Genomic DNA, 134,979 nt, shown 5'->3' with positions numbered 1-134,979 from the left:
GGCCGTTGCAGCCATAGGTATTGTCTGACGTCTATATTTGGGGGGACAAGGGGTGGGGGGCAGGCTCATGGAGGATCTGGGGGGCGGGATCCGCATGCAGGGGCTGAGGTTTGGCAGGGGAGGGATTCAACTGCGGGGAGGGGCTCATCAGAGGGTCTGGGGGGCGCTCAGTGCGGGAGGTTCTGGGTGTGTGTGGGGGAGGTCCCAGCCCCCAAACAAGACTGGAGACCCCTTCACACCAGGCACAGCCAAGACTCCCTGGGCGCTGCCTAAACCTTGCACAAGACCAGGGTCCCCCTGTGTCAGGTACTGCCCCAACCCCAATCAAGTCCAGGGTCCCCCCGGTGGTCAGTGCTGTCCAGACCCCAGCCGAGATTGGGGCCCTGTGTGATGAAGTGGGGGCGGGGGGTTCTTGGTTTTTCCTTGGTTTTTCCAATGGGTTGCATGCAGAGGGGGTGGGACTCAGTTTCCCTGGGTGTTACGGGTTTAACAAGGGGAGGGCAGAGGGAGTTTGTTGGGACACAGGACCAGCGACGGCACTTGGGACCCCGGCCAATGGCCTGGAGAATGGAGACCCCAGCAATTGGGGACCTGGGGACCCGGAGCCCAGCTCGGGAGTCGCAGCCGGGTCTGGCCAGTGGGAGCACAAGGGGCTGCGGGGACCCTGGTGACCGGAGCAGCCGGGTCCAGCCAGAGGGGCCAGAGGACAGAAGAGGGGCAAGGGGGCCCCGGCGACCCCGTTTCCCTGGAGAGGAGACAATGGACAGAGGGGGGGCTTGGGGCCAGTGATAGCAGATGCCCAGCGGGGAAGCAGGGGGGCTCGATGCTGGAGGGAGGGAGCAGGCAGAGCCCCCCTGGGTGCAGGGGAGACTGGGCTGGGCTGGGCTGAGGGAGGCCAGGTCTGAGGCCAGAGAGTTTCCTGTGCTGGGTTCAGATGCTCAATAAACCCTCCTGTGTTACGCTGGCTGAGAGTCGCTCCGGGCTAGAGGACACGGGGCATTATTCCCTCTGGGAGTGGAGAGATGCTGGGGGGGGCATTATTCCCTCTGGGAGTGGAGAGATGCTGGGGGGGGGCATTATTCCCTCTGGGAGTGGGGAGATCGGGGTGGGGAGGCATTATTCCCTCTGGGAGTGGAGAGATGCTGGGGGGGGCATTATTCCCTCTGGGAGTGGGGAGATGCTGGGGGGGGCATTATTCCCTCTGGGAGTGGGGAGATCGGGGTGGGGGGGCATTATTCCCTCTGGGAGTGGGGAGATGCTGGGGGGGGCATTATTCCCTCTGGGAGTGGAGAGATGGGGGGGATTATTCCCTCTGGGAGTGGGGAGATGCTGGGGGGGGGCATTATTCCCTCTGGGAGTGGAGAGATGCCGGGGGGGGGGATTATTCCCTCTGGGAGTGGAGAGACAGGTGTGCTAAGGCTCAGAGAGGTGCGGCTCCAGGAGGTGGAGGGGCTTAACCCCCGAGAGTGGCCCCCCGAGAGGGGCTGTCACACCGAAGGGGGGTCCCCCCAGGGACCGTACAGGGCCAGGAGAGGGCACGACCTGGGAGGCCGTGACACCCTGTTGCGCCAGTTTTGCGCCAGTGTTAAAAAATCACACGTCTTTTCCCCCTCGCCCTCTGGTGATGCTTTATTCAGGGATGTTCTCCCAGGAAATCACCCTCAGCCCCCAACATGGCCGTTTGCGGCACACGCCCGACGCCGGAGCTCGATGCTGGATCATGCTGAGAGCCGACGGCGACAGGAGCGACCACCCAGCCGGGCTGCGTGTGCCCCAGGCTGTGGGGGGCTAAGTGCCCTGCTTGGGGCCAGGGGTAGGGGCCGGGCTGCATTCGGATGTTATCACAATGTCGGTGAAGACCCCCGGCAGCTTGTACACCCCCTCCTTGCTCGTGCAGGTGCTTTCCGTGGCGCAGCCCCGCACGGCATAGGTGTAATTCCGGGTGCCTGGAAGCAGAGTGGAGAAGGGCGTCACCGAGGGGATCACGCCCCAGAGAGTCCCCTGGGAACAGCCCCCCCGAGGTGCTTCGATTGCGACCAAACTCTGCCAGGCACCTGCCTGCTGAGGGGAGGGGGACGCCCTGATCCCAGCCCCTCCACCCCCCGCAGCACTCCAGGTGGGAGGCCCTGTGGGTGCCGGGGGGGTACCATGCTGCCAGCCACAGGGTACCCTGGATGCAGGTCCCAGGGCTACCAGAGCCTGACCAGCCTTCCCCGAGCCAGGACCTCACCCCCCGTTGGTTCACCTGCAGGCCCCGAGCCAGGACCTCACCCTCTGCCTGGCCGACCCTGAGCCGGGACGTCACCCTCCGTCCGTTCACCTGGCCGGCCCCGAGCCAGGACCTCACCCCCCGTTGGTTCACCTGCCGGCCCCGAGCCGGGACCTCACCCTCCGCCTGGCCGACCCTGAGCCAGGACCTCACCCTCCGTCCGTTCACCTGACCGGCCCCGAGCCGGGACCTCACCCTCCGTCCGTTCACCTGACCGGCCCCGAGCCGGGACCTCACCCTCCGTCCGTTCACCTGGCCGGCCCCGAGCCGGGACGTCACCCTCCGTCCGTTCACCTGACCGGCCCCGAGCCGGGACCTCACCCTCCGCCTGGCCGGACCCGAGCCGGGACCTCACCCTCCGTCCGTTCACCTGGCCGGCCCCGAGCCGGGACGTCACCCCCTGTCGGTTCACCTGGCCGGCCCCGAGCCGGGACCTCACCCTCTGTCCGTTCACCTGACCGGCCCCGAGCCGGGACCTCACCCTCCGTCCGTTCACCTGACCGGCCCCGAGCTGGGACCTCACCCTCCGTCCGTTCACTTGGCCGGCCCCGAGCCGGGACGTCACCCTCCGTCCGTTCACCTGGCCGGCCCCGAGCCAGGACCTCACCCCCCGTCGGTTCACCTGGCCGGCCCCGAGCCGGGACCTCACCCTCCGCCTGGCCGGCCCCGAGCCGGGATCTCACCCTCCGTCCGTTCACCTGGCCGGCCCCGAGCCAGGACCTCACCCTCCGTCCGTTCACCTGGCCGGCCCCGAGCCGGGACGTCACCCTCCGTCCGTTCACCTGGCCGGCCCCGAGCCAGGACCTCACCCCCCGTCGGTTCACCTGGCCGGCCCCGAGCCAGGACCTCACCCTCCGTCCGTTCACCTGGCCGGCCTCGAGCCGGGACCTCACCCTCCGTCCGTTCACCTGGCCGGCCCCGAGCCAGGACCGCACCCTCCATCCCTTCACCTGGCTGGCCCCGAGCCGGGACCTCACCCTCCGCCTGGCCAGCTTTCCAGAGCTTTCCCGCGGGTGGGGAATTTCCCTAGGGGTTTTTCTTCTTCTGAATCTTACCTGCATTTTAATTTCACAACGTTCTTGGCTAGTTTCCCCTCCCGCAGAGCCCCGGTGAGTCTCCCCCGGCACGGAGGTCAGTGACTTGTGTTCCACTAAAGCAGGTGCCAGAGAGGACACATTGCGGGGCAAACCCACCCCAGCCCGCAGGAGCTTGTTACAACGGGGCCTTATCTCTGACTGGACTGTGCCTGGCGTTAACGCCCGCGCTCGCTCCTTGCCTGCCGTCCTCCGCTAGATGCAAGAGCCCTTCCCCGCCCCAAATGTCTCCCCCAAGCGGTTACCGGTTGTGATGGATCCAGCAAAATAGACGCAGTGGTTCTCGGGGCCCAGGCAGCTCACGGTCTCATTGGCCTGGCATTCGGTGCCCTCTGACAGGCAGCCCGGGCACTGCAGCCCGCTGGGCTTGGGCTGGGCCCGTGGCACTAGGGACAGAGACACAGTCAGTGTTCGTGCTCGGAGCAGGGCAGGGCGTTGGGATGGGGCTGGGTGTCCTAATGGTCAGAGCGGCAGACTCCTGAATCTGAGATGGGAGTGGGGTGTACTGGGTTGGAATGGGAAGTGTGGGTGGGGGCTGGGAGCCAGGACTCCTGGGTTCTCTCCCCGGCTCAGGCAGGGGAGCGGGGTCTCGTGGGTCAGAGTGGGGGAATAGGAGAGCCAGGACTCCTGGGTTCTCTCCCCGGCTCAGGCAGGGGAGCGGGGTCTCGTGGGTCAGAGCGGGGGGAATAGGAGAGCCAGGACTCCTGGGTTCTCTCCCCGGCTCAGGCAGGGGAGCGGGGTCTTGTGAGTCGGAGCGGGGGAACTAGGAGAGCCAGGACTCCTGGGTTCTCTCCCCGGCTCAGGCAGGGGAGCGGGGTCTTGTGAGTCGGAGCGGGGGAACTAGGAGAGCCAGGACTCCTGGGTTCTCTCCCCGGCTCAGGCAGGGGAGCGGCGTCTCGTGGCTCGAGGGGGGGCCGGGCGGGCGACGGGTCCCGTACACCTCGCGGCTCCCTTGTTGCACAGGTCTCGCTGGCAGCACTTGGCGGCGCTCCGCACGCGCAGGCCGAAGGCGGCGCTGAGGCTGGAGGATCGCGGGGGACAGAACTTGGTCTCGGTGCAGCCCTTGTAGGTGCCCAGCTTCTGCTCCTGCCCTGGGGGCGAGACGCGGGGGAGGCGTCACCGGGCCGGACGGGCTGCTGCACAGCGGGGCTAAGGCAGGCTCCCTGCCTGCCCTGGCTCTGTTCGGCTCCTGGCAGCAGCCAGCCTGTCCCCCCTCTGGCTCCTAACAGGGGCTCCATGCACTGCCCCCACCCCGAGTGCTGGCTCCGCCGCTCCCATTGGCTGGGAACCATGGCCAATGAGAGCTGCGGGGGCGACACCTGTGGATGGGGGCAGCGCACAGAGCCACCTGGCCGCGCCTCCACCTAGGAGCCGGACATGCCGGCCACTTCTGGGAGCCACCTGAGGTCAGTGCCGCCCGGACCCCACACCCCAAACCCCTCCTACACCCCAGTCCCCTGCCCCAGGTTCGAACCCCCTCCCACAACCAAACTCCTTCCCAGAGCCGACACCCCCTCCGGCACGCTGAACCCTTCAGCCCCAGTCCCACACCAGCGCCCGCACCCCCCCTCCACAGCCCGACCCCCTGCCCCAGCTTGGACCCCCCCCAAACCCCTCATTTCTGGTCCCACCCTGGAATCCTCACCCCCTCCCACACCCCAACCTCCTGCCCAGTTAAATTGAACAAGAGAGGGGGAGAGTGAGCGACGGAGGGAGGGGGAATGGAGTGGCCTTGGAGAAGGGGTGGGGCCTCGGGAAGGGGGCGGGGCAGGGGTGTTTGGTTTTCTGCAATTGGAAAGTTGGCCACCCTACCCAGAGGGAATGAACAGAACAGGGAATCATCAAGTGACCCATCCCTTGTGGCCCATTCCCAGCTGCTGGCAAACAGAGGCCAGGGACACTATCCCTGCCCATCCTGGCTAACAGCCATTGATGGACCTGTCCTCCAGGAACTTATCTAGTTCTTATTTGAACCCTGTTATTGTCTTGGCCTTCACAATGTCCTCGAGCAAGGAGTTCCACAAATTGACTCCACAGCTCCCAGTGCAACGGGCCCCGATCTCAGTTGAGGTCTGGGCAGTGCCTGGTGCGACGGGGGTGCTGCTGGCTGGCCAGCCCCTCCCCATCGGGACAGGGGCAATGCCCGGACATGGTGCCGTCACCCACCGATTCTGGTCTCCGAGGTGAGGATGAGGCAGGCGGTCTGGGAGGGTGCGCAGTCCTGCGGCTCTCCGGAGCACACCTTGTCAGCGCTCCTGCAGTGTTCGCACTTCAGGCAGCCACCTGGGGAGAGAGGGGAGGACTTGGGAGAGGGATAATCTGCAGGGCCATCAGCTCCCCCTTAACGGATAGTTCCAGTGGGGGCGCAGCAGCTGACTAGCGGAGCTTAGATTGGGGCTGTCGTTCTGGGAGCCAGGACTCCTGGGTTCTCTGAGTGGGGAGTGGGGTCTAGTGGTTAGAGCAGGGGGCTGGGAGCCAGGACTCCTGGATTCTCTCCCCAGCTCTGGAGGGGAGTGGGAGCTGGTGGTTGGTGCTAGACAGACATTACCACTCACCCGTGGCCAGCAGCGCAGACAGCAGGCAGAGGGCCAAGCGGGCCGCCATGGTGCAGGGCAGAGTGCGGGGCAGCGAGCACAGCTGGCCGTCGGATGCAGCCAGCACTGCGCCCAGTGGGGATTTATAGCCCCGGGGCTGGGCCAGGGCAGGGAACAGGGCCTGGGAACAGCCAGTTCCTGGAGGGATCCGGCTCCTGGGCCATCAATTACCCTGGCCTGGACCTCTCACCGCCGGCCACGTCTCCCTTTCGATCCCTGCCACGCACCCCGCCCGGCCTGGGGACGTGGCACCCACAGGTCTGGGGCTGCCGGTCTCCCACCATGGGGTATCTGTGGGTGGGTGGAGGGGGGCCAGGGTTGGGGTGAGAGTTTGGGGAGCCCGGGGGTGGAATATGGGGGATCCCCTTAAGGGAAGCCTGTCACCTGACCGGGGCGGCCTGACCCCCGTATTGCCCCAGCCTGTAATCCGGCCAAGGGCTCTCCCTGTCCCCAGCCCAGGGAGCCCAGGAGGGACACAGGCCAACCGGTGCCTCAGCATGTGGCAGGGGGCCGAGATCGAGGGGTGGAGGTAGCCCCGATGCCAAGGAGACAGGCCTCTGAGCATCTGGCGAAATTGTCCAGAGGGGAGGATGAGCTGGCTGGGCCGGGGCCAGGACTCCTGCAGGTTCTCCGTCCAGTACGGGAACTTGGCAAGAACCCGGTTGGGGTTGCAAACCCACAGACACTCCTAAGATGTGCTAGGCGGGGCGCTGGGCACTTCCCCAAAGACGTTCCCGAAGGATCCCCCCGGTACCGAGTTAGGGGTAAACACACTCCCCAAAGGCGATACGGGGACACCCAGACCCCTCCCAAGGCTAGACTCGGAATGACGGGGGCATGGACAGAGATGGCTTGAGCCTGGGTCAACCAGCCGGTACACGGGTGGTAACTAGCCCCGTCAGGGGATATTACCTACTTTGTTGCTATCCCTGTATAAAGGCGGGGTCCCAGGGGGAGTGTCTTTGTCTGGCCGAGGGGGGAATGGAAAGTCCCACCAGGGATTTTCTCTCCCCAGCTGTGGGAGGAGAGTGGGGTCTAATGAGTTAGAGCAGGGGGGCTGGGAGCCAGGGCTCCTGGGTTCCATCTCTGGCTCTGGGAGGGGAGTGGGATCTAGTGAGTTATAGCAGGGGGGCTGGGAGCCAGGACTTCTGGGTTCCCTTCCCAGCCCTGGCAGGGGACCAGGGGCTGGTGGGTCAGAGCAGGCTGGAAACGGACAGACATCAAACAATAGCCTTTTGTTTCCCAGTGCTGGTTTATTCAGGGACAGGCTGCAGGAAAGCAATGAGAATTGCCCCCACCCCCAAAAGTGGCAAGATGTTGGGGGGTCCAGGACCCTCGCTCGGGGGAGACCCTTGGGGGAAGAGGAGCTGGAGCACAGATCCAGCCGCAGTGAGACCCCAGTGGGGGGGAGGAGGGCAATCCGGAGGGGGTGGGCTGGAGCAGCAGGTGCCCCGGGGGCCATCCCCTCTGGGTGATGCTGTTGTCAGGCCAGGGTGCAGGTGGCCTCTCTCCGGGTATACAGCAACCCCACGGGGCAGACACATGTCGGGGGGCAGAGAGCCCCACACCGTGAAGAGGGACAAAGGGGCCCTGTGGGGAGTGAGAGAGAGTCACTTTTTGCTGTGGCTATTCCCTGCCCCCCCAGGGCCCATGGGACGGATTGGGGCACGGCCGGGGCGCCCTGTGCTGTGGCTATTTCCTTTCTCCAGGGCCCAAAGGATCGGGGGTGTAGCTGGGGCGCTCTGTGCTGTGGCTATTCCCTGCCCCTCACGGCCCATAGGGCAGATTGTAAAATAGAGCAGCCCCAAGGCTGCTCTATGTCGCATCGGGGAGATGGCCAGGCCAGGGACAGCAACGGGGGCTGGAGAATCCCCTACCTGACAACACCTCAGCCCTGCCCTAAGTGCAGCAAATCCAGCACTTGGCCTGGCACCAGCTCAGCACGACGGCTTTTCCACCCCAGCCCAGTGGGTCTCGGCCCCTGCGCAGCTCAAGCCGGGGTCCGCCTGGCAGGTGTCAGAGTCCACGGCGAAGGAGGCTGGGCAGTTCAGCCCATGGGAGGTGGGGGGCATCCGCTGGAGGTACCAGGAACCACATGTGGGGAGGGGGCGGTTACAGAGAGCAGGGTGGGCTCAGACCAGGGCAGAGAACCCCCTCCCGAGACCAGCAGGGGGAGCTGGAGCTCCGAGCAAGGGGGCTGGGAGCCAGGACTCCTGGGTTCTCTCCCCGGCTCTGATTCCGGGCAGAGGGCCGAGGGAAGCTGAGCCAAGCGCCCAGGTAGCTGGCGGAGGCGCGGCTGGCCTGGCTGGGGGCCAGCGCGGGCAGGACGGAGAGTTTCTGGGCAGGGCCCTGGAGAAAGGCCTTTGGGACAGTCAGACAGCAGCAAAGACTGAGGTCTGGCCAGCCGGCTCCAGTGACAAGCCAGGGGCCCCCGGCTGGCTGGGATCTAGCGCGGGGTTCTCAGCCTTTCCCTTCCTGAGCCCCGCGCCGGGCCCCTGACTGCTATAAAGACTCCAAGGCCCGGCGCGGGGGGCGGGGGGACTCGAGGCTCCGGCCAGGGGTGGGACCCTGGGGCATAGGCGTAGTTTGACTTCTATATTTGGGGAGGGGGCTCAGGTCTGTGGGGCTGTGACGAAGTGGGACTGTTCTTAATGTTTCCTCTGAATAGTGTGGGGGTGCCTCAGTTTCCCCTAGGCAGTTCTTAAGTATCTAGGTGGTGCGATAAGGGTGTATGATCATTGCAGAGCCCTAGAGGGCATGTGTGTGCAGGAGTCTGGACACAGAGAATGGCCGACACCCTGTTTCCTGGCCACTGATGGCCTGGCCCTTCCCCCCTGCAAGGTGAGAGCTAAAGGGTTGGAGAACAAAGGAATCAGGTGACCTCCTGGCCCGGGAAAGGAACAAAGCCCAGAGGAGCGGGGGCTGGAGGGAGTTTCAGTTTGGGGCTGGCTGGGACATGGAGTGAAGGGCAGACGTGGTTGTCTGGCTCACTGCCGCCCAGAATGGACCCAGCTGAGGGGTCTTGTTCTCTGCACCTGCAAGCTCTGTTTTAGACCATGTTCCTGTCGTCTAATAAACCTCTGTTTTACTGGCTGGCTGAGAGTCACGTCTGTCTGCGAAGTTGGGGTGCAGGACCCTCTGGCCCCCCCAGGAGCCCCGCCTGGGCGGACTTGCTGTGGGAAGCGCACGGAGGGGCAGAGGATGCTGAATGCTCCGAGGTCAGACCCAGGAAGGTGGAAGCTGTGTGAGCTGTGTGTCCTGCAGACAGGCTGCTCACGGAAAGGCGACTGCCCCAGAGTCCTGACTGGCTTCATGGGGAGCAGTTCCAGAGCATCGCCCAGGGACTCTGTGACAACTGGTGGCAGCGGTGGGATGTACTGCACCCCATGGACGGCGCTTCCTGCAGTAAGTGACGGGGGAGCAGTAAAACGAAGGGGGATTGATGGGGACCAGGCGTGCTGAAGATTCAGAGAGAGACGGTTTCAGGGGGCGGTTAACTCCTGGAAGTGCGTGACCAGAGAGAAGGACTTTTGCAGTAACAGGGTCCCCCGGGGGATTGCAGCGAGCGGTCCCAGGGGCGGAGGAGTCTGCAGCTCGACCCTGGCAAAGAGGTGGTGACCTCGAGAAGGGCTGGCACACTAGGGCTTCTCCCTGGAAACCGTGGGGAGCTGAGAGCACACAGGCCTGTGAGTCCACAACAACTTGGGAAGAGCAGAGTGATGGCCTGTCACCATCTCCTTAAGAAGGACATTTTTACCCTGTGCAGAAAGAGAGGGTGGAGCATTGGAAAGTTCACCAAGGCACAGTTCATCGTGCAGCTGGAGGAGGATGACCGCTCTGAGGGACAGATTCCTGACCCCAACTGGGGCTATAGCAGGATCTGGGAGCAGCTGGAGTAGTAGCCAGGCATCGCCAAGACTCCTGTCCCCGACCAGACGAGGGTCTTCACGATCGGGTTCCCCATCGGGGGATCGGAGACGGACGGGATTGGAGCTGAGTCCGAGAGAGCAAGAGGACTGTGAGAGCCAGCGAGAGCCCGAGAAAGAGCTGCAGAAGCAGCAGCAGCATGAACTGGCGGTGGGGGAGCGGAGAGGCCTAAGGGACCTCCCCGGGGTGAGTGGGGATAGACCCCGGGATGCCAGTTCCGCAGGGAACCTTGAGACTAAATTGCTGCCCCTGGTTAAGGAGGGGGGGGATGTGGATGCCCACCTCACTGCCTTTGAGCAGGCTGGAGATTTGAACCAGGGAGACCCTGCGGAAAAGCCCCGGTGTCTAGCTCCTTTGCTGGGTCCCAAGGCCGTAGACTCCGTCATCCAGATGGGTGGGGAGGTGGACAGGCTCCCACTCCTGGTCCCAACCTATCTGTCTGTGTGGAGTTTCCTTGGGCCAGGCCCCTCGGACCTCCAGTGGGAGCGGAAGGTGATGGTCAATGGGGAGACATTCCTGGGGTGGCGAGATCCAGGGACAGAGAGAACTGTTGTCAGGCCCTGGGTGGTGCAGCCCCAGAGGCTGAGGGGCTGTGTGAGCTGGATGAGGGTTACAGGGACGAAGCCCCTCGCCCTGCCTATGGCCCAGATCCCTGTGCAGACCCAGGAGGGGTCAGGCTGGCTGGTTGTTGGGGTTCTCCGGGATATCGGCTGTGAGACCCTGTTGTGGGGTGACTGTGTCTCTTTGGGACAGGATCCAGGCCCTGCTCCTGTAATGGCCAAGGGTTTGAATTTGAATCCAGGGAACCAATCGGTGGAGAGGGGAATGGTCAGTAAAAATGCAGATGACCTGGCTGGCATGGGGGAGGAGCGGCTAGGCTCAGGCTACCTGCCTGCCTGTAACCAGACCCCTGGGGCTGGGTGGGACAGAGAGATGCTCCCTGCCCCCTTGCACACTGGAGAAGGGGCTCACGCTGGCTCTGATGCTGTGAGGAAAGCAGCGAGCTCGCTGCCTACCCCCACTGGGACAGCAAGGGCAGTGCTGAGCAAGGGGGAAGATAAGACCCCAGCTGAGTGGGGGGATGAGCCTAGGCAGCCTTGTGAGCTGATGGCTGTGTCTAGTCAGCAGGGTGGGAAGGCGAGGAGAGTGGAAGATGAGTGTCTCTGGACCTTACCTGTTAGCTGGGTGGAGAATTGTGACAGGGAAGGAAATGTGTCTGTGTCTGTCAGGGGTATTGACTTGCCTATGGAGGGAGCTACCCCGGTCTCCAAGCAGTTGTCTGTGACCAGCCTTGTGTGCTGGGACAAGGGGAATGAGATCCCAAGCTGGGTGTCTGGGAAAGGAGAAAGTGTGTCCGGTGTTTCTTTGTCTGTGGAGCAGACAGAAGGGGCCTTTCAGCCTGTCACGGTTGAGGGTCGTGCCGTTGTCTCAGAGTTGGTTCTGGATTCAGCTAAAGCCCAGGAAGGGAAGGGTCCTAAGTTTGTGTCTGCTCGGGAGAATGGCCCTGTAACTAGGTTGCATCCAGTTAGGGTCTATGTAAAATCCCAGAGACCAGACAATTCTGGTGCTTGTATTTTGCCTGTTGCTAGTGTGTGGCTGGGAAAGGGTGTCGCAACTCTGTCTAATCAGGGTGAGATCCTAGCCACGGCACAAGGAGAGCAGGAAGGTGATGTGATTGTGTTATCTACTGAGGGTGTGGAAATCTGTGGCAAGAAGGAAAAGATTCCTGAACTTGTGTGTGGCAAAGGGAAGGAGAATGCTTCTGACCTTTTCTCTAGGAAGTCTGTCAGTTTGCCTGAAAGGGGATTGTGTAGGAATCCGCCGGGTGGGCCAGAGGTGATTCTGGATGTAAGGGAGACCCAGAAAGAGTCTGTTGTTGCTCAGGAAAGTGTTCCTCTAGAGCAAGCCCTAGGTGAAGAGGGTAAGGGCAGAATTTCTGTGAGGGGTGAATTGTTGCATAGAAAAGCCCTAGGGAAAGGAATCCTCATGGAGTCTTTGCAAGCAGTTTACTGCCACTGAAGGGTGTGAAAGTGATTTAATCAAGAAAGTTTCAGTTCCTAACAGCCAGAAATTTTCTGTTGTGAATGGATCCACTGACTGTCCTGTTGAAAGACCCAGTGTGGAGAGCTTTGAGAAGGTCTCAGATGGAGGGAAAGCTGTTAAGAAAGTTAAACAGTCCTATAACCAAGTGGCTGTGTTTGGCCAGCTTGTTGGGGAGAAGACCCAATCCCAGTTTGACCCCCTGTGGTTTTGGGGTGGCCAAAGGGCACGGGCCACATAAACCTTCCCACATGCGGCCTGCGAGTGCTATCGACCACCCCCGACCTAAGGGAGTGCGTGACACTGGAAGGGCCTGGTGTAACGCCTACCAAGGAATGGGAGAGATGCTGGGGCATCCATGGGAACGTTGGTGGCTTCGAACTTCCCCAGGTCACCAGCTAAAGTGACCCCGCTCAGTTCGATCTCGAAGGGGGGAGAGATGTGACGAAGTGGGACTGTTCTTAATGTTTCCTCTGAATAGTGTGGGGGTGCCTCAGTTTCCCCTAGGCAGTTCTTAAGTATCTAGGTGGTGCGATAAGGGTGTATGATCATTGCAGAGCCCTAGAGGGCATGTGTGTGCAGGAGTCTGGACACAGAGAATGGCCGACACCCTGTTTCCTGGCCACTGATGGCCTGGCCCTTCCCCCCTGCAAGGTGAGAGCTAAAGGGTTGGAGAACAAAGGAATCAGGTGACCTCCTGGCCCGGGAAAGGAACAAAGCCCAGAGGAGGAGGGGCTGGAGGGAGTTTCAGTTTGGGGCTGGCTGGGACATGGAGTGAAGGGCAGACGTGGTTGTCTGGCTCACTGCCGCCCAGAATGGACCCAGCTGAGGGGTCTTGTTCTCTGCACCTGCAAGCTCTGTTTTAGACCATGTTCCTGTCGTCTAATAAACCTCTGTTTTACTGGCTGGCTGAGAGTCACGTCTGTCTGCGAAGTTGGGGTGCAGGACCCTCTGGCCCCCCCAGGAGCCCCGCCTGGGCGGACTTGCTGTGGGAAGCGCACGGAGGGGCAGAGGATGCTGAATGCTCCGAGGTCAGACCCAGGAAGGTGGAAGCTGTGTGAGCTGTGTGTCCTGCAGACAGGCTGCTCACGGAAAGGCGACTGCCCCAGAGTCCTGACTGGCTTCATGGGGAGCAGTTCCAGAGCATCGCCCAGGGACTCCGTGACAGGGGATCAGGCCAGCTCTGCACGGCGGGGTCCAGGAAGGGAAAGTCGCCTCCAGCCCTGGACTCACCTCAGCAGCCCCCCGCCTGTCTGGGGCTGTGTGCTGGCAGCTGCTCCCCGAGGGCTCTGCCGGCCCCGGGTCCCCGCCCGGGCGGCTCTGACCGGCTGCAGGAGCAGTCAAAGGGGGCTGGGAGCAGCTGCAACCCCGGACACCAGCAGCAGACGGGGGAATGCCATGGCTGCCCGCCCCATGGCACCACCAGCCAGAGGAGCAGCTGCCCCACACTGTCTGGCTCCGGCTTCCCGCCTAGGACCTGGCCAGAGGGCAGGACCTGAGTGGGGCTGAAGGGGGGGGTGGAGCTGCCCCCAGGACTGCCCCACTCTGGGTAAGACTCTGCAGTTCGGGGGGGCAATGCCCTCATGCCCCCTCACCTCTGCCCATGGGCTCAGGGTTTCTGCCCACGTTGGGGCTTCAGCGGGGCCCTGTGGGGGCGGGAAGCTCAGGGTTTCAGCTCCCGGCTTCAGTGGGAGGAGGGGGAGAGGGGAGCTCGGGGTTTCAGCCCCACGCCACTCCTGGTTTCAGCCCCATGGCAGGGGAGTTGGGTGCCAGGGCGCAGGGTTGTAGCGAAAGGGCTCACGGATCCCCAGGGGGCTGCAGATCCCCGCTTATCTGGGGGGGGAGTGATCCCAGGGGGGCCCTGATGCTAGGCTAGAGGGGCACCTTAGCTGCACGGATGGGTCTATATGGGGATGGGCAGGGAGACTGAGGGCTGGGGATGGGGATGGCGAACAGGTCAGATGGAGGCAGTGTGGCCAACCCCAAAGGTTCAAAAGTGATGAGATTACGTAAAGATACGAGATCTGGGGGTCCTGTTCTTTGCCGTCTGCTCTTTGAGCCGTTAGGGGGCCCCGGGGGTCACGGTTTGTAGCTTTCTCCACAGCCGGGAGGGCTCGAAACGGCCCTCTTCTTTAAGGCTGAAACCAGCCCAGACCCACCTGACTCCGGGAGCCCGGGCTTAAACGAAAACGATACTTATCATGAAACTCGTGACAGAATCATGAGAGTCGGCACCACTGTAGCGATGGAGATGGGTGGATGGGCAGGAAGGGGTGCATGGGGACGGACGGACAGACAGAGGGATGTGTATGAAGGAGGACAGGTGGGGAGGGATGGGGTGACACTGGCAGGCCGGAATTAGCTAAGAACTGGGGACCAGCGCAGGTTACCCGTGTGTTACTTTGCTCAGAACTGGTGCCAGTCTCGTACGACTGTATTTAACGTTTAGCCTCGAGGGAAGCCGCTGGCTGCCTGCATTAACCTCCCGTGCCATGTCTGGGTTCCAGCCTACAAGGAAATAGCTCAGTTTTGCTCTAGAGCTTTGAAAACGTTTGCTCTGAACTTGTGAACCCAGCCTGGGAATCGTCCCCCCGCCCAGCCAGCAGGCCTATCCGAATCAGATGGGCCAGCCAGGACCATTGCAATCCAGAGGGTTGGTTAACGCCCTGTCGCACCTGGGAAACGGTGCACAGAAGCTCGGCCTGCGGACTTGGGAGCTGAATGAAGGAAATAAAACCAAGCACGGGAAAATTGTCCATCTCTTTCTTCACTGTTTGAATTCCGACAGGGCCAGAATCTCTAAGCTGAGGCCGAGATCCCCAAGGGTGACCCCTGGGCCCATCCTGGAAGCCACTTCGAATCGACAGATCACTACAAGTCGGGCATGCGTTAGATGGTTTATTACAGGATTTGCAGCAGGCCTTGTCTTTGGTGTAGGATCTAGGGCACCAATTGATCTCAGGAAGTGACCTTCTGTGGGGTGATTTTTGGTGTAAGTGATTATTGGTCACTAAGCCCAGTTTGGTTGGGTGACAAGACAGACTGGAGAGTCTCCGGGGACCGCCTGTAACTGTAGCTAATGGGAGCTGCATGGGCGGCGCCTGCGGATGGGGGGAGCGCACCTGGCCACGCCTCCGCCTGGGAGCCAGATACGCCGGCCGCTTCTGGGAGCCACCCGAGGTAAGCGCCACCCAGAGCCTGCAAACCTCACCCCTTCCCGTGCCCCAACACCCTGCCCCAGTCCTGAGCCCCCTCCCGCAATCCGAACCCCTCGGTCCCAGCCCAGAGCCCCCTCCTGAACCCCAACCCCCTCATCCCCAGTCCCACCCCAGAGCCCGCACCTCCAGCCAGAGACACCCCCACATCCCTCCCAACCACCTGCCCCAGACCATCAACCCCAGGTGATGTCATGTGATGGCGATGTCCCTTAATGATGGTGTCATCGCGCTGCCGGACCACCGTAACGCCACTGTGCCACAGGACACTGCTGCCATGAGGGCCTTGGGCTGTTGGCATGGTGACGGCGTGCTGGGATGGGGCCATCTTGATCACGTCTGCTCATCTGGATGATGTCACCAGCCTGTGATGTCATGTCACATCAGGCTGATGTCACTGCATGCACTGTGCCCCTGTGACGAAGTGGGGATTTCCCCTTGTTATGTTGTATGTGAGCCTATGTGAGTCTTTCTGTTTTGCATGAATGCCGGGTGTGCCTCAGTTTCCCTGTGTATTGCACCAATGTCTGGGTGGTGGGAATAAGCGTGTGTGACCTTTGTGGGGGTTGCTCCAGCTCCCTGCATGGATGCTGTGGCTGCCCCTTCATAACCTGAGACCCAGGAGGGGGATGCGACCAGGTGACTCTCGGCCCAGAAGCGAGACAACGGCCGGAGGAGGAGCAACAGCCAGGGCAGGCGCCAGGCACCTGGAAGCGAGTTGGTCTCGGCACGCTTGGGGCTCAGGGGGAGGACCCTCCCCCCAAGATGGACTTAGCTTAAAGTCACTGATTTCTGTGCTAACATGTTCTGTCCTACGCTGTGTTGCTGTCGACTGATAAACCTTCTGTTTCCCCGGCTGGCTGAGAGTCAGGTGTGAGTGCGGAGTTGGGGTGCAGGTGTCACGGAGGCCCTTGGCAATGCTCTGGAACTGCTCCCCATGAAGCCAGTCAGGACTCTGGGGAAGTCTCCTTTCTGGGAGCAGCCTGTCTGCAGGACACACAACTCAGCCGGCTCCACCTTCCTGGGTCTGACCTCGGAGCATTCAGCCTCCTCTGCCCCTCCGTGCACTTCCCACAGCAAGTCCACTCAGGCGGGGTCTTGGGGAAGCCAGAGGGTCCTGCCCCCCAACTCCGCAGTCAGACGGGACTCTCAGCCAGCCAGTAAAACAGAAGGTTGATTAGACGACAGGAACATGATCTAACACAGAGCTTGCAGGTGCAGAGAACAAGACCCCTCAGCTGGGTCCATTTTGGGGGGCAGTGAGCCAGACAACCACGTCTGCCCTTCACTCCATGTCCCAGCCAGCCCCAAACTCCCTCCCTCTCCAGCCCCTCCTCCTCTGGGCTTTGTCCCTTTCCCGGGCCAGGAGGTCACCTGATTCCTTTGTTCTCCAACCCTTTAGCTCTCACCTTGCAGGGGGGAAGGGCCAGGCCATCAGTGGCCAGGAAACAGGGTGTCAGCCATTCTCTGTGTCCAGATCCCTGCACACATCTGCCCTCTAGGGCTCTGCAATGATCATACACCCTTACCCCACCCCCTAGAGACTTAAGAACTGCCTAGGGGAAACTGAGGCACCCCCACACTATTCAGAGGAAACATTAAGAACAGTCCCACTTCGTCACAACAGGGCCCTCTGGCTCCCCCAGAAGCTCCGCCATGTGTGGACTCGCTGCGGGAAGTGCACGGTGTGGAAGGGGATGCTGAATACTCCGAGGTCAGACCCAGGAAGGTCAGAGCTTTTTGCCCTTGAAACAGCATGCTCAGAGAGAGGAGGCTCCCACAGACTCCTGACTGGCTTCGTAGGGAATAGTTCCAGAGCATCGCCCCAATGACTCCATGACACCTGGTGGCAGTGGTGGGATCAACTGCACCCCACGGACAGACCATCCTGCAGTTAGTCACTGGGTAGCAGTAAGACGGAGGGGGATTAGCAAGAGACGGGCATGCTGAAGGCTCCAAGAGGTGCAGTTCCAGGAGGCGGAGAAGCCTATGGCTTAACCCCAAGAGAGAGTGGACCCCCGAGAAGGGCTGTCGCACTGAAGGGGTTCCTCCCAGGGATCGTGGGCAGCGAACAGAGCACAGGCCTGTGAGTCCATGATCAGAGTCTATAGGCGCCGACTTCCCCTCTGCCCAGTGGGTGATCAACCCCCACACCTGCCTCTGGCCCCGCCCCCGTCCCTCTTCTTCCCATCCCTGCACCGCCCTCACCCCACCCCCATTCCACCCCCTTCCCCCAAGTGCCTGCCCCTGCCCTACCTCTTCTCCGCATCCTCCCCTGAGCGCGCCGTGTCCCCGCTCCTCCTCCTCCCTCTGGGAAAGTCCTAAGCGCCGCCAAACAGCTGTTAGGCAGCAGGGGGTGGGAAGAGCTGGGAGGGAGGGGGAGGAGCGGGAACTCAGCACACTTGTGGGGGAAGGTGAGGCGGGGGCGGGGGGGAGCTTGGCTGCCGGTGGGTGCCGAGCATCCGCTAATTTTTCCCCGTGGGTGCTCCAGCCCCAGAGCACCCATGGAGTTGGCGCCTATGCTCTAAGGAACCAGTTCCTGTCCCAGCTGGGGCCGCGAGAGAGGCTGGGAGCAGCCGGGTGTCCCCGACCAGCCGGGGGTCTCCACCGGATTCCCTGTCGGTGGATCTGAGATGGATGGAATTGGAGCTGAGATCGAAGGGGTCGGAGGACCGGGAGAGACAGGGAAGGCATGAAGCGGAACAGCAGAAGAGACAGAGGCAGCAGGAACTGGTGATGACTGAGCTGAGAAGGACCCGCCCAGGGGTGAGTGGGGATAGTCCCTGGGGTGCCAGTTCTGCAGGGAACCTCGACACTAAATTGCTGCCCCAGGTTAAGGAAGGGGGAGATACAGATGCCTGTCTCACGGCCTTTGGGAAGGCTGGCTATTGGAACCAGGCTGACCCTTCGGAAAGGCTCCGTGTCTAGCCCCATTCCTGGGTCCCAAGGCCATAGAGCTGTTTAGCCAGATGGGTGGGGAGGTGGACGGGCTCCCATTCCCGGCCCCAGCCTATATGTCTGTGTGGAGTCTCCTGGGCTCAGGCCCCTCGGACCCCCAGTGGGAGCGGAAGGTGATGGTCAATGGGGAGACATTCCTGGGGTGGCGAGACCCTGGGACAGAGAGAACTGTTGTCAGGCCCTGCGTGGTGCAGCCCCCCCAGATGCTGAGGGGCTGTGTGAGCTGGGTGAGGGTCCCAGGGACGAAGCCCCTCGCCCTGCCTATGGCCCGGATCCCTGTGCAGACCAGGAGGGGTGGGGCTGGCTGGTCGTTGGGGTTCTCCAAGATATCGGCTGTGAGACCCTGTTGGGGGGTGACTGTGTCTCTTTGGGACAGGATCCAGGCCCTGCTCCTGTAACGGCCGAGGGTTTGAATTTGAATCCAGGGAACCAATCGGCTGAATGAAGCAGTCAGTGAAAATGCAGATGACCTGGCTGGCAGTGGGGAGGAGCTGCTGGGCTCCGGATACCTGCCTGTCTGTAACCAGAGCTCGAGGGCTGAGTGGGACAGAGAGATTCTCCCCGCCCCCCTACACACCGGAGAGGGGGCTCACGCTGGCTCTGATGCTGTGAGCAAAGCAGCGGGCTCCCTGCCTGCCCTCACTGAGACAGCCGGGGCAAAGCTGAGCCCAGGGGGATCGGAAACCCCAGCTGAGTGTGGGGAACCACAGCCAGGGCGGGACACCTGCCAACCAGGGCTGCCTTGTCCAGAGGTGAAAAGGCCCAGGACAAGGGTAAAGCAGCCTTGGGACATCTGTCTGTCATAGAGGAGCCTTTTCAGAAGGTGGCCCTGGGCTTGGTGGGGGATGGATGGGAGGGGAAGGCCTCCCCGATGGAGAATCAGTGGTGGAGCATGTCCTGCCTTTCCGGGAACAGCTCGCTGAGCTCATGGGTCTGGCCAGGGAGAACCTAGCCAGGGCCCATGGAAGCAGAAGGTCTGGTACGACCGCTCAGCCTGTGGCACCGGGGACCAGGTGAGGGGTCTCGTCCGGTGAGGTAGAATAAGCCGCGAGCTGCCTGAGACGAGCCCTTCAAGGTCATCCAGCAGCTGAATGAGGAGAACGATGTGGTGGACCTGCCCAGCCGGGCTCACAGCCACCGAGGGGACCAGGTCAACGTGATGGAGACGTACTGTGACAGGGAGAGGCTGGTCCTGGCCGTGTGTGGCCAGTGGGAGAAGGGGGAAGATCCCCTGCATGGGTCTCTTCCCTGAGACCAGAGCCGGTCTCTTGCTGGACTCAATTCCCCTCTCTGACCAGCTAACCCCTGTCTGGCAGGCAGAGATCAGAGAGGCCCTGCATTCGTACCGGCCTGCGCTCACAAACCGAGCTGTCCACTGGGTAGATCCGGGAGCCCGTCCTCCCATCAGCTGTTCCACATTCAGAGTAACGGGGAACACAGCCTAGGCCCTGGAGGGAGGTCAGAGACATGCTGGCTTTAGGTGTAATCCAGCCACCCACCAGCCCTGGAGGCTTCTCCCTTGGTGCTGGTCCCCAGGAAAGATGGGTCGATCTGATTCTGTGTGGCCTATCGGAAGCTCAGTGCCATCACCATGTCTGGTGCCTGCCCATGTCTAGGCCTGATGAGATCCTAGACAAGTTGGGGGGGACTCGGTACCCCATGACCAGGGATTTCACCAAACGCTATTGGCAGGTGCCTTTGGATCCAGATGCTAGGTTTGAACCTGCTTTTGTCACCCATTTGGGGCTGTACAAATCCTTGGTCCTTTTGGCCTCAAGGAGGTGCTGGTCACCTACCAGCGCCAGGGGGATCAGTTACTGAGGGGGATGGAGAATTTTACCTTAGCAGACGCTGATGATGTTTGTGTCATTAATCAGACCTGGGAGGACCAGGCGTCCCATGTGAAGAGGGGGCTGAGTCGCCTCCAGGAGGCAGGGCTGATTGTAAAAGCTGGGACGTGCAAGGTGGGGATGGCAGAGGGGTCGTACCTGGGACACAAGGTGGGAAGCGGCTGCCTAAAGCCAGAGCTAGCCAAGGTGGGGCGATCAGAGACTGGCCTGCTCCCCAGACTAAGAAACAGACCCAGGCCTTTATCGGGATGGGGGCCACCACTGGAGGTCTGTGCCCCACTTTAGCTCTCTGTCAGCTCCCATAACTGAGCTATGCAAGAAGGGGAAGCCAGACAAGCTGGTCTGGACTGCGGACCAGGCAGTGCCAGAGATGTGACGATGTGACGCAGCAGGGAGGGGGGAGTGTTGACCTGGGAATGTGCCCTGGGGACGGGAGACCTGAGAGCCTGTCACCTGAGCCAGGAGGGGGAGGGGGAGGTGACACCTCTGCCCAGGAATGTGGACGGAGGCTGCAGCAGGGAACCTGCTCGGTGGGTTTAGTTTCAGTTTGGGGCTGGGTGGAGGAACACAGGGAACCCCAGGGCTGGGGTCTAAGGTCCCTGCTCCCCCAGAAGGACTTGACTGAGGGGTCCTGGGTGTACCCACAAGCTCTGTTTTGGACTGTGTTCCTGTTGTCCAATAAACCTTCTGTTTTACTGGCTGGCTGAGAGTCTCAGTGAATCCCAGGAAGAGGGGTGCAGGGCCTGGACTCCCCCACACTCCGTGACAACTGGTGGCAGAGGTGGGATCTACTGCACCCCGTGAACGGCGCTTCCTGCAGTAAGTGACTGGGGAACAGTAAAACGAAGGGGGATTGACGGGGACCAGGCGTGCTGAAGATTCAGAGAGAGACGGTTTCAGGGGGCGGTTAACCCCTGGGAGTGTGTGACCAGAGAGAAGGACTTTTGCAGTAACAGGGTCCCCCGGGGGATTGCAGCGAGTGGTCCCAGGGGCGGAGGAGTCTGCAGCTCGACCCTGGCAAAGAGGTGGTGACCTCAAGAAGGACTGGCACACTAGGGGCTTTTCCTGGAAACCGTGGACAGCTGCCCGGCCTGCGAGTGGCCAGCCAGGAGATGTACGCTAAACGCCTTAAGAGCGACCTGGTGGAGCTGTGCAGGCAGAGGGGGCTGCGCGTCGGGAGGTCCACCAAGGAACAGCTGATTGCCCAGCTGGAGGAGAGGGATCGCTTGGATGACCCGATCCCTGTCCCTGAGGGAAGCCGCCCGGCGGACGCAGCGTGGGCCCTGGGGCCTGACCAGGCTGGGAGGGGTCAGACTGCTGCCCAGGACACCCCGAGACCCTTCCTACCTATGCCTGGGGGAGGGGTTGTGGGAAGCCCAGCGAATACCGAGGGCCCCCTGACCCCAGCAGCCAGCAGGGGATCCTCCCAGCGGAGCTCCCCATCCCTGGAGCGGATGCGGCTGGAATGGGAGAGGGAGAGGAAAATGAGGGAGCTGGAGGATCATGAAAAACAACGTCAACATGAGGAGAAACAACGTCAACATGAGCAGGAGGAGAAGGAGAGGGAGCGTCAGGAGAAGGAGAGGGAACGTCAGGAGAAGGAGAGGGAACGTCAACATGAGCAGCAGGAGAAGGAGAAACAAAGACAGCATGAACTGGAGCTGGCCAGGCTGAGGAGCAGTGGGGCCCCGGCTGCGGTGAGTGAGGGGGGACCCAAGACTGCAAGGAGCTTTGATAAGTGCTTCCTGGCCCAGCGGAAGGAGGGGGAGGACATAGATAGCTTCCTGACGGCCTTTGAGAATGCCTGCGAGCTGCACAGGGTTGACCCTGCAGACAGGCTCCAGTTCCTCACCCCCTTACTGGACCCCAAAGCCGTGGAGGTCTACAGCCGGATGACCGGGGCAGAGGCAGGGGACTATGAACTGTTCAAACAGGCCCTGCTCCGTGAGTTTGGGCTGACCCCCGAGATGTACCAGAGAAGGTTCCGGAGTCAGCGTAAAACGCCTGAGGTCACCTACCTACAACTGGTCAACAGGATGCAGGGATATGCCCGCAAGTGGACAGCGGGGGCCCGAACTAAAGAGGACCTGCTTGACCTGTTTGTACTGGAGCACCTGTATGAACAGTGCCCTTCCGACCTGAGGCTGTGGCTGGTGGACAAAAAGCTCGCGAACCCCCAGCATGCAGGGCAGCTGGCCGACGAGTTTGTGAACAGTCGGTCAGGGGGTAGCCGGGAGGAGTCCCAAAAGAACAGGCCCCCCCCGATGCAGAGAGAGAGTCACCATGGGGCCTCCCAGCGGGGAAATAGGGAGAACCCCCTCCAAAGGGGAACGCCTGGTGTCGGGCCCCTCCGACCCGTTCGAGGGGACCAACGTGACCTGAGCTGCTATCACTGTGGCCAGAGAGGCCACGTACGGGCCCAGTGCCCCGGGCTCCGGGACAAACTGAGCAGACCCAACCTACCCAGGGTTAACTGGGTAGGGACTCAGCTGGACGAGGGGCAGGCGACCCAGGAAAGGGGGGCTACCAGTTTGCCACCTGCTCAGGAGGGAAGAGTACCCCCAGCCAGCCCCGCCAGAGGGCTGGAGGCTCTGGACTCAGGGTGCTCGGTTTACAGGGTGGGTGCGGGGCTGTCCCTCCGGAGAGAGTGCCTTGTTCCCCTGGAGGTGGATGGGAGGAAGGTCAATGGATACTGGGATACGGGCGCGGAGGTGACGCTGGCCCGGCCCGAGGTGGTGGCCCCAGATCGGGTGGTGCCCAACACCTACCTGACCCTGACGGGGGTGGGCGGGACCCCATTTAAGGTGCCCGTGGCAAGGGTACACCTGAAATGGGGGACCAAGGAGGGCCCCAAGGATGTGGGGGTACACCACCATTTGCCCACTGAAGTTTTGATGGGGGGAGACCTAGAGGACTGGCCAAGCGACCCCCAGACCGCCCTGGTTGTGACCCGTAGCCAGAGCCGGCGAGGGGCACTGCGACCTGACCCTGGGGAGGGTACCACACTGGAGGCGCGAGACCCTACTCGGGTGGGGAGGGAGCGCCGAGGGGCACGGCTCAGAGAGGCTGCGGCCTCAGACCTGGCCACGGAGGGGGAACCGGGCCCCATCCCTTCCCCAGCCGCTGAGTTCCAGGCCGAGTTGAGGAAAGATCCCTCCTTGCAGAAGCTCAGGGACTTGGCCGACCTCAGTGAGGGACGGACCATGAGGAGAGGCTGCCAGGAGAGGTTCCTGTGGGAGAAGGGGTTCCTGTACCGAGAATGGGCTCCCCCAGGGGAAGGGGAGTCCTGTGGGGTCAGGAGGCAGCTGGTGGTCCCCCAGAAGTACCGCCGCAAGCTCCTGTCCCTGGCCCATGACATCCCCCTCGCAGGGCACCAGGGAATCCGGCGCACCCGGCAGAGGTTGCTACAGAACTTTTACTGGCCCGGGGTCTTTACCACCGTCCGGCAGTATTGCCGATCCTGTGACCCCTGTCAGAGGGTGGGGAAGGCCCGGGACAAGGGGAAAGCGGCGTTGAGACCTTTGCCCATCATAGAGGAGCCTTTCCAGAAGGTGGCCATGGACATCGTGGGGCCTCTCAGCAAGACGACCCGGTCGGGGAAGAAATACATTCTGGTGGTGGTAGATTTCGCCACCCGCTACCCCGAGGCAGTGCCCTTAGCTTCCATTGAAGCAGACACCGTGGCAGATGCGCTCCTGACCATTTTCAGCCGAGTGGGGTTCCCCAGGGAAGTCTTGACAGACCAAGGCTCCAACTTCATGTCGGCCCTGCTCCGGTGCTTGTGGGAGAAATGTGGGGTCCGGCATGACTGGGCCTCAGCGTATCACCCCCAGTCCAATGGGCTGGTGGAGAGGTTTAACGGGACGCTAAAGATGATGCTGAAAACCTTTATGAACCAGCACCCGCAGGATTGGGACAAGTACTTACCTCACCTGCTGTTCGCGTACAGGGAGGTGCCCCAGGAGTCTACCGGATTTTCGCCTTTCGAACTGTTATATGGAAGGAGGGTGAGGGGCCCCCTGGACCTGATGAGAGACGAGTGGGAGGGGAAGGCCACTCCCGATGGAGAGTCAGTGGTGGAGTATGTCCTGACCTTCCGAGAGAGACTGGCTGAACTCATGGGCCTGGCCAGGGAGAATCTGGCCAGAGCCCAGAGGAAGCAGAAGGTCTGGTGTGACCGCACGGCGCGGGCCCGTGCCTACGCCACCGGGGATCAGGTGATGGTTCTCATCCCCGTGAGAAAGAACAAACTACAGGCCGCCTGGGAGGGCCCGTTCAAGGTCGTCAAGCAGCTCAATGAGGTAAACTATGTGGTGGAGCTGTCGAACCGGGCCCACCACCGCCGGGTGTACCATGTGAATATGATGAAGCCATATTATGCCAGGGGGAATGTGGTGTTAGCTGTGTGTGGTCAGTGGGAGGAGCAGGGAGATGACCCTTTAGTAGATCTATTCCCTGGGACCAGAGCTGGTTCCCCCCTGGAAACAATCCCCCTCTCGGATCAGCTCACCCCTGCCCAGCAAGCTGAGGTCAGGGGGGTGCTGCATCCGTACCGACAGCTGTTTTCCAACCAGCCTGGACGCACTAATCTGACTGTCCACCGGGTGCAGACAGGGTCGCACCCGCCGATAAGATGCTCCCCCTTCCGAGTCACAGGGAAAACTGCTCAGGACCTGGAAAGAGAGGTCCGGGACATGCTGGCTTTGGGGGTGATCCAGCCATCGGCCAGCCCTTGGGCCTTGCCGGTGGTGCTGGTCCCCAAAAAGGATGGGTCAGTCCGGTTCTGTGTGGACTATCGGAAGCTCAATGCCATCACTGTATCGGATGCCTACCCCATGCCCAGGCCGGACGAGCTCCTAGACAAGCTGGGAGGAGCTCGGTACCTTACCACCATGGACCTTACAAAGGGCTACTGGCAAGTGCCGCTGGATGCAGATGCCCGGCTGAAATCGGCCTTTATCACCCCTCTGGGGCTCTATGAGTTTCTGACCCTGCCTTCGGCCTCAAGGGAGCGCCGGCCACCTTCCAGCGCCTGGTGGACCAGCTCCTGAGGGGGATGGAGAGTTTTGCCGTGGCGTATATTGACGACATCTGTGTCTTTAGCCAGACCTGGGAGGACCACGTGTCCCAGGTTAGACAAGTGCTGGACCGACTCCAGGGGGCTGGGCTGACTGTCAAAGCGGAGAAGTGCAAGGTGGGGATGGCTGAAGTATCTTACCTGGGCCATCGGGTGGGGAGCGGCCGCCTAAAGCCGGAACCGGCCAAGGTGGAGGTGATCAGAGACTGGCCCGCTCCCCACACCAAAAAGCAGGTCCAAGCCTTTATTGGGATGGCAGGATACTACCGAAGATTTGTGCCCCACTTTAGCGCCATAGCCACCCCCATCACTGAGCTATGCAAGAAGGGGAAGCCAGACAAGGTGGTCTGGACCGAGCAGTGCCAGGAGGCTTTCCGGGCGCTGAAGGAGGCTCTGGTCAGTGGCCCAGTTCTAGCAAACCCAGACTTTGACAAGCCCTTTGTGGTGTTCACCGACGCCTCAGACACGGGACTGGGGGCGGTGTTAATGCAGGAGGATGAAAAGGGGGAGAGACACCCCATCGTGTACCTGAGCAAGAAGTTGCTACCCCGGGAGCAACACTACGCGGCCATCGAGAAGGAGTGCCTGGCCATGGTGTGGGCCCTCAAGAAACTAGAGCCCTATCTCTTCGGGCGACACTTCACCGTGTACACCGACCACTCTCCCCTGACCTGGCTGCACCAGATGAAAGGAGCCAACGCCAAGCTCCTGAGGTGGAGCCTGCTCCTGCAGGATTACGACACGGACGTGGTCCATGTGAAGGGAAGTGCCAACCTGATAGCGGATGCGCTGTCCCGGAGAGGGGCCCCGAACTTCCCCAGGTCACTGGTCACAGTGACCCCGCTCAGTTCAGTCTCGAAGGGGGGAGAGATGTGACGATGTGACGCAGCAGGGAGGGGGGAGTGTTGACCTGGGAATGTGCCCTGGGGACGGGAGACCTGAGAGCCTGTCACCTGAGCCAGGAGGGGGAGGGGGAGGTGACACCTCTGCCCAGGAATGTGGACGGAGGCTGCAGCAGGGAACCTGCTCGGTGGGTTTAGTTTCAGTTTGGGGCTGGGTGGAGGAACACAGGGAACCCCAGGGCTGGGGTCTAAGGTCCCTGCTCCCCCAGAAGGACTTGACTGAGGGGTCCTGGGTGTACCCACAAGCTCTGTTTTGGACTGTGTTCCTGTTGTCCAATAAACCTTCTGTTTTACTGGCTGGCTGAGAGTCTCAGTGAATCCCAGGAAGAGGGGTGCAGGGCCTGGACTCCCCCACACTCCGTGACAGGGGCCACCACTGGAGGTCTGTGCCCCACTTTAGCTCTCTGTCAGCTCCCATAACTGAGCTATGCAAGAAGGGGAAGCCAGACAAGCTGGTCTGGACTGCGGACCAGGCAGTGCCAGAGGGCTCTCTGCACGCTGCAGGAGGATCTGGTCAAGGACCTGGTGCTGGGAAACCGAGACTTTGACAAGCCCTTTATGATGCTCACCGATGCCCCAGACACAGGGCTGGGTGCGGTGCCAAGGCAGGCCAATGCAAAGGGGGAGAAACACCCCATCATGTAGCTGAGCAGGAAGCTCCTGCCCCGGGAGCAAGGCTATGCGGCCATAGAGGAGACGTGACTGGCCATGGAGTGGGCTCCTGAAAGGCTGCAGCCGGATCTATTTGGGTGGCGCTTCACTGTGTACCCGGACCACTTGTCCTACCGTGCCTGCACCAGATGAGAAGGGCCAACGTCAAGCTCCTGAGGTGGAGTCTGTCCCTCCAGGAGTATGAGATGGGGGTGGTCCACGTTCAGGGGAGTGCAAATGTTATAGCTGATGCTTTGTCCTGGAGAGCGGGGCCTGAACTTCCCCAGGTCACTGGCTAAAGAAACCCCGCTCAGTTCGGTCTCGAAGGGGGGAGAGATGTTGCAAAGTGGGGCCTATGTGAGCCTATGTGAGTCTTACTGTTTTGCATGAATGCTGCATGTGCCTCTGTTTCCCTATGTATTGCACCAATGTCTGGGTGGTGGGAATAAGCGTGTGACTTTTGCGAGGGCTGCTCCAGCTGCCTGCATGGATGGTGTGGCTGCCCCTTCGTAACCTGAGACCCAGGAGGGGGATGCGACCAGGTGTCTCTCAGCCCAGAAGGGAGACAAAGGCTGGAGGAGGAGCATCGGGCAGGGCAGGTGCCAGGAAGCTGGAGCAAGTCGGTCTCGGCAGGCTTGGGGCGCAGGGGAAAGGCTTGTCTTCCTGTCGTTTAATAAACCTTCTGTTTTCCCGCCTGGCTGAGAGTCCCGTCTGACTGTGGAGTTGGGGTTCAGGGCCCTCTGGCTGCCCCAGGACCCCGCCCGGGCAGACTCACTGCAGGAAGCGCACGGTGGGGCAGGGGATGCTGAATGCTCCGAGGTCAGACCCAGGAATGCTGAAGCTGGGGAAGCTTCTTGCCCTGGGGACAGGCTGCTCCCAGAGAGGAGGCTCCCCGAGTCCTGCCCAGCTTCGCAGGGAGCAGTTCCCGAGCATTGCCCGGGGACCCCGTGACAGCCCCATGATGATGTCACATCATAATGTCTGCCTATTTTGATGATGTCACATTCTCAGGACATCACATCCAGGTGTCTGCACATATTGATGACATCATATCATGGGGCTGATGACATCACCACTTGGTGACGTGGTGTCATAGGTTGATGATGTCACCGCAGATGATGTTACACCAGGAAGACTGCCCATGTTGATGATGTCATGTCATGATGATGTCATTATTAGTCACTGACTGATTAAGACGTCACAATTAACTAAAATTGGGGCCGCGTGCGCCATAGCATGACGTCATGTCGCGCTCTGATGCGACTTCACCTCTGCGCCGCCAGGAGGTAGAACAGGCGCGAGAGGGCAGTACGAGGGCAAGGCGCATGCGCACTAGTAAGAGCCGCAAGCAGCACCCGTGGCGCATGCGCCGCGACCGAGCGGGGACCGTGCGAAAGAGGCGCGAAGGAACCACGCACGCGCCCCACTGCTCGGGCTAGACCGGGCGCTGCGCACGCGCACAATCCCTCGCTGGGCAACGGCGCCTGCGCAGAGCGGCTCGGAGGGCCGAGCCCACATAGAGCGGAGCGGGCGGCGCAGAGCGGTTCCACTTCCGGGGTCGCCGGAGTTTTGTTTCCGGGCGGGGGGGCAGCAGCGGCGGCGGCGGCGGCGCGCGGGGATGCCGGAGATCGGGATCCGCCATGTGGTGTCCGCGAGCAGCGCCGACCCGGTGCGGGGCAGCCCATTCCCGGGGGCGGGGCGGGGCCGTTCGGGGGGTCAGGTCTGGGTCGGCGAGACCACGACGGGACGGGAGAGACCATTCCCTGCCGGGGGGGGACGGGAGAGACCATTCCCCATGGGGGGGGCGGGGGCGGGAGAGCTGACTGGGAGAGACCATTCCCTGACGGGACGGGAGAGACCATTCCTGGGGGGGGAGAGACCATCCCCGGGGGTGTCCCGCCCCCCTGACGATCCCCCCCCGCATTCCCCAGACTCACTGCGCCGAGAACCTGCTCAAAGCCGACACCTACCGCAAGTGGAAGGCGGCGCAGGCGGGCGAGAAGCAGCTGTCGGTCATCCTGCAGGTGAGCCCCCCCCGCCCCCCCCGGTGGGGCCGGGACTCCTGGGTTCTGTCCCTGGAAGGGGGGGCAAGGGGGAGCCGGGACTCCTGGGTTCTGTCCCTGGAAGGGGGGGCAAGGGGGAGCCGGGACTCCTGGGTTCTGTCTCTGGGAGGGGACGGGGGTGCAGTGGTTAGGGTGTAGGGGGGAGCCTGGACTCCTGGTTCCCGGAGTGGGTTGGAAATGGGCCCTGGGTGGGCACCGCATCCCCGGCCCCTGACTCTCTCCCCTTCCGCCCACGGCAGTTCGAGAAGGAGGAGCGGATCCACAGCATCGACGTGGGCAATGAGGGCTCAGCCTTCGTGGAGGTGCTGGCCGGCAGCTCCGCCTCGCCCAGCGAGCAGGACTACGAGGTGAGGGGGAGGAAGCAGCGCATGCTGGGCTTTGGGGAACTCCCAGGTCTAAGGTGGGGGGCAGAGGGGTCGACCTGGTTCAGTGAGCCCTGTGGGGTGGGGCCCAGCTGAGCGACGGCAGGGGGCTTAACCGTTTAGGACTGTGGCGACGACAGGATTTGGGGTGGGGGGATGTCAGGGGTTTGCAGAGGCTTCTCTAAGCCCGGGTTCTCTTTTCCCCCCCTACCCCCGCAAGGTGCTGCTGGTCACCTCGTCTTTCATGTCGCCCTCGGAGAGCAAGGCTGGCACCAACCTCAACCGGGTCCGGATGTTCGGCCCAGACAAGCTGGTGAAGGCAGCGGCAGAGAAGAAATGGGACCGGGTGAAAATTGTCTGCACCCAGCCCTACACCAAGGTGGGACCCCTCCCGACCCTGGGACCCTCCTCTGCAGTACAGTCTGGTCCGGGGACCCCTCGCATACTGGCCAGGCAGGGGTGGAAGGGATTACACGTGGGTGAGTGAAAGCGGGCAGTGCAGAACAGTGGTGATGTCGTGATCCATTGTCAGTGCGACCTGCTCAAGCGGGGTGGGTGTGATGTTCCCCAGGGTACAGTCTGGAGTGGGGAACAGCTGTGTCCCCTTGGGTCTCTTTGACATTGCTTTGCCACCAGTCCTGGCCCGCTCACACAGCCTGCAGCATGCAAAGTCACCCCGAGCCGAGTTACAGGAACACTTTCCCAGCCATTCCTCAATTACACACTGGGCAGCACCCGCAAATCCTTAGTCCCGGCCTTGTCCCCCAGAAATGTGTGGCTTGTACTGCCCAGCACCCTCCTGGACAGCACGAGCTCATAGAAATCCCGTCAAAGGGAAGGTATTGTGCACCAGCCAAGTGGAGGTTCCCAAACACTTTGGTCCAAACACTCTGTTTTGAATGAAACTATTTGAGAAGGTTTTTACCTGCTGAAAGGTCGATTCCAATCGCTTACAAGTGATGAGACATAAAAGCCAGAATGGGGTGCAAAGAAAAATGACAGGAAATAAGCACGCAAGCTACTGCCTAATTTACCCCCTGAGTGGAGTTAAAAGCAAAAAAGGATTTTTCTCGCCAAAACTTGTAGTAGATTTCACAGGCTGGATTTCCTTTCAGCCTGGGACCCCCCACTTTGGTTCAGTGTCTTTCCAGGGAATACACTGATGTCATGAGCAGAGAGATGGGAGAGGTGAGGTAGAAGCCACTGTTTTTCATTCCTTTACCCCCCTCCCCCTGAGGATTACCCCACACCTTGTGTACGTGAGGCTTGAACCATCTCTGGGGCGAAATGTACATTTCTTATTCACACCTTCCCCCTGCCAGAGAACGGCTGCCTACCCGGCTGATAGTTTCTTAACACCTGGTGGGGTATTGCTCTGTCCTTTGTGGTCTCTGAAGAGCTAGTCTGTGGGCGCTCCCCAGAATCCTAACATATTTTAGTAACATCGTATAGTAAAAGTACGTAGTTTTACACTGTTACACACATTTTAAAAGGACAGTGATGTTCAGCAAATGATGAGTTTTCAGATGGTACCTCACAAAGCAGACTTTGTACGAAATATTTCATAACCTTATAAAAGTGCCTAAAATAGGGTACAGGGTGTCTCAGTGGGGGGGAGTGAGGTCTAGTGGTTAGACCAGGGGAGGCGGGCTGGGAGCCAGGACTCCTGGGTTCTCTTCCTAGTTCTGCCAATGGGTCACTTTCTTTCTGGCTGTTCTCCCCATAGACCCTAGCATATGGGCTGTCTTTTGTGAAGTTCCACTCGCCACCCGAAAACAATGAAACCCAATCAAAATCTGCCTCCCCGGTGAGTAACAGCTTTGGTGGTGCCCCTCAATCCTGCTAGCCCAGCCATGGACTCCCCCCTCCCCTCCCTCAGCTCTGCCAGTGCCCCTCACTCCCGACCTGCAGCCCCCTGCTAGCCCAGCCCTGGGCTCCCCCCTCCCCCAAGCTGTGCCAGTGCCCCTGACTCCTGACCTGCAGCCCCAACTAGCCCAGCCCTGTGCATCTCTCTCCGTACAGAAGGTGACCAAGCTGGGCCAGTTTAAGGTGAAGGACGAGGACAGCAGTTCTGCCTCAATGAGGCCCGGGGCCCTGTTCTTCAGCCGAGCTAGCAAACCGCTTCTCACACCGCCCAGAGGTACTATGAACTCCTGGAGGGGAGCTGGGGGTCGGGGGGGGGGGTCCTAGTGGGATAGAATGGGGTGGGGGCTGGGAGCCACGACTCCTGGGTTCTCTGCCCGGCTCCGGGAGGGGTGTGGGGTCTAGTGGTGAGTGCTGGGAGCCAGGGCTCCTGGGTTCTCTCCACAGCTGGGTGTGCTGGCTGTCTGCCTAGGTTACCCAGAGATGCCGGTTTCCAGGGGCTGTCCCCTGCCCTCTGTGGTATGTCTGGTTAGCTCTGGCTCCGTGGGCTGCTGCTGTGATTTGTGGCTGTGACGTCTCTTGTCTGCTCTTCCGTGCAGCCCCGCAGACGGAGGAACCATCCCCAAGCTACGCCGTGGCCACCCTCCAGGCCAGTACACCCAGCGCCGCCTCCTCCCCCTCCCCACCCGCCGCAGAGAAACCCACCGCCAGGACCTCCCCGAGCCGCGCTGCAGCCTCCCCCAAGGTACAGTCCTCTCGGCCGGGCGCGGCCGCTCCCTCGCAGTGGCGGGGGCTGCTGGAACCCGGGGGCCAGTTCCTGTGTCCTCCCCTGGCAAAGGGGATTGGTAAGAGCCGCGAGAACAAAGAACGGCTTGAAAATCCCCCCGCAGAGCAAGTGACGCCAGGAACTTGACCCGTTCGGTTTAACCCAGGGAAGGCTCCCGGGAGCCGCGATCCCGTCTCTATTCACACTGGGAATAAGGCATCAGTGCTCACCAGGGAAGGCAATGAATCATTGGGACAAGTCCCCAAGGGGCACGGGGGATTCTCCATCCCAGGCAGTTTCTCAGTTGAGACAGGGGGTTCCTTGGTAAGATCGACCCTAGGAGTGACTGGGGGGCCGGTCTCTGGCCTGGGCTGTCTGGAACGGGCTGACGGGCACAGGTGGCCCTGCTGGCCTGGGAATGTAGTCATCTATATGAACCCTGGCGTCCGGGCCGGCTCCCATCACTGGGGACTACATTCTGGTACCCACAATCTGCTGCATTGCAGATTTGCTTGGGTACAGGGTTCTCCTTCACGTTTTGTCTTAAAGCTGCCACATCTCAGCACCCGGTGAGGGGTCCCTGTATAAACAGCCCCCGCAGTGGTGGCTGCGTTCAGGAATCCAATGCTGATCGTACCAGTTTATCTTTCGCTCCTGATCCACTTCTTCTCCCTCAGGATCCGGCTCCCACCAAGAGGAAGTTTGAGTTCAGCAAGGAGAATTCGGCCCCCCCCTCCGCTCGGAAGCCTGACCCCGAGGCCCCACACTCCATGCAGCCAGCCCCCAAGAAGCCCAAAGGTGAGAGGGGACTCCTGGTTCTCTCCCCAGCTCTCTCCATAGTATACAGTGTGACGGGTCTACAGTATCACGGGTCGAGGTCTGTTGCTACCTTAAGGGCCAGAGAAGGCGGGGGGGGGGGGGTACAGTGTAAGGAGGGGAGGGCAGATCTGTCACTCATTTGGCCGGGTGTTTCAGTTGGCTCAGGTGTCCCAGTAGGTGGGTGTTATCATGAACCCCCCTATTGTCCTCCCCCAGCCCCGGAGCCACCCCCCAGCAGGCTGCCGGCCCACAAGAAGCAGCCGAAGGAGCCGTCGCCGGAGGGGGCAGGGGAGGATTTTCATAGGCTCCTGCAGGGGACGGTCTTCGTGCTGAGCGGCTTCCAGAACCCCTTCCGCTCCGAGCTGCGGGACAAGGCGCTGGAGATGGGCGCCAAGTACCGGCCCGACTGGACCCCCGACAGCACCCACCTCATGTAGGTACTGCCAACTCCCTGCCCCCGCCAGGCCGGTACTGCCCAGTCAGCCTGATTGGACCCCCGACTGCACCCACCTCATGTGGGTACCGCCGGCTCCCTGCCCGGCCAGACAGACTAGACCCCCGACAGCACCCACCTCATATCGGTACTGCCGGCTCCCCACCCCGCCTGGCTGGTACCGCCCGACTGGATCCCGGACAGCACCCACCTCACGTAGATACCGCCGGCTCCCTCCCCCTGCCCGGCCGGTACCGCCCGGCCAGCCCAACTGGACCCCCGACAGCACCCGCCTTATCTAGGTACCCCCGTCTAACCACTAGACTCCACTCCCCACCCAGAGCTGGGGAAAGAACCCAGGAGTCCTGATGCCTTGATCTACCTCTCTCTGATCTCCCTTCTGCTTCCCTCTCCCCCAGCTGTGCCTTTGCCAACACCCCCAAGTACAGCCAGGTGAAGGGGCGCGGGGGCACCATTGTGCGGAAAGAGTGGGTGCTGGACTGCCACCGGGCCCGGCGGCACCTGCCCTGCAAACGGTGAGGAGGGGGCACCCTACATCCAGTGGGTCTGGGGGGCCATCCAGGAGGTATCAGCACTGGCTGGGGCTTGGGGGGTTATATGCTATCGGGGTCAGATGGGGAGCAAGACTGGTGGGGGAGGGTGCTGGGGGTCATTCATGGGCGGGGGGGCAATCAGTGATGGCTGGAGCCCAGGGGGTTCAGTCCTGTTGTAGGGGACTGCAGGGGGGTGGGGGGGCTCCAGGGGGTACACTCGGATCTCCCTGGGGCTGGGGAGCAGCGCTTGGCTGAGGGGATAACCGAGCGGTGTCCCTGGGCAGGTACCTGATGGACGGTCCGCCTGCCTCGGCCAGTGAGGAGGAAGACGAGAGTGAGGAAGAGCCGCCCGCCCGGCCCCACAAGACCCCCTCCCCCCGACAGGTAGGGGGCGTCAGATGGGGCAGGGCCTGGCTCTGGGAGGGGAGTGGGGTGGGGCTGGGAGCCAGGACTCCTGGGTTCTCTCCCCAGCTCTGGGAGGGGGGTGGGGTCTAGCTTCCCAAGCCCCTGCCCCCATTACACCACCTTGCACAGACCCCCCCCTGCCCTCGGACCTTTCTCTTGCAGAGAGCCGGGCTGCTTAGCTCCAACCACCAGGGCAAGGCGCCTGCCAGGGCCCTGCCACCTCAGGGTGAGTCCTCGGGGGAGGAGACAGAGCCCGGCACATCCTGGGCCAACGCCGGCAACTCGCGGGCCAGGGGGGAGAGCTCCCCGGCCTCCACGGACAGCGGGGAGCCCGCAGGTAGGGAGAGAATCCAGGAGTCCTGGCTCCCTGCCCCGGGAGGTATCCCACAATGCTGTGGGGTGGCTGGGACTGATTTCCCGTGCTGTTCTCCAGGGGCGAGAGAGAGCGGGGAGGGCGACTCCGGCGACACAGACGACGAGCTGAGGAGGTGGGTACAGCAGAGCTTGGCCCCCGGTGAGTTGGGGGCGAGTACCACTTGGCCATGGGGGCTGATCCAGAGAGGGGGTGGGGACAGGAGGGATGGGAAAAGGGCCTCAGGGGGGGATCCGCCCCCACCCCCCCGGTGCTCTTTCTGGGGAGGGACTCCTGGGTTCTCTCTGTAGCTCAAGGGAGTGGGGTGTAGTGATTAGAGCAGGGGGGCTGGGAGCCAGGATGCCTGGGTTCTCTCCCTGGCTTTGGGAGGGGGGTGGAGGTGAGGTAGGGCAGGGGGTTCTGTTGCTTCAGCAGAGGAGCGGGAGGGGTGTCACCCCCTGGCTGACCCACGCTCCCTGATGTAGGGTGGAGGAGGAGCACCGCAAGAAGCAGCAAGCGGGTCGGGAGGCAGCTCCGGACCCCGATGACGACCCCTATGGTGGGTCTACAGATGAGAACACGGATGTGGAGGAGGAGCCGGATCAGCCCATCCCGGAGCTGCCTGGTATGTGGGGTGGGACATGGCACCTTTTCCTTCCAGGGACCTCTGGCTTCCATCCGGCCTCATGGGGGGAACTGGCTCTCTTGGGTGGGGGGCGAAGGGGCACGGGGCCTGTCTCCTCTAGGGGATGGGTAACCGCTGTTAACAGTGAGTTTGAGTAAAACACATGAAGGAGATTGTTACTATCCTGCGGCAGGGAGTCCCACAGGTGAACACCGTACGACTCTGACAGGGAGACACCCTAGCGGTTTTCGAGCATCCCGCTCTTTACATGACCCCTTTCCTCCTCCTCCTCCTCTCCAGATTTCTTCGTGGGCAAACGCTTTTTCCTCTATGGCGAGTTCCCCTCCCAGGAGCGACGCCTCCTGAATCGCTACATCACGGCGTTCAGCGGGTGAGGGGTGAAATCCTGCTGGGTGGGGGGTAGCTCCCGAAGTCCCATTTGTAGTTATAAAATTCTCCTTCACTGCTGTCCTAGGCGTGATCTGTTTCTGGGAGGTTGTTAAACAGCCTCTGTGCCCCACCCCAGAGACAGCTGCATCTCTGTGCTGGACACACGTCTGTGTTCAGCGAGCAATTCTTTATAATCGATGGGGGACGGATGGTGGGTCGGAGCGAGGGGCGCGGGCAGAGCTGGGGGGAGCCGGGGGGACAGATGGTGGGTCGGAGCGAGGGGCGTGGGCAGAGCTGGGGGGAGCCGGGGGGACGGATGGTGGGTCGGAGCGAGGGGCGCGGGCAGAGCTGGGGGGAGCCCCGTGGGGGTGCGGGTCGGAGCGAGGGGCGCGGGCAGAGCTGGGGGGAGCCCCGCGGGGGCTGCGGGTCGGAGCGAGGGGCGCGGGCAGAGCTGGGGGGAGCCCCGCGGGGGCTGCGGGTCGGAGCGAGGGGCGCGGGCAGAGCTGGGGGGAGCCCCGCGGGGGCTGCGGGTCGGAGCGAGGGGCGCGGGCAGAGCTGGGGGGAGCCCCGCGGGGGCTGCGGGTCGGAGCGAGGGGCGCGGGCAGAGCTGGGGGGAGCCCCGCGGGGGCTGCGGGTCGGAGCGAGGGGCGCGGGGTTCTCACTGATGATGCCGTCCTGCCCCCAGGGAGGTGGAGGGCTACATGAACGAGCGGGTGAACTACGTCATCACGGCCCAGGAGTGGGACGACACCTTCGAGGAGGTGAGAGAGCTCCCCCCGTTCTCCCCCTGCCCCCCAGCATCAGAATAGCGACCCCTAATGGATGAGGTGCACGTGTCCTCCCCTGGAGCGGGCAGGGGGCTGGCTGGCTCTGTGGGGCCAGGAACGGGACACGGGGCCTTTAACCTGTTTGTTGCATTTGGGTGTTTAATGCAGGGTGTAGAGTAGAGTCTGTGGAGCCAGGACTCCTGGGTTCTGTCCCTGACTGGGACGGGAGTGGGGTCCAGTGCCTCAGGTCAGGGGGGAGCTGGGAGCCAGGACTCCTGGGTTCTCTCCCCAGCTCTGGGAGAGGAGTGGGGTCTAGGGGCTTAGAGCAGGGGGGCTGGTCAGATGCTCTTCTGGGCTTGGCCCTCACTTCCCTGCCATCGCCCACCGCAGGCTCTGAACGACAACGCCAACCTCTCCTTCGTCCGCCCCCGCTGGATCTACACCTGCACCGAGCGCCAGCGGCTCATCCCGCACCAGCCGTACGTGGTGGTGCCGCAAGCATAGGGCGGCGCTCGCAGATCCCCCCAGCGCAGGGTGGCGCCGGCGCAGCCTCGGGGCTGGGAGCCCTGCTGGGTACGGACGACACGCTGGGCGGGGCGGCTTTAGCTGTTCCGGCCCCTGCCTGAGCCTCCTGTTCGCATCAGCGTCAACTGCAGGGGCTGAGCTGGGCTCTGTGCCGGGGCAGGGCCGCCCCACATGTACCCACCCCCGCAGCTGATCTGACTCCTCCCCCAGCCAGACTCCCTGTTCCCCTCAATATAACCCTCCCCCCAATCTGTGAGGCGCCCTCACCACCCATCCCCTCAACCTCCTTTCCGCCAGCGCTGTCGCTTCGACCGGTTGGGTTAATCCTGGATTGACTCTGCTTCTCGCCATTCGCCCGCCCTACAATCACATCCCTTTGAACGGGTGTCTGCATCCGCCAGACCCCCCGTGTCCAGTCCCCTTCACCTGCGTGGGCCCCCTTTTCAGTTAAACCCATGTGACTTGTGCTGGACAGAGTCTGTGACTGGGAGGGAGGAACCCACGGGGCGGGGTTAGATGCTAAACTCCAGAGAATTTACAAACCGAGATGAAATGCAGGAAACCTTCCCTCCCTGCCTTACCGCCCTGGGAACGGTGCAGCCAGGGACCGCTTGGCACCGTGAATTTTCACCGAGCCACGGCGGTGGGTGAGTTCAGGTCTTGCCATTTGACTGCTCTAGGCAAGGAAATTAAGCTGGTTAGTTTCCTTCTCTCCCTGGTCAGTTTCAGGCTGGGGGGAGGGGGACCTAGGTGGGTGTGTCTGGTCAGTTTCAGCCCTGGTCAGTTTCAGGGTTGCTGTGTGCCTGTCTCCATGGTTTCCCTTTCTCCTGCCCTAGATCCTGGGATGCTGTTTGTATTGGGGGGGGAGCTCTTTTCTACAACATTTTTCTTTGAGCAAAATAAATGGCTTTCAGGTGAAGCTTGGTTTAAAAACTCCATTTAACAGGGGGGTGGGTCTGGTCTTGCTGAGGCCCTGGCCTGGGCCCCACACTGAATTTAGGCTGCAGTCCTGGGCTCCCTCCTACACAGCACAGTGGAGGAATGGCCCTGGGGCATGCTAGGGACCCTGCTCTATCCCAGTGGGATTCTTTGAAAGGGCCCCACATTGTCCTTCGAAAGGAGACGTGCTGCTGAGCCTGTGCCCCCATAAACCCACATCCCCCAGGGAGCTGCTGCGGAAAAGGTACTGGCCCTGCTGCCATGAACTCGAACACCCCCCCCTGCACTTGTTCAGGGAGCGGCCTCTGTATTGAAACTCAGGACACGCGTGTGATGAGCGGAGGCATCTCGCTGAACGGGGCTGGAGCTACTGCTCCACCCCTCAGCTGCTCTGGGTCTGCGTGACCCCTATCTCCAGCCGTGGAGTCATAACCCATCCATTCTCCCTCTGAGCCGTAGCCAGGGGTGGGGGTCTCCGCATGTTCTGTCTGGCCTGGGCAGGGGAATCCAGCAGGGGAACTCTCTCTCTTGTACCCCACAGTGCTTTCCTGACTCAGACCAGCCAGGGGGAGAAGAGAGGGTGTGGGGGTCCTGAGCCAGAGCCCAGCCCAGCTGCTCCCCACACCACCTGGGGGGCCCTGTCCTTTGCTGCATGGCCAGTGTGTATCTTTCCTAATTAAACCTGTTAACGAGCCCAGCTGTGGCCCCCTTGTGTTGATCTGACCCGACAGCTGCTAGCGAGTGGCAGAAACGAAGCAGTGGGGCTGATAGCAGGGCTGAGAGAGACCGAGAGGTAGGTCCATGAACGGAGCCGGGGGGAGCCCAGGGCTGTTATAGCAGGGGGCTGTGGGTTGGAATTGAGGGGCACTCACAGACCGGGGAGGGGCCTGTTGAGCTGGAGTCTGGAACCTTTTTGGAGGGGCGGGGGGCGTTGTAGAGAAGTTGGGCTTTGGGGGAGTTCAAGACTTCCCAGGGGGTGCTGTGTGTAAGATTGGGGGAGGGGGCCGTCAGCCCCTCCAGCAGAGGATGGACAGACGGTCATTACTTTTTTTAGATTAATGTACCAAAAAAATAAAATGAGCGAATTTCCCCCCTCCCCCCCGTCCTGTCCTCCTCATGGGGTGCATATAATACGCTGGAAGACGCTTCTATAACAGGGATCAACCCTGCCCCATGGCTTCATCCCCTTTCCAGCCGCAGCAGCAGGTTGGGTTTGGGGTGCTTATAATCTACAGGACCCAGAAAACATCTCTGACTTGTACAGAGGGAGAGCAGGGGGCTGCGGGTCAGGAGTGAGGGGCACTGGCAGAGCTGTGGGGGGGCATCTCAGGGCTGGGATAACAGGGGGCTGCAGGTCAGGATTGACTTTTGAATGAAAATCTGTCACCCCAGTATGAAATGGACCATGAACTCCGAGGGCATTAATTTCCTATCACTAGAAACCCAGCCCTCAAATGCCAGATGTTTTTAAACCTCAAAATTTCTACCCAGCTATTTATCCCCCTCAAGGGTGATTTATTTTTACTCTGTTTAGTATTTTCTTTCTCTCAATTCTTTTTGCAGATTGGTTAAATTTCACCTACATGTTTAAAATTAAAATCTGGGTAAAGTTATTTTTGTTACTTGACTTTTTTTTTAACCTGCTACAGAAATTTCCCAGTTCACAATTTATCTTTATTATTTTTCTTATTTCTTTTCCGTCACATTCGTTCATCTGATTAATTTTACTGCGTGACTATCGATTTGTACCCAACACATTGTCACCTGGTTATAATAATTGGTAACTGATCGCTGATATCATCCAAGATCTGTTGAGAATGTATAGTAAGAATTCATACTTATTAATAATTAGGAACTAATGGTTAATGTGTAATTAGGCTTGACAATTTGAGTTTTATCATTTTTGACATATCCATTTTTAAAGCATTTTAAATTTTTTTACTGATTTAAATGTTCGCTGTTGCGGGAAGTTATGGGGCAGTCACGCAACAGGGCGGGTCAGACAATAATTATTGAATGACTAAACGTTGATTTTAAAAAGTGAAAGCTTTATACCTGTTAAAACACACATACCCTGAAATCCAGCTCCACTCCGTTCCCCAGCCGCGCTGGTCTCACGTCGCCCGTCTGGACATTTTGATCATCATCAATAGAAAGATTTTTTCCATCGGTTTCCATGGGTGCGGTGAAATTGACTTTTATCGATGTTTACTGATAAAAAATGAGCCCTTCCAAGGCTAGGTATAACATAGCTCGTCAGAGTTGGTTAAACGTGCAATCTGGGTTTTACAACAAAATGTTAATAATTAACACAACCAATTGGTCAGTTATCCTGTCTCTGGCAAAGTCTTACAGCCAGCGGTCAGTCCCCGCAGCAGGAAAATGGGGAACTCAGCGAGGATCTTCGAAGCAGAAAAGGCGTCGAGTCCATAAAGAGGAGTGAGGCGTGACCTGCGGTAGGAGGCTGGCTAGCACAGTGACAAGTCAGAACTACGAGTCGGTAATTGGGCCTGCAGCGTGTATGGCTCCAAATGCTGGGGACGGAGCAAGCAACCGGTGCAGATCTTGCAGAGAATGGTAATAAACCCATTCAGCTAGACCCTGGGGGTAACGAGGACGAATTTGTGCTCGGAACAAACGAATTCGGGGAAGGTGGCACCAATTCTAGAACCGCGGAGGGGATCCAGGCTTGGACGGTTTGGCCGGGGGAAGGAAGATCGGAAGAACAGCCAGGGAACGGGGGGGTTCAAGTTAGACGTGGCAGGTAAAAGCTGGGTTGGAAGAGCCAACGCTAGCTGGACTTTGATGAACAGCAGCGTTTCTGAGGAACTGCTCCAAGACAGACTGGAATGGAGACGAGGCAGCGCCAGGGAGACGGGCCTGAGGCAAGGAGAAGAATCAAATCGTTTATCATCTGTAACAGAAAATATTAGTGGTGTTTAATACAGAGAGTGAGTATCAATTGCTGATTTATAATTATTGATCATTACTAATAATTAAGACTGATTTCGTCATGGAATCTGTGACTTCCAGCGACCTTCGTGACTTCAGCCTGCGGTGGTCGGGAGCTGCGGGTCCCCTGCTGCCCGCGGGGACAGGGAGCTGTGGGGTACCTCTACTGCCTCTGGCAGCCCCTACAGCCCCCAGCTGCGGTGGGGGAACCCCCGAGCTCCCAGCCGCCATGGGCCCCCAGAGCTGCGGGCGGCAGGGGTACCCCGCAGCCCCAGAGCAGCTGCCCGCTTCAGGCAGTGTGGGGACCCACCGATCCCCGTTTTGTCCAGGATATTTTTAGTAAAAGTCAAGGACAGGTCACAGTTTCCGTGAACTTTTCTTTTTTGCCCATCACCTGTCCCTGACTTTTACTAAAAATATCCCTGATAAAAGCTTAGTCTTGCTACTAATGTATCATTTAGAACATAAAGTATTTTAATATATCCTGAATAGTGCCCAATTTATAATAATTACTAATTTATCATTTATAAAACAAAGTAGTGTGTTTAATATATAGTCCCTGATTTATTACTAATTTATCACTTATGATATAAAATGTTATAAATGATAAATAGTAGTAATCATTTAGTTATATAATTGTATTAATTATTAGAAATGATTGATATTATTTAACATATATAATATACTTTATATTATAAATACATTTGTAATTTATTATAAATTAGATATTGTATTTAAAATGTAGTAATTGATGATTATCATATCATTTATAAGTATTATCGTATTGTTAGTTAACATAATATTATAAATTAGAGATTGTACAACAATAAACACAGACCCCGGCCGAGAGCGGGGGCCCCCCGCGCCGGGGCGCTGCACAGACCCCAGCCGAGAGCGGGGCCCTGTAATGAATGATGTCATTTGACCAATTATCGATGGTTTCCCGGTCCCCCCAGTCCGTATGGTGCTGTCCCTCAGGCATTTCGCTGGCGTCACCTCACTGTCATGCACCAATAGTCCAGCCTGGCCTGCATGTCACCAGCAGCAGCTGGAATTTAGTCCTCTGGGTGGGATTTGGGCCCAAGAAGCGGGAATCCAGTCTCGGGGGCCAGATTCAGGCCAAGATCGGGGTGAGCAAAACCGGCCTGGGATTTACACAGGGGAAATGCCCTGGTGTGAATGAGAGAGGGAGTGTCCCCAGAGCGATGGCCAGTTCCTGCCCGCTGGGGCTCTGGCCCCATTGACACCCCGCCCAAGATACAAACGGGGCCAAAACCGACCCTTGTGTTACAATTGGCCATCGTCCCTCTGGGCACCAGTCCCCCTTCCGGCTCCCCAGCCCCACGTCTCTATACCCCCATCCCCTTATACCTCTATCCATCCCATGTCCTCTGTCCCTCCATCCATCTCCCTACACCCCCATTCCCCCTGCTCACCTGTCCCCACCCCTGTTCACCTGTCACATTCCCCCCCCCCCCCCAGCCTGCCCCAGCCGCTGGTCTCTGTCCTTCTCCAGCTGGTCCCTCAGACCCGCTGGCCCGGGGTCATGGGCACAGTGCAGGCAGCTGCAAGGAGCGGGGCAGTGTCAGGGCTGTGCATGGGGCCCACCTCTGCCACCATGTCAGGGTTCCCTTCCCACTCTGAACTCTGGGGGACAGATGTGGGGACCAGCATGCAAGACCCCCTAAGCTTATTTTTACCAGCTTAGGTTAAAAACTTTCCCAAGGCACAAATTCCACCTTGTCCTTGAACAGTATGCTGCCACCACCGAGTGGTTTAGACAAAGAATCAGGGAAAGGACCACTTGGCATTCCTGTTCCCCGAAAATAGCCCCCCAAGTCCCTTCACCCCTTTTCCTGGGGAGACTTGAGAATATCCTAACCAATTGGTTACAAAGTGAACACAGACCCAAACCCCTGGATCTTTGGACACTGAAAAAAAAAATCAATCCGTTCTTAAAAGAATTTTATTTAAAAAAAAAAAAAAAAAAAGAAAAGGTAAAAATGCCCTCTGTAAAGTCAGGTTGGAAGATAACTTTATAGGGTAACAAACGATGCACAAAACACAGAGGAACCCCCCCAGAGCCTTAGCTTCAAAGTTACAACAAAACCGGGATAAACCTCCCTCCAGCAAAGGGAAAATTCACAAGTTGAGAAAACAAAGAGAAACTAATCCACCTTGCCTGGCTGTACTTAGAATTTCTGTAATAGGAGAGGCTGGTTCAGAAGGGTTTGGAGGACATAGACTGATGTCCGGTCCCGCTTAGTCCCAAGCGCAAAGGAACAGCAAGACAAAGAACCCAAAACAAAGGCCCCCCCCAGATGTGAAAGGATCTTTTGTCCCCATTGGTTCCTTTGGTCAGGTGCCAACCAGGTTATTTGAGCTTCTCAACCCCTTACAGGTAAGGAGGAATTTTAGGCTACCCTTATGGTTATGCCAGGGCCGGAGTTAGGGGGACCTGGCTAGACACACACACCCACCCCACCGGGGGGAGCCCCCAGCCCCACAGAAGTCCCATAGATCCAGCCCCACGTACTGACCCCATATACCCTCAATCCAGCCCCACATCCCTCCATCCAGCCACATAAGCCCACATCCCCACTCCCCCATCCACCCCATCTATCTATGTAGCTTTCTCCCCCCCACCCCACCATGCACATATCCACATATCCCCCAGATCCAGCCCCACATCGGACCCCGCCTACCCCTCGATCCTGTGCCATATACCCCTCCCAGTGCTCCCCCCCAGATCCAACCCTGTTTTCATCTCCCCTCCTGCTGCCCCCTCCCCGCCCCCTCTCCCCCCAAAGACTTGTTCTCAGTTCATCTCCTCACTGGAATATTGGATGGGTCGCTGTGGGTCAGGATGGAGCACGTGGGGGGCCCTGATCTTAGTCTGGGTCTGTGCAGCGCCCGGAGTGACGGGCCCTGATCTTGGTCGGGGTCTGGGCAACACCTGACGCAACGGGGCCCTGATCTCGGTCGGGGTCTGTGCAGTGCCCAGCATGGTGGGAGCCTTGATCTTGTTCCCTAGCTTGATCAGCACCTTTAGGTGCTAAAGTCAAGCTGCCCCTCCCAATGCAGGACCCTTTCCTCCACTCTCCAACAGCCCGGCTTGGCCGATGGAATATTTGCTGCTTCCCTCCAGAGACCTGTAATCTGAATTTTTCTTGTTCAAAGAGGCCAGAAAAGAAAACCGGGGCAGGCAGCAAAAGAGTGAGAGAAAGCAACCCACTGTCTGGAGACGGGCAGTATTAACCCTTTAATCCTGAGAAATGAGGGTAACAAAGATGGGACAGACGTATGTAGACGGGTAGGTTTCTCCTCAGGGATCCCACTCTAAAGGGTGCAGGACTGGCGGGCCATCAAGAGCCCTGGCTCTGGTTGGTTTGGGACGTGCAGAGGGGAGAAGGGAAAATCCCGTGTCTGAGGCTGTCAGGGCAGAGCTGGTGGCAGGGGTGGGATAAGCTGAGGGGCGTGGAATATCTCAGCCCTGTAATGAAGCGTTAACTGGAGTTGTTTGCATTTAATTTCCCTAGGATTTTCTATTTGTCAGCTCGGGCATGCAGGCTCCCAGCTCCCCGAAGGGGTGGCTGAGCCCTGTTTCACAAGAGGGGAGGTTCACCCTTATACGGGGACCGCGTGCCTCCTAGGACTCCTGGGTTCTCTTTCCAGCAGCAGAAGGGGAGGGTGGCTTGTGGTAGTTGCCAAGGAGTCAGGACTTCTGGGTTCCATTCCTGCCTCTGGGGCTTGATTCCCAGCCCCCTGCTGCTCTAACCACTAGACCCCACTCCTCTCCCAGTGCCAGGGAGAGAACCCAGGAGTCCGGGCTCCCAGCCCTCCCCCAGTTCCCACTCCCCTCCCAGAGCCAGGGAGAGAACCCAGGAGTCCTGGCAGAGCATGGGGAGGGGACAATGTAGGAGGCTCAGTGAGGGAGGGGGGCAAATCCTGGGGTGAATTCCTGGGGTTGGGGGCAAATCCCAGCGGGAAGGGGGGTAAATATCGCGGGGGGGGGGGAATCCCCAGGGAACGGGGCGGACGCAGCAGAATCCACCGAGAAGGGAGGGGGAGGAGGGAGGAGCCGCCGCCGGACGCAGCCGAATCAACCCAGCCGGTGGGAGGGGCCAGGAGCAGGGAGCGAGCGCTGGGCTATACCAAGTGCCCGCACGGGGGCGCATGAGGGCTCCCCCTTCGCGCGCCCCCCTGGTTTCTCTCACCAGCTCGGGCGAGGGACACAATTCATCGTGCCAACGCGCGGTGGCTGTTCTTTCTATGCGTCAATCCCCGCGCCCCCCCCCGCCGCAGCTCCCAGCAGCAGGCTGTTCCAGGCTCGGTCTCCCCTCCCAGGCACACGGGGCTGGGTAGCCAGGGTCTCTCATGAGCCACGGGGCTGTGCAGCAGGATGGTTTGTTGATGGTGGAGTATCTGGGCATCCCAGTTTGTTTATTGTAGGGTCTCCTGTGCATGCTGGGCTGCAAGGTCTCGTTTGTTTATTGTAGGGTCTTCCGTGACCACTGGGGTCGCACGGGCTCATTTGTTTATTGTAAGGTCTCCTGTGAGCACCAGGGCCGCAGAGTCCTGTTTGTTTACTGTAGGGTCTCCTGTGAGCACTGGTATGTTTGTTTACTGTAGGGTGTCTCACGTGCACTGGGGCTACAGACACTAATGTGTTATCTGTTGGCTCTCTCCAGAGTTCTGGGGCTATGCACGCTCCCTTGCTCCGTGGAGGGTAACTGGGCAGAGTGGTTTGTTTATTGTGGGGTCTCTCTGGAGACCTTGGATTGCATCGCCTAGGGTTATTGCTGTAGGGTTGCTTATGAGCTCTGGGCGGCCGGGCATGCTGTTTATTCTAGGGTCTGCCCTGAGTACTGACACTGCACACGCTGGCTTATTATCGTAGGGTTTCCCTCCGCTCAGTGGCTTTGGCTCGACATTTTATTTTAATTTCTGTCAGAAAAGATCATTGATGGAGCAGATAAATACAGAAAACAGCCTGTGGTGGGGGGCGAGGGGAAGAGAAGGGTTAACTCCCAGCACCCCTGGTCTAACCACTAGACCCCACTCCCCTCCCAGAGCCAGGGAGAGAACCCAGGAGTCCTGGCCCCCGGCTCTAACACATTAGAGCTCACCAGCCAGCTGCTTCTTGAAAAGCAAAAAAACGCGGGATTGGGAGCAGGGGAGCAACGATGTGAAATCCTAGAGATCAGGCTGATTGCTGGAGGAGGCGCCTGGCTGGCCAGTGACCAGGGCTTCCTTGACAAGATAGGGGGGCTCCATTGCGGGGAGGGGTGATAGTTCTGCCCACGGTGACTGTCACCGCCCAAAATGGCTGAAAGGAGGGAAGAGTTCAGCGCTACTGTAATTACACTGCAAGGGCAAAGGAAGGGGGTTGGGAGCCAGGACGCCCGGGTTCCCTCCCCAGCTCAGGGAGGGGAGTGGGGTCTAGTAGTTAGAGCAGGGGGCTGGGAGCCAGGACTCCTGGGCGTTGTTCCTTTCCCTCCCCCCTCCATCATGGCATCGGTTGCCAGCTGGCAAATCTCTCCCTCCCAGATATAATCAGCCCCCAGCAGGAGTTACCGTCTCGTCACACCCAGCGGCTCGGGCTCCTCAGCCCTGCACCCAGCCATGTTATTGCCACGGCAGGTTCCCAGCCTGCTCCCGGGGGCCCCAAATCATCCCCCTGCCAGAGCCCACACAGGCCTAGTAGCCAGGAGGGAATGATTGCCTCATGCCCCCTGGGAACCCAACAGGCAACGGGACTGCACAGAATGCACTCATCTCTAGAGAACCCAGGAGTCCTGGCTCCCAGCCCCCCTGCTCTTACCATGAGATCCCACTCCCCGCCCAGAGCCGGGGAGAGAACCCAGGAGTCCTGGCTGGCAGGCCTGCCACACCCCTTTAACGACTGGAGCTCACACCCAGTACTTAGAGCCAGGGGCTGGGCTTGGAGTCCTGACTTGTGCCCTGGGAACGAAGTCCATATGGCCAAGACAACAAACAATGTCGTTGTCACTCCCCCCCCCATCCCTATCCCGACCCCCGGCGCTGAGCTGCTCCGTGGGTTTCTAACCCTCTCCCAGGTGGGCTGCGGGCGCCTGTCCCGGAGGAAAGGGCTGGCAGGTGAAGGGTTAATCTCAGCTGCTTCTTTGGCAAAGGGCAGAGACCAGCCGGACAAGAATCTTCAAGGACAGTTAAAGTCCCCTGGTCCTTGCCCACTGCCCCCCACCCTGCTCTAACCACTAGACCCCACTCCCCTCCCCAAGCTGGGGAGAGAACCCAAGAGTCCTGGCTCCCAGCCCCACCCTGCTCTAACCACTAGATCTCACTGCCTTCCCAAGAGCCCAGCAGAGAACCCAGGAGTCCTGGCTCCCAGCCCTGCCCCTGGCGCTCGCCCCTTCCACCCCTCTGCCTTAACGGAGCCCTGGGGAGAGAGCCCAGGAGTCCTGGCTCCATACCCCACCCCACCCCTTTCCACTAGGTGATGCGGCCTCCCCTATATCTGGCATTTGTAGGGTTAATAAGATGAACAGGAAATGAAACTACCAGCCTGGGAGCTGTCCTGCAGAATGGACCAATCAGGATAGGGATTGCGACCTTCATTTGCATATTTAAAGGGGACTCGATCTGTAGCTGTGGGCCCAGTGTTGTACCCTCTTCCATGTGTTTGCTAATTGTCCTTGGAAGACCCTACAGCAACAAAGCAGTGCAACTAACAGGTTGCAGGGGGTAAATCTTTACTGTGTGTGGGTGTGTGTTTCCAAAGAGGCTGACCTGTGAGTGCTTGTGTCTTGTTCTCGGTGCACCTGGGGTATGCCAGCGGGACTGTAGCCCCGTGTGGCTGCATGTGTGTGACTGAGTGTGTGTGTGTAAGTGTAACCCTGTGTACATTGTGAGACAGAGAGGGGGACTCTGGATATGTGTGTAACCCAGTGTGTGTTGAATTGTATCTCTGTGTGTGTGCGCATGTGCCAGGGCTGCTGTGTGTATAATTGTATTCCAGGGAGAGTGTGTGTCTATGAGAGGGACTTGTGTATGTATCTGGAACCCTGTGTGTAATTATATCCCTGTGTGTATATGCGTGGCACTCCATGTCTCTGCGCACATGTCTCTGTGTGTGGGTGTTACCCTTCCCTAGTGTGTGTATTTGTTTGTGTTAACCTTCCCGTGTGTGTGTGTTACCCTTCCCTAGTGTGTGTGTATGTGTGTGTATCTGTTTGTGTTAACCTTCCCTAGTGTGTGTGTATTCGTGTGTAGATCTGGAACCCTGTGTGTAATTATATCCCTGTGTGTACATGTGTGTCACTCCATATTTCTATGCACGTGTCTGTGGGTGGGTGGGTGTTACCCTTCCCTAGTGTGTGTATCTGTTTGTGTTATCCTTCCCGTGTGTGTGTGTTACCCTTCCCTTCTGTGTCAGGGGCATCTCTATGTCCAGGGACCCAGCTTTCTCTCTCCCCCTCCCCCCGCCCCGTGCAGCTGGCCCTTTAAGGGCTCCAGGCTCCCTGTCCCCGCCCCCTTCCGTCCTCCCCAACCCCTGGCATTTAAAGGGCCCGTCCCCGCAGCTGGCACCAGCGCAGCGCCCGCTGCCCCGGCCATGTGGTTGTCCCGGAGCCGCCCTGCAGCGGCCGCTGCCCGGCGCGCCCTGGCCCAGAGACCCTACTGCACCCGCCGCGCCCAGCGCCAGGGGCTGCTCTTCCGGCAGGTGAGCCCCGGGCCGGGCCTGGGAGCTGCGAGCCAGGACTCCTGGGTTCCCTCCGTGGCACTGGGAGGGGAGTCGGGGCTGGTGGTTTGAGCAGGGGGGCTGAGAGCCAGGACTCCTGGGTTCTCTCCACAGCTCTGGGAAGGGAGTGGGGTTTGATAGTTAGAGCGGGGGCGGGTCTGCGAGCCAGGACGCCTGGGTTCTCTCCCTAGGTCTGGGAAGGGAGTGGGATCTCGTGATTAGAGCAGGGGGGCAGGGAGCTGGAACTCCTGGGTTCTCTCCCCGGAAGAAAGTGCTCTGGCAGTCAGGAAATCCCAGCCCTCGTTATTGCTGGTCTGATCAGATCCTTGGTGCTGTAACTTCCCCGCCCTGCTTGCGGGGTTCCTGACTTCCTGTCCTGCTCCCAGGGCAAAGGGAGCCTGGAGCTGGGAATGACTGATGGGGCAGGAGGGATAGCACCAGATCCATGGGTAGAACCCAGGAGTCCTGGCTCCAAGCCCCCCTGCTCTAACCACTAGACCCCACTCTCCTGCCGTTGCTAACTGGATCTCCCCTCCACAGCTCTTTGAGCCCGTGAGCTGCACCTACACCTACCTGCTCGCGGATCTGAAGACCAAGGAGGCGGTTCTGATCGACCCGGTTCTGGAGACGGCCAAGCGGGACGCGGAGCTGGTGGGGGAGCTGGGCCTCAACTTACTGTACGCAGGTGAGAGCAGCCCTGGGAGGCAGGTGGAGAATGGGACACGGGGCCTTTCCCCTCTCGGGGGCACCGGCCCTGATCTGGCCCCAGGGCAGGGACCGGCTGGCGGGGCAGGTGGGGAGCGGGTCAGGTTCCCATCTGTAAATCCCTGGTTCTGCTCCACACAGCCAACACCCACTGCCACGCAGACCACATCACGGGCACCGGGCTGCTGAAGACGATGCTCCCAGGCTGCCGCAGTGTGATCTCCCAGGACAGCGGGGCCTTGGCCGACATCCTCCTCCGTGAGGGCCACGCCCTGGAATTCGGGGCCTTTGTAAGTCACCTGGGCACTGGGGCTGGGAGTCTGGACTCCTGGGTTCTCTCCCCGGCTCTGGAAGGGCAGGGGGGTCTAGTGATTAGAGCGTGTGTGTGTGTGTGTGGAGGGAGGGGGACTTGGGAGTCAGGACTCCTGGGTTTCTCCCCAGAGCTGGGAGCTGAGTGGGGTCAGAACAGGGGGGTTGTGAGGCAGGATTCCTGGGTTCTCTCCGCAGCTCTGGGAGCAGAGCAGAATGGAGTCAGAGTAGGGGGCTGGGAGCCAGGACTCCTGGGTCCCATGAAGAGGTCATGTCGCTGGCTCCCCCTGTCTGCAGGCCCTGGAAACCCGCTCCACCCCCGGACACACGGACGGCTGCCTGACCTACGTGCTCAGTGACAGGACCATGGCCTTCACCGGGGACACCCTGCTGATCCGGGGCTGCGGCCGCACCGACTTCCAGCAGGGTGAGGGCGAGCTGGGGTGATGGGGAGGGGGGTGTGTGTGTGTGTGTGTGGGGGGGGTTCATGTGTTACCGGGGGAGGGGTTTCTTGGAGGGCTGGTGAATGGTTACTGCTGGGACAAGAGGGTGCATCCCTTTGATATGATGGTGACCGCCATGGCGATGGTGACAACAGCTGGGCATGACCTGGAGGTGCCATGGTGAGGGGTGGGGGGGTGCATTATCTCTTGGACATGATTGGTAGTTGCCATGGAGGTGGAGGGAGCATCTCTGGGTTCACCTCCTCGTCCCCATAGCCCTGGGGAACATGGCTGCTGGTTGCCAAGATGATGGCAGTGGGTGCTGGGGCGATGATGGGGGTGCCATGCCAGGGAGCTTTGGCCAGGTAGTGCCAGGGGTGGCTGGGGTGCCGTGCCAGGGGGTTGGCTGTGTCCCCCACCCCATGGTAACCAGGCCCCATTTCTCTCCGCCCTGCAGGCTCCCCGGAGACCCTGTACCGCTCCGTGCACGAGAAAATCTTCACGCTCCCCGGAGACTGTCTGATCTACCCCGCCCACGACTACACGGGTGAGTCCGAGCGCGGCGCTAGGGGGCGCTGTGCTGCAGGGGGCAGGGCTCAGTGGGGCAGTCAGGGCTGGCCCCGATGCCCCAGCCCGACACTAGGGGGCGCTGTGCTCCAGGGAGCCGGGTGGGGGGCCCGCAGGGGCGTTGTGCTGCAGGGGTGGGGCTCCCCCTGCTGGTGCTGTTTCTCACCTGCCCCCTGGCGCCCCCTGCAGGCCAGACGGTGTCCACGGTGGAGGAGGAGAGGACCCTGAACCCCCGACTGACCCAGAGCTGCGAGGCCTTTGTCCAGCTGATGAACAGCTTGAACCTTCCTCAACCCCAACAAATTGGTGAAGCTGGGAGCCAGGACGCCTGGGTTCTCTCCATGGGCTGGGAGGGAGAAGGGTTGGTGGGTTAGAGCAGCGGGGGGCTGGGAGCCAGGACGCCTGGGTTCTCTCCTGGGGCTGGGAGGGGAGTGGAGTCTAGTGGTTAGAGCGGGGGGGTGGAGTTATCCCAGCTGAGGGCTGGCAGGGGGCGTAGATGAGGCCAGGGCCCCTATCGCTCTGTCTAATGTGTCTGTTTTTTCATCCTCTGCAGATTTTGCCGTTCCAGCGAACCTCAAGTGTGGGATCCAGGATGCAGCGACTTAGCCCAGCCCTCTTTCGCTAATGCCACGCCCCCTTGTATTAAGCCCCACCCACCTCATCATAGGGCACACCTTCTCATTGACCCTTATGATGATGGAAGGTCCTTTGGCCTGGGGCTGGCTGTCCCTGACTCTCACTCTGGTCCCTCCCTTAAGCGAAATCTGGGGGCTCCCTGTTTGGGGTCCTGAGTGGGAGGGTGCATCCCTTGACTGGGGAGGGGGTTAATGATCTTCAGCCATGGCAGCTTCCCGACCCCCCTCCCCTCCCCTCCCCGCCCAGTCTGGCATTAGGGAGTTTGCACCTTCCTCCGCATTCACTGTGGGGTGGGGGCTTCCCGCTAGCCTCCCCTGGGGAGCAAAGGCCTCCCCCCTTCCCTGAGCCTGGTGTGCAGGCAGCAGGGAACCCCTGCAGCCAGCATTGGGGTCCGAGAGAGACCCCAGGCCCCCATATTCTGCATTTGAATAACGGGGTGCCTGGGCGGACCCTGCTCAGTTCTGTCAGGCCCTGCTTCCCACCCTGTGCCTGAATTGGGGGGGTCCCATCCACGCTGCAGGGCTCCCTCCACTTGCTGTTTGCACCAGCTGGACTGTCTCTGCTCTGTGGGGCGTCGGCACCAGTGGGCCTAGAGCTGGGAGCGGGTGTCCCCCACTCTGGGCTGGGAGGGGGGGCCCTCTTTATGAATGGGGCTCAGTCTTGGGGAGGGAGGGGGTTGGAAATGAACCACTGCTGAGAGAATAAAGTTGTGCTGGACCCCTCGGAATCGTGTTTGCTTCCCAAGGCGGGATGCTGGGTGAGATGGGCCCATAGGGCCACCGTGTTACTGCAGGTGCCCACCAGAGGGTGCTGCTCCCTCACTTTCCCAGGCCTGTTCCCGGGGTTTGCTCTCCCCCATAGACCCCAGGGGGCCCAGACCCCCTCACCTCCTGCCCCAGGAACAGCTGCAGGAGCCTGCACGTGGCCTTGGCCCAGAGAAAGGGCAAGAGGGAAGGAGAATCAGCTTTCCCCCCCCCACCCCTGAGAGCTGAACTCGCCACCCCCCCCATTCCTTCCTTCCTTCCTCCCGTCCTGCTAGTTCTTTCCTTTTCCCTTCCTTCCTCTCCAGGGAGGGGTAAACCCCGGCCACAACCCCCACTGCTTAAAAAAGGGAACCCCCCCATCCCTCAGTCTGTTCCCACCCACCCTGACCCCTGCAAACAGGCTCAGCCAGCTGGACACCACCTCAGATCCAGGCGCCATGCTGGTGGGGCTCCATCCCAGCTGGAGGGGGAAGGTCTTTCTGCCCAGCGAACTCCACAGGGTTGGGATAGAGCCACCCCAGACACCCCCTTCAATAAGGGGTGCTGCCCCTTTAAGGCTGCAGCCCTGAAAGAAAGGAAGTGTGGGAGATGTAGTCCCCAGGGTTGATGGGTGTTGTAAGCTGGGCAGCAAGGCATGCTGGGAAGGGACCAGGGATATAAAAGGGGCTCCCTTTTCTGCTACCAAGAGGAGGGTCCGGGTAAATAAGGGGGGTTGGACACCTTAGCTAGCCAGCCGCTGTGAGACACTCCTGGGGCAACTGGGCACCATTGTGCATGTGCAGAATTTGGGCCCCCCCCAGCTTTTCTGTGTTTCCCTGCAGAATACGAGATTGCGCTGGGGAAGCTACGCGGGGAGCCACGCGCCCTTCCCTGGCCGCGGTCCCGAGCGGGCGCCCTGGGAGCAGCCGGGAGGGGTGTAAATCACCGCTGGGGCTGGGCGTGCCAGACTGTCCCTCTCGCTCGCTCTCGCGGCGTGCCCGCTGCAGGAAAGGCCCTTCTGCGGTGTCGGGTGCCCGGCTGAGTCTGTGTCAGGGGGCGGGGGGGCTGCAGGGTGATCCCCCGCCCCACCTCCGTGCAGCCAGGGGCCCGCGTTCCCCACTGGCAGGCAGCCCCGGTGTGTGCCCCTTGTCCACGTCGCCGCGCCTGCCCTGCAGGGGCGTGGGGCTGATACAGCATCTGTGGGGAAACCACGGGGAGCCTTGGCCAGGGGTGCCATTGGGGGGGGGGCACCTGCCCCCTGATTATCAGGCTGCACAGCTTCTCCGGGAGCGGGGTTCTCCAGCTACGGCTCCCTGTGCTAGGGACTTGGGAGTGGGCCAGGCAAGTAAGGGGTCAGTTGGGGTGTGAGGGGGAAGCAGAGGGACCCCAGTGGAATGGGGGAGGAGAGCTCCCCAGTGGCAGAACGGGGTTTTTTGGAGCCTGCGGGTGGGGGGGCAGTGGGATGGGAAAGGGGAGTCAATCTCCAGGGGAAGGGAGAGATGAGGGCACAGGGCTGAGGGGGAACGGTCCATGGGACAAGGATCCTGATGAGGGAGGGGAAGCTGAAGAAGCGTGGGGGGGCTAGGAGTAGCTATGTGGGTCTTGGGGTGTGTTTGCCCACTGAGAAGCAGGGAGCCCCCTCACCTCTGCCTGGGAAGAGACTGGGACAGATCCCACTATGCTAATGCGTTCTCTGTGCCATCAGCTCTCTCTCTGCCTTACCCCCCAGCTCCCGTGTTTCCGGGTAACCTACACCCTGAGCCTGCAGCAAGGATCCACATGGGCACAGGGGTTTCTGTCTCTCTCTGCTCCTGGGGGGTTCTCTGTCTCGTTACAGACAGACTCGCTGACAGGGATTTTGCAATAAATTACCAAAATAGTTGAAAGTGAGGGGATGATATGGGATTTGGGGGGGAGGGATAGCTCAGTGGCTTGAGCATTGGCCTGCTAAACCCAGGGTTGTGAGTTCAATCCTTGAGGGGGCCATTTAGGGATCGGGGGCAAAAATTGGGGATTGGTCCTGCTTTCAGCAGGGGGTTGGACTAGGAGACCTCCTGAGGTCCCTTCCAACCCTGATATTCTACGATTCTAAGAAAATGCAGAGGGTTTTTAAATGTTGTGCACAGAACTTTTTGTTTTTTTGGTGCAGAATTCCCCCCAGAGCAGGGAGCCTGGCACCATCTCGCCGAGCTGCCCCGGCAGCATTCTCTGCTGTTGCTTCCAGCCCTGGATCTTAAAGCAATTAACACAGGTTAATTAGTGGACCCTGACAAACCTTTCCTTCCCTGGGGAAACTGAGTCAAGCAAACTCAACCCTATTATACAGTGAGGGAAACTGAGGCAGAAATAGGGGAAATCTGTGCAGGACAGCTGGGGATAGAACCCAGTAGCCCTGGGTCCTAGAGCCCCCTTGCTCTGACCACTAGATTCCTTTCCCCTCCCAGAACTGTGAGAGAACCTAGGAGTCCTGGCTCCCAGCTTGCCCTGGCTCTAACCACTAGACATCACTCCCCTCCCAGAGCCAGGGATAGATCCCAGGAGTCCAGGCTCCCAACCCCGCCTGCTCTAACCACTAGACTTCCCTCCCCTCCCAGAACTGAGGAGAGAACCCAGAAGTTCTGGCTCCCAGGCCCCCCTGCTTTCAGCCAGTGACCTGTGAAATCCGGGGTGTGGCCGATTCTCCAGTTCCCACCCACTTGCCCCATGTTTATACCAGGCCCACGCCACAGGTGTGTTGGGTTGAGGTTATATGATGCCAGCCAAGGTGGCAGAACCTGCGTGAAGGGTGGGAATCTGGGGGGAACGTGGGCAGGGGCAGAGGAGACACTAAAGGGAAATCTAATGAACGTCCTAGATGCCTGTGTCCTAATGCATGAACTATGGGGAGTCAACAGGAAGGGCTAGAGATCCCCGTGAAGAATCCCAATTACGACACACGGTGCATCACAATGACTTGGCAGATTAACTCCCGTGACTGCAATATCGGTACAGAAGGGCGCGGTTTACTCAGGCGGGCAGGGACAAAGGGAGGAGGGGTTGCTGGTATAGCCAAGGTGTCGGCACCTGCTCAGAGGCTGGGATGGGAATAGGAGACGGACTTGTTGAAAGTCTCTGGGTCGGGATAAAGGGGTAACAACCCAGGAGGTGGGGGGGGACGCCATGGGAGGGTCGGCGACAGACCAGCTAACCAGGAAGAAGAGATGGGTGAGGCTTTTTTAAACAACTCAGAATCATGCAAAGCCCAGGCCGTGGTGGGGACGGGGGCTTTCAACCACCCAGAGAACGGCTGGGAAAATAACACAGCCGGGCACAGATCTTGGAATGCATTGGAGACAGCCTTGGGGAAAGCAGCGAGGGGGAGGCGGTTCTGGATTTGGTTCTGACCCACAGGGAGGAACTGGTTGAGAATCTGCAGGTGGACGGCAGCTTGGGTGAAAGGGGTCAGGAAATGACAGAGCTCACGCTGCTAAGGAACGGGAGGAGGGAAAACAGCAGAGATCAGACAATGGACTTGGAGAAGGCCGACTTCAGTGAACTCAGCGAATTGGTGGTGAGATCCCGTGGGAAGCAAGTCTAAGGGCCACAGAGTTCAGGACAGTTTTTAAAGAGACGTTATTAAGGGCACAAGAACAAACTACCCCGCTGCGTAGGAAGGATGGCAAAAGACCACTCTGGCTTACCAGGGGATCGTCAATGAGCTGAACCGCAGAAAAGAATCCTGCAAAAAGTGGAAACTAGGTCAGATTGCGAAGGGTGAACATAAACACACGACACATATCGGGACAAAATGAGAAAGGCCAAGGCACAAAACAAGATTAAACCAGCTAGGGACAGAAAGGGCAACAAAAAAACATTCTGTGAATACGTGAAAAGCAAGAGGAAGACCAAGGATGGGACAGGTCTGTTACTCAGTGAGAATGGAAAGCCAGTAACAGAAAACGAAGCAATGGCTGAAGTGTTAAATGCTTTTTTTGTTTCCGTTTTCATCAGCCGACTACCATAGTGAATGTCAGCGGACATGGGGCAGGATCTGAGGCTACAAGAGGGAAAGAGCGAGTTAAGAATTACTTAGATAAGTTCCATGTCTTCAAGTCGGCAGGGCCTGACGAAATCTGTCCTCGGATACGAAAGGAACTGGCTGGAGAGATCTCTGAGCCACTAGCGATCTTGGTGATCTTCCAGAAAACACCATCCTGGCCACTATGGATGTAGAAGCCCTCTACACCATCATTCCACACAAAGATGGACTACAAGCCGTCAGGAACAGTATCCCCAATAATGTCACGGCAAACCTGGTGGCTGAACTTTGTGACTTTGTCCTCACCCATAACTATTTCACATTTGGGGACAATGTATACCTTCAGATCAGCGGCACTGCTATGGGTACCCGCATGGCCCCACAGTATGCCAACATTTTTATGGCTGATTTAGAACAACGCTTCCTCAGCTCTCGTCTCCTAACACCCCTACTCTACTTGCGCTATATTGATGACATCTTCATCATCTGGACCCATGGAAAAGAAGCCCTTGAGGAATTCCACCATGATTTCAACAATTTCCATCCCACCATCAACCTAGCCTGGACCAGTCCACACAAGAGATCCACTTCCTGGACACTACAGTGCTAATAAACGATGGTCACATAAACACCACCCTATACCGGAAACCTACTGACCGCTATTCCTACCTACATGCCTCCAGCTTTCATCCAAACCACACCACACGATCCGTTGTCTACAGCCAAGCTCTGCGATACAACTGCATTTGCTCCAACCCCTCAGACAGAGACAAACACCTACAAGATCTCTATCAAGCGTTCTTACAACTGCAATGCCCACCTGCTGAAGTGAAGAAACAGATGGACAGAGCCAGAAGAGTACCCAGAAGTCACCTACTACAGGACAGGCCCAACAAAGAAAATAAGAGAACGCCACTAGCCAGCACCTACAGCCCCAAGCTAAAATCTCTCCAGCGCATCATCAAGGATCTACAACCTATCCTGAAGGACGACCCATCACTCTCACAGATCTTGGGAAACAGGCCAGTCCTTGCCTACAGACAGCCCCCCAACCCGAAGCAAATACTCACCAGCAACCGCACACCACACAACAGAACCACTAACCCAGGAACCTACCCTTGCAACAAAGCCCGTTGCCAACTGTGTCCACATATCTATTCAGGGGACACCATCATAGGGCCTAATCACATCAGCCACACTATCAGAGGCTCGTTCACCTGCACATCCACCAATGTGATCTATGCCATCATGTGCCAGCAATGCCCCTCTGCCATGTACATTGGCCAAACTGGACAGTCTCTACGTAAAAGAATAAATGGACACAAATCAGACATCAAGAATTATAACATTCAAAAACCAGTCGAGAACACTTCAATCTCTCTGGACACTCAATTACAGACTTGAAAGTTGCAATTATTCAACAAAAAACTTCAAAAACAGACTCCAATGAGAAACAGCAGAACTGGAATTAATCTGCAAACTGGACACCATTAAATTAGGCTTGAATACAGACTGGGAATGGATGGGTCATTACACAAACTAAAAACTATTTCCCCAGGTTTATTTCCCCCTACTGTTTCTCACACCTTCTTGTCAGCTGTTTGAAATGGGCCGTCCTGATTATCCCTACAAAAGTTTTTTTTCTCCTGCTGATAATAGCCCACCTTAATCGATTGGTCTCGTTAAGAGTTAGTATGGCAACCCTCATTGTTTCATGTTCTCTGTGTATATCAATCTTCCTACTGTATTTTCCACTGCATGCATCTGATGAAGTGGGCTTTAGTCCACAAAAGCTTATGCTCAAATAAATTTGTTAGTCTCTAAGGTGCCATAAGGACTCCTCGTTCTTTCTGCTGATATAGACGAACACCGCTACCACTCTGAACCCTGTAGCGATTCTCTGTGAGAACTTCTGGAGGACGGGAGAGATCCCAGAGGACTGGAAAAGGGCAAATATTGTACCTAGCTACAAAAAGGGGAATAAAGACAACCAGGGAATTACAGACCAGTCAGCTTCACTTCGGTACCCAGAAAGATAATGGAGCAAATAATCACACAATCCGTTTGTGTGCACCGAGAAGATAATCAGGTGATAAGTAACACTCGGCATGGATTTGTCAAGAACAAATCGTGTCAAACCAACCTCAGATCCTTCTTTGACAGGGTAACAAGCCTGGTGGATCGGGGGGAAGCAGTAGACGTGGTCTATCTTGACTTGAGTAAGGCTTTTGATACAGTCTCACGTGACCTCCTCATAAACAAACCAGAGAAATCCAACCTAGACCAACCTACTCGAAGGTGGGTGCACAACCGGTTGGAAAAGCGCTCCCAGGGAGCAGGTGTGAGCGGTTCGCAGTCAAGCTGGAAGGACCCCTCGAGTGGGGTCCTGGAGGGATCTGGCCTGGGTCCGGTTCTGTTCAGTGATTTGGATAATGGCATAGAGAACGCACTTATAAAGTCTGAGGACAATGCCAAGCTGGGAGGGGTTGCAAGCTGTCACAGTCTCCCAGGCCCCGGGCTCTCTCAGCTCCGTACAGCCCCTGGGACGAACCCCCCAGTGCGACAGCCCTTCTTGGGGGTCACAATCTCTCATGGGGGTTAATAGGCTCCAGTGCCTCCTGGAACCGCATGTCTCTGAGCCTCCAGGAGCCTGGCTCTGCCGTGGGCCCCCTCAGGGAGTCCCCTCACTCTGGGCCCCCGGGACCCCCACCCCCAGAGGGAGCAATGCCCCCCAGTCTCTAGCAGCAGTGACTCTCTGCCAGCATAAAACAGGAGGTTTATTGAATGTCTGGACCCAGCCCGGGCAGTTGTCAGGGCCCTCGGGCCTGGCCAGTCTCAGCACCATCCAACTAGCTCTGTCCCCATCCCCATGGGCTCCAGCTGCTCCCTGTCCCCAGCCCAGCCCCTCCTTCCAGCCGAGGCCCCTAAATCCCCTCCCCCACCAGCCCCTCCTCTGCCCTTTGTCTTCCATCTCAGGTAAACAGGCAGCCTGGGCCCCTCTCTGCCGTCCTTTATTCGCCCCCGGCTGGACCCGGCTGGCTCCCAATCTCCAGACCGGTGTCTGGGGTCCTGGCTGCTAGGCGAGGTCACACCTGGTCTCCTGCAACAACAAACCCCCTCCCACCCCCTCGTTACACACACAGCACACAGGGAAACTGAGGCACACACAGTGTTCATGCAAAACACTAAGAAAATCCCCCACTTTGTCACACTAGCGTGCTGGACGACAGGATTAAGATTCAAAATGATCTGGACAAACTGGAGAAATGGTCTGAAGTAAATAGGATGAAATTCAATAAGGACAAATGCAAAGTCCGCCACTGAGGAAGGAACAATCAGCTGCACACACACAGAATGGGAAATGACAGCCTAGGAAGGAGTCCTGTGGAAAGGGATCTGGGGGTCAGAGTGGATCACAAGCTAAATGTGAGTCAACAGTGCAATGATGTGGCAAAACCAGAGGCCGTCCTTCTGGGATGTCTCATCAGGAGTGTTGTAAGCAAGACACGAGAAGTGATTCTTCGGCTCTGCTCAGCCCTGATGACGTCTCACCTGGAGTCTCGCGTCCAGTTCTGGGCACCACATGCGAGGAGAGATGTGGGCAAATCGGAGCGAGTCCAGGGACGAGCAATAAAAACGATGAACGGTCTGGAACACGTGGCCTACGAGGGCAGATTGAAATTAGTCGGGAGAAGAGAAGACGGGGGCGGGGGGACGACAGGATAACAATCTTTAAGTACCTAAAAGGTTAAGAGGAGGGTGGCAGATTGTTCTTGTGCACTGAGGCCAGGACAAGGAGCAATGGGCTTACACGGCAGCGAGGGTGGTTTAGGTTGGACATTAGGAAAACGTTCCTACCTGCCAGGGGGGTTAAGCTCTGGGGTAAATTGCCCAGGGAGGTGGTGGGATCTCCACCACTGGAGGTTTTGCAGAACAGGTGCGACAGACACCGGCCGGGGTGGGCTGGGTAATACCTAGCCCTGCCTTGGGGCAGGGGACTGGACTGGGTGGCTGAGTGAGGTCCCTTCCAGGCTGACATGTCTATGAGTGTCTGATTTCCCCCCCAGCCCCCCCTGAGCTAGCCAGTCGCCCACCTGGCGCAGGATTGGAGTCGGCACCCCCTCGAGGAGAAGGGCCCTGTGCCTGGGGAAAGGCTCCCAGGAGGGCAGGAGCCCGGAGTGGGTGGCAGGGGTGGCTTGGGGGCCGGGGGGGGGGATTGTTTGTGGCTCTGCATGGATCCCCCACCCTGCTGTGTGTCTCCCTGAACATCCAACTCCATTGAAATTAACTAGGGTGGCCAGGTGTCCCAGTTTGACAGGGACAGTCCCGATTTTGGGGTCTTTTCTTATATAGGCTCCTATCACCCCCCCACCCCATCCTGATTTTTCCCACTTGCTGTTTGGTCACCCTAAAATTAACTGGCCCCCCGGGGGTGGGAGCCAACCCACGCCCTGGCTCGGAACGATCAGCCTGCTGCAAGGCAGGGAAACTGAGACACAAAGACGGGAAAGGACCTGGCAGCACTGGAGAGAGAACCCAGGAATCCTGGCTCCGGCCCACCTCCTCTAACCCACGAGACCCCCTTCCCTTCCCTTCCCTTCCCTTCCCTTCCCTTCCCTTCCCTTCCCAGAGCCGGGGAGAGAACTCAGGTGTCCGGGCTCCCCCCTCGCCAAACCCATTACCTCTCCTCAGCCACTCTACAAACAGCTCAGCTGCTTCCTGAAAAGCAGAAACCCGCAGGGTTGGAAGCAGGGGAGCCTAGAGATCTGGAGGAGGCCCCTGGCCGGCTGGTGACCAGGGCTTCCATAGCGAGAAGGGGGGACTCCGTTGGGGGGCAGGGGGTCCCCGAGAAGGCAGGTGAGAGAGAATCCTGCCTGCCACGACTGTCACCGCCCAAAAGGGCTGAAAGGGCAGAGTTCAGTGTTACTACACCGCAAGGGCAAAGGCCTGGTTAGACTGGTTGGGAGCCAGGACTCCTGGGTTCTCTAGAGATGAGGGCACAACGTGCAGTCCCGTTGTCTGTGGGGTCCCTGGGGCCAGTCCCGGGGCCGTGACATGATCATTCCCTCCTGGCTGCGCTGTGGTTACCAGGCCTGTGCTGGCTCCGGGGCCGGGGCGGGGGGGCGTGATTTTGGGCCCCTGGGAGCAGGCTGGGGACGTGCCGTGGCAATAACATGGCTGGGGAACTGGAGCCGCTGGGTGTGAAGAGACGGGAACTCCTGCTGGGGGGTGATTCTATCTGGGAGGGAGAGATTTACCAACCGGCAACTGATGCCATGGTGGAGGGAAAGGAATAGAACCCAGGAGTCCTGGCTCCCAGCCCCACCCCCCAGCTCCAACCACTTTTAGATCTCCAGCCTGCCCTGTCCTCCCCGCCTCTGCCTCCGCCCCCTTCCTCCCCTCCCGCCCCCACCGTCTGGCATTTAAAGGACTCACCCCCCCCCAGCCTGGCACCAGCGCATCACCCAAGGCTCCAGCCACCAGCACGCTCCGGCCATGACCCTGAGACCGCATTGTACCTGCCGTGCCCAGGGCCAGGGGCTGCTCTTCCGGCAGGTGAGCTCCGGGCATGGGTGCTGGGAGCCAGGACACCTGGGTTCTCTCCCTGGCTCTGGAAGGGGAGTGGGGTCGAGTAGTTGGGAGCCAGGACTCCTGGGTTCTCTCCCCATCTCTGGGAGGGGAGTGGGGTCTAGTGGTTAGAGCAGAGGGGGCTGGGAGCCAGGACTCCTGGGTTCTCTCCACAGCTCTGGGAGGGGAGAGGGGGCTGGTGGTGGGAGATGGGAGCCTAGACTCCTCGGTTTTCTCTGTGGGGCTCTGGGAAGGGAGTGGGGTCTAGTGGTTAGAGCGGGGGGGCTGGGAGCCAGGACTCCTGGGTTCTGTAGAGATAAGTGCATACAGTGCACTGGTGTTGGGTCCCTGGGAGCCAGCCCCGGGGCCGTGCTGTGATCATTCCCTCCTGGCTGCGCCGTGGTTACAAGGCCTGTGGGGCTCCGGGGCGGGGGCGGGGGTGATTTTAGGCCCCAGGGAGCAGGCTGGGAACCCAGTAACACGGCTGGGTGCCGAACTGGGGAGACGGAGCTGCTGGGTGTGAAGAGACGGTAACTCCTCCTGGGCTGTCAGGGGTGATTATATCTGGGAGGGAGAGATTTACCAACCGTCAACTGATGCCACGCTGGAGGGGGGAGGGAAAGGAATAGAACCCAGGAGTCCTGGCTCCCAGCCCCCTGCTCTAACTACTAGACCCCACTCCCTTGCCAGTGCTAACTGGATCTCCCCTCCACAGCTCTTTGAGCCTGTGAGCTGCACCTACACCTACCTGCTTGCGGATCTGAAGACCAAGGAGGCGGTTCTGATCGACCCGGTTCTGGAGACGGCCAAGCGGGACGTGAAGCTGGTGAAGGAGCTGGGCCTCAATTTACTGTATGCAGGTGAGAGCAGCTCCCATGGGGTCTGGATGGGGACTGTCCTGTTGTGGAAGGGAATGGGGTCAGGGCCGTTCCCCTTTAAGGGGCGCCGGTTCAGATCCAGCCCCAAGGCAGGGACTGGCTGGCTCAGGGGGTGGTGAATGGGGAAAGGCCCCGTGTCCCTCTAGAGGGCATCGGCCCCGATCCGGCCCCAGGGCAGGGACCGGCTGGCGGGGCAGGTGGGGAGCGGGTCAGGTTCCCATCTATAAATCCCTGGTTCTGCTCCGCGCAGCCAACACCCACTGCCACGCAGACCACATCACGGGCACCGGGCTGCTGAAGACGATGCTCCCAGGCTGCCGCAGTGTGATCTCCCAGGACAGCGGGGCCTTGGCCGACATCCTCCTCCGCGAGGGCCACACCCTGGAATTCGGGGCCTTCGTAAGTCACCTGGGCACTGGGGCTGGGAGCCCAGGCTCCTGGTTCTCTCCTCGGCTCTGGCAGGGCAGGGGGGTCTAGTAATTAGAGCGTGTGTGTGTGGAGGGAGGAGGAGTTGGGAGCCAGGACTCCTGGGTTCTCTCCCCAGCTCTGGGAGCAGAGTGGAGTCAGAGTAGGGGGCTGGGAGCCAGGACTCCTGGGTTCTCTCCTTGGCTCTTGGAAGGCCTAGGGTTCCAGTGGTTAGAACAGGGGGGCTGGGAGCCAGGACTCCTGGGTCCCATGAAGAGGTCATGTCGCTGGCTCCCCCTGTCTGCAGGCCCTGGAAGCCCGCTCCACCCCCGGACACACGGACGGCTGCCTGACCTACGTGCTCAGTGACAGGACCATGGCCTTCACCGGGGACGCCCTGCTGATCCGGGGCTGTGGCCGCACCGACTTCCAGCAGGGTGAGGGCGAGCTGGGGTGATGGGGAGGTGGGGGGGGGGAATGTGTTACCAGGGGGAGGGGTTTCTTGGAGGGCTGGTGAATGGTTACCGTGGGGACAAGAGGATACATCCCTGGGATATGATGGTGGCTGCCATGGCAATGGGGGACATCTCCAGCTCATGCCCAGCAGTTGCCATAGCGATGAGGACCATGGCTGCTGGTTGCCAAGGGGATGGCAGGGTGTGTCTCTGGGGCTCAGCCAGTGGGTGCTGTGGGGATGGTGGGGGTGCCGTGCCAAGGGGTTCAGAGAGGGGGCGCTGTGGGGGACAGGCAGGGTGCTATGCTGGGGGGGTATGGCAAGAGGGAGCTGGGGTTCCCATGGGCACTGGGGGATGTCAGGGGTGCCATGCCAGGGGGTTGGCTGTGTCCCCCACCCCATGGTAACCAGGCCCCACTTCTCTCCGCCCTCCAGGCTCCCCGGAGACCCTGTACCGCTCCGTGCACGAGAAAATCTTCACGCTCCCCGGAGACTGTCTGATCTACCCCGCCCACGACTACACGGGTGAGTCCGAGCGCGGCGCTAGGGGGCGCTGTGCTGCAGGGGGCAGGGCTCAGTGGGGCAGTCAGGGCTGGCCCTGATGCCCCAGCCCGACACTAGGGGGCGCTGTGCTCCAGGGAGCCGGGTGGGGGGCCCGCAGGGGCGTTGTGCTGCAGGGGTGGGGCTCCCCCTGCTGGTGCTGTTTCTCACCTGCCCCCTGGCGCCCCCTGCAGGCCAGACGGTGTCCACGGTGGAGGAGGAGAGGACCCTGAACCCCCGACTGACCCAGAGCTGCGAGGCCTTTGTCCAGCTGATGAACAGCTTGAACCTTCCTCAACCCCAACAAATTGGTGAAGCTGGGAGCCAGGACGCCTGGGTTCTCTCCATGGGCTGGGAGGGAGAAGGGTTGGTTGGTTAGAGCGGCGGGGGGCTGGGAGCCAGGACGCCTGGGTTCTCTCCATGGGCTGGGAGGGAGAAGGGTTGGTGGGTTAGAGCGGCGGGGGGCTGGGAGCCAGGACGCCTGGGTTCTCTCCATGGGCTGGGAGGGAGAAGGGTTGGTGGGTTAGAGCGGCGGGGGGCTGGGAGCCAGGACGCCTGGGTTCTCTCCATGGGCTGGGAGGGAGAAGGGTTGGTGGGTTAGAGCGGCGGGGGGCTGGGAGCCAGGACGCCTGGGTTCTATTCCCAGTAGTGGGCCGTGGATGGTGTAGAGGAGGCCAGGACCCCGTCCCGTTCTGTCTAACCTGTGTCTCTTTTTCTGTCCTTTGCAGATATCGCTGTCCCAGCAAACCTGAAGTGCGGGATCCAGGATGTGGAGACTTAGCCCCACCCTCTTTACTCCAAGGCCACACCCCTCACAACAAGCCCCTCCCACCTCCACATAGGCCATGGCCTCTCATTGACCCGTAAGGCCCTTTGGCTTGGGGGTGGCTGTCCCTGAGTCCCACTCCGGTCCCCACCTTTAAGTGAAAGCTGGGAGCTCCCTCCTCTGGGTCCTCGGCGGGATTGTGCATCCATTAATGGGGGTGGTTAAGGTTCCCTTCCCCCCCCCCCACCAGCCCCCCCATTCCTCTGACACCCCCAGTCTGGTATTAGGGAGTCTGCACCTTCCTCTGCATTGGCTGTCATGTGGGGGTGTCCCCCTGGCCTCCCCTGGGAAGCAAAGACACCCCTCCTGTTCCCTGAGCCTGCAGTGCTGATAGCAGGGAACCCCCAACACAGGCCAGTGGCCTGCATTGAGGTTCGAGAGAGACCCTCAACCCTCCATGCCTTGTGTTTGAATAGCGGGGTGCCCTGGGGGAGCCCCACTTGGCTCGGTTAGGTCCCTCCCCCACCCTGCAGCTGAACAGGGCGGAACCCCCACTCCCAGGGGCTCGGGGTTAGTGCTGTTTGCACTCACTGGACTTTCCCCATCTCTGCCCCCTGGGTCTCCGGCGAGCCCGGCCCTGGACTCCCTGCTCCGTGGGGGGCGAGGGCAAGGGAAGGGGGCCCTGTCCGGGAGCAGGGCTGAACCTCGGCGGAGTTTGGAAACGAGCTGCTGCTGCCAAGAGAATAAAATTCTGTTGGACCCGTTTGGACTTGAGTTTGCTTCACAAGGCGGGATGCCGGGGTAGATGGGCCCATGTGACTCAGGCAGGGCGGGATACTGGGCTAGTGGGCTCCTGGGGCTGAGGTTGGGGGCCAGGACCCCAGGCTGGCTAGGCCCATGGGACCAGCCTGTTACTGCAGTTTCCCACCAGAGGGTGCTGCTCCCTCACTCTTTTCCCGGCCTGTTCTCCGGCTTTGCAGCTGGGGCGTTGTGGGTGCTCTCCTCCCCCATGCCCCCTCGACTCCCCCCTAGGAACAACCGCAGGTGCCTACACGTGGCCCTGGACAAAGAATGGTGAGAGGGAAGGAGAATCGGCTTCCTGCCCCCTGCAGAGCCAAACTTGCCCCCCATCCTTCCTTCATCCAATCCTGCTAATTCTTCCATCTTCCGTTTTCCCTTCCCTCCTCTCCAGGGAGGGGAAAGCCACAGCCATGGCATTCCCCCTGCCCCGCTTGAAAACGGGACTCTCACCCCTCAGTCTGTTCCCACCCACCCTGACCCCTGCAAACAGGCCCAGCCAGCTGGACACCACCCCAGAGCCAGGCGCAATGCTGGCGGGGCTCTGTCCTAGCTAGAAGCCGGCGAGGGGGAGAGGAGAGGTCTTTCTACCTGGTGAACTCTATGGGGCTGGGATAGAGCCACCCCCAGACACCCCCTCCAAGGAGGGGTGCTGCTCCTTTAAGGCTGCAGCCCTGGAAGAAAGGAATTGTGGGAGATGTAGTCCTCAGGGTTGTAGGCTGGGCAGCGAGGCATGCTGGGAAGGGGGCAGGGCTATAAAAGGGCTCCCTTTGCTGCTCCCTACTAAGAGGAGGGTTTGGGCAGAGGTTGAGGGAATTTTATGGGGCCCCCTCCTTGCTCTGTGGGGTTCCTCAGGCAGCCAGGGGCTGAGAGCTCAGCACTAGCAACCCCAGCGGCTCTGGCTTGGGGTGGGGAGACAGCTGATTGCAGGACTCTCTGTTGGTGCTTCCAGCCCTGGATCTCAAAGCCATTAATGTGGGTTAATTAGTTGAGCCTCATAAACTCTTTTGCCATGGGGAGCGGAGTCAGGATCCTCATTCCTGTTATACAGTGAGGGAAACTGAAGCACAGAGGTGGGAAATCTCTGCTGGACACTCCCACGCCCATATGCTCTAACCCACTAGACCCCACTCCCCTCCCAGAGCCAGGGAGAGAACCCAGGAGTCCTGGCTCCCAGCCTACGCTGACTGTTCCTACACAAATGCTGGAATCCCACAGGCCAGTGGTGGGTCTGAACAAGCCCCTGGGGCATGCCACATGGACCTGTCAGCTGGGGAAGGGGTAGGGGGAAGACAGAGATCTGGGGCCAATTAACCCTTCAATGGCTGGCTGCCTACCCTGCCCCCACTGCTCCCCTGCACTGACCTTCAGGGGGCAGCTCTTCTTATCAGGGCCTGTGGACTTTGCACCCAGCTCTGGGGTGTGTTGCAGCCATCGGGGAGGGCACGGGAGTCCAGTCCCTCTTCCACAAATTGCCTGAGGCCCCCTGGTGGCTGGCGACAGAGCAGCTGGGGGGTGTATGGAGAGAAGGGGTGGCCCTGACCGGGGGGGGGGGGGGGGCTGGCTGGCTCCAGGGGACATGGGACCTTTCCCCTGTAAGCGCGCTGGCTCCCATCTGTTCCCAAGGTGGGAACTGGCTGGGGGCAAGGAGTGGGGGCACGGGGCCCTTTGAATTAGCCCTCTCATATTTTTTAAACTGGTTCTGGTTTTCAACCCGCAGCTGCAGTGCCCTGCCCAGCTCTCGTGGGAACGAAGTTCCCAAGGGAAACTCCCGGCAGGTAAATTTGGGTGTCAGCCGGCAGGACTCAGCCTGTCTCGATCTGCCAGGCCCGGGGGAGACAAACTGGTTTCTCTCACGGATGTCGGACTCCTCCCTGGGAGCCTTGTCACAGAGTCAAGGATGGAACCCAAGCGTCCTGGCTCCCAGCCCCTCTGCTCTAACCACTAGTCCCCACTCCCCTCCCCAAGCTGGGAATAGAGCCCAGGAGTCCTGCCTCTCAGCCCCCCCTGCTCTAAGCCTCTGAAATTCCTGGTGTAGCTGATTGCCCAGCCCCCATGTTTATACAGGCCACTAGGTTGGGGTTGTATAATCCCTGAGGTTGTGTGAAACCAGGCAGGGCAGGGAGAGCCCATGTTCTGTTCCCTGCACCCCAGAGCCAGCCAGACCCCCACCATGGGGCCCTGTGGGAGCCACGGCCCCCTAGAGGGGAAAGACCCTGTGCCCTAGGCCCCTGACCCAGCAGAGTGCCTGGGACAGGCTCCCATGGGGCCAGGTGCACACAGTGAGTGGCAGGGGAGGTTTCGGGGCTGGAGGGGGAAGGGTGGGGTTCTTTGTGGCTCCTTGTGGATTCCCCCCACCCCATCCACCTTGCTGGTAATTAACCAGCAGACATGGGCCCAGCAGGGGAAGAGTCACCCTGCTCCCCGGGGCAGACTGATCTCCCTGCTCCTAGGCAGGGAAACCAAGGCACAGAGAGGTGAAAGAACCTGCTCAAACTGAGTCTGGGCTCCCAGCCCCCCCCCTGCTCTAACCACTAGCCCCCACTCCCCTCCCAGAGCCAAGGAGATGGGTGGGACTGAGTTCTTGGCCCAGGGGCCATTACATAAGGGCAGAAAGTCCCAGCCCAGACCTCGTGCAGGGCTCTGGCTCTCGGTTTAACTGTTCAACTTCCCCTGCTTCGTGATCCACACCCGGCCTGCTGGGGGCTTTTGCGGGGGGCTGGGAGCTAGGACGCCTGGGTTCTCCCCAACCCTCCCTGGCTCTGGGAGGACAGTGGCGTCTATTGGTTAGAGCGAGGGGCCTGGGAGCCAGGACTCCTGGGTTCTCCCCCCAGCTCTGGGAGGGGAGCAGGGTCTAGTGGTTAGAGCAGGGGGGGCTGGGAGCCAGGACTCCTGGGTTCTCTCTTTGGCCCTGGGAGGAGAGTGGCGTCTATTGGTTAGAATGGGGGGAGGGGCCTGGGAGCCAGGACGCCTAGGTTCTCCCCCGCGGCTCTGGGAGGGGAGCGGGGTCTAGTGGTTAGAGCAGGGGGGGGCTGGGAGCCAGGACTCCTGGGTTCTTGGGGCTGTGGCTGGCCCTGACGTGCCCTCCCCTCCCAGGCGCTGATGTCACAGGTGTTGTGTTTCCAAGCCCGGGCTGGAAAACGAGTTTGAGCAGCCGCTGCCCCCCCAGCCGGGACCGGAGCCGGACACGCGGGCAGGGCAGACCGGGGCCGGCCGGTGAGCGGGGCTGGGGCGGGGGTCCCGGAGCGCAGCGGCCGTCACCTGGCCATGGGGCGGAGCGGGGGGGGGAAGAGAAAGAGAAACAGAAAGAGGCGGGCGGGGGAAGTTGGCTGCGGCGGGGGGGGGTTGGATCGTGACCTTCCCCCCATGGCTCGCCTGACCCTGCTTCTCTTCCCCAGTTCCCAGAGCAACTCCCGGACACCTGGGTTCTGCCTGCGACCTGGGAGGAGGGGCTTGGAGAAATCCAGGGATCGCGCCCCCTCCGCGGCACGGATTGCGGGGTGAGTGGTGCCGGGCCTGGGGCTGTGGCCCTCATTATGGGGGGCTCTTAAAGGGAGAGCCCCTTGATTGATGGCTGGACTGATGAATGAGAATGGGGGGCCCGGGAGCCAGGACTCCTGGGTTCTCTCCTGGGCTCTGCCTCATTTCCTCCCTCTAGCAAACAGAAGAAAATGATCCCCTGGGGGAGGGGAGCGGTGGAGGGGCTGTGAGGACAGATCAATCAATATTTAAGTGCTTTGAGATCCTCAGACAGACTGGCTGGAGCATCCTCCCCCGCCCCGCATGAAGGTGAAATACAAACACCCCCTGGGGTCTGTCCCCAGCTCCCACATCAGCCGTTTGCCCTGGCCCATGCAAAAGTCTGACCCGCTTTGCTCTTCCCAGCACCAGGCCTGGCAGCGCCAGCCGAAGTGGGGACAATCTAGCGCCAGAAATAAAGCGGAAGGTGCCAAGGCTGGGGTGAACCAGGGTCAGGGTGATTTTTCCCTGCTAAAGAGCCTGTCCAATGCATCCCGTCGTGGAGACGCGGCCACCTCTGGGGTGGGGCACTGGGGCTGGTTATACAGGGATGGTCGCTCAATGCTGAGATGTGGCCAGCTCTGGGGTGGGGCATGGGGGCTGTTTATACAGGGACCCCTCACGAAGCCCTAAGATGCAGCCACCTCTGGGGAGAAACATGGCATCTGGTTAACAGTCCTGCAATATTATTAGGAAAAACTTTTTCACTAGGAGGGTGGTGAAACACTGGAATGCGTTACCTAGGGAGGTGGTGGAATCTCCTTCCTTAGAAGTTTTTAAGGTCAGGCTTGACAAAGCTCTGGCTGGGATGATTTAGTCGGGGATTGGTCCTGCTTTGAGCAGGGGGTTGGACTAGGAGACCTCCTGAGGTCCCTTCCAACCCTGATATTCTATGATTCTATGAACAGGTTTTGGGACAGGAAGTGAAGGAGAATTTCTGTGTCCTGTTTGACAGCAAAGGGAATAATTTTGGAGTGTGGTGGTTGCTAATTTGGAGCTGCTGGCTAAGTGACTTCTTTGTTAACAGCCCCCACGCACCACCCCAGAGGTGGCTGCATCTCATCGCCTTGGAAGGGTCCCTGCATAACAAGCCCCATGCCCCACCCCAGAGGTGGCTGCATCCCAAGGTTGGGAAGGGGCCAAGAGCCCCGGGGTGGTTCTGTGAGGAAGCAGGGACAGCTGGCCCGCAGGGAGGACTGCAGGTGGGGGTTGATGGTTTCCCTTTGTCCTGTTGGAACAAACAAATCCCTCTTCTCACCTGCCCAGTGGAAAATTCCCCTCCCTGCTCCGGGCTCGGCCCACGCTTGGGACTCCCCCAGGCCGGGTGTCTCTTCCCCTGGCTCCCTGCCCCAGAGATCCAGGGAGGTGCCGTCTCTGGGTCAGGAATGGCGCATTGAGGATGGGGCCGCCTGTCTGGTGCAAGGTGGCCCTACACCCATGGGGACAGTTTGGCCTTTTATTAGCAGGGCTGTTCCGAGTGCTGGAGGTTCGTTTCCAGACCGCGTTCAGCTTAGTTCCCGGGGTGTTTCCAGCCCAGGGGCAGGACTCAGGAAATGACAAAGGCAGGACCTCTGCCAGGGGCACTCTCTGTAATATCCAGTGGCAGGGAGTCCCTGGGGTTAATGTTAATAATGGGGGCTGTTTATGCAGGGATCCCTCGCCCGGTGCTGAGATGCGGCCAGCTCTTGGGTGGGGCCTGGGGTTATTGATACAGGGACCCCTCACCTAGTGCTGAGATGCAGCCACCTCTGGGGTGGGGTGTGGGGGGCTGGTTAAATGGGGAGATTTAGGGAACCAGAAAGGAGTCACTTGAGTTGAGGCATCGGGGCCAGCCCTGACAGCCAGGGCACAGCCCCCCACCTGGCCCCCCTGCAGCCCAGCGCCCCCCTAGCGCCTCCTCTCCCTTGTGGTTGCAGGTCTCTGGCCATGGTTCTCCAGGAGAATGAGCCCCTAGCGGGGCTGAGCCAGACCTCACGATGCCCCTTCCTGGCCCCGGCAGGGCAGGACAGGCGGAGGGGGCCGTTTCCAGCCCAGGGCCCTGAGGTGGCCCGGGCCCAGCCGGTGGGCAACGCTGACTGTCTCTCTGCCGGCCCCGGGGGAGCCACGAGCGACAGCACTGAGGAGGACGAGGCCAGCAGCACGGAGAGTGCCCAGAACGGGGTGAGTGGCGTGCGGCCTGTCCCCTCTAGGCCCCAGGTTGGGGGACCCGCTGGCTCAGGGGGGCCAGGAATGGCACATGGGGCCTGTCCCCTCTTGGGGGTGCTGGCTCCCATCTGGCCCCAGGGCAGGGAGTGGCTGGCTCAGGGGGGCCAGGAATGGCACATGGGGCCTGTCCCCTCACAGGGGTGCTGGCTCCCATCTGGCCCCAGGGCAGGGAGTGGCTGGCTCACGGGGGCCGGGAATGGCACATGGGGCCTGTCCCCTCTCGGGGGTGCTGGCTCACGTGTGGCCCCAGGGCAGGGAGTGGCTGGCTCAGGGGGGCCGGGAATGGCACATGGGGCCTGTCCCCTCTCGGGGGTGCTGGCTCACGTGTGGCCCCAGGAGAGGGAGTGGCTGGCTCAGGGGGGCCAGGAATGGCACATGGGGCCTGTCCCCTCTCGGGGGTGCTGGCTCACGTGTGGCCCCAGGGCAGGGAGTGGCTGGCTCACGGGGGCCGGGAATGGCACATGGGGCCTGTCCCCTCTCAGGGGTGCTGGCTCCCATCTGGCCCCAGGGCAGGGAGCGGCTGGCTCAGGGGGTGAGGAATGGGGTCCCCTTGTCGACAGGACCGGTTCACTCCCACTCTCCCCTGCCCAGGACGAGAGCCCCCAGGCGGGCACGGAGGGGTCCCGGCGGCGGGGGGACCAGGACGAGGCGCTGGCTCGGGTCGCGGAGCTGGAGAATCGTATCAAGGAGCTGCAGCACCAGCAGAAGGAGATGAACATCGAGGTGCGTCCGTCCCCGGGCTCCCCTCCCTGAGTCACGGGGATGTCTGGGGGGTGGGGGGCGTTCCCAGCTGCCGGCACCTGGCAAACCTGTCTCGCTGGGGCACCGCGCCCAGCCAGGTGGGGAGGGGCTGGGTCGGTCCCTGCTACGATCACAGCAGGAGCAGCTGGGTTTGGGGAGAGGGGAAAACACTGAGCTGCGCAGACAGGACGCCTGGGTTCTCTCCGGCTCTCGGAGGGGCGGGGGTTAGAGCCAGGGGGGACTGGGAGCCCGGACGCCTGGGTTCCATTCCTGGCCGTGGAAGAGGGGTGGGGTCCGGTGGGCTATCGTGGGCGGGAGCTGCCCGCTGTCGGCTCTGCGTGCCGCGGGCCCCGTTCCCTGCAGCACCGGGTCTCATTGCCCCACTCCCGGCAGATGAAGCTGGAGGGGGCGCTGCTGGAGGGGGAGCTGGCGGCCGAGTGGCGGGAGGTTCAGCGCGAGGAGCAGCTGGTCCTCCACCTGCAGAGGAGGTTCACGGAGATGGTGCGCAGGTGCCACGCCGAGAGAGAGAAGGTCAGGCCCCTGCCCAGCCTCCATGCCTCCCAGCGGCCTTTGCGGGGCTCCTCTTTCCCCAGAATCCTTTGTGTTCCCTTCCTCCTTGGCCCATTTCCCCCAGAATCCTTTGCCACTCTCCCCGTTACCCACTGGACCCCAGAATCCTTCGCTCCTGTCCAGCCGTGTCCGCCTTTCCCAGCACCCTTTGCTGTGGATTGGCCCTGTTCCCAGCATTCTTTGCTTCCTCTCCCCCGCCACGCTGGCCCCATTCCCCAGCCTGCTGGGGATGGTGCCTGGCCGGGGGGGTATGTCCGTGGAACCCAGGTGTCCTGGCTCCTGACCCCGCCCCTCTCCGGCAGGAGAAGGCTCGGCTGGGGAAGGAGCGGCGCAAGGTGGAGGAGCTCCAGCGGCAGCATGCCGAGTCCCAGTCCCACCTGGAGACCCAGCCCGAGAGCATGCGGGAGCGGATGCAGAGCCAGCTGCAGCAGGTAGGGGCTGGGGATGGCCCAGCAGGTCCCACCCTTTGTAGAGTGGGGCAGGCTGATACGGCCCAGAGGAAGAGACCCCGAGGTGGCCCATGTACACTGATATGGCCCAGAGGGGACTTGCAGAGGGGAATGAAGCCCAACAAGTGGCTTGTGTCTCTGGACATGCACAGAGGGGGGCCGTGTTCCATTAGAACTCTTTGAGGGGTCAGCAGACCTGGAGAAGGGGGATCCAGTGGATATAGTGTATTTAGGATTCCAGAAAGACTTTGACAAGGTCCCTCCCCAAAGGGCCTTAAGCAAAGTGAGCTGTCATGGGATAAGAGGGAAGGTGCTCTCATGGATCAGTAACTGGGTAAAAAATAGGAAACAAAGGGGAGGAAGAAACGGTCGGTTTTCATAGTGGAGAGGGGTAAATAGTGGTGTCCCCAGGGTCTGTCCTGGGCCCAGGCCTATTCAACATATTCATAAACGATCTGGAAAAAGGGATAAACAGTGAGGTGGCAAAATTTGCAGAAGATACAAACCTACTCAAGATAATTAAGTCCCAGACAGACTGTGAAGAGCTACAAAGGGACCTCTCAGAACTGGGTGACTGGGCAACCAAATCATAGAATCATAGAATATCAGGGCTGGAAGGGACCTCAGGAGGTATCTAGTCCAACCCCCTGCTCAAAGCAGGACCGATCCCCAACTAAATCATCCCAGCCAGGGCTTTGTCAAGCCTGACCTTAAAAACCTCAAAGGAAGGAGATTCCACCACCTCCCTAGGTAATGCATTCCAGTGCTTCACCACCCTCCTAGTGAAAAAGTTTTTCCTAATATCCAACCTAAACCTTCCCCACTGCAACTTCAGACCATTACTCCTTGTTCTGTCATCAGCTACCACTGAGAACAGTCTAGATCCATCCTCTTTGGAACCCGCTTTCAGGTAGTTGAAAGCAGCTATCAAATCCCCCCTCATTCTTCTCTTCCGCAGACTAAACAATCCCAGTTCCCTCAGCCTCTCCTCATAAGTCATGTGTTGCAGTCCCCTAATCATTTTTGTTGCCCTCCGCTGGACTCTTTCCAATTTTTCCACATCCTTCTTGTAGTGTGGGGCCCAAAACTGGACACAGTACTCCAGATGAGGCCTCACCAATGTCGAATAGAGAGGAACAATCACATCCCTCGATCTGCTGACAATGCTCCTACTTATACATCCCAAAATGCCATTGGCCTTCTTGGCAACAAGGGCACACTGTTGACTCATATCCGGCTTTTCGTCCACTGTAACCCCTAGGTCCTTTTCTGCAGAATTGCTGCCGAGCCATTCGGTCCCTAGTCTGTAGCGGTGCATGGGATTCTTCCGTCCTAAGTGCAGGACTCTGCACTTGTCCTTGTTGAACCACATCAGATTTCTTTTGGTCCAATCCTCTAATTTGTCTAGGGCCCTCTGTATCCTATCCCTACCCTTCAGCGTATCTACCTTTCCTCCCAGTTTAGTGTCATCTGCAAACTTGCTGAGGGTGCAATCCACACCATCCTCCAGATCATTTATGAAGATATTGAACAAAACCGGCCCCAGGACCGACCCTTGGGGCACTCCACTTGATACCGGCTGCCAACTAGACATGGAGCCATTGATCACTACCTGTTGAGCCCGACAATCTAGCCAGCTTTCTCTCCACCTTATAGTGCATTCATCCAGCCCATACTTCTTTAACTTGCTGACAAGAATACTGTGGGAGACCGTGTCAAAAACTTTGCTAAAGTCAAGGAACAACACATCCACTGCTTTCCCTTCATCCACAGAGCCAGTTATCTCGTCATAGAAGGCAATTAGATTAGTCAGGCATGACTTGCCCTTGTTGAATCCATGCTGTCTGTTCCTGATCACTTTTCTCTCCTCTAAGTGCTTCAGAATTGATTCCTTGAGGACCTGCTCCATGATTTTTCCAGGGACTGAGGTGAAGCTGACTGGCCTGTAGTTCCCAGGATCCTCCTTCTTCCCTTTTTTAAAGATGGGCACTACATTAGCCTTTTTCCAGTCGTCCGGGACTTCCCCGGATCGCCATGAGTTTTCAAAGATAATGGCCAATGGCTCTGCAATCACATCCGCCAACTCCTTTAGCACTCTCGGATGCAGCGCATCCGGCCCCATGGACTTGTGTTCGTCCAGCTTTTCTAAATAGTCCCGAACCACTTCTTTCTCCACAGAGGGCTGGTCCCCTCCTCCCCATGCTGTGCTGCCCAGTGCAGGAGTCTGGGAGCTGACCTTGTTCGTGAAGACAGAGGCAAAAAAAGCATTGAGTACATTAGCTTTTTCCACTTCCTCTGTCACTAGGTTGCCTCCCTCATTCTGTAAGGGGCCCACACTTTCCTTGACTTTCTTCTTGTTGCTAACATACCTGAAGAAACCCTTCTTGTTACTCTTAACATCTCTTGCTAGCTGCAACTCCAGGTGGGATTTGGCCTTCCTGATTTCACTCCTGCATGCCCGAGCAATATTTTTATGCTCTTCCCTGGTCATTTGTCCAATCTTCCACTTCTTGTAAGCCTCTTTTTTGTGTTCAAGATCAGCAAGGATTTCACTGTTGAGCCAAGCTGGTCGCCTGCCATATTTACTATTCTTTCTACACATCGGGATGGTTTGTCCCTGTAACCTCAATAAGGATTCTTTAAAATACAGCCAGCTCTCCTGGACTCCTTTCCCCCTCCTGTTATTCTCCCAGGAGATCCTGCCCATCAGTTCCCTGAGGGAGTCAAAGTCTGCTTTTCTGAAGTCCAGGGTCCGTATTCTGCTGCTCTCCTTTCTTCCCTGTGTCAGGATCCTGAACTCGACCATCTCATTGTCACTGCCTCCCAGGTTCCCATCCACTTTTGTTTCCCCTACTAATTCTTCCCAGTTTGTGAGCAGCAGGTCAAGAAGAGCTCTGCCCCTAGTTGGTTCCTCCAGCACTTGCACCAGGAAATTGTCCCCTACACTTTCCAAAAACTTCCTGGATTGTCTGTGCACCGCTGTATTGCTCTCCCAGCAGATATGGGGGTGATTGAAGTCTCCCATGAGAACCAGGGCCTGCGATCTAGTAACTTCCGTGAGTTGCCGGAAGAAAGCCTCGTCCACCTCATCCCCCTGGTCCGGTGGTCTATAGTAGACTCCCACCACATCACCCTTGTTGCTCACACTTCTAAACTTAATCCAGAGACTCTCAGGTTTTTCTGCAGTTTCATACTTGAGCTCTGAGCAGTCATACTGCTCCCTTCCATACAGTGCAACTCCCCCACCTTTTCTGCCCTGCCTGTCCTTCCTGAACCATTTATATCCATCCATGACAGTACTCCAGTCATGTGAGTTATCCCACCAAGTCTCTGTTATTCCAATCACATCATAATTCCTTGACTGTGCCAGGACTTCCAGTTCTCCCTGCTTGTTTCCAAGGCTTCTTGCATTTGTGTATAGACACTTGAGATAACTCGCTGATCGTCCCACTTTTTCAGTATGAGGCAGGAGCCCTCCCCTCTCGCGTGCTCCTGCTCATGCTTCCTCCCGGTATCCCACGTCCCCACTTACCTCAGGGCTTTGGTCTCCTTCCCCTGGTGAACCTAGTTTAAAGCCCTCCTCACTAGGTTAGCCAGGCTGCCTGCGAAGATGCTCTTCCCTCTCTTCGTTAGGTGGAGCCCGTCTCTGCCCAGCACTCCTCCTTCTTGGAACACCATCCCATGGTCAAAGAATCCAAAGCCTTCTCTCCAACACCACCTGCGTAGCCATTCGTTGACTTCCACAATTTGACGGTCTCTGCCCAGGCCTTTTCCTTCCACGGGGAGGATGGACGAGAAGACCACTTGCGCCTCAAACTCCTTTATCCTTCTTCCCAGAGCCACGTAGTCTGCAGTGATCCGCTCAAGGTCATTCATGGCAATATCATTGGAGCCCACGTGGAGAAGCAGGAAGGGGTAGCGATCCAAGGGCTTGATGAGTCTCGGCAGTCTCTCCGTCACATCGTGAATCCTCACTCCTGGCAAGCAGCAGACTTCTCGGTTTTCTCGGTCAGGGCGGCAGATAGATGACTCAGTCCCCCTGAGGAGAGAGTCCCCGACCACCACCACCCGCCTCCTTCTCTTGGGAACGGTGGTCGTGGAACCCCCAACCCTAGGACAGTGCATCTCATGCCTTCCAACAGGCAGAGTATCCTTCTGCTCCCTTCCCTCAGATGTATCATCTAGTCCACTCTCCGCATTAGTACCTGTGGAGAGAACATGAAAACGGTTGCTTACCTGTATCTGCGTTGCTGGTACATGGACGCTCCCCTTTCTTCTTCTGGAGGTCACATGGCAGATGTGCCAGAAATGGCAGATGAAATTCACTGTTGATAAATGCAAAGTCCTGCACATTGGAAACCATAATCCCAACTATTGGTGTACAATGATGGGGTCTAAATTAGCTGGTACCACTCAAGAAAGAGATCTGGGAGTCGCTGTGGATAGTTCTCTGAAAACATCCACTCAATGGGCAGTGACCGTCAAAAAAGTGAACAGAATATTGGGAATTATTAAGAACGGAACAGATAATAAGACAGAAAATATCATCTTGCTTCTATATAAATCCATGGGATGCCCACATCTTGAACACTGCGTGCAGATGTGCTCGCCCCATCTCAAAAAAGATCTGTTAGAATTGGAAAATATGCAGAGAAGGGCAACAAAACTGATGAGGGGGATGGAACGGCTGCGATATGAGGAGAGATTAATAAGACTGGGACCGTTCATCTTAGAAAAGAGACGATGAAGGGGGGATATGACAGAGGTCTATAAAATCCTGACTGGTGCGGAGAAAGTAAATAAGGAAGTGTTATTTACTCCTCATAACACAAGAACCAGGCATCACCCAATGAAATTAACAGGCAGCAGGTTTAAAACAGACAAAAGGAAGTATTTCTTCACACAATGCACAGTCAACCTGTGGAACTCATTGCCGGGGGATGCTGTGAAAGCCAAACCTATAACTTGGTTAAAAAAATAATTAAATAAGTACTTGGAGGACAGGTCCATCAATGGCTATTGGTCAGGGCCACGACCCCCTGCTCTGGATGTCCCTAAACCTCTGACTGCCAGGAGCTGGGCGTGGACGACGGGATGGATCACTCGATAACTGCCCTGTTCTGTTCATGCCCTCTGAAGCACCTGGCATCGGCCCCTGTTGGAAGACAGGATACTGGGCTAGTTGGACCTTTGATCTGACCCAGTCTGGCTGTTCATATATATGGCCCAGACGTACCAGGCCCCCGCTGTAACCCACTAGACCCCCCTCCCCTTCCAGAGCTGGGATAGAACCCAGGAGTCCTGACGGGGTCTCCCTCCCTGCAGACTTCGGAGATGCTGGAGGGGGCACTGAAGAGCTATGAGGACCTGGAGTTCCAGCAGCTGGAGCGCGAGAGCCGCTTGGAGGAGGAGAAGGAGGAGGCCTGCCAGGCCTTGGTCCGCCAGATAGCCCAGGTCCAGAAGAGCCTCGAGGAGAGGAAGGTGCGTGGGGCCAATCCTCAGGGATCCGCTCCGGGTCTTACCCTCCTCCTGTGACTCCATTCCAGGGGCATCTTGATCCAGCTCCATATATTACCCTCCTCCTGCGTGGAACCTGCGACTCCATTCCAGGAGCACTGGGATCTGGCTCCAGGTCATGACCGGATGGTCTGGCTCCAGGTCTTCTGGCAACCAGAGTGCAATCCAGAGGGGGAGGGGACCCAGAGACAGGGATCCAGGTCTTACCTTCCTCCAGGACAGTGACACCCGCAATCCATTCCAGGGGTGCCAGGATCCGGGTCCTGAGCAGCGAGTCCGTTCCAGAGGGCATGGGGGATCCTGCTCCAGGTCTTGGCTACATCCAGAGCCCATTCCAGGGGGGCAGGATGATCCAGCACCGGGTCTTACCCTCCTCCTGGATGGCACCTGGGGGGACCTTGATTCCATTCCAGGGGGGCATTGGGATCTGGTGCCAGGTCTTACCCACTGCCTGGGTGGGGGGCTGCTCCCACAGCTCAATGCAGGGGGGTCCCCAGGGGTGGGGTTCCCCCTTCCTAGGTCCCAGGTAGGGACACCCGGGTTCTTGTGGTGAGGGGGTCCCCTCCCCCGCAGGGCTCTCACCCTCCCCTGTTCCCCCCCCCCCCCCAGAGGAAGGTGTGCAGGCTGGAGGCCCAGGTGCGCTTTGGGCAGGAGCACATGGCGGGCGAGAGCCGCAAGCTGGCGCAGGAGAAGGGAGAGGCCATCCAGAGCCTCAACTTGGTGAGGAAACCCCCCCCTTCCCCCAGAGAGAACCCAGGAGTCCTGGCTCCCAGCCCCCAATCCCCATCTAATCCCACTCCCCTCCCAAAGCTGGGATAGAACCCAGGAGTCCTGGCTCCCAGTCCCCAATCCCCATCTAATCCCACTCCCCTCCCAAAGCTGGGATAGAACCCAGGAGTCCTGGCTCCTAGCCCCCAATCCCCATCTAATCCCATTCCCCTCCCAAAGCTGGGATAGAACCCAGGAGTCCTGGCTCCCAGCCTCCTGCTCTAACCACAAGACCCCACTGTCCTCCCAGAGCCTGAGTGGGGGATGGGTCGCCGGGCCGGCTGGGCCCATGGGTCTAAGTAGGGGGCAGGGCAGGACCCTGTGGGGTGGAGCGGGGGACGGGGCAGGACCCCGTGGGGCAGGACCCTGTGGGGCAGAGTGGGGGGCGGGGTAGGGGGCGGGGCAGGACCCCATGAGGTGACCCCTGCCCTGGCCTGTGTCCCCAGGAGAGGCGTCGGCTGGAGGAGCTGGGCAAAGCCTGTGAGGACCAGAGCGGAGATGACTCGCCCGTCAGTAACCAGGAGCTCACCAAGGTAACCCCCCCCAACCCCCCTGTGCCCCACCCTCCCCCTTCCAGGGTGCCCCCCGGCACACCCATCCTGTTCCCCCACCTACCTGTCTCCCACCTGCCAGGGTGCACCCTGTGCCCCCCACGTCACCCTTCACCCCCCACTGGGGTCACCACCCAGCCTGCTCGCTCTGTGTGCTCCCCCCCCCAGGCCCTGTGTGCTCCAGTTCAGGTCAAAGCTTCTCTGCTGTGTCCCAAAGCTGTGACTGCCCCCTTGCCCCCCCCCTCCCCCGGATGCCTGGGTCCCTCCAGCTGCGGGCTGGGAGCCCCTGGTGAAGAAACACCTTGGCCTGGTGTCCCGGAGACCCAGGCCAGCCGCGGCTCCCCGGCGGCGTGCGACACGGAGGGGTCGGGAACCCGGCGTAGAACAGAGCTTGTGAGCACAGGGAGGAGGGACCTGCAGCGAAGCCCATCGGGGGGGGGGGGCCCAGAGCCCTGGACTCCCCCCTCTGAGTCCCAGTTGCCTGGCCCCAGAATTACCTGTTCCCCTCCTTGTTCCTTGGTCTCTGACTTGGGCCAGCACCGACACCACCTGCTGATGCTGGCAGAGGAGGGGGCCTGGCCAGCAGGTGCCAAGCTACAGCCTGTCCGGCCAGTTCTCTGTCCCAGGCAGCCTGTCAGCGTCACACCTGCCCGCTAGGGGTCGCTGCACCGCTCAGGCACTCTCCTCCCACCCCCAGATACTTGAGAAGCACATAGGGGAAACTGAGGCACACCCCGAGTCTTCAGAGATGACTGTAGCAACATTCCCACTTCCTCACACCTGGGCAGGTGGGGTCATGTTGCCACCTGCTGGTGAGTTCCCGGCATTGCAGACAGGTGGCTCTGAGGAGAACTGGGAGCCAGGACTCCTGGGTTCTCGCCCCAGCTCTCGGAAGGGAGTGGGGTCTGGTGAGTTAGAGTGGGGGGGAGGGGGCCCTGGGAGCTAGGACTCCTGGGTTCTATCCTGGCTCTGGGAGGGGAGTGGGGTCTAGTGGTTAGAGCTGGGAGGGCTGGGAGCCCCACCCCTGCCGTGTCCGTGTGTCTGTCCGTACGTCAGTGTCTCTGTGTCTCTGCAGCTCATGTTCACCCAAAAGACGGATCGGAAGGTCGTGGTGCTGGGCTGCGACCAGCGCGACCCGGCCTGCGTGTTCTCCGTCCGCAGCTCCGTCCAGGTGTGTGTGTCCGTCTGTCCTGTGCCCGTCCCCCGCCGCCTCTGCTCTGGCTGTCTGTGCTCGCCTGTGTCTGTGCCCCTTCCTACCCCCACCCCAAAAGCAGAGCCAATGGGCAGGGAAGGTTCTGGGCGGGCAGTGTCGGGGTACTGGGGTGTGTGTGGGGGGGGTGAACCCCGCTCTCGACCCCCTTGCTTTCTCTCTCCAGAGCTCCTTCGGGCTGCAGAGATCGGCGAGCCTCCCCCGAAGACGGGGGAACCGGCTGGCCCCCCGCCCCACCCCGCGCCCCCTGTCTTTCAATGACAACGGTAGGAGGGGAGTGGCTGGGAAGGAGGGGGTGGGGTATATTTAGGGGGGCTGTGGGGCTGGGACATCTCCCAGGGCATGGTGTGGGGCCGGTTGGGGCCAGTGGATTTTTTTTGTGGGGTGGGGGGTTCTCTGTGCCTGTGGGGTGCTGATACCCCCCCTACCCCCCCATCTCTGTCTCTCTCAGGGGGGCTAGACTCAGACATCCTGGCACTGCAGCTCTCGGCGGGGGGCGACCGGCGCTGCGTGCCACTCACACATCTCAACGCCCCCCTGTACCCGCTGGGGGGGCCATACAGGTGAGATTCCCACAATAGTCCCCCTCCCTTCACTGCCCCCCCCAGCTCTGGGGCTTCTTTGCCCCCACATCGTCCCCTCTGTGCCCCCGAGCACCCCCATCCCGCCCCTCCATGCCTTTCCCCAGCCCCCCATGCACCTCTGCCTCCCTCCTTTGCACTGCCCTACCCTTGGGTCTCCCAGACACAGGCCCCTCCAAATTCCCCCCATACTCGGAAGCCCCCTATCCCATTCTGTCCCCCTCCCCTGGGATTGCCCTCCTACCCATTGCGGGGGGGGGCAGGGGGGGACCTCTGGGCATCTCCCTGGGTCACTCCAGGCTCCTCACTCCCCACCGACTCCGTGTCCCGCTCCCCCCGCAGCGTGGGCTCCTGCGTCACCAAACTGGCCGAAATGGAGCGGATGGTGCGGGAGGCCATGGCCGAGAGAGAGCGGCTGCTGCAGGCGCGGGTAAGAACCCAGGAGTCCTGGCTCTCCCCCCACCTCCCGACCACCCCCTGCTCTGAATCACCAGACCCCACCCCCCTCCCAGAGCCAGGGATGAACCCAGGAGTCCTGACTCCCAGCCACCCCCCTGCTCTAACCACTCCGCCCTATCCCCTTCCCAGAGCCAGTGAGAGAACCCAGGAGTCCTGGCTCTCACCCCTCCCCCGCTCTAACCATGGAACCCCACGTCCCCCCACGTGTCTGTCCCATGGTCTCCAGGCTGGGAATAGGGAAGTCGGGGTTTCGCTGCATCAGCTGCTGGTTTCCTCTCCCCAACCCCTGCACCAGAGCCGGGGGGCACAGAGTGGCTGGGATCGGCCATGCTTGGGGCAGGAAGGGAAGTGTGAGACTGGGGCTGGGGGGGGGCAGGAGGCGGGGTCTGCTTGGAGGCGGGGATAGCAGCAGAAGGAGCCTGGAGGGAGGGGCAGGGTCAAGGTGGGGTGTGTGGCGGGGGGAGGAACTCGGGGCGGGGGGCAGGCTAGAGGTGGGGGAAGGGGGTTGGGGTGGAGGTGGGGGCGGGGGAGAGGGCAGGATGATGTGGGGGGGCAGGGGTGGAGCAGGATGGTTGCGTGGGGGGGGCAGCTCTGTCTCTGGGGCTCCTCAGGAAGCCGGGGGTGGGGGCTGGGAGTCACCGGATTGGGGTCTCTTGGGGGTGCGGGGCCGGGTCCCTCAGTGGTGGCCACGGGGCCCTGACCCCCCCCCTGTCCCCGCAGGAGGCGAAGCGAGTGGCCCAGGGGGAGACACAACACACGGAGCCGCCCCCCCCTGCCCAGGTGAGACCCCCCGAGCCAGCCAGTCCCCCCAGGGCTGGATTGGGGCCGGGATTCCCGGCGTTCTCCCCCTCCCCTCCCCCCCCCACATTTACACCCCCCCCCCCCCCCGTGTTGCCCCTGCAGGACCGGAGCCCGGGGCCGGCGCGGGAGCCCCCTGCCCCCGCCCCCCTGGACCTGCACGCCCACCTGGAGGCCTCGGGGCACAGCCTGGAGACCTGCCCCGAGGTGCGGGTGACGGGCAGGGCCTGCCGCGGCTTCCTGGTCAAGATGGGCGGGCGCATCAAAACCTGGAAGAAACGCTGGTTCTGCTTCGACCGCCAGCGGCGCCTGCTGGCCTACTACGTGGGTGAGCCCCCTGTGCCCCCCTGTACCACCCGGGTGCCCCCTGGCGCCCCCCGCCCCCAGCATCCCCGTCCTCTGCTCACCCGCTCCCCGGCACCCACCCCCAGCGGCGCCTGCTGGCCTACTACGTGGGTGAGCCCCAGTGCCCCCCGATGCCCCCTGGGTACCCCCAGGCACCCCCTGCCCCACAGCACCCCGAACTACCCCCGTCCCCCAGCAGCCCCCTCCTCTGCTCACCCGCCCCCAGAGATGCCTGCTGTGAGCCCCCCAGGTACCCCCCCGGGCGCCCCCTTCTCTGCTACCCCCCACTGGGGAGCCAGTGCCTCCCGCATCCCCCTGTATCCCGGCCCCCAACCTGCCCCCCCTGCCCCTCTTCCTCATCGCTGCCCCCTCTCGTTGCAGACAAAGAGGAGGCGAAGCTAAAGGGCGTCATCTACTTCCAGGCCATCGAGGAGGTATATTATGATCACCTGCGCAGCGCCTACAAGGTACGCCCCCCTGCCCCCCCCCCCCAGCGCCAGGACCCACAGCGCCCCCCCAGCACCCTCGCCGGCATCAGGACCCACAGCGCCCCCCTCAGCACCTCTCCCAGCGCCAGGACCCACAGTGCCCCCCTCAGCACCTCTCCCAGCGCCAGGACCCACAGTGCCCCCCCAGCACCCTCGCCGGCACCAGGACCCCCAGCGCCCCTTCCCAGCGCCAGGACCCCCAACGCCCCTTCCCAGCACCCTCGCCGGCACCAGGACCCCCAGCGCCCCGACCCCCAGCGCCCTCCCCCAGCGCCAGGACCCACAGTGCCCCCCCAGGACCTCCCCCAGCACCCTCGCCAGCACCAGGACTCATAGTGCCCCCTCCAGCGCCAGGACCCACAGTGCTCCCCCCCCCCCGCCCAGCGCCAGGACCCATGGCGTCATCCCACCCTCCAGTGCCCCCCCACAGCACCAGGACCTATGGTGTTCCCCCAAGCCCCGCAGCGCCCCCCACCCGATGGTGTCATCACAGGACCAGGACCCATGGTGTGTCCCCCCCGAGCCCCTCCTCAGCGCCAGGAGCCATGGCATCATCCCGCCCCTCAGTGTCCCCACCCAGAACCTATCCCCAGCTCCAGGGATCCATGGTGTCTCTCCCACCACCGGGACCCATGGCATCCCCCTCCAGCGCCGGGATCCACGGCGTCCCCCACCCCAGCCCTCTAGCATGGGGACCCACAGCGTCCAACCCAACCCTCCAGATCCCCACGGCATCCTGCCCCCCAGCCCCGGAACCTCTGGCATCATCCCCCCCCCGCCCTCCAGCTCCCCCCAGCCCAGGGACCCGGAGGGTCCCAGCCACCCCCCACTGGCTGACCCTGCCCTTCCCTTCCCCCGCAGAGCCCCAACCCCAAACTGACATTCTGCGTCAAGACCTACGACCGGCTCTTCTGCCTGGTGGCCCCCAGCGCGGAGGCCATGCGCATCTGGATGGACGCCATCGTCACGGCCGCCGAGGAGAACACCCGCTACTGAGCCGGGCCACGGAGCCCCCCCCGGGACCCACCCGCCCGCTCCCCCCACCACAGACATTGCCCACCTGGTGGGCGTGGCCAGCCGGGCCACTGGCTCTGCCCCCGGGAGGGGCTTCAGGGCAGGGCAGCCAGTGGGCGATGGACTTGGTTCTTCCAGGTGTGACGCCATGCTGGCCCCGCCCCTTTGGACCTGGGCCGTGGGGGGCAGCAATGGGGAGCAGGCCTTTGCCTCCAATCAGAGCAGGCTCTTCTAAAACACAGACGCTCCCAAAACTGGCACCAATGGGAGGCAAGCGGCTTGGAATCCCGACCAATGGGAGGAGGCTCACTCAGAATTCTGGCCAATCGGAGGAGGCCTGGTTTGAAAGCCGGGCAATTGGATGCGGGCTCGCCCAGGGCCTGCACCAATCAGAGGAGAGAGAGGTTGAATCCTGGCCAACAGGAAAAGACTTGCTCAGAATCTGCACCAATAGGAGGAGACCTGCCCTAAATGCCAACCAATGGGGGTGGGGGTTGGAATTCCCACCAATTGCATGCGGCCTGGCTTTGAAACCTGGCCAATTACCCAAAAGACTCAGCTGGAGTTTCCACCAATCGGAGGAGACATGGACTGAACTGACCAATGGCGGCTTGGCTTTCCCATTGACTCTCTGAAATCTCGACCAATAGGAACAGACTTCCAGGATGCACCAATCGCAGGAGACCGGGATCGAACTGGCCAATGGTGGCCGTCCCTGGAATGCACTGTGGCCAAGTCCCCACCAATGGGGAGTGTGGAGTCTCTCTGAGCGGGCGGGGAAGAATCTGGTGGCTGTGTGGCCTTTCCCAGCATGCTTTGTGCCATGTGGCCAAGGCTCAGGGGGCCGGGGCTGAGCCCAATGGTGGCAGCAGGGGGAGCCCCCTACGCCCCTGGATCTCGTCTGTACCCCACCCCCCTGTGTCTGTTGTGGGCCCCAGGGTCGCTGCCCCCTGCTGGTGCCAACTATTTATTACAGAAACTCGTCCGACCCACGGGCTGTCTCTCTCTAGTTCTATCGCAGCCGGTGCCCCTCACTCCCGACCCCCAGCCCCCTGGGCTCCCCCACCCCAAGCTCTGCCGGTGCCCCTCACTCCTGACCCCCAGCCCCCTGGGCTTCCTTCTTCCCCCCGCCCCTCCCAGCCCCACAGCTCTGCTGGTGTCCCGGGTGGATCACAAAGCAGCAAGTAGGCAGGTGATAGACTGGGGGGTTTGTGGCTGGCAGCTCTGACCCCCAGACTGTGGATGTCTCAGGCACACAAGGATTGGCGGGGCCTCCCAAAGCAGAGGAGTGAACCCAGGAGTCCTGGCTCCCAGCCTCCTCACCCCCACTGTAATCACAACCTCTCCTGTGCCGACAGCACCTCGTCACAAGGAGCCCTTTGTCTCCCAGGCCTGTGCTGGGGGGCACTGGGTGCCAGGCTCCCTCCCCCATGTTGGGGCTGGGCTCACGTGCAGCGAACAGGCCAGAGACGTTCAAGGAGAAGCTGTTGTTTTAATGAGACGATCCATGGCATGAGTTTGTGGGGACTCAGACCAAGCTGCCACTGGGACCTCCTGGCCTGACTGGGCCCCCCCTCTCCAACAGGGCAGGGCTTGGTGGCCTCCCGCCCTGGAGGGATGTAAGAGGGGCCAGGCCATAAGAGAATCAGGTACAGTGGTGGGGGAGGGGGGATGGATGGGGTGGATCTGTGTGTGTGTGTGTGTGTGTGTGCAAGGAGCAGTGGGGGGTGGGAAGGGAGGGTCGAGCTCTGGGCAGGCAGTGGGCTCTTCGCCGCTATCCAAGCTGCTGTTTGTTCTGCAGACCCACAGTCAAGTCTCTCCAGGACAGGGAAGTACATTGGTGGGGCCGGTGGGATACCTCATGGCTGGGTGCGGGAGGGGCTGTGTGCACTTGTGTGTGTTGGGGGTGGGTAGAGGCTGTGTTTGTGGAGCTCTTCCTCCAAGTGCTTTGGGGGTGGATGGAGGAGTCTGGTTCAAGGACGGCGGCACTCACGTTGGTGGGGGTAGTGGGATGGATAAAGGCTGTGGGCGGGGGTGCTGTGAGTGTGTGTGTGGGTGTGTGTGTAGCCCTCTTTGCTGCTGTCCCCGCTCTGGGGACACCCACAGGTCTCTGGTCAGGAAGAAGCACATTGGTGTCTACGGTGGGATGGCTGCGGGGCTTCTTTGGCATCTGCCTTTGGGCTGCTCTCTTCGCCACTGCCGTCCATGCCAGGGGCACCCCCCTCACTCAGTCCCTGCCTCCCTCGGCCCCACAGGCCCTGCTCCCTGTTCTGGATAAGTTCGGGTTCTCTCAAGCCAGGTTGGGGGCCACCGAGCTCTGGGCCAGCCCGTCCACGGAGGAGGCTGCCTGCTTCCTCTGGCTGTGGGACCCGGCGGAGTAGCCTGCATCCTCCAGCAGGGCCCGGCGGAAGGCCCCGGCCAAGGTGGTGCGGCCCAGCGCCCGGCGGAAGTCCAGCCCCATGAAGAAGTAGAGGACGGGGTTGGCGCAGCTGTTGAGATAGGCCAGGGAGGAGGCCAGCGGCAGCCCCACGGCCATGGCCTGGCCCTTGACGCCTGCCAGCTTGAGGAGGAGGAAGAGGTGGTAGGGGGCCCAGCAGAGGAAGAAGGTCACCACGATGGCCGCCATGACCTTGAAGGGCTTCCTGGAGCGGACGGTGGCTGGGCGCCCCCTCAGCATGGCCGCCAGGGCCCCGTAGCAGGCCAGGATGATGGCGAAGGGGGCCAGGAAGCCGCAGAGCAGCCGGAGGAGATACAGCGTCAGCTTGGGCCCTTCTCCCAGCGTCAAGGAGCACTTGAGGCCACTGGCCTTCCCCTCCGGCACCAGGTTGCGGTAGAGGTAGAAGGGCAGGCTGGCCGCGGCGGCCGCCCCCCAGGCCCCGGCAGCGGCCGCCCACGCCAGGCGGGGCCCCCGGCGGTTCCTGGACCACACCGGGAAGGCCACGGCCGCCAGGCGGTCCAGGCTGATGGCCGCCAAGAGGAAGAGGCTGCAGAACATGTTGAGGTATTTGGTGAAGCTGGTGGCCCGGCACAGGAAGACGCCGAAGGGCCAGTGCCCGCGGTAGAAGGCGTTCTTCGCCAGGGGCACCACCCGGGTGACCGAGAAGATGAAGTCGGCCACCGCCAGGTTGAGGAACCAGACGCAGTTGATGGAGCGGCCGGCCCGGCGGGCGGTGAGCCAGATCACCAGCCCGTTGCCCAGCGAGCCCCCCACACAGACCACAGTGTAGAAGATGACCTGGACTCGGTCCATGACGGCGCCCAGGTCAGCCTTGGCCTTGACAGGGGAAGGACCAGGGCTGGTCAGCCAGAGACTGGAGACGTTGGCCTCCATGCCAGGACCTGAGATAGAGAGAGACGCTGAGAGTGAGGGGAGGCCTGTTCCCAGAGCCTGCCAGTCCCCCGCCCTGGGGCCGGACCAGCACCGGTGCCCCCAAGAGGGGAAAGGCCCCATGTCCTATTCCCTGCCCCACTGAGTCAGCCAGTCTCCCACCCTAGGGCCGGATCGGGGCTAGTGCCCCCAAGAGGGGAAAGGTCCCGTGTCCCGTTCCCTGCCCCACTGAGCCAGCCAGTCCCTGCGCTGGGGGCGGCACCCCCTAACCAGGGAAGGGTTCACAGCAACCCTCTGTGGAGGTGGGGCTGGGTTTATTTGCATGGCCAGGCTCAACCCGGGTCTTCCCCAGGTGCCCTTTGTCCGTCTCTGGGCTCCCAGCTAAGGGCCCCGGGAGCGGTGGAGCTACGGGGGGCACGATCGCTCCCTGGCAGCCTGGGGGGCGGGGGGGGGTACATCTGGCTCCTTGCCCAGTGTCCCGGACTGTGGGCGGACAGAGGCCAACTTCCGCACCTGGTTTTCATCGCTGCTCCCTCCCTCCCCTGCCGTCGGCGGCGGTGGTGCCTCTCAACCAGGAAAAAGGGGGAAATAACCCTGTGCAGGGCTTCTAGGACGCCTGGGTTCTCCCCCTGGCTCTGAGAGAGGAGTGGGGGCTGGGAGCCAGGACTCCTGGGTTCTATGCAGGGCAGACCCAGCCCTCCCACTTATCCAGAACAGGGCCAGGGCCACCCCCCAAAAGCCACCAGAGCCCAACCACCGGCACAGAACAACCAAGACAAATCTCAGCCCCCCTCCCCCACAGCCCCCTCCCAGCTCGCACATGGAGCATCCTCAGACCCCCCCAGAACGGCACAACAGAGCCACAGACCCACCCCCCGCCGGTCTGTCTACACTGCGCGACAGAGGGACACACCCTCGCTTCGCTCCCGCGGGTGCTGAAAACGAGCGACGAGTCGGGGGCACCTTCCCCCCCCGCAGCCCCTGGCTCGCCTGCTGCCTGGCCTGGGCCGGTCTGACCCCGATGGGGCAGCCCGGGTCCGGCCACAGGGCAGACGCACACGCACGGAGCTAGGGTGTTATAATTCACATGCCATGTCACAACCGACCCACAACGTGTGCACACGCCCAGACCTGGAGTGTTATAACGCACACACAGCCACAACCGACCCACAACGTGTGCACGCACAGACCTGGAGTGTTATAACGCACACACAGCCACAACCGACCCACAACGTGTGCACGCACAGAGCTGGAGTGTTATAACGCACACACAGCCACAACCGACCCACAACGTGTGCACACACAGACCCAGCGTTATACCGCACACACAGCCACAACCGACACACAACACGTGTGCACACAAACGCAGAGCGATTGTTTTAACGCACACACCGTCACGGCAGACACACACCCAGAGCGATGGTTATAACGCACACACAGCTGACACACAACGTGTGCACCCCCCCGCACAGAGATAGACTATTACCCCCCCCCGGCCCCTGCCCCTGCCCCTGCCCCTGCCCCTGCCCGTGTTCCCGGGCCGGCCGCCACAGGGGCTGGGTGGGGCCCCCCACCCCGTTACCTGGGGAGGCAGCGCCCGCCAGCCCCGTCCGCTTGTGTCTGGCCCGGAGCTTATTTTCCGGGAACCCGGCGGCTGCCAGACCGCCCCCCCGGGCTGGGCCCCAGCCAGAGCGGACGCCGGGGCAGCGATGCGCTGAAAAGGAGAAGTGGGCTGGGGGCCACCACCTGTTGCGGCCAGCGTGGGGGCCGGGGCGGGGGCCGCCGGGGCGGGAGCGGTGGGGTCGTGGCAGGGGAGAACCCAGGTGTCCGGGACACGGGGCAGGGCTCGCTGAGGAGCCAGGTGTGAGCAACTGGGGAGGGGGAGGATTCCCACAATGCACTGCTTCAGAGCAGCCCAGCGAGGTGTCAGGCAGCTCCCCGCATGCACGGCTGCCCCGTGGCCGGGGGGGGGGCAAGAGTTCCCAGCATGTTCTGCTCCCCCTTGCCTGGCAAGGCCTTAGGGTGCTGGGCTGGTCTTGGCTGGGGTGTCGCCTTTGGTGGGCGTCTCGGCAGCGCCCAGCCATCCACGGGGGGGGCTCGACCCCCGCTCTGCCCCAGGCCCCGCCCCACTGCTCCCCTTCCCCCAACCCCGCACCCCACCTCTTCCCACCCCCGCTCGGCCCCCACTGCATCCCTTCCCCCAAGCCCCCACCCCACCTCTGCCCCCACTCCACCCCTTCCCCCAACCCCCCACCCCACCTCTTCCCACCCCCGCTCGGCCCCCACTCCACCCCTTCCCCCAACCCCCCACACCATCTCTTCCCACCCTCGCTCTGCTCCCACTCCACCCCTTCCCCCATCCCCACACCCCACCTCTTCCCACCCCTGGTCTGCCCCAGACCCTGCCCCCACTGCACCCCTTCCCCCCACCCCATCTCTTCCCACCCCCGCTGTGCTCCCAGTCCACCCCTTCCCCCAAGCCCCCACCCCTGCCCTATTCTGCCCCCTCCCCCACCTCTTCCTGCCCCCGCTCCTCTCCCTCCCCTCCCAGGTGATCACGGTGGGTGGGAGGTGCTGGCCTGGGAGGGGCTGATCCGTGGGGCTGCCGGTGGGTGCTCTGCCACCCCTCGCCCACCTCTGCCCTGGGCTTTCGCTTCCTCCCCGACCGGTGGGATGGGAAGCTGGGTTGCTTCATCCTCTGGTGGAAAACTCCCCTGGCCCCAGAGCAGGGGCCTCGGCTTCCCCTTTCCAGATCTGGAACCGGAGGTATCGTCTTCCTCCCGCTGCGAGCCAGGCTGGAGCCCCGCCCGCCTGCCATGCCCGGGGAAAGAGACCCCTGGCTCCCTTTGCCAGCCCTGGGCGGGGAGTAGGGTCTAGGGGGTGAGAGCGAGGTGGGCTGGGAGTCAGGACTCCTGGGTTCTCTCCCTGGCTTTGGGAGGGGAGTGGGGTCTAGTGGGTTAGAGCAGCAGGGCTGGCAGCCAGGATACCTGGGTTCTCCCCCTGCTCTGTGAGGGAAGTGGGGTCTAGTGGGTTAGAGCAGTGGCAGGCTGGCAGCCAGGATACCTGGGTTCTCTCCCCGGCTCTGGGAGGAGAGTGGGGTCTAGTGGGTGAGAGCAGGGCGCTGGGAGCCAGGATGCCTGGGTTCTAACCTCAATCTGTGAGGGGTGTGGGGTCTAGTGGTTAGAGCAGGGAGGCAGGGAACCAGGACTCCTGGGTTCAATTCCCAGCTGTCTCACTGATTCACCATGTGGCCGTGGACAAGTCTCACCCGTTCTTTTCTCTGTAACAAACACACCTGGTGGCCACTGGGAGCGCCAGAGCCACAGCCCCACCCACTAAAAGACATGGCGCTGCCCATGGGAGGGGCTTACCAAGCCCTGCCCACTAAGTGGCATGACTCCGCCCAGGGGCGGGGCTTGCAGAGCTCTACCCCACTGGCTGTTCCCTCCAGGCGCGGCCTCCCCGGGGCTAAAGTCACATCCTCTGCCTTTGGTCTTTCAGAGAAACCCAAGCCACTTTGGCAGCTTTTTTCACCATTTCTTGGGAGAGGCTATTGCCGGGACGGCGGAAGGATACAAAGCTCAGGGGGAGGGCGGGGGAGTTCTGGCCTGTATCACAGAGCATGCCTCTCAGGATGCTTATTGGAGGGGCTATTTTTGCTGGCGTTCATCTGTCTGGGACAGGATACAAAGGAGACAAGGAGACGCCCTCTACTTGTGGGGTGGACTACTTCTTTTGAGTGGAAGAAGACAGACGGGGGGGCGTAATAAGGCCCAGCCCTTGTATTTAAAGGGCGCAGCTTTCCCATGTGTGTTTCAGGGACTATATTTTGTGGTGGAAGGCCACAAAACAGAGCGCGAGACGATGACAAAGGAAGTAGTCCCGGTACCTGCGTAAGATGGAGCTTTATTTTAAGATTTTTAAGGGGCTATTTTACCTTTTATTGTTTGGTGGAAGGACACACGCACAAGTTATGGAGGAACGTCACAGGGCTTCTGTACGAAAAGGGCCTGGTTTTCCGCTATTTTTTTTTGAGGGACTATTTTTTTTGGCAGAAGGACACACAATCAGCATATACTGAAAGTAGATCCGGCTCCTGTATAAAAAGAGTCCAGTTTTGAGACCTATGTTTTGAGGGACTCCTTTGGTGGCGGAAGGATGCTCAGTTGGTGTCCCTTGAAAGTAGAGCCGGCTCCTGTATAAAGGGGGCTGGATTTCCAGAGTTCTTTTTTTTGGGACGGACTGCCTTAATCGGTGGAAGGATACACCAACCAATGGAGTGGTCGACGTCACAAAAGTAGATCTGAGTCGTCCGTATAAAGAGAGCCTGGCTTTAGGAATCACTCCGCCGCGGTCTGAAAATCAGGCCCCAAAATGGTGGCCACGGGGTGGTATCCACAGCAACCGCCACGGCCACAGCCTTGTAACAGCCCCTCCCACCCTGTGGGGGCGGCGGCCAGTGAGCACCACCGAGTTCCTGCAGCGTGGGAAAGGGGCGTGGCCCGTTATTGCTCCGGTGTGGCCAATGAGGGAAAGAGTTCCCAGCATGCACTGCTCCGGCGCGGCCCACAGCCTCCCAGCATGCACTGCTCCGGCACAGCCCAGGGCTCCCAGCATGCCCTGCTCCGGCGCGGCCCAGGGCTCCCAGCATGCCCTGCTCCGGCGCGGCCCACGGCCTCCCAGCATGCACTGCTCCGGTGCGGCCCAGGGCTCCCAGCATGCACTGCTCCCGGCACGTCTTGCTCGGAGCGCTCCCACAGCTGCCCCCCGCTCCCCCGCCCCCGAGGCCCTGGCCCCCGCCCCCCGCCCCGTCACGGCTGCGGCACCCGCAGCTCAGAGGAGGTGGTGGAGCCCAGCGAGCGGTTGCGCCGGCGCCCGCGGCCGCAGCCCAGCGAGTCCTCGGCCAGGGCGGCCTCCAGCCAGCGGGCGCGGCTGCTGCCCCGCAGCCCCTCCTGGAAGCGGCGGCCCAGGAAGGCGTAGAGCAGGGGGTTGAGGAAGCAGCCCAGGCAGGTGAGGCTGAAGGCCAGGGAGGCGCCCACCCGGATGGCCGCCCGGTTGTGCGGCGAGCCGTGCAGGAAGTTGAAGACGTGGTAGGGCAGCCAGCAGAGGAAGAAGCTCAGCACCACGGCGGCCACCACCTTGGCCGTGCGGCCGGGCCGGCGGCCCCGGTGCCCGGCCCGCAGCACCACGACCGCGTGGCAGGCCGTGATGACCAGCAGCGGCGCCAGGAAGCCGGCCACGAACCGCACCGCGATCAGGGCCTGCTTCCGGGCCACCCCCGTCGCCCCCTCCCCAAAATTGTTGACGCATCTGCAGCGCTCGGCCTGGCAGCTCACCCGCCGGAAGACCAGGTAGGGGACCGAGAAAGCCCCGGCCAGCAGCCAGGCCCCGCCGGCCGCCCCCCAGGCCCAGCGCGGCGTGCGGAGCCGCTGGGCGCAGATGGGCCGGGCCACCAGCAGGCAGCGATCGGCCGAGATGAGCGTCAGCTGGAAGACGCTGGCGAACATGCTGAGGAACAGGAGGGAGTTGACGGCTTTGCAGAGGAAGTTGCCGAAGGCCCAGTGATTGTCCGCGGCGGTCTTGGCGGCGTAGAAGGGCAGCAGCAGGGAGTAGAGCAGGTCGGCCAGCGCCAGGCTCAGGAACCAGATCGAGTTGACCGTCCGGCGCATGCGGAAGGTGGTGACCCAGACCACCAGGCCGTTGCCCACCAGGCCCAGCAGGGTGGAGACCACGAAGATGGCCACCGAGAGCTGGTTGAGGACGTTGGAGGTGTGTGTGGCGCTGATGTTGGCCACGGGTGGGGTGGCGTTGCCGGAAACCTGGGGAGAGGTGACTGCTTTAGCACGTGGCCTGGCCGGTGCCCCTCAGTCCCGACTAGGGTTGCCAGGTGTCCGGTTTTCGACTGTAACGCCTGGTCGAAAAGGGACCCTGGCGGCTCCGGTCAGCACCGCTGACTGGGCCGTTAAAAGTCCGGTTGGCGGCGTGGTGGGGCTAAGCCAGGCTCCAGGGCTGCCAGGGAGGCTCCGTATGAGGCCCCTGCCCTTGAGTGCTGGCTCTGCAGCTCCCATTGGCCGGGAACCGCGGCCAATGGGAGCTGCGGGGGCGGTACCTGTGGGAGTGGGCAGTGCGCACCGCACAGAGCTGCCTGGCCGCCCCTGCGCCTATGAGCCGGACATGGCGGCCTCTTCCGGGAGCAGCGTGGAGCCTGGCTTAGCCCCACTGCGCCGCTGGCTGGGAACTGCCTGAAGTAAGCGCCCCCTGGCCGGAGCCTGCACCCCGAACTCCTGCCCCAAATCGGAACCCCCTCCCGCACCCTAACTCCCTCCTGGAACCCGCACCCCACCCCCAGCCCTGAGCCCCCTTCCGTACCCAAACTCCCTCCCAGAGCTTGCACCCCTCCCTGCACCCCATCCTCCTGCCCCAGCCCTGAGCCCCCTCTTGGAGCCCACACCCAAACTCCCTCCTGGAACCTGCACCCCCCTCCTGCACCCTACCCCCAGCCCTGAGCCCCCTCCTGCACCCAAACTCCCTCCCAGGGCCGGCACCCTGCACTCCCTGCTGGAACCTGCACCTCCTCCCTCACCCAAAGTCCCTCCCAGGGCCCGCACCCTGCACTCCCTCCCTCTGTCCCAGAGCCCCCTCCTGGACCCCAAACCCCTCGTCCCCGCCCCCATCCGAGAGCCCACACCCCCAGCTGGAGCCCCGCAGCACAATCCCCTGCCCCAGCCCAAGGAAAGTGAGAGCGGGGGGGGGGGGGGGAGCCTCGGGGAGGGCTTGGGGTAGGGGACAGGGCTAGTGCATTCGGTTTTGTGCAATTAGAAATTTGGTGACCCTACTCCCAATACGCAGCCTCTGCTGTCTCCCCCCCCACCTCTGCCAGTGCCCATCACTCCTGTCCCGCAGCCCCTCCTCTCCCAACCCCCTCCTCGCCAAGCTCTGTCGATGCCTGAGGAGGGGGAGTGTTGACCTGGGAATGTGGCAGGGGGGTTTCATTGGGGACGGGAGACCTGAGAGCCTGTCACCTGAGCCAGGAGGGGGAGGGGGAGGTGACACCTCTGCCCAGGAATGTGGACGGAGGCTGCAGCAGGGAACCTGCTGGGTGGGTTTAGTTCAGTTTGGGGCTGGGTGGAGGAACACAGGGAACCCCAGGGCTGGGGTCTAAGCTCCCTGCTCCCCCAGAAGGACTTGACTGAGGGGTCCTGGGTGTCCCCACAAGCTCTGTTTTGGACGGTGTTCCTGTTGTCCAATAAACCTCTGTTTTACTGGCTGGCTGAGAGTCCCGTCTGTCTGCGGAGTTGGGGGGCAGGACCCTCTGGCTTCCCCAGGACCCCGTCTGGACGGACTCGCTGGGGGAAGCGTACGGAGGGGCAGAGGATGCTGAATGCTCCGAGGTCAGACCCAGGAAGGTGGAGCCGGGTGAGCTGTGTCCTGCAGACAGGCTGCTCACAGAAAGGAGACTTCCCCAGAGTCCTGCCTGGCTTCATGGGGAGCAGTTCCAGAGCATCGCCCAGGGACTCCGTGACAACTGGTGGCAGCGGTGGGATGTACTGCACCCCGTGGATGGCGCTTCCTGCAGTAAGTGACGGGGGAGCAGTAAAACGAAGGGGGATTGACGAGGACCAGGCGTGCTGAAGGCTCAGAGAGGAGCGGTTTCGGGGGGCGGTTAACCCCTGGGAGTGTGTGACCAGCGAGAAGGACTGTGCAGTCATGGGGTCCTCCTGGGGACTGCGGTGAGCAGTCTCAGGGGCGGAGGAGCCTGGGGTTTGGCCCTGGGAGAGAGAAGGACTTTTGCAGTAACAGGGTTCCCCTGGGGATTGCAGCGAGCGGTCCCGGGGCGGAGGAGTTTGCAGCTCGACCCTGGCAGAGAGGTGGTGACCTCTAGAAGGGCTGGCACACTAGGGGTTCTCCCTGGAAACCGTGGGGAGCTGAGAGCACACAGGCCTGTGAGTCCACAACAACTTGGGAAGAGCGGAGCGACGGCCTGTCACCGTCTCCTTAAGAAGGACATTGTAACCCTGTGCAGAAAGAAAAGGAGGACTTGTGGCACCTTAAGGTGCCACAAGTCCTCCTTTTCTTTTTGCAAATACAGACTAACACGGCTGTTACTCTGAAACCTGTTTCCTTCACTGTCACACTTCTCCACCCAGCTAACAGGTAAGGTCCAGGGACACTCATCTGCCACTCTCCTGGCCTTCCCACCCTGCTGACTAGACACATCCATCAGCTCACAAGGCTGCCTAGGCTCATCCAGACTTTCCTTACCCAGCACCTTGCCACTCCCAACAGATCCCCTGCCCTGCCTGTGTCTCCCCCACTCAGCTGGGGTCTCAGCTCCCACTGTGCTCAGCGCTGCCCTTGCTGTCCCAGTGGGGTAGGCAGCGAGCTCGCTGCTTTCCTCAGTGCATCAGAGCCAGCGGGAGCCCCCGCTCCACTGATTGGTTCCCTGGATTCAAATTCAAACCCTCGGCAGTTACCGGAGCAGGGCCTGGATCCTGTCCCAAAGAGACAGTCGCCCCACAACAGGGTCTCGCAACTGGTGTCCTGGAGAACCCCAACGACCAGCCAGCCCCACCCCTCCTGGGTCTGCACAGGGATCTGGGCCACAGGCAGGGCGAGGGGCTACATCCCTGGGACCCTCACCCAGCTCACCCAGCCCCTCAGCATCTGAGGCTGCACCACCCAGGGCCTGACAACAGTTCTCTGTGTCCCAGGATCTCGCCACCCCAGGAATGTCTCCCCATTGACCATCACCTTCCGCTCCCACTGGGGGTCCGAGGGGCCTGGCCCCAGGAAACTCCACACAGACATATAGGTTGGGACGAGGAGGGGGAGCCTGTCCACCGCCCCACCCATCTGGCTGATGGAGTCTGTGGCCTTGGGACCCAGCAAGGGAGCTAGACACCGGGGCTTTTCCGCAGGGTCCCCCTGGTTCAAATCTCCAGCCTGCTCAAAGGCAGTGAGGTGGCATCCACATCCTCCCCTCCTTAACCAGGGGCAGCAATTTACTCTCGAGGTTCCCTGCGGAACTGGCACCCCGGGCCCGGTCTATCCCCACTCACCCCGGGGAAGTCCCCTAGGCCTCTCCGCCAGTTCATGCTGCTGCTGCTTCTGCAGCTCTTTCTCGGGCTCTCGTGTCTCTCACAGTCCTCTTGCTCTCTCGGACTCAGCTCCAATCCTGTCCGTCTCCGATCCCCCGATGGGGAACCCGATCGTGAAGACCCTTGTCTGGTCGGGGACAGGAGTCTTGGGGATGCCTGGCTCCCACTCCAGGTGCTCCCAGATCCTGCTAGAGCCCCATTTGGGGTCAGGAATCTGCTCCTTAGAGCGGTCATCCTCCTCCAGCTGCACGATGAACTGTGCCTTGGTGAACTTTCCAAGGCTCAACCCTCTCTTTCTGCACAGGGACAGGTTTCAGAGTAACAGCCATGTTAGTCTATATTCGCAAAAAGAAAAGGAGTACTTGTGGCATGAAGTGAGCTGTAGCTCACGAAACCTTATGCTCAAATAAATTGGTTAGTCTCTAAGGTGCCACAAGTCCTCCTTTTCTTTTTAGTGAAGGAAACGTGCCTGTGTCTGTCAGGGGTATTGACTTGCCTGTGGAGGGAGCTACCCTGAGCTCCAAGCAGTTGTCTGTGACCAGCCTTGTGTGCTGGGACAAGGGGAATGAGATCCCAAGCTGTGTGTCTGCGAAAGGAGAAAGTGTGTCCGGCTCTTCTTTGTCTGTGGAGCAGACAGAAGGGGCCTTTCAGCCTGTGACGGTTGAGGGTCGTGCAGTTGTCTCAGAGTTGGTTCTGGATCCAGCTAAAGCCCAGGAAGGGAAGGGTCCTAAGTTTGTGTCTGCTCGGGAGAATGGCCCTGTAACTAGGTCGCATCCAGTTAGGGTCTATGTAAAATCCCAGAGACCAGACAATTCTGGTGCTTGTATTTTGCCTGTTGCTAGTGTCTTGTTGGGAAAGGGTGGAGCAACTCTGACTAATCAGGGTGAGATCCTAGCCAGGGCACAAGGAGAGCATGAAGGCGATTTGAGTGTGTTTCCTACTGAGGGTGTGGAAACCTGTAGCAAGAAGAAAAAGATTCCTGAACTCGTGTGTGGCAAAGGGAAGAAGAATGCTTCTAGCCTTTTATCTAGGAAGTCTGTCAGTTTGCCTGAAAGGGGATTGTGTAGGAATCCACCGGATGGGCCAGAGGTAATTCTGGATGTAAGGGAGACCCAGAAAGAGTCTGTTGAGAGTGAGTTTTTGTGTGTGGGGGGGGGTGAGAAAACCTGGATTTGTGCTGGAAATGGCCCAACTTGATTATCATACACATTGTAAGGAGAGTGATCACTTTAGATAAGCTATTACCAGCAGGAGAGTGGGGTGGGAGGAGGTATTGTTTCATGCTTTGTATGTATATAATAAGATCTTCTACACTTTCCACAGTATGCATCCGATGAAGTGAGCTGTAGCTCACGAAAGCTTATGCTCAAATAAATTGGTTAGTCTCTAAGGTGCCACAAGTCCTCCTGTTCTTTTTGCGAATACAGACTAACACGGCTGTTACTCTGAAATTAATCAAGAAAGTTTCAGTTCCTAACAGCCAGAAATGTTCTGTTGTGAATGGATCCACTGACTTTCCGCTTGAAGGATCCAGTGTGGAGAGCTTTGAGAAGGTCTCAGATGAAGTGAAAGCTGCTAAGAAAGTTAAATGGTCCTATAACCAAGTGGCTGTGTTTGGCCAGCTTGCTGGGGAGAAGACCCAATCCCAGTTTGACCCCCTGTGGTTTTGGGATGGCCAAAGGGCACGGGCCACATAAACCTTCCCACATGCGGCCTGCGAGTGCTATTGACCACCCGCGACCTAAGGGAGGGCATGAAACTGGAGGGGCCTGGTGTAACTCCTACCAAGGAATGGGAGAGATGCTGGGGCATCCATGGGAACGTTGGTGGCTTCGAACTTCCCCAGGTCACCGGCTAAAGTGACCCCGCTCAGTTCGATCTCGAAGGGGGGAGAGATGTGACCAAGGGGGACTGTTCTTAATGTTTCCTCTGAATAGTGTGGGGGTGCCTCAGTTTCCCCTATGCAGTTCTTAAGTATCTAGGGGGTGGCAGAAGGGTGTATGATCGTTGCAGAGCCCTAGAGGGCAGGTGTGTGCAGGGGTCTAGACACAGAGAATGGCCGACACCCTGTTTCCTGGCAACTGATGGCCTGGCCCTTCCCCCTGCAAGGTGAGAGCTAAAGGGTTGGAGAACAAAGGAATCAGGTGCCCTCCTGGCCCGGGGAAAGGGGAAAGCCCAGAGGAGCGGGGGCTGGAGGGAGTTTGAGTTGGGGGCTGGCTGGGACATGGAGTGAAGGGCAGACGGGGTTGTCTGGCTCACTGCCCCCCCAAATGGACCCAGCTGAGGGGTCCTGTTCTCTGCACCTGCAAGCTCTGTGTTAGACCATGTTCCTGTCATCTAATAAACCTCTGTTTTACTGGCTGGCTGAGAGTCCCGTCTGACTGCGGAGTTGGGGTGCAGGACCCTCTGGCTTCCCCAGGAGCCCCGCATGAGCAGACTCACTGTGGGAAGCGCACAGAGGGGTAGAGGATGCTGAATGCTCCGAGGTCAGACCTAGGAAGGTGGAAGCCAGGTGAGCTGTGTGTCCCACAGACAGGGTGCTCCCCGAGAGGAGGCTCCCCCAGAGTCCTGCCTGGCTTCGTGGGGAGCAGGTCCAGAGCATCGCCCGGGGACTCCGTGTTAGTGACGCAGCGGGGAGGGGGGAGTGTTGACCTGGGAATGTGGCAGGGGGGTTTCACTGGGGGTGGGAGACCTGAGAGCCTGTCACCTGAGCCAGGAGGGGGAGGGGGAGGGGGAGGTGACACCTCTGCCCAGGAGTGTGAAGACAGGCTGCAGGAGGGAGCCTGCTGGGGGGGTGGGGGGGCTAGTTTCAGTTTGGGGCTGGGTGGAGGAATGCAGGGAACCCCAGGGCTGGGGTCTAAGCTCCCTGCTCCCCCAGAAGGACTTGACTGAGGGGTCCTGGGGGTACCCACAAGCTCTGTTTTGGACTGTGTTCCTGTTGTCCAATAAACCTTCTGTTTTACTGGCCGGCTGAGAGTCTCGGTGAATCCCAGGAAGAGGGGTGCAGGGCCCGGACTCCCCCACACTCCGTGATAGCCCCTCACTCCCGACTCGCAGCCCCTGCTATTCTGCCCCCCCAGACAGCTCCGGGACCTCTTGTCTCAGGGGATTTCTGTTCCCAGGTGCTAACCTCGTGTTCCCTCCCCGCCAGCCTGCTGTGCCACACACAGCCAGCTTCCCCCGGGGGGGGTGGGTACCAACCCCGGGTTTGTGCTACAGGGCCCCGTCCTTTGGAGAGCCACTCAGCCCCTCCTGAGCTGTGGCTACGGGGGGGCCCAGCTCTTCCTCCCCACCAGCTTCAGCAGCATCGACCCCGACTTGTACTAGAGGAAACTGAGGTGAAAGGACTCTCTGGAGGTCACACAGAGAGTCAGAGCCGGGAAGAGAACCCAGGAGTCCTGGCTCCCAGACCCCATGGCTTTAACCACTAGACCCCACACCCCTCCCAGAGCTGGGGAGAGAACCCAGGAGTCCTGGCTCCCATCCCCCCCTGCTCTAACCCACTCGACCCCACACTCCTCCCAGAGCCAGGGATAGAACCCAGGAGTCCTGGCTCCCAGCACACCTCGCTCTAACCCACTAGACCTCACTTCCCTCCCAAAGCCGGGGAGAGAACCCAGGAGTCCTGGCTCTTTCGCCGTACCCCATTATTTAGTACCCCTCTTGCTCCATTCACCCCCTGAGCCAACTGGGATAGTCTCTAGCTGCCCCGTGGGTATTCACCTGATTTTAGTCATTGCCAGATCCCCGGCCAGCAGGGGCCCCTGTGGCCGTCTAGCCTGACCCCACGTTAGCTCAGGCCAGAGACCGCCCCTGAAACCATCCCCAGAGCTGCTCTTTTAGGAAAACCCCCAGTATGAACTGAAAATCTGCCGGGGAAGGAGAATCCCCCTCGGCCCTGGTGCATGGTCCCAATGGTTAATTCCACCCCACCCCGGTAAAAACTGACCAGCCCTGATCAACTCTCTGCTCCCCGCGTAGGGACGGACAGATGGGGATCACGTTGCCCCGGAGCCTGCCCTGGGCTCACCACACGAGGTGGAGCTCCTGGCATCACTCTCTCTGCGGCAGGGCTTCGAACCCTCAAATCGTCCTCGGGGCTCTGCTCTGACCCCTCCCCGACTGACTGTGTGCCCCAGAACCGGACCTAGAGTCACCCCCGGGTCAGCTCCAGAGGGAAAATCCCCTCCCTGCTCCTCGAGATCCCTGCTTACACTGCCCAGGGCGGCGTTAGCCCCAGTCCAGCCGACTCTCTGCCATCACCCCAGATCTGTTCCAGAGTCGCTACCCCCCAGGGGAGTGCCCCGGGCTGACATTTGCGGTTCCTTGCCGTGGGCGGGGACGTGCGGACGTGTTAAACCGCCCGGCGTTTGCCCGCGTGCTCTGGGTCCCTGCCCCGGCCCCCTCGGAATTTCCCGATTTCTGGGCCTTCTGCTGAGGTTAGCTGGGAGGGTTTGATGTTCCCTTCCCGGACACCGATCCCAGCGGTAACTAGCGCAGGGCACGACCCAATCCCCGCAGGACCCCACTGGAGACCCCCCCACACTTGATGATGAGGCCCTTGTTACAGGTGCGCTCCAGTGCCCTCGCGCTTCACCTGACCCACAGGCTGGCTTGGTGGCCTGACTCCGCTGGGCGTGTCCAGTGCTGGGGTAGCAGCCTGCTGCGAGGGACCCAGGAGTCCTGGCTGCTGCCCTCTATGCACACCCCCACTCCAGTGTTAGAAAAGGTGGGGCCGGGACTCAGGACTCCTGGGTTCTATCCCTAGCACTGGGAGGGGAGTGGGGTCTAATGGTTACACGAGGAGGGCTGGGAGCCAGGACTCTTGGGTTCTCCCTCTGGTTCTGGGAGGGGAGTGGGAGTGGGGCTCTGGGTTCCACTGGGGACCCTCTTTGGCTGGACAGTGGGGCAGGTCTCTGGGTTCTCTCTGTCTCGGCTGCTGGGAGGGATGGGGACATGGGCTCTCCCCATCTCTGGTGCCGGTAGATGGCTGTCCCTGCTGCATGGCTGGCTCCCTGCAATCTCTGTCAAATCAAGGCTTGGACTTACCTGCCCCCAGCTCCTGGTGGGGACGGGGGATGCCATGGGCCAGGGAGCTGTGGTTGGAGATAGACCAGGGCTCGTTCCTCTCAGCGCTGTCTGCAATCCTGGCGCTGGGGCTCTGCAGGCTGCGCAGAAGGTAGGAAGTCGGGTAAAGCCGGGGCACTGGCAGGAAGTGATTAGATGCACCCCTTCTGGGGGGGAGCGTGGTCCCCTCCCCAGGAGAGCAGCACGAGGCAGGGCTGGGAGCAGGAGATCTCAGGTGCGGAGGATGGGGGGAGGGCTCAGCATGGGCAGTCCCAGCCTGGTGTCTCCTGAAGGGGACTGGACGGTGGGGGGGGGGGGCAGGGGTCATGGGGGCCTGGGGGGCTGGATATCCTGGCTCTCCTACGTCCTCCGCAGGTGTAGAGGTCTCTGACGGATGAGGAACCAGGATGCTGGGGGGAAAGGACAGCAACATGCCCCTCTAGGGGCTGGGGCGCAGGGGGATAACAGCTGCACTAGTGCTGCCAGCAAATGGAGCCACTCCTTTAGCTCCCCATAGGGGATAATGGCTATACTGGTGCAACTGGTTCTGGGGCAGGGATCGTCTCCTGCAATGCATCTGTGCAGCCCCTGGCGCAGTGGGGCCACGATCCTGAGCAGGGGCCTGACTGCAACACAAGTGCCTCCTGACGGCGATGGCTGGGCCTGGCAGCGCCTTGTGGCCTTGGCCTGGATTTTCCTTGATGAAGCTTCTTAATTGATGCTGCGTCGTTGTGTCTCTCGTGGGGCCGCGTAGCACCAGGGGCTTGTGGCTGAGATGCCTGGGACTCCAGACTCCTGGGTTCTGTTCCCTGCTCTGCCGCAGACGCCCTGTGAGAAACTGCCCACATTACTCCCTGCCCCCCCTCTTCTAACTGCTAGACCCCACTCCCCTCCCAGAGCCAGGGAGAGAACCCAGGAGTCCTAGCTCCCAGCCCTATGTCCTTACTCACTAGATCACGTTGCTTGTCTAGCTAGATTTCCCATCAGCACTTTCTTATCCACAATGCTGGGGCTGAGCGCTCCTCTGGTGCCAACATAGGAATCCCACCTGCTGCTGCCATCTACACCAGCCATGGCAACAATGATTCTCCTGGCTTTTGAGCAGCAGGGCATTAACCCCTCGGGTGCTGCAGGGAAGCCAAGTCGCAGCAGCTTCAGCAGCAGATTGTTCTTGTTCAGCAAGATAATTATCTGGCCATGTTCTCAAACGTCTCGAGCTGGGGTTTTGATTTCAACACTGTGTTTCCTGTTTTTCAGCAGTCCCCCTCTGCTGGAGGGCATCCAGGAGCTCACGCCCCCACCCCAAGATTGAGAGCTGGGGGCCCGTCAGGGGCAACCACTTATGGGGAACAAAATAAGGGCCAGACCCCAGCTGGGGTCAATCGGCCGTAGCTCCATTGGAGTCAATGGGGCCAGATCCTAGCTGGGGTCATAGAACCATAGAATATCAGGCTTGGAGGGGACCTCAGGAGGTTATCTAGTCCCACCCCCTGCTCAAAGCAGGACCAACCCCAACTAAATCATCCCAGCCAGGGCTTTGTCAAGCCGGGCCTTAAACACCTCAAAGGATGGAGATTCCACCTCCTCCCTAGGGAACCCATTCCAGTGCTTCACCACCCTCCTAGTGAAATAGTGTTTCCTAATCTCCAACCTCGACCTCCCCCACTGCAACTTTGGACCATTGCTCCTCGTTCTGTCATCTGCCACCACTGAGAACAGCCGAGCTCCACCCTCTTTGGAACCCCCCTCATGTAGTTTAAGGCTGCTATCAAATCCCCCCTCACTCTTCTCTTCTGCAGACGAAATAAGCCCAGGTCCCTCAGCCTCCCCTCGTAAGTCATGTGCTCCAGCCCCCTAATCATTTTCGTTGCCCTCCGCTGGACTCTCTCCAATTTGTCCACATCCCTTCTGTAGTGGGGGGCCCAAAACTGGACCCAGTACTCCAGATGTGGCCTCACCAATAGAGGGGAATAATCACTTCCCTTGATCTGCTGGCAACGCTCCCACTAATGCAGCCCAAAATGCCATAGGCCTTCTTGGCAACAAGGGCACACTGTTGACTCATATCCAGCTTCTCGTCCTCTGTAACCCCTAGGTCCTTTTCTGCAGAACTGCTGCCGAGCCATTCGGTCCCTAGTCTGTAGCGGTACATGGGATTCTTCCGTCCTAAGTGCAGGACTCTGCATTTGTCCTTGTTGAACCTCATCGGATTTCTTTTGGCCCAGTCCTCCCATTTGTCTAGGTCACTCTGGACCCTATCCCAACCCTCCAGCGTATCTACTTCTCCCCCAGTTTAGTGCCAGCCTGAACTTGCTGAGGGTGCAATCCATCCCACCATCCAGATCGTTAATAAAGATGTCAATCAGCCGTAGCTCCATTTAAGTCAATAGGGCCAGATCCCCAGCTGGGGTCAATTGGCTGTAACAGCACTGAATTTACATCAACTGGGGATCTGGCCCGATAGACTTTAAAGCTGTATGTAGAGGGGGAGCCCAGGCCTTGGCTAGCAGGGGGCTGTGGGTCAGCATTGCGGGGCACCGACAGAGCTGGGGTGTGAGGGGAACCTGTGCTCTACGTGCAGGCTGAAGCCCTCTGCCCTGGCCTAGGACAGACTCAGTTGCAAAAAGCTCCCTGGGCCGGGGGCCTGAAATCTGTCTATCAGGTGTTATCTCGCGTGCCTCGAGCAGAGCAGAAACCTCAAGGCTGCTCGGAGAAAGGGCCTGTGATACTCTGCGAGGCGGGAGGTTGCTCACGGTGATCGTGATCGGGAGATACCGAGCTGTAGAGATGATGAGGCTGATCCTGCTGATAGCTACGGCTTCCTTTCAGAGGCCTGTGCTGGGGCATCAGGGCGCCAGGTATGACCTGCCTGCTCGGAGCCAGCGGCGCTGACGTGCTTGGTGCTGCCAATTTCATCTCACGGGACGGCGTTCAGGGAGCTCCTGCCTTGCGGCCCGGCAAGCCCCTGTACCCGGTGTGCGGGCGGGGCGGCACGGTCCAGAGGTGGGCCAAACCAGGGCCAGGTGGGGTGACAGAGATGCTCTCTAGGGGCCCGAACGCGAGGGAGATCGCCCCCCTGCCTGGCTTTGCCATCAGCCCTCCTTGATGTTTCGGGTCAGTGGCTAGAGTCCTGGTCTGCCCATCACTGTGGCCTCTGGGGACCTTGCAGTTTTTAACACATTGATCCTAGTCACCCTCCCTGCCCCCCATGGGGGAGGGCAGGGCTATTATCCCCAAATGGGTGGTGGGGAAACTGACGCACAGAGCGCCCCTTGCCCGAGGGACTGCATAGCGAGGGTTGGAACGCAGGTGTACTGGGTCCCAGGCTGCCCCAGTCCTTCCTCTCAGCTGGATTTGGGCCCTGATTCGAGCTGCATCGGGGCTCCATTAGGGGATGATCCCAAGGGACCATTCCAGCCTAGGAAATGTTGAAGGTCTTGTGGTAAAGGGTCTGGGTTGAACCCAGACAGCTGGGTTCAATTTGTAACCCTGACATTAACTCGCTGGGTGACCTTGCTTCAGCGCCTCTCTGTGCCTCAGTTTCCCATCTGTAAAGTCGGGGGTAATCATCCTTCTCTATGTAGTATGTGCCTCAGGGCAGGGAGCGTGTCTGACCTGACTGGGGCTCCGAGCCCAGTCCAGGGGGGTTTTTGCAGTGCCCTGCATGGTGGGGGCCCAGATCAGAAGTGATGCCCACTGAAGGGGAAGTCCCCATGTCCCGTTCCCCACCAAGCTGGGGATCTGGCCCCACTGATGCTAAAAGAAACATTTTCCTTAAACAGAGCAGGGCGGGGATGTTAAGACAGCCACTGACCCAGACAAAAAATCAGACCCCCCAAAGAAACAGAGCTAGACCCCTTTAAACACAGCTACAATCCTTTTATTAATGAGCCTTTAAACCCTTCCCCAGGAATTCCTGGCCCCCTTCCCATGGTGAGAGTTGAGTCTCTGAAACTATTTACATTGGGAAGGGCAGCTGCAGCCGTGCCAGCTGGGAGAATGATTCCGGGACGCCTCACCCGCAGGCTCCAGGGCATGTGCTGAGCTGAGAGGTCAGGAAGGGGAATATTGCACAGTGAGGGGGCGTAATGGGGCCAGAGGTTTTAGGTAGCAGGGACACCAGGGTGGATGGGCCCATGGGTCTGATCTGGGTGGGGGAGCAGGGAGGAGGCGGGATATCGGGCTGGATGGGCCTGTGGGGCTGATCCGGGATAGTCTCTATTGCCCCAGTGGGGCCATGAGGAACTCGTTGACCCCTCCGCTCTCTTAGCACTTTCCCATCCTTCTCTGAGCTGTGCCACCGGGGCTGGTGGAAGGATGGGAAGCTGCGCTGGGACCCCATTATTGGGGCTAAATACCCAGCCGGCAAGGTGGTGGCGGGGGAGAGAGTGCCCAAGCCCACCAAGCCACAAGTGCCCTTTTCTTCCCATTGTTGTGCCCAGGCCACCGCGCCAGTGGCCATCTTGTTGCGCCATCTTCCACAACCAGCTTTGTGTGTGTGTGTGTGGGGAGGGGGCATAGACTAGGCATCCCTTCCCAATGTCTGTGGGTCCCAATTCTGAGGCCTAGCAGGCTGTTAGAAGCCTGAGTTACCTTCGGAGCCATGGCAACGGGACCCACTATCCTGTTGGCTGGAGACAAAATGGCTGACCCAGAATAATGGCAAGATGGCTGCTGCATGTAGTCCTGTATTTGATTTAGAGCAGCCTTGGGACGCTGCCCCGGGGAGCGAAGACCAAGCAGCGGCCACCTTCCTTAGACAGATGTCAACTGGTGTTGCATAAAGAAACAAGATGGCTGCCCAGTGTTGGCGGATAACACAAAAGCTCGAAGGTGCATTGGCGTGGCAAAACACACGCCTCGGCGAGGTGAAGAAGGGATGGGATCCACCCAAGCGAACAGAAAATGGCGGCCGTCACAGCCCTCCCCAGACTGGGCTCAAACTAGGCCGTGTAGAAACAAGATGGCCGCCGTGCGCAGGCTGAAGAGAAGCCTGAATTTGCTGCACTGCTATAAGAATGTGGCCTGCGATTTGGGAAGGCAGCATGTGGGAATTTGTTCTGGAGGGCAGGGGTAGTGTCGCTCTTCCCCCTCCGTGTCGTTTCCCCCCCCACTTAAAAAACAAGTTGGCCACTGCAAGTAGGCAAAACTAGGCCACGTGCAACCAAGATGGCTGCCTTGTGCAAGCCAAAGGGAAGCCTGGATTTGTGGTGGTGCCATGAGAAGGGCTCCCTGATGGTCAAACAAAACCATGGAGGCTTTGCGTGACGGGGAAACTACAAAAGATGCCTGAGAGGGACATCAAGCCACGCCGCTTCCAGACCACGATGGCTGCTGCGGGGAGGCCGAAGGGAAGGCCAGGTGTCGTGAGGATGGGGCTCTGACACACGAAGATGCAACCTGCAGACTTAGCCCCGCCTGGCGGCACCAACAGGGACGACCCGGCCTGGCGTCAAGAGCTGCTGCTCAACTAAGAAGATGGCCACTGTGCACAGGCCGAAGCCTGGCTGGAGTTGAAGAACTCAGGGGGAGGCTGGCCAGCGGAACGGGGGTGGGGGTGATGGGTGGGGGGGCAAAGGGGGGGGGCGTCTCGTGCTGTTTCCCCTCCTTGGTGCCCCCTTCACAGGAGCAAGGCAGACCCGAGCAAGACCAGCCAGGCCGAGGCGCTCAGCCCCGCCGCGCCCCCGTTCCCGCCGTCTGGCAGCTTGACGCCCGGGTTGTTCCGCCGCTCGCTCTCCACGGTGACGCGGCGGTCGTCCCGGATGAGGTCCTCGTGGTCCCCGTGGTCCGGCGGCGCAGGCGTGGCGGCGGCGGTGACTGCGGCGGGGGCCGTGGTGGCGGCCGTGGCCGTGGCCGTGGCATTGGCTGTGGCGTTGGCCCCGTGGCCGGGCATGACCTCCAGGCGGGGGATGATGGGGGCGAAGAAGGTCTTGTTGGTCAGGTCCCTGTTGCAGAGGTGGCCGGAGCAGCAGGAGCCCACCAGGCTGACGGCCACACTGCCCTTTGCCTCCTTGGTGCAGTCCTTGTCCTGCACGCAGCCCTTGATGGGGCGGCTCAGCGAGAAGTTGCCTGGAGGAGACGGGACGGGGGAGAGTCAGGGGCGGGGCCGCGGCGCTGGGGGGCACTGTGCTGCAGGGAGCGGGCTGGGGACCCTCTCCCGGCTGCCGGTGCTGGCCCCGATGCACCAGGAGGGGGCGCTGTGCTATGTGAACAGGGTAGGGGCCCTCCTCGGCCGTTGGGGCTGGCCCCGATGCGCCACTAGGGGCTGTAGGGAGTGGGGGGCCCCTCCCCTGGCTGTCAGTGCTGGCCCCGATGCACCAGTAGGGGGTGCTGTGCTCAGTGCACAAGTCCATGCTCAGAAGGGGCCCCGGCCTGCTCCGCCTGCCCTGCGCCCCGAGACCCCGCCAGCCCCCGAGGGGAAGGGGGCGCGCTGGCAGCAGAGGGCTGGGAGGCCCAGCGTGCGTCTGGCAACTGCCGGGCTGTAAATGGTGCCCTCGCACTGGGCTGGGAGGGGTAGGGCCGCCCCTGCCATGCCCCATTGCCCCTGACTGGCCCCTTGCTGTGGGGACCGACATTCCCACGCCAGGCTCCGTGGCCCCATGGGGGCCCACAAATATGTGTGGCGCTGGGCCCACGAAAGGTTCATCTGGCCCTGGCTCTGCTGTAGGGAGTGTGTGTGGGGGAAACAGGGGGCCCGCCCCTGGTTGTTGGTGCTGGCCCCGATGCACCACGAGGGGGCGCTGTGCTGTAGGGAGTGGGGGGGCCCTCCCCTGGCTCTCGTGCTGGCCCCAATGTGCCACTAGGGGGCGCAGTGCTATGGACCGGGAGCGGGGAGCCCTCCTCCGGCAGTCAGGGCTGGCCCCGATGCACCACAAGGGGGCGCTGTGCTCTAGGGAGTGGGGGGGGCCTCCCTGGCTCTCCGTGCTGGGCCCAATGTGCCACTAGGGGGCGCAGTGCTATGGACCGGGAACAGGGTGGCCCTCCTCCGGCAGTCAGGGCTGGCCCCGATGCACCACTAGGGGGCGCTGTGCTGTAGGGAGTGGGGGGGCCCTCCCCTGGCTCTCTGTGCTGGCCCCAATGTGCCACTAGGGGGCCCAGTGCTATGGACCGGGAGCGGGGGGCCCCTCCTCCGGCAGTCAGGGCTGGCCCTGATGCACCACGAGGGGGCGCTGTGCTGTAGGGAGTGGGGGGGCCCTCCCCTTGCTGTCAGTGCTGGCCCCAATGTGCCACTAGGGGGCCCAGTGCTATGGACCGGGAGCGGGGGGCCCCTCCTCTGGCAGTCAGGGCTGGCCCCGATGCACCACGAGGGGGCACTGTGCTGTAGGGAGTGGGGGGGCCCACCCCTGGCTGTCTGTGCGGGCCCCAATGTGCCACTAGGGGGCGCAGTGCTATGGACCGGAAGCGGGGGGGCCCCTCCTCTGGCAGTCAGGGCTGGCCCCGATGCACCACGAGGGGGCGCTGTGCTGTAGGGAGTGGGGGGGCCCTCCCCTGGCTGTCTGTGCGGGCCCCAATGTGCCACTAGGGGGCGCAGTGCTATGGACCGGGAGCGGGGGGGCCCTCCTCCGGCAGTCAGGGCTGGCCCCGATGCACCACAAGGGGACACTGTGCTGTAGGGAGTGGGGGGGCCCTCCCCTGGCTGTCTGTGCTGGCCCCAATGTGCCACTAGGGGGCGCAGTGCTATGGACCGGGAGCAGGGGGGCCCCTCCTCTGGCAGTCAGGGCTGGCCCCGATGCACCACGAGGGGGCGCTGTGCTGTAGGGAGTGGGGGGGCCCTCCCCTGGCTCTCTGTGCTGGGCCCAATGTGCCACTAGGGGGCGCAGTGCTATGGACCGGGAGCAGGGGGCCCCCTCCTCTGGCAGTCAGGGCTGGCCCCGATGCACCACGAGGGGGCACTGTGCTGTAGGGAGTGGGGGGGCCCTCCCCTGGCTCTCTGTGCTGGGCCCAATGTGCCACTAGGGGGCGCAGTGCTATGGACCGGGAGCGGGGGGGCCCTCCTCCGGCAGTCAGGGCTGGCCCGGATGCACCACTAGGAGGCACTGTGATCTAGGCAGTGGGGGGGTCCTCCCCTGGCTATCCATGCTGGCCCCAATGTGCCACTAGGGGGCGCAGTGCTATGGACCGGGAGCAGGGGGGCCCCTCCTCTGGCAGTCAGGGCTGGCCCCGATGCACCACAAGGGGGCGGTGTGCTCTAGGGAGTGGGCGGGCCCTCCCCTGGCTGTCCGTGCTGGGCCAAATGTGCCACTAGGGGGCGCAGTGCTATGGACTGGAAGCGGGGGGGCCCCCCTCCGGCAGTCAGGGCTGGCCCGGATGCACCACAAGGGGGCGCTGTGCTGCATCAGGGGCTGCCTTTCCGGGAGTTTGGAGTGGGGGGGAGAGATGCACGGCCAGAGCACGATTTGCAAAGATCTGCCAGGCCCTTGGCCCCCCCGTCGGGGCGCGAACCCCGGTGTCCTGGCCAGCCCGCCATTGTGGGGATTGCACCTGGCTCCCCTGAGCCGCCCTGGCTTCCCACCCGAAACGGCTCCCTGCGGCGGCCAAACAGCTGCCGCGCCTCGCCCCAGAAGGGGCTGCCTCTGAGCCTCCCGCCCGGGCCTCACCGACTTTCATGGTGACGTTGCCGTGGAAGCAGCCCTGGTACCCGTCGTAGCACTTCACCACCGTGGCGTTGCTGGGAGAGCAGGCCTCGTTGCCTTGGCAGCTGTAGCACTCCAGCCCGTTGGGCACCCGGGCGCTCTCGTTACCTGGCGACCAGACAAAGGGGGGGCAGTTCGAGAGGAGGAGGTGGGGGGCTGGCCCCTCCCCGCACCCTCCTCCCCCCGGTGGGGCACTTACCCATCGGCTGCAGCGCCATGGCCTGGATGTCCAGCCGGGAGTTGCAGCGGCTGCTGTTGCAATTGTGCACCTGGGAGAAGGCGAGGATGCCGTGCAGGTCCACGCCCTTGTCGTTGGTGCCCGGTCTGCCCAGGCCGCAGCCCTTCTCGCCCACCAGGAACTGCCCGTGGCCTGGGGAGACAGCCGAGGGGTGAGCGAGCTGGGAGAGAACCCAGGCGTCCTGGATCCCAGCTTCCCCCTCCCAGACATGGAGACGGAATCCAGCTCCCCCTTCTCTAACCCACTAGACCCCACTCCCCTCCCCGAGCCAGGGCTAGAACCCAGGAGTCCTGTCCCCAGCCTGCCCTGCTCCAACCACTAGACCCCAGTTGCCTCCCAGACTCAGGGCTAGAACCCAGGAGTCCTAGCTCCTAGCCCCCCTGCTCTAATCACTAGACTCCCCTCCCCTCCCAGAGCTGGGGAAAGAACGCAGGAGTCCTGTCCGCAGCCTCCCCTGCTCCAACCTCCCAGAGCCAGGGCTAGAACCCAGCCTCCCCGCTCTAACCACTAGACTCCACACCCCTCCCAAAGCCAGGGAGAGAACCCAGGAGTCCTGTCCCCAGCCTGCCCTGCTCCAACCACTAGACCCCAGTGTGACGATGTGACGCAGCAGGGAGGGGGGAGTGTTGACCTGGGAATGTGCCCTGGGGATGGGAGACCTGAGAGCCTGTCACCTGAGCCAGGAGGGGGAGGGGGAGGTGACACCTCTGCCCAGGAATGTGGACGGAGGCTGCAGCAGGGAACCTGCTCGGTGGGTTTAGTTTCAGTTTGGGGCTGGGTGGAGGAAGACAGGGAACCCCAGGGCTGGGGTCTAAGCTCCCTGCTCCCCCAGAAGGACTTCACTGAGGGGTCCTGGGTGTACCCACAAGCTCTGTTTTGGACTGTGTTCCTGTTGTCCAATAAACCTTCTGTTTTACTGGCTGGCTGAGAGTCTCAGTGAATCCCAGGAAGAGGGGTGCAGGGCCTGGACTCCCCCACACTCCGTGACACCCAGTCACCTCCCAGAGCCAGGGATAGAACCCAGGAGCCCTGGCTCCCAGCCCTCACCCCGAGGGCCCACTCACTCCATTTCACGGCCGCCACGGTTTCCATGCACACTTGGGTGTTGGTGGGACACGAGATCGTCTTCATCTTCTCGGGGCTGCAGCCGCCGTCGCTGCGCTCCACACAGCTGTGGCACTCCAGGGCCGTGGCTCCTGCGTGGGGGGAAGGAATCCCTGTGAAACCCAGCGTGGCTGGCACACCTGTGCGGGGACCTGCCTGGGCCTGTCCCCGGTAGTGGAGGGACCCCTAATCTCTCAAAGGCAGGTGACATTTGTGCGTTTTCCCGGGTAATTTTGCACGGCTGTTTGCACGGCTCCCTCTCCTCCTTGCACAGATTCTCACCTGCTTTTGCACGCAGATTTGCACCCTTCCCTCGCCACTTTTGCACTTTTCCGTGTGAATTCACAAGTTTCCCTGTATAACTCCGTCTGTACAATTTTCACCTTTCCCTTGTAATGTTGCATGTCAAATGACACGGAGACGTGACAATCGACATGGGGCCACGTGAAAGTTATTATGCAAATTTGCAAAGAAAGGTGAAAATTAGCACGTCAAATTACACGGAAACATGACAAATGACGTTAATTTTCACCTTTCCCTTACAACTTTGCTTGTTAATTTTTATGTTGTCCCATGTAATTTTGCATGTCAATTTTCACATCATCTTACGTGCCAATTTGCACCTTTCCCACATAGCTTGGCATGTCAATTTGGACCCTTTCCCGGGTGACACGTTTCCTGTGTAATTTTACATGTCAATTGTCCCGTTTCTCCGCCTCATGGATTGTTCCCCAAACTCCTGCTTCATAAACATTCGAGTGGGTCTGCCTGTGTTTTACGCCCCTGTGCATCTTCGTAGAAATTCGGTGGCACATTTCCTCTCCCCTTTTGCACCAGTTTTAACTCGCTAGAAGTGCGCTCACTTTCCCTCCTCTCTGGACCCCCCTGCCCCCGGCTCTGTAAATTCTCATGGCGGGTGGCCCATCTCCCTGCCCTCGTTGCGTTATTTCCACTGTACATTTGCAGAGATTTGCCACCTTTCCCCTCCTCTTTGCACCATTTTCTCCAGGCGTTCCCACGGACGCTTGCACGCTGGCTTTCCTCTTCGCACCATTTGTCTGGGAGCTTGCACTTGCATTTGCACTTCTGTTTTGCACCATTTCTCACAAACACTTGCACGGGCGACAGACCTCCCCCTTTTCCAGTGGGTGGCTGTGTCAGCTCCAGGATGGGGGTGACCCCACCCCGGGGTGAGGCTGGCGTCCCTGGGAGGAGTCCTCCCAGTTGGCACTGTGCCCCAGACCCATTCCAGGTGGAGCAACCTGTCCCAGCAGGCACGGCACTCCCGCCCCCCCCCCCAATCCCATGGCCCTAACGGCTGCCCCCTCCCATTCCAGCATGGAGAACAGAGTCAATAGCCAGCCCCCAGAACTGGGGAAGGGGGGGTCGGTGAGCTGGGAGTCACCTCTCCAGGAGATCCTAGAGGGGAAAGGCCCTGTGCCCCATTCCTTGCCCCCCTGAGCCAGCCAGGCCACCACTCTGGGACTGGATGGGAGCCGGCGCCCCCTAGAGGGGAAAGGCTCCATGTCCCCATTCCCCAGCCAGCCCCCCGGCCTGGGGCTGGATTATCATGCCATGACTCAGTCATTCTCTCCAAGGAGCAGGGTTCCCCTGGCAGATGCAGCTGAGATGAAAACACCCCATCAATGTGCCCTGGGCCCGATCGACCCCTCCAACCCGGGGGGCGGGGGGGGTACCCCCAGTCTCGTCCCCTCTGGAGCGGTGTGCTCCCGGGCCCCGTACCTTGGAGGAGCAGTGCGGCCGCCAGCAGGAGAAGGGGGCCGGCTCTCGGGGGGCGGGGGGCTCCCATGGCTGCGTCTGCCTCGACCAGGCGGGTTCTCTCGGCTCCCGGCAGCTTCCACGCGACTCCGGCTGCCAGCGCTAAGCTAAGACGATAAATAAGAGGAAGCAGATGGGGCGGGGCGTCCCCACCCCCCCCTTGCACATCCCACCTTCCCTGGCTTTGCTGCGGGGCCCCGGGCCGGTGATTATTCACGTTGCCTCCCCAGAACCAAGCCCCGGCGCGTCGGTACCAGGGCGGTGGCTCTGCCAGGAACCGGTCCGGCCAGTCGGGGGAGCGGGCAACGCCTTCGCGGGGCAGCTTCAACGCTGGGGGCTCAGCACCGGGGGGAGCAGGAGCCCGGGGAGGCCTCGGGGCGGATCGGAACTGGGGAGGCCCCCAGCAACGGCGAGGGGTAAGCGCCCCCAACCAGCTCCCCATGGCACGGCAGCCGGTGCCCAGTCCCCTGCCCCGCTCCCCGCAGCACAGCGCCCCCTGCTGAGTCCCCCACCTCCCTTCTGAACCTCCCACCCCAGGGCGACCCCTGTGAGCCCCCTGCCCTGCTCCCCACAGCACAGCGCCCCCCAGGGAGTCCCCCTGGCTGTGGCCCCTGCCTTCCTGCTGAGCCCCCCTGTCCTGCTCCCCCTCAGCACGGTGCCCCCAGCTGTGTCCCCTGCCCTGTGGCCCAGCACCCCCTGGTGAGCCCCCTAGCGTCACCCTGAGGCCTTGGGGCCAGGACTGGGTCAGCAGGACACACTGACTTATTGAGTGACCCCAGCCTGCCCTGGGGCCCCGTATCGCTGCCTGAGGGCACTGAGGTCAGCACTGACTCAGCGCCTGGCCCCTGGCATGAGCTGGCACCGAGGGCCCAGCCTCAGCCCTGGCCCGGAGGAGTCACAAAACACGCAGCCAACATGGGTGCTCATAGGTGTGGCAACCAGCCCCCTAGACACCAGGTATAGTGGTTAGAGCAGGGGGCTGGGAGCCAGGACGCCTGGGTTCTCTCCCGAGCAGGGTTGTGTTTTGCTGGGTAGGTGGGTGGGGGTATGAGCATGTGTGGAGGTGCTGTGTGTGTTGTTGGGTAGCTCTGCCCCCCCTGCAATACAGTGCCCCCCCAGGACCCCGACCCCAGCCTGGGCGGACCCCGAGGCTGCTCAGGAGGGGAGGAAGAGGCCTGACATCCAGGATATTGGGGTGCAGCTGGGAACAGACCCCCGAGTCCAGACAAGCAGCTGCCCCTCCCTTGTCTCACCCGCCCCCCTGCACCCCAGGGCGAATCCTTCCCTTCCCCAGAGCTGGCACCAGGCAGCTCCTGAGTCATTGGGGCTGGGGTGTGGGGAGCACGGGGCCCCCCTTGTCCCAGGCCTCGGAAACAGGGACACACCCAGGGGAAGACTCAGAGGGAGGGGGCAAGGGATGGGCCAGGAGGCCCTTCCCCTCCAGGGGGCGCCAGCCCCACCTGGCTCCAGGGCGGGGACGGGCAGGTAAAAAGGGACAGCACTGTCGATCTACAGCACGCCAAGGATCTGTCCTTGGGGGGCTGGGAGCCAGGACTCCTGGGTTCTCTCCCTGACTCGGGGTGTGGGGGGCAGGGAAAAGGGGAGTCTAGTGGTTAGCGCAGTGGGGGGTCAGGACTCCTGGGTTCTCTCTCTGGCTCTGAGAGGGGAGTGGGGTCTAGTGGTTACTGCAGGCAGGCTGGGAGCCAGGACTCCTGGGTTCTATTCCACCGCCTCCCTCGTGGGCTGGTTTCCACCGGTGTGCCCAGCCGGGTTCCCCAGGGCCCAGACGTGCCCCGTTGGGATGACAGTGGCAGGACCGGCCTTACGGGTGGGCACTGGTGGCGACCGCTGCTCGGGAAGCCAGGGCAGGAAATGGGCACCGGGGCTCACTTCGCCTGCCTGCCCTACCCGGAGAATGAGCTCTCCCTCATAAGACCATAAGAACGGCCAGACTAGGTCAGACCAAGGCTCCACCCAGCCCAGTGTCTTGTCTACTGACAGTGGCCAGTGCCCGGTGCCCCAGGGGGAATGAACAGAACAGGGAATCGCCAAGTGACCCATCCCCTGTCGCCATTCCCAGCTTCTGGCAAACAGAGGCCAGGGCCACCATCCCTGCCCATCCTGGCTAATAGCCATCGATGGACCTGTCCTCCATGAACGTATCTAGTTCTTGTTTCAACCCTGTTATAGTCTTGACCTTCACCATATCCTCTGGCGAGGAGTTCCACAGGTTGCCTGTGCGTTGTGTGAAGAAATACTTCCTCTGGTTTGTTTTGTTCTTGTGTTATGAGAAGGAGTAAACAACACTTCCTTATCTACTTTCTCCACACCAGTCATGGTTTTATAGACCTCTATCCTATCCCCCCTTAGTCTCCTCTTTTCCAAGCTGAAAAGTCCCACTCTTATTAATCTCTCCTCACATGGCAGCCGTTCCAGACCCCTCATCATTTTGGTTGCCCTTTTCGGAACCTTTTCCAATCCCAATAGATCTTTTTTGAAGGGGGACGACCACATCCCCTCCACGTCCCCTTCCTGGAGCTCTCCCTGTGGGGTAGGGGCGGGCAGCGCCGCAGACCAGGCAAGGGGGCTGGCGCCAGCTCACACAGCCGAGCATGGGCGACACCGGGCGATCTCTAGCAAGGAAGGGGGCATTTCCCCTCAGCCGGCCCTGCCTAGACGGTGCTGGGCTCTCCTGCCAGCCTGGCTCTGAGGGTCCCAGGGCAGCTGCCGGGGATTCTTTGGGCGTCATCTCCAGGGCAGCTGAGACTTAGAGGGGGGGCATCAGGGTCTCTTGCTGGCTGCTGAGGCCTTGCAAAATCAGTGCAGGCCATGTCATGTGGCGTGAGCGCCCTCTGGGGCGAAAGGTGGTCAGTACTCCAGTCAGTACCCCAGTTCTACCCCAATTCTACTCTGGGACGGAAGTGGGGCTAGTGTTTAGAGCAGAGGGGGCTGGGAGCCAGGACTCCTGGGTTCTCTCCCCAGCCCTGGCAGGGGAGTGGGGGCTGGTGGGTTAGAGCAGGGGGTGCTGGGAGCCAGGACTCCTGGGTTCTCTCCCCAGCCCTTGTAGGGGAGTGGGGGCTGGTGGGTTAGAGCAGGGGGCGCTGGGAGCCAGGACTCCTGGGTTCTCTCCTGGTCTGCGTGGGGCTGCGATGGGATTCCTTGCGGAGGGGAGGCGGGCGGTGGGAGGGGGTGGAGGCCTCCGGGGCTGTGCCTACTCGCGGGCTGTTTGTGCCAACGGAAGAGCTGCTCTTGGGCAACGTCCTGTCACACAGCTTCCTTGGGGAAGCGGCAGCCTGGCGAGGGCCAGTGGGAGCCCGCGATTTTGGAGCTGGGGTGCTGAACACAAAGGAGTCCTTGGCTCTTGGAAGGTTGCTGAGCCGCGGCCCAGGTACCCGCTGCTCCCCCCAGGCCCTGCCCCTGCCCCGAAGCAGGGAGGGCTGGATTGGGCCCCAATCCTGGGTAGAGGGAGACGGGTGCAGGGAAATGCCAGGTGGTGCCCCCTTGCCCTGGGGATGGGCTACAACAGGGTCCTCTGCTGCTCCCAAGGGCTGGGTGCGGCGCTGGAGGGCCCCTATGGGCTGCAGGTGTCTGTGGGGCACCCCACGCCTCTTGGCTCCTGGGATTCGGTCTGGGAGCTTGGCTGGGGAGCCTGGCAGCTCTCGGAGCTCATCCCCTTCCGTCTTTACCCTCCTCTGAGCTCGTCTGGGATCCTCCAGCCTCGAGCCAGACCCCAGCCCCCAAGCTGGCTGCACCTTCCTCCACGGGTGGCGAGTTCCATGGGCCCAGCAATGTCCCTGCCGCCCAGGGCCGTCCTGAGGATTTATGGGGCCCTACGTAGTGTTATTAAATGGGTGCCCCTATGCCCGACGGCAGCCCGAGCTCACAGCCCCGGCGGGCGGGGGGGACACGGGGAGGGACGAGACAGCAAAGGATAAGGAGAGTCACAGTTCCCCATAGAGAGCCCCGGACCCTCTCCCTCACGCACAATGGACGTGCAGAAGGCACCTAATGAAAAACACTAAGCTTGGGAATTAAAAATGTCCACCCCAGGTTCTTGATCTGCCCTGAAGTTTGTCAGGCATTTATTTGCCAGAGCTCTGTGGGAAGGGCGAGTCAGCTGCACTGCTGAACACAACCCTAAATATGATGGGACACACGAGGCTGCTCTTCTCTGTTTTACATTTTCTTAATCAGTATTTCTAAGCCGATTTTATATTTTAAATGTACTCTTAAGCCTTCATCGTTCCAGATTACTACATATTTAACTCACTGAAACAAAGACATTCTTTTCAATTAACCAGTCCCGGAGGGTTAGCGCCTTCATAGCAATGCTCATTGCTTGTCGAACAAGGGAACACTCATTTACTTTGTGTCTGGTGGCACCTTAAAGACTAACAGATTGATGTGGGCACAAGCTTTCGTGGGCTAGAACCCACTTCACCGGATGCATGGGGTGAAATGACAGGAGCGGGCGTTGTTATCCTGACACATGAGGGACGGGAGTTACCTCACAGGTGGAGAACCGGTGCTGACAGGGCCAATTCGATCCGGGTGGATGTGGTCCACTCCCAATAAGAGATGAGGAGGTGTCAATTCCCGGAGAGGCAAAGCTGCTTCTGTAATGAGCCAGCCACTCCCTGTCCCCTCACTAGGCCAACATTTCCATGGCTGACTCAGAACAACGCTTCTCAGCTCTCGTCCCCTAGCGCCCTCCTCTATTTGCGCTACATTGGTGACATCTTCGTCAAACAGACCCACGGGAAGGAGGGCCTTGAGGAATTCCACCTGGATTTCAACAATTTCCATCCCACCATCAACCTCAGCCTGGACCAGTGCACACAAGAGATCCACTTCCTGGACACTACGGTGCTCATAAGCGATGGTCACATAAACACCACCCTATACCGGAAACCTACTGACCGCTATACTGACCTACATGCCTCCAGCTTCCATCCAGGACACATCACACGATCCGTTGTCTACAGCCAAGCCCTAAGATGCAACCGCATTTGCTCCAACCCCCCAGACGGAGACAAACACTTACAAGATCTTTATCAAGTGTTCTTACAACTACAATACCCACCTGGGGAAGTGAGGAAACAGATTGACAGAGCGAGACGGGTACCCAGAAATCTCCTACTACAGGACAGGCCCAACAAGGAAAATAACAGAACGCCACTGGCCATCACGTACAAGCCCCCAGCTAAAACCTCTCCAGCACATTATCAACGATCTACAACCTATCCTGGAAAACGATCTCTCACCCTCCCAGACCTTGAGAGACAGGCCAGTCCTCGCTTACAGTCAGCCCCCCAAACTGAAGCAAATACTCACCAGCAACCACACACCACACCACAGAAACACCAACCCAGGAACCAACCCCTGTAACAAACCTCATTGCCTTCTCTGTCCCCAGATCTATTCTAGCAACACCATCAGAAGACCCAACCACCTCAGCCACACCATCAGGGGCTCGTTCACCTGCACGTCTACTAATGTGATATATGCCCTCAGGTGCCAGCTATGCCCCTCTGCCATGGACATTGGCCAGACCGGACAGTCCCTACGTAAAAGAATAAATGGACACAAATCGGACGTCAGGAACGGTGACATACAAAAGCCAGTAGGAGAACACTTCAACCTCCCTGGACATTCGATAACAGATTTGAAAGTAGCTGTACGTGAACAAAAAAACTTCAGAAACAGACTTCAAAGAGAAACAGCAGAACTAAAATTCATTTGGAAATTTAACACCATTAATTTGGGCCTGAATAGGGCCTGGGAATGGCTGGCTCATTACAGAAGCAGCTTTGCCTCTCCGGGAATTGACACCTCCTCATCTCTTATTGGGAGTGGACCACATCCCCCGGATCGAATTGGCCCTGTCAGCACCGGTTCTCCACCTGTGAGGTAACTCCCGTCCCTCATGTGTCAGGATAACAATGCCTGCTCCGGTCATTTCACCCCATGCATCTGATGAAGTGGGTTCTAACCCACGAAAGCTTATGCCCACATCAATCTGTTAGTCTTTAAGGTGCCTCCGGACACAAAGTAGATGCGTGTTCCCTTGTTCGACAAGCAATGAGCATTGCTATGAAGGCACTAACCCTCTGGGACTGGTTAATTGAAAAGAATGTCTTTGTTTCAGTGAGTTAAATATGTAGTAATCTGGAACGATGAAGGCTTAAGAGTACATTTAAACAATAATATCAGCTTAGAAATACTGATTAAGAAAATGTAAAACAGAGAAGAGCAGCCTCGTGTGTCCCATCATATTTAGGGTTGTGTTCAGCAGGGCAGCTGACTCGCCCTTCCCACAGAGCTCTGGCAAATAAATGTCTGACAAACTTCAGGGCAGATCAAGAACCTGGGGCGGACATTTTTAATTCCCAAGTTTAGTGCTTTTCATTAGGTGCCTTCTGCACGTCCACTGTGCGTGAGGGAGAGGGTCCGGGGGTCTCTGCGGGGAACTGTGACTTTCTGCCATCTTGTTATCCTTTGCTGCCTCGTCCCCCCCAGCCTCCCCAGGCTGCGAGCTCGGGCTGCTGTCGGGCCCAGGGGCACCCGTTTAATAACACTGCGTAGGGCCCCACAAATCCTCAGGATGGCCCTGCACACACCCCAACCCTTGGCCCGAGCCCTGAGCCTCTCCCACACCCCAAACCCCTCATCCCCAGCCACAGCCCTCACCCCGCACCCCAACCCTCGGCCCTAGCCCTGAGCCTCTCCCACACCCCAAACCCCTCATCCCCAGCCCCACCCCACAGCCCTCACCCCGCACCCCAACCCTCTGCCCTAGCCCTGAGCCTCTCCCACACCCCAAACCCCCCATCCCCAGCCCCACCCCACAGCCCTCACCCTTTCCTGATGGCCAGTCAGGATTGGCTCTATCTGGGGGACTCCAGTCTCTGCCCGACATTATTGACAGAGGGTTGAGGTCTGGCAGCTCTGATCTTGGGGGCTGTGACCTGGAGCTGGTTCCCAAATAACGTCCTTTTGGACCCCAGTGTATATAGTGAAATTTGAGTCCTTTTTTAGCTGTACCTTAACCGATTATTACACTAAAATGTTACTAACCAACCCTAACAAAGTGCAACCAAATTCTCTAACCAATCCAACCCCACCACCTTCATTAATTCACACCGAGCAAAATTCATTCTGTAACGGACAGAAACAATTAAAGAACCAGACAGAGACCAGAGAGAGAAACAAGAGGGACGTGGGGACCTTAATGACAAAACAACATAGAAACGAGGATTTCCCGACCACAGCTGTTGAGAAATGATTTCTTGCCGGACAGACTGTATCAAACTACGTTTCCTTTAACCATCTTAAGATCTGTTTCTTTATGGGGTGGTCGTGGGGGCCATTAGGACGGGGGCTGCTTCTTACCAGCCGGATCTGACATTGTTTTACTGTCATGTAGATGGCATGTGAGGATGGGACTTCCTGCTTCTCGGCCGATGGCTGCTGCTCGGCTGCTCTTTCAATCTGGCTGCAGGCGAAGGCCTGAGGCTTTAGGCCGTGCAGACAAAGGTCTTATCCTTACAGCAGCTGCAGAGGAAGCTACAAGTGGCCAGAATAAGCTGCCCAAGGGAGTTGTTCCTTCCTGACCCTTGTGAGGGGACGGTTCACTCACAGCCTGGAGCATGGGGGTCCTAGTTATTCTAATCCCCCTTGTAGGAACCTGGGTTCTCTCATGGGCTGTACTGCCCTCCCCTGCTCCCCGTGAGCCCTCCCCAAGCACAAGGCCTCGGCAAGGTCCTGTAGCAGTGAGTTCCACGGGGTAATTTTGCATAGGGTAAATATATATCGGTTCATATTTACTTATTATTATCATGAGCCGCAGCAGTGGGACTGATATCGCTGCTTGGACAGGCTTGGATCAGGGCCCCCCCAGTGTGCTAGGTGCTGCAGACTCCGAGAAGTTTTCAGTGGGGCAGCTGTGAGGTGAAAGGGGCTGGAATCCAGGACTCTGGGGCTGTATCCCTGGCTCTGGGAGGAGAACGGGGTCTAGTGGGTTAGAGCGGGGGAGGTCTGGGAGCCAGGACTCCTGGGTCCTTGGCTCACCTCACAGAGAGGCCCGATCCAATGTTAACCCTTTCCCTGCAGAAAAGTGGAGAGTGTCCAAGAAAATGCACCTCAGTGATTCCAGGCAGGCCCTGAAGGGGGCGCTGCTCTGCTCCCTGCTCTCAGCTCTGCTGCTCCAAGGTAGTGACACATCTCTGCAGAGTCCAGCTGGGTCCTGTGTTTACTGGTGGGGGCATGTGTCACGGAGTGTGGGGGAGTCCAGGCCCTGCACCCCTCTTCCTGGGATTCACTGAGACTCTCAGCCAGCCAGTAAAACAGAAGGTTTATAGGACAACAGGAACACAGTCCAAAACAGAGCTTGTGGGTACCCCCAGGACCCCTCAGTCAAGTCCTTCTGGGGGAGCAGGGAGCTTAGACCCCAGCCCTGGGGTTCCCTGTGTTCCTCCACCCAGCCCCAAACTGACACTAAACCCCCCCAGCAGGTTCCCTGCTGCAGTCTCCGTCCACATTCCTGGGCAGAGGTGTCACCTCCCCCTCCCCCTCCTGGCTCAGGTGACAGGCTCTCAGGTCTCCCATCCCCAGGGCACATTCCCAGGTCAACACTCCCCCCTCCCTGCTGCGTCCCATCCTCACATCTCTCCCCCCTTCGAGACTGAACTGAGCGGGGTCACTCTGACCAGTGACCTGGGGAAGTTCGGGGCCCCCTCTCCGGGACAGCGCATCCGCTATCAGGTTGGCACTTCCCTTCACGTGGACCACGTCCATGTCGTAATCCTGCAGGAGCAGGCTCCACCTCAGGAGCTTGGCGTTGGCTCCTTTCATCTGGTGCAGCCAGGTCAGGGGAGAGTGGTCTGTGTAGACGGTGAAGTGTCGCCCGAAGAGATAGGGCTCCAGTTTCTTGAGGGCCCACACCATGGCCAGGCACTCCTTCTCGATGGCCACGTAGTGTTGCTCCCGGGGTAGCAACTTCTTGCTCAGGTACACGATGGGGTGTCTCTCCCCCTTTCCATCCTCCTGCATTAACACCGCCCCTAGTCCCGTGTCCGAGGCATCGGTGAACACCACAAAGGGCTTGTCAAAGTCTGGGTTTGCCAGAACTGGGCCACTGACCAGAGCCTCCTTCAGCGCCCGGAAAGCCTCCTGGCACTGCTCGGTCCAGACCACCTTGTCTGGCTTCCCCTTCTTGCATAGCTCAGTGATGGGGGTGGCTATGGCGCTAAAGTGGGGCACAAATCTTCGGTAGTATCCTGCCATCCCAATAAAGGCTTGGACCTGCTTTTTGGTGTGGGGAGCGGGCCAGTCTCTGATCACCTCCACCTTGGCCGGTTCCGGCTTTAGGCGGCCGCTCCCCACCCGATGGCCCAGGTAAGATACTTCAGCCATCCCCACCTTGCACTTCTCCGCTTTGACAGTCAGCCCAGCCCCCTGGAGTCGGTCCAGCACTTGTCTAACCTGGGACACGTGGTCCTCCCAGGTCTGGCTAAAGACACAGATGTCATCAATATACGCCACGGCAAAACTCTCCATCCCCCTCAGGAGCTGGTCCACTAGGCGCTGGAAGGTGGCCGGCACTCCCTTGAGGCCGAAAGGCAGGGTCAGGAACTCATAGAGCCCCAGTGGGGTGATAAAGGCCGATTTCAGCCGGGCATCTGCATCCAGCGGCACTTGCCAGTAGCCCTTTGTAAGGTCCATGGTGGTAAGGTACCGAGCTCCTCCCAGCTTGTCTAGGAGCTCGTCAGGCCCGGGCATGGGGTAGGCATCCGATACAGTGATGGCATTGAGCTTCTGATAGTCCACACAGAACCGGACCGACCCATCCTTTTTGGGGACCAGCACCACCGGTGAGGCCCAAGGGCTGGCCGATGGCTGGATCACCCCCAAAGCCAGCATGTCCCGGACCTCTCTTTCCAGGTCCTGAGCAGTTTTCCCTGTGACTCGGAAGGGGGAGCATCTTATCGGCAGGTGCGACCCTGTCTGCACCCGGTGGACAGTCAGATTAGTGCGTCCAGGCTGGTTGGAAAACAGCTGTCGGTAAGGATGCAGCACCCCCCTGACCTCAGCTTGCTGGGCGGGGGTTAGCTGATCCGAGAGGGGGATTGTTTCCAGGGGGAACCAGCTCTGGTCCCAGGGAATAGATCTACTAAAGGGTCATCTCCCTGCTCCTCCCACTGTCCACACACAGCTAACACCACATTCCCCCTGGCATAATATGGCTTCATCATATTCACATGGTACACCCGGCGGTGGTGGGCCCGGTTCGACAGCTCCACCACATAGTTTACCTCATTGAGCTGCTTGACGACCTTGAAAGGGCCCTCCCAGGCGGCCTGTAGTTTGTTCTTTCTCACGGGGATGAGAACCATCACCTGATCCCCGGTGGCGTAGGCCCGGGCCCGCGCCGTGCGGTCATACCAGACCTTCTGCTTCCTCTGGGCTCTGGCCAGATTCTCCCTGGCCAGGCCCATGAGTTCAGCCAGTCTCTCTCGGAAGATCAGGACATACTCCACCACTGACTCTCCATCGGGAGTGGCCTTCCCCTCCCACTCGTCTCTCATCAGGTCCGGGGGCCCCTCACCCTCCTTCCATATAACAGTTCGAAAGGCGAAAATCCGGTAGACTCCTGGGGCACCTCCCTTTACGCGAACAGCAGGTGAGGTAAGTACTTGTCCCAATCCTGCGGGTGCTGGTTCATAAAGGTTTTCAGCATCATCTTTAGCGTCCCGTTAAACCTCTCCACCAGCCCATTGGACTGGGGGTGATACGCTGAGGCCCAGTCATGCCGGACCCCACATTTCTCCCACAAGCACCGGAGCAGGGCCGACATGAAGTTGGAGCCTTGGTCTGTCAAGACTTCCCTGGGGAACCCCACTCGGCTGAAAATGGTCAGGAGCGCATCTGCCACGGTGTCTGCTTCAATGGAAGCTAAGGGCACTGCCTCGGGGTAGCGGGTGGCGAAATCTACCACCACCAGAATGTATTTCTTCCCCGACCGGGTCGTCTTGCTGAGAGGCCCCACGATGTCCATGGCCACCTTCTGGAAAGGCTCCTCTATGATGGGCAAAGGTCTCAAAGCCGCTTTCCCCTTGTCCCGGGCCTTCCCCACCCTCTGACAGGGGTCACAGGATCGGCAATACTGCCGGACGGTGGTAAAGACCCCGGGCCAGTAAAAGTTCTGTAGCAACCTCTGCCGGGTGCGCCGGATTCCCCGGTGCCCTGCGAGGGGGATGTCGTGGGCCAGGTACAGGAGCTTGCGGCGGTACTTCTGGGGGACCACCAGCTGCCTCCTGATCCCACAGGACTCCCCTTCCCTTGTGGGAGCCCACTCTCGGTACAGGAACCCCTTCTCCCACAGGAACCTCTCCTGGCAGCCTCTCCTCATGGTCCGTCCTACACTGAGGTCGGCCAGGTCCCTGAGCTTCCGCAAGGAGGGATCTTTCCTCAACTCGGCCTGGAACTCAGCGGTTGGGGAAGGGATGGGGACCAGTTCCCCCTCAGTGGTCAGGTCTGAGGCCGCAGCCTCTCTGAGCCGTGCCCCTCGGCGCTCCCTCCCCACCAGGGTAGGGTCCTGCGCCTCCGGTGTGGTACCCTCCCCAAGGTCAGGGTGCAGTGCCCCTCACCGGCTCTGGCTACGGGTCACAACCAGGGCGGTCTGGGGCTTGCTTGGCCAGTCCTCTAGGTCTCCCCCCATCAAAACTTCAGTGGGCAAATGGTGGTGTACCCCCACATCCTTGGGGCTCTCCTTGGTCCCCCATTTCAGGTGTACCCTTGCCACGGGCACCTTAAATGGGGTCCTGCCCACCCCTGACAGGGTCAGGTAGGTGTTGGGCACCACCCGATCTGGGGCCACCACCTCGGGCCGGGCCAGCGTCACCTCTGCGCCCGTATCCCAGTATCCACTGACCTTCCTCCCATCCACCTCCAGGGGAACAAGGCACTCTCTCCGGAGGGACAGCCCCGCGCCCACCCTGTAAACCGAGCACCCTGAGTCCGGAGCATCCGGCCCTCTGGCGGGGCTGGCCTGGGGTACTCTTCCCTCCTGAGCAGGTGGTAAACTGGCAGCCCCCCTTGCCTGGGCCATCTGCCCCTCGTCCAGCTGGGTCCCTGCCCAGTTAACCCTGGGTAGGTTGGGTCTGCTCAGTCTGTCCCTGAGCCCGGGGCACTGGGTCCGTACGTGGCCTCTCTGGCCACAGTGATAGCAGCTCAGGTCACGTTGGTCCCCTCGAGCGGGTCGGAGGGGCCCGACACCAGGCGTTCCCCTTGGGAGGGGGTTCTCCCTATTTCCCCGCTGGGAGGTCCCATGGTCACTCTCTCTCTGCATCGGGGGGGGCCTGTTCTTTTGGGACTCCTCCCGGCTACCCCCTGACCGACTGTTCACAAACTCGTCGGCCAGCTGCCCTGCATGCTGGGGGTTCGCGAGCTTTTTGTCCACCAGCCACAGCCTCAGGTCGGACGGGCACTGTTCATACAGGTGCTCCAGTACGATGAGGTCAAGCAGGTCCTCTTTAGCTGTGGCCCCCGCTGTCCACTTGCGGGCATATCCCTGCATCCGGTTGGCCAGTTGTAGGTAGGTGACCTCAGGCGTTTTACGCTGACTCCGGAACCTTCTCCGGTACATCTCGGGGGTCAGCCCAAACTCACGGAGCAGGGCCTGTTTGAACAGTTCATAGTCCCCTGCCTCCGCCCCTGTCATCCGGCTGTAGACCTCCACGGCTTTGGGGTCCAGTAAGGGGGTGAGGAACTGGAGCCTGTCTGCAGGGTCAACCCTGTGCAGCTCGCAGGCATTCTCAAAGGCCGTCAGGAAGCTATCTATGTCCTCCCCTTCCTTCCGCTGGGCCAGGAAGCACTTATCAAAGCTCCTTGCAGTCTTGGGTCCCCCCACACTCACCGCAGCCGGGGCCCCACTGCTCCTCAGCCTGGCCAGCTCCAGTTCATGCTGTCTTTGTTTCTCCTTCTCCTGACGTTCCCTCTCCTTCTCCTGACGCTCCCTCTCCTTCTCCTCCTGCTCATGTTGACGTTGTTTCTCCTCATGTTGACGTTGTTTTTCATGATCCTCCAGCTCCCTCATTTTCCTCTCCCTCTCCCATTCCAGCCGCATCCACTCCAGGGATGGGGAGCTCCGCCGGGAGGATCCCCTGCTGGCTGCCGGGGTCAGGGTGCCCTCGGTATTCGCTGGGCTTCCCCCAACCCCTCCCCAAGGCCTAGGTAGGAAGGGTCTCGGGATGTCCTGGGCAGCAGTCTGACCCCTCCCAGCCCGGTCAGGCCCCAGGGCCCACGCTGCGTCCGCCGGGCGGCTTCCCTCCGGGGCAGGGATTGGGTCATCCAAGCGATCCCTCTCCTCCAGCTGGGCAATCAGCTGTTCCTTGGTGGACCTGCCAATGCGCAGCCCCCTCTGCCTGCACAGCTCCACCAGGTCGCTCTTAAGGCGTTTAGCGTACATCTCCCGGCTGGCCACTCGCAGGCCGGGCAGCTTTCTACGGTTTCCAGGAGAAGCCCCTAGTGTGTCAGTCCTTCTTGAGGTCCCCACCTCTTTGCCAGGGTCGAGCTGCAAACTCCTCCGCCCCTGGGACCGCTCGCTGCGATCCCCCGGGGGACCCTGTTACTGCAAAAGTCCTTCTCTCTGGTCACACACTCCCAGGGGTTAACCGCCCCCTGAAACCGTCTCTCTCTGAATCTTCAGCACGCCTGGTCCCCGTCAATCCCCCTTCGTTTTACTGTTCCCCAGTCACTTACTGCAGGAAGCGCCGTTCACGGGGGGCAGTGACTCCTGGGTTCTGTCCCAGCTCTGGGAGGGGAGTGGGGTCTAGTGGTTGGAGCAGGTGGGGCTGGGAGCCAGGACTCCTGGGTTCTCTCCCTGGCTCTGGGAGGGGAGTGGGGTCTAGTGGTTAGAGCAGGTGGGGCTGGGAGCCAGGACTCCTGGGTTCTGTCCCAGCTCTGGGAGGGGAGTGGGGTCTAGTGGTTAGAGCAGGTGGGGCTGGGAGCCAGGACTCCTGGGTTCTCTCCCTGGCTCTGGGAGGGGAGTGGGGTCTAGTGGTTAGAGCAGGGAGGGCTGGGAGCCAGGACTCCCGGGTTCTGTCCCAGCTCTGGGAGGGGCATGGGGTCTAGTGATTAGAGTGGGGCTGGGGGGCTGGGAGCCAGGACTCCCGGGTTCTGTCCCATCCTCTCCCATCTCCTCTCTCCTAGTGGCCGTCGGGCTGGAGTGCTACAGCTACATGGGCACCTTCATGGGCAGCGTCTCTCTGGGCGAGGTGCCCAAGGTTACGTGCGGGCCGGCGCAGAACGTCTGTGCCGAGGGGCTGATCGCCTTGGGCATCGGTAACGCTGCCTGGAGATCTGGGGCACCCCGGGACTGCGCCACTCCCCGAGGGACAGAGCTGGGATCATCAGGGGGCTGATCCGGGAGGGGGCGGGATACCGGGCTAGATGGGTCCGTGGGGCTGATCCTGGGGGGCGGGAGGGGTCAGGATGTCAGGGTGGCTGGGCCCGTGGGGCTGATCCGGGGGGTGGGGAGGGGCAGGATGTCAGGGTGGCTGGGCCCGTGGGGCTGATCCTGGCGGGGGAGGAGGGGGCAGGATGTCAGGGTGGCTGGGCCCGTGGGGCTGATCCTGGGCGGGGAGGAGGGGGCAGCTGTCAGGGTGGCTGGGCCCATGGGGCTGATCCTGGGGGGCAGGATGTCAGGGTGGCTGGGCCTGTGGGGCTGATCCTGGGGGGCGGGAGGGGGCAGGATGTCAGGGTGGCTGGGCCCGTGGGGCTGATCCTGGGCGGGGAGGAGGGGGCAGCTGTCAGGGTGGCTGGGCCCATGGGGCTGATCCTGGGGGGCAGGATGTCAGGGTGGTTGGGCCTGTGGGGCTGATCCTGGCGGGGGAGGAGGGGGCAGGATGTCAGTGTGGCTGGGCCCGTGGGGCTGATCCTGGGGGGCGGGAGGGGGCAGGATGTCAGGGTGGCTGGGCCCGTGGGGCTGATCCTGGGGGGCGGGAGGGGGCAGGATATCCGGGTGCCTGGGGCCGTGGGGCTGATCCAGGGGGGCAGGAGGGGGCAGGATGTCAGGGTGGCTGGGCCCGTGGGGCTGATCCTGGCGGGGGAGGAGGGGGCAGGATGTCAGGGTGACTGGGCCCGTGGGGCTGATCCGGGGGGGCGGGGGAGGGGCAGGATGTCAGGGTGGCTGGGCCCGTGGGGCTGATCCTGGCGGGGGAGGAGGGGGCAGGATGTCAGGGTGGCTGGGCCCGTGGGGCTGATCCAGGGGGGCAGGAGGGGGCAGGATGTCAGGGTGGCTGGGCCCGTGGGGCTGATCCTGGCGGGGGAGGAGAGGGCAGGATGTCAGGGTGACTGGGCCCGTGGGGCTGATCCGGGGGGGGGGGGGGGGGGGAGGGGCAGGATGTCAGGGTGGCTGGGCCCGTGGGGCTGATCCTGGCGGGGGAGGAGGGGGCAGGATGTCAGGGTGGCTGGGCCCGTGGGGCTGATCCTGGGGGGCGGGAGGGGGCAGGATGTCAGGGTGGCTGGGCCCGTGGGGCTGATCCTGGGCGGGGAGGAGGGGGCAGGTGTCAGGGTGGCTGGGCCCATGGGGCTGATCCTGGGGGGCAGGATGTCAGGGTGGCTGGGCCCGTGGGGCTGATCCTGGCGGGGGAGGAGGGGGCAGGATGTCAGGGTGACTGGGCCCGTGGGGCTGATCCGGGGGGTGGGGAGGGGCAGGATGTCAGGGTGGCTGGGCCCGTGGGGCTGATCCTGGCGGGGGAGGAGGGGGCAGGATGTCAGGGTGACTGGGCCCGTGGGGCTGATCCGGGGGGTGGGGAGGGGCAGGATGTCAGGGTGGCTGGGCCCATGGGGCTGATCCTGGCGGGGGAGGAGGGGGCAGGATGTCAGGGTGACTGGGCCCGTGGGGCTGATCCTGGCGGGGGAGGAGGGGGCAGGATGTCAGGGTGGCTGGGCCCGTGGGGCTGATCCTGGCGGGGGAGGAGGGGGCAGGATGTCAGGGTGGCTGGGCCCGTGGGTGTGAGCCGGTGCAGGCCTGTGGAACTCCCTGCTGCCCCCTGCACTCACCCGCGGCGGGGTCCCGTCTCCCCAGGGGACCAGCGGATGCTGGTTATGATGAAGAAGGGCTGCCATGCGGCGCAGATTCGGGACCTCTCCATCGTTCCCAACTGGCCGTACCTCCCCATCTACTCTCACACCCGCTTCTGCAATGCCAGCCTCTGCAACCACCGGTACCAGGACAATAGCCTCATCCCGGCCTTTCCCACAGGTACCAGCTCTGTCCTCCGGGGGGCGCTGGCTCCCGTCCGGCCCCCGGGCAGGGACTGGCTGGCTCAGTGGGAATGGGGCTTGGGGCCTTTCCCCTCGGGGGGCGCCAGCCCCGATCCTATCCTCAGCGATTTGGGGTGCTCTGCGTGAACTGGTTTTCTGGGTCTCAGCTCAGGTCCTAACGGCCCCCCCCTTTCAGGCCCCCACCCTGCCAAGGGGTGTCTGATGAGCTTGGGTTTCTGCACCTCCCCTCATCCCGCCTTCCCCCCGACTCCGTCTAGGTCAGGGGGGCTGGTTCCTCACCCTTTTTCCCTCTTCCCTCCCCCGCAGCGCCCCCAGGCAACGCCTCGGCCAGCCTCTTGTGCTACACCTGCCTCGGGACCACCCCGGAGAGCTGCTCCCTGCGCCAGGCCCAGCAGACCCGCTGCTATGATGACTCCCCGAGGTGCTTCGACGGGACGGGCACGGCCACCATCGGTAGGGAGGGGCCGGGCTCGGAGCTGCTGGGCCGGGGGGGGGCAGCCAGGACTCTTGGGTTCCCAGTGCAGTAGGATCAGAGAATGGGACATGGGGCCTTTCTCTTGTAGGGGGCACTGGCCCTGATCCGGCTGCAGACTGGGGACTGGCTGGCTTGGTGGAGGGAGCTGGAGGGGTCAGGCCACTCCCATTGGGGGCCGCCCCAGAAGTGCAGGTCAAAGGGACCGTCCGTGGCGCTGGGGAGGGGGCTGATGGGAGCGAGAGGCATCCCAATGGCTGGCTGGGTGTGTCTAGGCCTAGGGAGGGCTGGCGGGGGTGCATGGGGGGTAGGGTGGGGGGGCTGGCTAGATGACTGTCTGGGGGATGTCCAGGGGTGAGAGGGATGGCTGGATGCAGAGGTGTGTGTGTGGGGTGCAGGGATTGGATGGATGGACGGATGGATGGATGGATGGGGGAGTGGATGGATGGATGGATGGATGGGGGAGTGGATGGATGGATGGATGGATGGTGTCCCTAGCCTCTGTTCGTCAGAGGGTGGAGATGGATGGCAGGAGAGAGATCACTTGACTATTACCTGTTAGGTTCACTCCCTCTGGGGCACCTGGCATTGGCCACTGTCGGTAGACAGGATACTGGGCTGGATGGACCTTTGGTCTGACCCAGTATGGCCGTTCTTATGGATGGACGGATGGATGGATGGATGGGGGAGTGGATGGATGGATGGATGGATGGGGGAGTGGATGGATGGATGGTGTCCCTAGCCTCTGTTCGTCAGAGGGTGGAGATGGATGGCAGGAGAGAGATCACTTGACTATTACCTGTTAGGTTCACTCCCTCTGGGGCACCTGGCATTGGCCACTGTCGGTAGACAGGATACTGGGCTGGATGGACCTTTGGTCTGACCCAGTATGGCCGTTCTTATGGATGGACGGATGGATGGATGGATGGATGGATATAGATGTATACAGGGATGGCTGGCTGGACAGCTGTATACGTGGCTGGCAGGGCAGCAGGGCGCGTCCAGTGAGGGACAGACAGAGAGCCATCTGACCCTCTCTCTCCGTGCTTCCCAGGGGGATTTGCAGTCCCCATCTATTTCCGCTCCTGCCACGCAGTGGGCTGCGCGTCGATCACGTCGTGGGACCCTTGGCTGAAGATCCAGCTTGAGAGGACATCCTGCTGTGCCCAGCCCCTGTGCAACCACGCGCCGGAGCCGGCACCCACAGCCAGCCCCCGCCCCTCGCACACAGCCTCCACCCGGGACCGCCCCGCCAATGCAAGCCCCCGGCCCGGGCTGCCCCTGCCCACGCTGCTGCTGCTGCTGCTGCTGGGGGGCTGGGCCTGGGGGGCTGAGAGGGCTGCTCTGGGATCAGAGCAGGGATGGAGACACCCCCTTTAGAGGACCCCTCCCAGTCCTGGGTGCACCATAAGGTCCGTTGAGCCAGCCCCAGCCCAATATCCCAGTGCCCCAGTTCCCACTGTGCCCAGCTCCTCCCAGCCACCCCAGAGAATCCCACCCTTTGCCCCTCAATGCACCACAACCCCCATGAAGTGATGGAGATGCTGCCCAGGGCTCTTTAATACCCGTCACTCTGGAGCAGGGGAGACGCTGTCCCTGCTAGGTGCCCCCACCCCCCACCAAACCCCCCAGTCCGATCGCACTTCATGTGCGGACTGGCGATTTCTTTGGAAACGTGCAATGGCTGAGCCGGATACCCTGGAGCCGCCCCATCTGGCCAAGCTGAGGGTGTTCAGTGGTAGCTGAGGGACGGCTGCTCTGGATCAGCCCCAAGGGCCCATCTACCCCGGTGTCCCGCCTCCTCCTTGCCCCCTGGATCGGCCCTGTGATGGGCTGTACCCCACAGGGTGCAGTCTGGGAGCTGTTGGAACTGCTGTGCCCCCTTGATTATTCAGAGGGGCTGGCTCAGCCTGCCTCTCCAGGCCCTGTTATTACCCAACACGACAGCAGGTGGCACCACACACCCTACTGAGTTACCTGAGTGCTTTACCATAAGCCACTCATAGACGCCAGTTTGGCCAATGAAACGCCAGCCAGTTTCCCAGCTCCCCCGCCTTGCACCCCTACTGGAGTATAAACCCAGAATTAGACCATCGGGCACTGCACAGGGATCTGTACGGTGCAAGCTCATTAATTAACTTGCTCATTAAGTAACTTGATGTGGGGAAGTTGTGCAACAAGCCTGTGTTAGCCAAGCTGAGGTTTTCCCAGACACTTCACTCAAAACCCCTCTGGTTAAGATAAAACATGTTTATTAACTACAAAAGATCGATTTTAAGTGATTATAAGTGACCGCAAACAGATCAAAGCAGATTACCTAGCAAATAAACAAAGACACAAACTGGGCATAATCCTTGTGCTTGTGTGTGTTTCCTCAATAAGCCATCAACACTGGTTGGCCTTTTTACTGTTGTGCCTGAAAGGCTGCTCGTGGGTGTTTCCAAACTTCCTGTACAAACCTTCCCGTACAACGCTAGCGCACACAATTTAACAGGAGATTAATGTTCAACAGATTAAGATTTTTAGAATGATACCTCACAAAGCAGACTTTGTACAAGACATATCATAACTATATGACAGTGGTGACTATGGGGGTGCCAGGTGTCACAAGCCCATCTACACCCAGCATCCTCCCTGTCCCCCCAGATCAACCCCCCGGACGCATCTACCCCAGTATCCCGCCTCCTCCCTTCCCCCTGGCTCAGCCCCATGACCTGACTACCCCAGTATCCTGCCCCCTCCCTGCCCCCTGGATCAGCCCATGGACCCTTCTACCCCGGCATCCAGCCTCCCCGTCACAGTCCGCGAGTGGCCAGTGCCAGCAGCAGGGAGGGGTCTGGCCTAGGTGCTGGAGAGGATGTGGGGCACCCCCGGGGAAGCAGTGTCCCTTCTCTTCAATGGTGTTGAGGTTCTGGATGTAGGAGAACACGGTGCAGGTCTTCAGCTGCACGCAGGTCTGCAGCACCATACAGACCTTGGCATCCCCTAAGAAGAAGTGAGGGGGCTGGTACTAGGGAGAGAACCCAGCAGGCCTGGCTCCCAGCCCCCAAACCACTACCCCACTCCCCTCCCAGAACGGGGGATTGAACCCAGGAGTCCTGGCTCCCAGCCCCCGAACCACTACCCCACTCCCCTCTCAGAATGGGGGATTGAACCCAGGAGTCCTGGCTCCCAGCCCCCGAACCACTACCCCACTCCCCTCCCAGAACCGGGGATTGAACCCAGGAGTCCTGGCTCCCAGCAACCCCCCAGTCCTGTTCTAACCACTGGCCTCCACTCCCTGCAGTGTAGCACCCCCTGCTGAGCCCTGCCCCCTGCCATCTGAGCCATAACCCAGCCCCGTCCATGAGCTGCCCGGAGTGGTGCACTGGACAGCCCCCGTCCAGCCCCCTAAAGCCTCCATCTCCATCCCAGCTTGCCAAGGGAGCCAGGGTGTCCGCATCCCGTTGCTAAGAGGACATGGGGTGCCAGGCAACTGCTCCTCACCCTTCTTAAAGAGCCGTAGGCCTGGTCGTGGGTGGCACCCCCCAGACACCCCTTTCTTTGAATGATTCTCCCCCCATGTCACCTCCGCTGGGCCCCAGCAGGGAAGGGTACGGCTACAGGAATAAAGCAGCTAGCTTCAGGGTTGGAAACATAACACTGGGATGTTTCACCTGGCTCTGAGATGCAGCCATCTCTGGGGTGGGGCAGCCAGGGGTCAGTGACACATAACGCCACATGGGGTCAGCTCGGCTGGCGCTGAGATGCAGCCACCTCTGGGGCGGGGCAGCCGGGGACCAACCGCACAGTGACACAGAGTCGATGGCAGGAGGGCAAGGGGCCCTTGATCCCATTGAGGTGGGGCTGTGTCCTTAGGGCGGATTTATGACAGCGGAGGAGAAGGAGGAAGCTGCTGGGGCTGTCTGGCTGTTGCGAAGTGCCCAGGAAGGGGGCCGGGCGCAAGGTTATTGGAGTCCAAGGTCTGTTCTTCAGCCCCGGGCCGGGTGGGCCCATCCCTCCTCTCACCGCCGGATTGTGCAAGAAAAGCACAGAGCGGTTGGGGCCGCCACGGCTCACAGCTGAGAGCCCCGGGCACCGGCCGTGCTGGGATCGTCCACCGTACAAGGAGAGCACGGGCAAGGGAGAGAACCCAGGAGTCCTGGCTCCCAGCCCCCTCTGCTCTAACCCCTAGACCCCACTCCTCTCCCAGAGCCAGGTAGAGAACGCAGGAGTCCTGGCTCTCAGCCCCCCCCTGCTCTAACCACTGGACAACACTGCCCTCCCCAAGCCAGGGCGGACCCCGGGCGTCTCTCACCGATGCTGATGGCCTGGGACGGGTGCTGCTGAAGCAGTACCTGTTCTGCCCAAGGCACTTGGCCTTCTCAGCGGCAGGGCAGGCCTCCTGGGTGGGAGCCGGAGACACCGGGCACCCAGCGCCGCTGGGCAGGGGCTCTGGGTGGGGAGACGCACCTGGGAGGTTACTGCCCCTCCGTAAGCCAGGCCCCGCCCTGGGGCAGGATGGGAGCCGGCGCCCCCTACAGGGGACAGGCCCCGTGCCCCATTCCTCACCCCCCGAGGCCCGTGCCCCCTAGATGCCCAGAGCTGCAGTTACCTGCCTGGCTCCCGGACTCTCCCAGCCAGTTGCAGAGGCTGGTGTTGCAGACGTGGTGGCAGGAGTAGCCAGGCAGGTTGGGGTTAGACGACGCCGAGGTGCCCGAGAAGGGGCTTTTGGGTGCACCACGGTCACCGTCCAGTTGCCTGGAAATCAAAGTTGGGGGTGGGGGGTGAAGAGAGCAGCGGAAAAGAGCACCCAGGCGAGCGCACGGTGAGG

General features: G+C 60.7%; 8 protein-coding genes and 1 long non-coding RNA gene across 12 annotated transcripts; 5 read left to right on the top strand and 4 right to left on the bottom strand.

The window, feature by feature from the left end:
• Positions 1-1,423: 1,423 nt before the first annotated feature.
• Positions 1,424-5,967, bottom strand: LOC141976988 (phospholipase A2 inhibitor and Ly6/PLAUR domain-containing protein-like). The gene is made up of 5 exons (XM_074938173.1): positions 5,919-5,967; positions 5,530-5,646; positions 4,302-4,454; positions 3,609-3,749; positions 1,424-1,946 (listed from the first exon to the last, which is right to left on the bottom strand). Exons 1-5 carry the CDS (start codon positions 5,965-5,967, stop codon positions 1,789-1,791), a joined length of 618 nt encoding a protein of 205 aa, XP_074794274.1. The 3' UTR covers positions 1,424-1,788.
• Positions 5,968-14,750: 8,783 nt separating this feature from the next.
• LOC141977174 (uncharacterized) lies at positions 14,751-18,639 on the top strand. The gene is made up of 3 exons (XR_012636176.1): positions 14,751-15,104; positions 17,631-17,905; positions 18,474-18,639. It is a non-coding gene; the product is annotated as an uncharacterized LOC141977174 (long non-coding RNA).
• Positions 18,640-28,120: 9,481 nt separating this feature from the next.
• On the top strand, positions 28,121-51,392 carry LOC141977172 (persulfide dioxygenase ETHE1, mitochondrial-like). Of its 4 annotated transcripts, XM_074938518.1 has the most exons (22): positions 28,121-28,246; positions 28,509-28,601; positions 28,880-28,987; positions 29,223-29,381; positions 30,729-30,809; positions 31,025-31,142; positions 31,465-31,610; positions 32,309-32,429; positions 32,667-32,883; positions 33,303-33,419; positions 33,722-33,821; positions 34,005-34,179; positions 34,276-34,330; positions 34,680-34,819; positions 35,120-35,210; positions 35,895-35,970; positions 48,653-48,797; positions 48,959-49,107; positions 49,424-49,553; positions 50,027-50,116; positions 50,326-50,442; positions 50,690-51,392. In XM_074938518.1, the coding sequence occupies exons 1-22, from the start codon at positions 28,196-28,198 to the stop codon at positions 50,740-50,742; spliced, it is 2,532 nt and encodes an 843-aa protein (XP_074794619.1). In that variant the 5' UTR covers positions 28,121-28,195; the 3' UTR covers positions 50,743-51,392. The 4 variants fall into 4 exon arrangements, with proteins under 4 accessions (XP_074794619.1, XP_074794622.1, XP_074794623.1 ...); XM_074938521.1 differs by lacking the exons at positions 28,121-28,246; positions 28,509-28,601; positions 28,880-28,987; ... (11 more) ...; positions 35,120-35,210; positions 35,895-35,970 and adding an exon at positions 44,742-44,808 and having other exon boundaries at positions 50,690-51,385; XM_074938522.1 differs by lacking the exons at positions 28,121-28,246; positions 28,509-28,601; positions 28,880-28,987; ... (11 more) ...; positions 35,120-35,210; positions 35,895-35,970 and adding an exon at positions 44,780-44,797 and having other exon boundaries at positions 50,690-51,385.
• A 9,600-nt stretch (positions 51,393-60,992) lies between these two features.
• On the top strand, positions 60,993-64,878 carry LOC141976987 (persulfide dioxygenase ETHE1, mitochondrial-like). The gene is made up of 7 exons (XM_074938172.1): positions 60,993-61,089; positions 61,817-61,961; positions 62,230-62,378; positions 62,692-62,821; positions 63,274-63,363; positions 63,573-63,689; positions 64,107-64,878. The coding sequence occupies exons 1-7, from the start codon at positions 61,030-61,032 to the stop codon at positions 64,157-64,159; spliced, it is 744 nt and encodes a 247-aa protein (XP_074794273.1). The 5' UTR covers positions 60,993-61,029; the 3' UTR covers positions 64,160-64,878.
• A 3,253-nt stretch (positions 64,879-68,131) lies between these two features.
• On the top strand, positions 68,132-84,154 carry PHLDB3 (pleckstrin homology like domain family B member 3). Its single transcript, XM_074938171.1, has 16 exons — positions 68,132-68,158; positions 68,341-68,442; positions 70,378-70,621; positions 71,258-71,389; positions 71,801-71,938; positions 72,280-72,408; positions 77,752-77,907; positions 78,553-78,663; positions 79,158-79,244; positions 80,338-80,433; positions 80,639-80,738; positions 80,924-81,035; positions 81,396-81,483; positions 82,416-82,638; positions 83,037-83,122; positions 84,005-84,154. The coding sequence occupies exons 3-16, from the start codon at positions 70,388-70,390 to the stop codon at positions 84,137-84,139; spliced, it is 1,827 nt and encodes a 608-aa protein (XP_074794272.1). The 5' UTR covers positions 68,132-68,158; positions 68,341-68,442; positions 70,378-70,387; the 3' UTR covers positions 84,140-84,154.
• A 1,674-nt stretch (positions 84,155-85,828) lies between these two features.
• LOC141977139 (chemerin-like receptor 1) lies at positions 85,829-89,100 on the bottom strand. Its single transcript, XM_074938466.1, has 2 exons — positions 89,068-89,100; positions 85,829-87,496 (listed from the first exon to the last, which is right to left on the bottom strand). The coding sequence occupies exon 2, from the start codon at positions 87,486-87,488 to the stop codon at positions 86,448-86,450; it is 1,041 nt and encodes a 346-aa protein (XP_074794567.1). The 5' UTR covers positions 87,489-87,496; positions 89,068-89,100; the 3' UTR covers positions 85,829-86,447.
• Positions 89,101-92,296: 3,196 nt separating this feature from the next.
• On the bottom strand, positions 92,297-101,668 carry LOC141977213 (chemerin-like receptor 1). Its single transcript, XM_074938581.1, has 2 exons — positions 101,633-101,668; positions 92,297-93,304 (listed from the first exon to the last, which is right to left on the bottom strand). Exons 1-2 carry the CDS (start codon positions 101,666-101,668, stop codon positions 92,297-92,299), a joined length of 1,044 nt encoding a protein of 347 aa, XP_074794682.1.
• Positions 101,669-107,270: 5,602 nt separating this feature from the next.
• Positions 107,271-113,435, bottom strand: LYPD3 (LY6/PLAUR domain containing 3). Its single transcript, XM_074938814.1, has 5 exons — positions 113,369-113,435; positions 111,586-111,717; positions 110,483-110,653; positions 110,248-110,391; positions 107,271-107,719 (listed from the first exon to the last, which is right to left on the bottom strand). Exons 1-5 carry the CDS (start codon positions 113,433-113,435, stop codon positions 107,271-107,273), a joined length of 963 nt encoding a protein of 320 aa, XP_074794915.1.
• A 3,241-nt stretch (positions 113,436-116,676) lies between these two features.
• LOC141977214 (ly6/PLAUR domain-containing protein 5-like) lies at positions 116,677-132,483 on the top strand. Its single transcript, XM_074938582.1, has 6 exons — positions 116,677-116,792; positions 121,517-121,615; positions 127,616-127,747; positions 129,495-129,671; positions 130,001-130,147; positions 131,221-132,483. The coding sequence occupies exons 2-6, from the start codon at positions 121,540-121,542 to the stop codon at positions 131,544-131,546; spliced, it is 858 nt and encodes a 285-aa protein (XP_074794683.1). The 5' UTR covers positions 116,677-116,792; positions 121,517-121,539; the 3' UTR covers positions 131,547-132,483.
• Positions 132,484-134,979: the final 2,496 nt, after the last annotated feature.

This window comes from Natator depressus, chromosome 24, assembly GCF_965152275.1.
Source record: "Natator depressus isolate rNatDep1 chromosome 24, rNatDep2.hap1, whole genome shotgun sequence".
Classification (NCBI taxonomy): domain Eukaryota; kingdom Metazoa; phylum Chordata; order Testudines; family Cheloniidae; genus Natator; species Natator depressus.
This window is presented reverse-complemented; position numbering and strand designations above follow the sequence as displayed.

Excerpts from the sequence above, each read along its gene's own strand:
- LOC141976988 (XM_074938173.1), bottom strand. The coding sequence starts at position 5,967 with ATGGCGGCCCGCTTGGCCCTCTGCCTGCTGTCTGCGCTGCTGGCCACG. Across the intron at positions 4,455-5,529 it reads CACCTCGGAGACCAGAATCG|GGCAGGAGCAGAAGCTGGGC; the intron begins GTGGGTGACGGC and ends TCTCGCCCCCAG. Across the intron at positions 3,750-4,301 it reads CAACAAGGGAGCCGCGAGGT|TGCCACGGGCCCAGCCCAAG; the intron begins GTACGGGACCCG and ends CTCTGTCCCTAG.
- LOC141977172 (XM_074938518.1), top strand. The coding sequence starts at position 28,196 with ATGCCGGAGATCGGGATCCGCCATGTGGTGTCCGCGAGCAGCGCCGAC. Across the intron at positions 48,798-48,958 it reads CCTCAACTTACTGTACGCAG|CCAACACCCACTGCCACGCA; the intron begins GTGAGAGCAGCC and ends TGCTCCACACAG. Across the intron at positions 49,108-49,423 it reads CCCTGGAATTCGGGGCCTTT|GCCCTGGAAACCCGCTCCAC; the intron begins GTAAGTCACCTG and ends CCCTGTCTGCAG.
- LOC141976987 (XM_074938172.1), top strand. The coding sequence starts at position 61,030 with ATGACCCTGAGACCGCATTGTACCTGCCGTGCCCAGGGCCAGGGGCTG. Across the intron at positions 61,962-62,229 it reads CCTCAATTTACTGTATGCAG|CCAACACCCACTGCCACGCA; the intron begins GTGAGAGCAGCT and ends TGCTCCGCGCAG. Across the intron at positions 63,364-63,572 it reads CCCCGCCCACGACTACACGG|GCCAGACGGTGTCCACGGTG; the intron begins GTGAGTCCGAGC and ends CGCCCCCTGCAG.
- PHLDB3 (XM_074938171.1), top strand. The coding sequence starts at position 70,388 with ATGGTTCTCCAGGAGAATGAGCCCCTAGCGGGGCTGAGCCAGACCTCA. Across the intron at positions 78,664-79,157 it reads CCATCCAGAGCCTCAACTTG|GAGAGGCGTCGGCTGGAGGA; the intron begins GTGAGGAAACCC and ends CTGTGTCCCCAG. Across the intron at positions 82,639-83,036 it reads CCTGCTGGCCTACTACGTGG|ACAAAGAGGAGGCGAAGCTA; the intron begins GTGAGCCCCCTG and ends CTCTCGTTGCAG.
- LOC141977139 (XM_074938466.1), bottom strand. The coding sequence starts at position 87,488 with ATGGAGGCCAACGTCTCCAGTCTCTGGCTGACCAGCCCTGGTCCTTCC.
- LOC141977213 (XM_074938581.1), bottom strand. The coding sequence starts at position 101,668 with ATGGCATCCCCCGTCCCCACCAGGAGCTGGGGGCAG. Across the intron at positions 93,305-101,632 it reads CCACCAGGAGCTGGGGGCAG|GTTTCCGGCAACGCCACCCC; the intron begins GTAAGTCCAAGC and ends ACCTCTCCCCAG.
- LYPD3 (XM_074938814.1), bottom strand. The coding sequence starts at position 113,435 with ATGGGAGCCCCCCGCCCCCCGAGAGCCGGCCCCCTTCTCCTGCTGGCG. Across the intron at positions 111,718-113,368 it reads GGCCGCACTGCTCCTCCAAG|GAGCCACGGCCCTGGAGTGC; the intron begins GTACGGGGCCCG and ends CCCCCCACGCAG. Across the intron at positions 110,654-111,585 it reads CGTGGCGGCCGTGAAATGGA|GCCACGGGCAGTTCCTGGTG; the intron begins GTGAGTGGGCCC and ends CTGTCTCCCCAG.
- LOC141977214 (XM_074938582.1), top strand. The coding sequence starts at position 121,540 with ATGCACCTCAGTGATTCCAGGCAGGCCCTGAAGGGGGCGCTGCTCTGC. Across the intron at positions 121,616-127,615 it reads CTCAGCTCTGCTGCTCCAAG|TGGCCGTCGGGCTGGAGTGC; the intron begins GTAGTGACACAT and ends CCTCTCTCCTAG. Across the intron at positions 130,148-131,220 it reads GACGGGCACGGCCACCATCG|GGGGATTTGCAGTCCCCATC; the intron begins GTAGGGAGGGGC and ends CGTGCTTCCCAG.